The sequence below is a fragment of the Podarcis muralis genome, chromosome 17 (genome assembly GCF_964188315.1).
Source record: "Podarcis muralis chromosome 17, rPodMur119.hap1.1, whole genome shotgun sequence".
NCBI classification, from domain to species: domain Eukaryota; kingdom Metazoa; phylum Chordata; class Lepidosauria; order Squamata; family Lacertidae; genus Podarcis; species Podarcis muralis.
The window spans coordinates 23,575,470-23,718,785 of NC_135671.1; the positions used below are offsets into that span (position 1 = coordinate 23,575,470).

A 143,316-nucleotide genomic window follows, 5' to 3' on the forward strand; every position below is an offset into this window, starting at 1 on the left:
AACTGCATGTTTTTATTTGTTTTTAGTTTTTATCTGTTTTAATTATCAGTTTTTATCCATCCATTATCCGTGTTTAATCTTGTATTTTATTCAGAGGTTTTATCCTATGCTTGTTTCTTTGTCCTTATTTGCTCCAACATTTATCAGTTAAAAAAATCCTAACTACTATTTTATTTATATGTTTGTTTGTTTTTTATCCTGGTCTGTGACCGTAATAAAGTTCATTCATTCATATGTCAGAGGGGGCATTATAGGTTGTACAGTCGTACCTTGGAAGCCAAATGGAATTCCCCTCCCTGGAAAATGCAGATAGTGGGTTTCTTTAATATATCAACAGGAATGGATTTCCACATAACAAGGGCAGCCACGCTAAAAACCCTGCTCTAAATTAATGTGGATCAGACATCTGATATCTTTGACACTCGAAGGATAAATTCTCCTGGAGAATGAAGTATTTTTTGACTGGAGAACTGCACTGAAATATTCAGGTAAGGGTGAAGGCTAGCTGTGTTTTAGTTAACGTTTTAGTTTGGGAACTGAAAATTAGGTAGGTTCGCATTAAAAGGTAAAATAAACACATTTCTCCTTTACGCATGCATAAATTTAGAAACAATTTTATGTTCACAGTATAACCAATAACCCATTTTCTTGAATTCTGAGGCATGAGAACTTGTATCCTATGGCATGTGATCCCTATGAAATAATATTCTCTTGAAAATAATGCTGGATAATTCCCCCTTGAGTTTTTTAAATTATTTATTGTTACATATCTGATTTTATACCTACAATTCACCCCTCTCTCCTTATTAAAAATTCTTAAAATAAGATGGCTAGAATTATTTTCTTAACTTAGTAAGGCCAAAATGATGTAAATTACATTGTTTCCAATAAACCATTGGCAGAGAATAGAGGACTAAATCCAGTGAAGTTAATTTTAAAGAAACAAATTCCTGGTTGTTGTTAACTAGCAAGAATGAAAAATGCACATAGATATTGCTGTTGTGTACTGGGGAAGTGTGTAGCACTATAAATAATAATTCTCATTGGTCCACAGACATGTGAAGGAAGTGCCTAAGCTCAGGTCCTGCTGTTCTGTAAAGCTTCGATGAGAGTTTTGTTATATTCTGCAATCTGCTTTGTCACATTCTTCATTATAGGCCGGTAATCACTTTCCTGACTTTTCGTTGCTATAACTGATGATAAAAAGATAAGGAAAATTCTCCAACGTGCACCAGAGGGTAGAATTCAATGTCACGCTAAAATAAACATTTGGTCTGCACAAGCATATCTGCTTGCCAGACAGAATGACCCCCCCTGCTATTCTGGGGGTCCTTGCAACCCCCAAATAAAAACATACACACACACACACACACACACACACACACACACACACAAACCCACACACATTGGGGGGGCAGAAAGGGGGAAAACCCCATTGTGCAAGTGGAAGCCCTTGTGCATGATTTCAGTTTGTTAGATGGATTGTGTCCTAAGTTATAGATATTAAAATCTCTATGTACTACCTGGAAAAACAGCTGTTTTACTATGCATTTGCACCATTCACATTGAGATTTTGCAGGATGATACAGATGATCGTGAGTGAGAAAAGCAGTTTGGTCATCTGTGTGGGCTCTGAATGTACAGAAGGAAGGCAATTCCACCCCACCCCCCGCCATGCTATCTCAGCAAACCAAACTGCTTTAAGCTTGTTAAATGCCTCAGATAAACTATAACGGAAGAGATACTGGGTGAGAGCTAACATTAGTCATACTCAGAGTAAACCCATTTAAATCAGTCGACTTAAACAACTTAATGGGTCTACTCAGATTATGACTAAGGCTGGATATCATAATTTCCTGGCAAAAGTCTCTTCATAGCCATTGTCTCCTGTTGAACAAATAAAACAGTCCCTTTCTTTAGATATAATTATCTATATATGTAAACGTCAAGACATATGATGGTCATCTGTAACATGTGGAATGTTACAGGCTTTCAGAATAAAATGCTGAGAATGGGCATGATTCAGAAAATGTTAAGCAAGCCCAACTGATTTAAGAGACTTTAGCACCTGCTTATGTTCTTATTTACCATGATTATTTTCAGCATCTTCTCTCTGTCTTTTTTAAAAAGGATACATTCTTTCATGACAAAGTTATTTTGTTCATGGTGTTGCCATTTCCTTTCCAAATTCGTAAGCTGCAATTACAAAATGAAAAAAGATAGCAAAAAATAGCCACTTGCGTAACAACCAACCCCCCTTAATTTACTTTAATTTATTGATTATTAAATGTATATTCTGCCCTTCCACCCAAAGGATTCTACCAAGTAAGTAAGATCAAGCACAATTCAGATAACATGCACAATCCTATACATAGCTATTTAGAAGTCCCACTACATTCACTAGGGCTTACTCTCTAGTAAGTATGTCTATGTCAGTAGCCTTACTAAATCAGTTAAGTCTCACCGATTTTCATATGCTTAATCAGAGCTGTAGAGAAATTAAAAGAACTGATAAGGATTCCAGCAAAGCACATGCAGTTTGTAATTACACTGCATCAAAAAGATGGTTTGCAATGGTTTGTCTTTAATTACAGTGTGGAGACTATGATTTATGCATGACACTGAACTCTCATTATCTGTGTTGCTTTGTGGTTAACAACTGTTTTCAGACTATGTAAAGCTTATCATGCAACGTATCTTGAAACTATATTGAGCCCTGAACTGCACAGAAGAAACTTCCTCATTTCCATAGCTAAATTTCCTGTCTGATGCAAAAAGCTATGATAAGAGCAGGACTGCGTTGAGAAGATTGTAAGACTGCAGGCTAAATGTTGGGACTCCGACAACACTTTAAGCATCAACAGGAAGGCAATATGGCTATTATATTGATGGCTGCTTCCTAACAATGCAATTTGTAGAGCATTGATTTGTTTGGCTGGTGCTACTGTTCAAAGTTTGTGCCATCAAGACATGCAAGCTATTTGCAATGAATATTTCAGAATAGCTGTGTGGAAGCTAACATTTAGTATGTGAGCGTAGTGTTATTTGGTACACCTTCCAAACCAGCAATTGCCCATCACAATTTCTGCTCGGAAAAAGAGCTCAATGCACTTTATTGAGTCTCTGATGGCTAGTAGATTTTGGGATACAACAGGTGACAAAGAAAAGCTTCAATACATTTTACAGGGTGACTTTTGTGCCACACTCAGCATAAATACAGCTGAGCCTTTCAAATTATCAAATTGTATCGTGAAATCCCATTTGGTTTCCACTGTTCCCTCTACTTTCCCGTCGTCAGTCTCTGAGTGTGGTTGTTTATGTAGCCAAAGCAGTTAACACTCATGTAAAAAAGGGAGTTATCAGCAGGATCAGAGGAAACCCAAGGTTTGCAAAAGTAACTCTGGGAGGAAAAGCTGGTTGGAGGTGTTGGTGTTAGGGAAGAATGGGATGAAGTGGATGGAATCCTAAACAGGGAACATTTCACAGTGCAAAAAAGTTGTTGCAGGTCCCACTTATTATATATATTGCATCACTGAGTCTCAATTGTTCAACCATAAATGTGCAAAAAGAAAACACAACTATTTGGGAGCTGAATATTCTTAATTCTGCCAAATTCAAAACTGATATGGAAGAGGGATAGTTATCTCTTTCCCCCATGTTACCCCTGCCCTCAATTTCCCCCAGCAAACCTGTCGTTTTTCACAACAATAAAATCTCAGGGACATTAACAGAATGGCAGGAGTGAATGAGCACAAACGTCAGAGAATTATAGAAATATTAGACTTGCCTGAGATTTGGCATGGTTGGTACATAGTCACATTCACACTTTTTTCTTCAGTATGGACTAGTTTCTCCAAAATAATCTCAATTACTCTAATATCATTTTATGTACCTACTGTAATATTAATATTATTGCTCTTTAGTTCATAACTGGAAGAGTTCTGTGTTTCTTTTTTCAAATTTAGTCCTGCCACAAGCAGCATTTCTTGGAAAGAGATCTTATGTCTTTCCACATTTTAAAGATTTTGAAGTTATTTAAAGAGGCTGTAAAAAAGCAATTTATGTATGCATAGACATATTATACAAAAGTTTCAAAACTCCAAAAAGGTGGAGAAAAGGCAACACCAAAAGGCAATAGGCATTTTCAACTGTACCTGTGAATGTGTCTCGTTCTCCTGCAGCTGCAACTTCAAGCTTTCATATTCTCTATTCAGATGCTCCATAGTTTTCTTGAAAGCATTCCTGCGCTTCGTTAGTGTTTCTTTCTCTTTTTGCAGTTTCTTAAGAGTAAGGAAATAATAAAAAATGGAACATTAAAAAGCACTCATCTTAAAAGTGCTCCAGCTTATTTCTAAAATTCAGGGGGGGGGGGAAGCATTTATGCCTGAATCTAAGCATCTGGCACTCATTCCCATGAAAGCATATAATCGTGTATATGACAGACGGCATGGAAAAAGTACGTAGTCGGTTCATGTGTAAAAGATGCATGGACTGATTTGTTTGACTGTGTTATGTTGACTGTAGTGACTGGTTTGCAAGTTGGCTAATCTTTCTGAAATGAAAAAATAGTAGATATGTCTGAGAACACAAGGGCTTTCTATTTCTTTAAGAATGAAAATCCATGGCTCGTACATGATAAGATGATAAGAAATGATAAGAAACCATTTGGCCACCCAAAGTTCTTAGTTTACAACTCTTACCATTCCTGACTATTTGCCATGCTGGCTGAGGCTAATGGAAGTTGGTACCTAACAACGACCAGAGCCACAGGTTCTCCATCCCTCTTTAATATGCTTTCTTTTTTTCGTACTGTGAAACATTTCCTCTTTCTGTACATAATATTGTACTCAGCTACTTTCTTATACCTTTCCCTTGAAAGCTTTTGTTCAAGACAAAAGAAGGAATGCAGATAATAAAGCACATTCTGCAGATAATGAACTACTAAAATAAATGCTAAGCCCAAGAACATATGTAGAACCCTGCTGTATCAGCTCAAAGGCCTATCTAGTCCAGCATTCTTTTTCTCACAGTAGCCAACCTCAAGCCAACGGGAAACTCACAAGAAAGACATTCGCACCATAGTACACTTCCCCAGCAACTGATACTCAGAGACAAATATGCCTGCAAATGTGACATTAAGGCTGGAAAGCGATTCCCTGCCATGTGGGAATCACTTGCAGATGATCGCAGTGCCTGGAGACTGGCAGGTTGTGTAGCCACAGAAAGATCAGGAGGAATGACTGCTGGGAGGAATGCAGAGAGAATAAATGCCCTGGCACACCTGTAGCAGCAAAACTGGACGCCCTCATCTGCCCCAAAACACATTTCTCCCATATTGGTCTCTACCGTAACAGCAGTACAACGCTCCAAATGGTTTGACCTGACCCCCTGAAGGTGCTCTCTTCCACCGTCTCCCAAGGCAGGAGGATGCCAAATTAACTCAACTCAAGTGCCTCTGAATCTTTGTAGTTGCACAGGAAATGTTACGTGTTACTTATCTCAAGGTCTGTCCCATGGAAGATGGAGCAAGCTTGTTTGCTCCTGCTCTGGAGGGCAGGACTCGAACCCGTGGCCTCAAGTTACAAGGAAGGAGATTCCGACTAAACGCCAGGAAGAACTTTCTGATAGCAAGAGCTGCTTGGCAGTGGAATGGTCTCCCTCGGGAGGCTGTGGACTCTCCTTCCTTGGAGGTTTTTAAGCAGAGGCTGGGTGGTCTTCTGTTATGGATGCTTTAGCTGAGATTCCTGCATTGCAGGGGGTTGGACTAGATGACCCTTGGGGTCCCTTCCAACTTTAAGATTCTATGATGTATTAATTTATGTTCAGTTTTAGATCTAAAACAGTGGTGCCATTTATTTTCTCTAAAAAATAAAAAAGCAAAGCAAAGCATTTTTTTACTCAGTTTTGATGAGAAATGAGAAACCACACAGGAGCTACTGGTCCACACGACACTCTTCCATGCAAATGTGGCAGGTATGCAGCTACCATAACTACCTGACTGGGGGGGTGGATCATGTGAGTAGCCACAAGCTGTTAACACCTTTGGGAAGCAGCTCCACCATGCCTCAGTGTACGAGTATGTAAAGGACACCAAGACAGAACATTTAACAAGATGCAGCTGGAATATTTCAATAACTCGGTCTCAAGCAAATATCATTAATGTGTTTTGACGGTTAACTACCTTTTTCTTTTCCTCTCCTGCTGTTTTCAGAGCTGGCAGATTGTTGTAAAGTTCCAGGTCTTTGGTCATTTGCTCTATTTTTTCTTTGAGAGAAGTCAGTTCATCAACCATCTTGCCTTCCAGCAGGCCCATTTTCTGGAGGTCCATCCGCAGACGTTGGCTGTCTGAAACAGAAAGAGCCAAGAAGCATTACTGACATACAATGGAGATTATTTTCTAGCACAGAGATAAGTGAATCGTACATTTACTTATTCAAGGAGACAACTGACTCCTGCCTGCCTTGTTCACCTTGGCCTTAGTCCAGGAAAGCTCTTAAGTACGTCCTTAAGTTTTACATACAAATATCCATTATGTGATGAAGTAGTGGTATCGCTAAGACTAGTGTTGACATATTTGCAACAAAAACTGGCAAAGAGAAAGTAGCATTGTTGTTCTTAGCTTACATTTGTCCATAAAACTATGCAAAAAGATCTTGCTGCCCTTTTTAGTTTTAAACTATGAAAAGTGTTGTAAAGTCTCTAGGTGACCTGCTCATAAGGATCGTTTTGACGGGTATAATATACAGGACCCTCAATGGTTCTGTTGATAATTTGGAGTGGGGGGCGAGCACATCAATAGTATCTTAAGCTGAAGCATGTGTTAAAATAAACATGGTCATTCTCAACATGCATATTTTTGTTTTATTGTCTAGTAACAGACTGAGGTCATGCTGACCCTCTCTGCCTTTGAGTCTATTTAATATCTGCAATTTGGATGCCATATTTATTACCCTTACGTCCAGCTCTTAGATGGGAGCTCCCAGTGGTTTCCCCACTCATGTTATAGATCACACTTGCCCAGCCCTGAAAACTCTTGACTGATGAAATGCTTCCAGAACATTAACTGGGTCCTTATATGTGGCCTCCATGCTGAAGGCTGCGTTTGCAAAGGGGCCTAGAGGCATAGTCTGGTGTGTCTAGGCCTGAAAAACTGTGTACAGTGGTGCCCTGCAAGACGAATGCCTCGCAAGACGAAAAACCCGCAAGACGAAAGGGTTTTCCGTTGCGGAGGCGCTTCGCAAGATGAATTTCCCTATGGGCTTGCTTCGCAAGACGAAAACGTCTTGCGAGTCTCACCATTTCCCCCCCGCTTCCCCCCCTTTTTCAAAGCCACTAAGCCGTTAATAGCCTTTTAACAGCTTAGCCACTAAGCCCGCTAAGCCGCTAATAGCGCTAAATCGCTAATAGCGCTAATCCGCTTAGCCGCTAATGGGGTTGCTTCGCAAGACGAAAAAACCGCTAGACGAAGAGAATCGTGGAACGGATTCTTTTCGTCTTGCGAGGCACCACTGTACATGTCATAAGGTTTTACGCATAGGCCTCTATGCACCTATGGTGCCTAATGCGCAGATATCAGGTGAGCATGCTGGAAAAGAAAGGTGCATCGCAGCAAAATTCTAACCTCTCCACCATGTGTTGGATTGAAAAATTGCATAGAGAAGTAGTGACAAGCAGTTCTTCTCCTTAAGTAATTTTTGTGTAAGAGCTTAATCTGGATTTAAGCAAAAAATAAAATAAAAATAAAAAATGGCCCAAGGAATTTCTTTAGGGGCATTTGGTGCCTTATATTAGGCATTGTGATTTTTGTTACCAGCCCTAAGCATTCAGGAAAAGCTGAACAAACAAAAATCACGGTCCCCTTTTATTTGAACTGCTTATTGCTGGCAACAGTGGCTATCGTGCTAAGTTGCTATTACAACTGCACTTAGTTTCTCCCTGGGGTGCCATCTCTTGCTCTTCAGGAAGTTGACTTCTTAGGTATAGCTCAGATATATTCGTGATAAACGAAAATCTGAGAGTGGCAGGGAATGATGAAAATGTATTACAGGCTTTTTTATTTTAAAAAAATGTTGTTTTAAAAATAGGCCCAGAGTGGGTACAGTGGTACCTCAGGTTACAGACGCTTCAGGTTACAGATGCTTCAGGTTACAGACTCCGCTAACCCAGAAATAGTACCTCGGGTTAAGAACTTTGCTCCAGGTTGAGAACAGAAATTGTGCGGCGGAGGTGCGGCAGCAGCGGGAGGCCCCATTAGCTAAAGTGGTACCTTAGGTTAAGAACAGTTTCAGGTTAAGAACGGACCTCCAGAATGAATGTTGTTCTTAACTGTAATACCACTGTAATAAGATTTTAGAAACTAGGGGTATATGATTGGAATAGGATTGTTTTTTTATTTTCACTGGGTGTTTTTTAAAATTCTATTGTTTTCCCTACAAGGTATTTGATTTGTTTGATACATGCTATCTCTTCAAAAGAGTGCTCTAGTGAATACAGTTTACCCCCAAATAGATTTGCTAGTATCTGATTCCCTATCTGCTTTGAACAGATTTATTGGAGTGTGATGAAGGCAGATGCAATATGCAAGAAACAAAGTGCAGTTTTAGGGAGGGAAACGTGTGAATTTTTCTTATGAGCGAAGAAGCTCAAGAAATCATATTGATCTGGGAACTGTTAAGGGCAAATGGCTGTATACCCAGTGCTGTTATTTGCAGCTGTGCACTGACACACAGGAATCCGGACAGAGAACACATGCACAACCTCATCACTGGACGGTCACTACTGGCTGTGCCACTGGGGCTGAGGGAGTGTTGTGGCATTGTCTTGCATGAACAGCGATGCAAAGACATGTGCTGCATTCTTTCCTTGTCTTGAGTGCACTGGCTCCCTCCGTGTTTGTATGCATGTTGATACTGTCATCGGGACTGGTAGGCTCTGCTAGAGTTTCCCAGGACCGTTGACCATTTCCCTATTTGGGTGCTTTTCCTGCTTCTCTTCCTGTGTTGAGCTTAGATTGGATACAGTGGTCATTCCACTGGTCTATTAGTAGCTTTCCCCCCATTCTAACATAAAATGAGTACAGTGGTACCTCAGGTTAAGTACTTAATTCGTTCTGGAGGTCCGTACTTAACCTGAAACTGTTCTTAACTTGAAGCACCACTTTAGCTAATGGGGCCTCCTCCTGCAGCTGCGCCGCAGGAGCACAATTTCTGTTCTCAACCTGAAGCAAAGTTCTTAACCTGAAGCACTATTTCTGGGTTAGCAGAGTATGTAACCTGAAGCGTATGTAACCTGAGGTACCACTGTACAGTCGTACCTTGGTTCCCAAACGGAATCCATTCCGGAAGTCTGTTCAACTTCTGAAATGTTCGAAAACCGAGGCGTGGCTTCCAATTGGCTGCAGGAGCTTCCTGCACTCGAGTGGAAGCCACGTCGGATGTTCGGCTTCCAAAAAACGTTCGAAAACTGGAACATTTACTTCCGGGTTTTCGGTGTTTGTGAGCCAAAACGTACGAGTACCAAGGCGTTCGAGAACCAAGGTATGACTGTATAATATTGCTCTGGTATTGTAGCAAATAAGTTACAAGAGTTAAGAAACTTGTCTTTTCTTTGGGTGGTCTTTGACTAATTTTTAAAGGTTTTCTGCTAAGTGAACTTTTGCTTTTCATCAGAGTAATAATAATAAAAATTTATTATTTGTACCTTGCCCATCTGACTGGGTTGCCCCAGCCACTCTGGGCGGCTCTACATTTTCAAACTGTAAGAACTCTGCTGGATCAGACCAAAGGCTCAAGCTGGCCAACCAAATGCCTATCGGAAGCCGTCCAAAGTCCTGCAACATCACTCTCCCACTTGTGATTCTCAGAAATTCTTATTCAGGGGTATTACTGCCTCTGATAGGGGATGGCAAACCTAGCAATCAATGCTAAGTAGACACTGACAGCCTTGAGCTCTGTGAATCTGTTTAATCCTTCTTTAAAGCCTTCCAAGTTGGTGGCCACAACTACAACTTGTCAGAGCACATTAACTATGCACAGTGTGAAGAATCACCTCCTTGTTTTGAATTTTCCAACATTCAGGTTCAATGGATGGTGGCAAATTCTGTGAGAGACGGAAGAAAGCTCTATACACCTCTATCATATCCCCTCTTACTTTTCCTTTTCCCAAATGACTGAGGGAGAGGCAGTATATATGTACCGAAGAATATCTTTATGGGGATTGTCACGGGCCAGGAGTCAGCTTTGCCTGCTGAACAGCAGCCTGAAGGGGGAGAAGGTGAAAAGACTCCACACAAACCTGTTCAGCCTTCAAGGTCACAGAGCAGAAGGCAGCTCGCTCCAGGCTTCTTAAACAGAGCTCTCAGCAGCAGTACACCTGAAGGAGTGTATCCACCCCCATTGTTATGCCCGGACGCTGAGGTCCAGCTCTGAGGGCCTTCTGGCAGTTCCCTCACTGCGAGAAGTGAGGTTACAGGGAACCAGGCAGGGGGACTTCTTGGTAGTGGCGCCCGCCCTGGAACGCCCTCCCATCAGATGTCAAAGAAATAGACAACTATCTGATGTTTAGAAGACATCTGAAGGCAGCCCTGTTTAGGGAAGTTTTTAATGACTGAAGTTTTAATGTATTTTAAAACTTTTGTTGGAAGCCGCCCAGAGTGGCTGGGGAAACCCAGCCAGATGGGTGGGGTATGTATGTATAAATAAATAAATTGTTGTTGTTGTTGTCAGATGCTGGAACTAATGCCTGTGGTTCTCGGCCCTCTACCTTACAGCTGCCAGTGATCCCTTGGCTCTGTGGTCATCTGGATTTTCTAACATCTGGACTGTATTTGTATCTGGATTCTGATCTCAGGTAAGTGTTCCTCAGAGACTCTTAGCCTCTTCTTGCTCGGCAAAGGGACTCAGATGGAGCTACAACAGGCATGGCCCATAGTTCAGTGACAGAGCCTATGCTTTACACAAACAAGGTCTCTGGTTCAACTCTGGTGCTTCCACTTCTAAGGGTCTTAGGCAAGAGGGTCTAACATACCTTCTGCCTGAGACCTTGGACAGTATTGGGTGGGCAGACTGAGAGTATATGACAGTTTCATATGTCTTTGTGTATACTTATATGCCTCAAATGGCACTGGTATGCATTTAAAACATGACCTGCTTTCTACAGGAGGAGGAGCTGTAGAAGGGATGGGTTGTGGCTCAGTGGCAAAACACATACATTGAATGCAGGTGTTGGGTTCAGTCCCTAGCATTCCAGGTAGGGCTCAAAAAAATTCCTTCCTAAACGCCTAATGAGATACTGCTGCTTTGAGCAGACAGTACTGAGCTAGATGGAACAATGACCTTACTAGCTGTAGGTTGGCTTCCCCTGTAAAATAATCTGGAGAAAGTAAAGGATTTTCTTCAATCCAACTGCCATCCTACAGTGAAAAAAAAAAAAGGAAAGGGAAAAAGGAAAGAAAAAAAATAACAACCCTTCTCTCTGGGAAGAGACAGGAAGAGGATGCAGTCCAGTTCCTTCTGATATGCCACTAAGTCAGACTTCAGCAAGCAAATGTGTACACAGTAGCAAATTCTGAGACAAAACTGCTTTGTGCTTTGACCCAGGGAAATGTTACTGGGAAATGCTGCCATCAGCAAATGTGTTTACTCACAGGAGTTTCCTTTGGGGAGGGAAGGAGAAGGATCTGTGCAATGATCTTTATACAAAGAGTGAGGTTGTGGCCCCGAGGTGCATTTCTACAGCACTGCATGGGTCCACAAGGCTCTTTTGCACGGAGCACAGAATCAAATCGGAATTCAGGATCCCAACTTCCTTCATGTTAAAGAAGAATAAAGCAAATTGCCAGGCCTCATGGGCAGAGAAACATATAAACAATAGTTTAGCAAGAATTACCCTTCAACTTTTTTTGGTGTCGTCAAAACTGTCCATTCGTGATTTAGAGCTTTGGGGAATAATTTCTATGCACGGAGGCACCAAATCTTGTTTTCTATGCATATAAGCAGGTGACATTTAAAGGGATATATTCAACATAGTGCTAAGTAGATAGTTCTATCAGCATGAACAAATCAGTTTGGATAGTATCTGGACTCTTGGGTGCGTCAAATGAAGTTTGTCTCCTGTAGTAGCTGTAGGTGTTTATATCTGGGTATTTTAATATAAATCGTACACTAATATGAGCACATGCATATGACACAGATCATGTATCTCATAAAATTCTTTAAAAAGAAGAAGACAAAAATGACTAAATTTGCTGATCATCACTCAAAGTATTACAAGATTTTTACTGGCTTTAAACTGAATTTGGAAACGAAGTACCATTGCTGGTTTTAGCCTAGGGCCATGTTTTCTATAAAAGTGTCTTCTCCAAAGTAGAATTGGAAGAATTGTAGCTGTGATAGAACACAAATCCTGCATGCTAAATGTCCCAAAGTTCAACCCCAAGCATCCCTAGGCTGGGAAAGATTCGTGTCTTAAACTCTGGAGAGCCCATGCTGGTCAGCATCATACTGAAGTAGCTGGACCAAAGGTCAGACTAGATGAAAACCAGTTTTCAAAAATCCTAACCTTACTGTCAATTAATATAATCTCTACCAGCCATTCTCTGGTCAGTACTGCTTTCTGAAGTCAGGCAGCTAGCTCTTTGATAAAGGGTATTTTCTGTAGGGACATGCAAAAAATCCTCTCCCCAGAGCTTGCCTGGGACCAACTCCATTATCCTTTAGGTGCAAGACAACATCTGTCCTGTTCATTTGGACTTTTATTGGTATTCAAGATATTTCAATGACTTTTATCGGCTGGTTTTATATTATATCTTTATCTGCTGATATGATGTTTTGGTTTCTGCAGTGAATTTTACTTTATTGGTTTTTATTATTGTAAGCTGCATTAAGGCCATTTTTTTGCACTAGAAGGTGGGAGAGAAATTTGTAAATAAGTACAACGTACACTTCGCTTGCCATACCTGTTCCCAGGTTTTTCGCAGTACTCTGTGATTTCTGCATTTCACTTGATTTGAAAGTGAGATCTTCCTGCATGATTTTCAGCTCTTGGTTTGTTACAGAAGATATCTGCTTCATGCGATTTACATTCTGCGTGATTAAAGAAGAGTAGTGGAAGATGAGACACCCCAAATGCACTGCTACAACTGGTGGCTTAACAATGAGAACGGCTGGAGGTTTTTCCATACTACTGAAGTCAGCTACAGCAAATCCCATTAGGAAAAACATTTTAGCTGTTTGGAGTTTATTTATAAAAAGTAGAATGTTGTAGTTTTACAGACCATTGTATTGTCTCACCTACAATTGGGGAAACAGGGCCAAGGGTGAACAAAAGGTGAGAGGCTGGTGCAATTTGGGGAAGTTCAAGTGAGGATAGTTTTTGCTCCCAGTAAATGTTTCCCCTTCACATGCTATGGAATACCTTGCTTTCCAAAGCCAGGGCAACTCAACTCCAAATTGTGAATGTGACAATCAGATCCTGGTTTCATAAGCAGGAGCCGCAGTGTAAATTAAGTTGTGTTTACTGTGGCATGCAGTATTTAAAAAGTGAAAATGCTTGTTCCTCCATGAAGCAGCCTTGAGTGACAAAAGCTGAACCCATGAAAGTTGCACATAAAAGCCATTACAACGACATTTTCTTGAAATGTAGCCAAAGGTGTAATAATGTTAAAATAATAGTTTTATCGACTTAAATTGTCTGACTTTGGGGGGGGGGGGAATTTGATACACTAGGCAAAATAAGAACATATGAGGTTATATAAACAGGGAATGATTCTAGGTGCAGTTTGTACTGTACTTTAAGCTAGAAAGAGCATAAGTAACTACATCTGCCTAGTTTTAGTGCCATATGTGATAGAAGTAAACTATGAAATGTTTTGCTTCTTCTCGTTGCCATAAAAGGTTTATTAGTGCAATTAAAGACCGAGGTGTCGGCAGAAGAAACAAGGGTGGTTCTGTTTGTGAAGGAGGGTGGGGTTTGCAGGAAGAAAAAGATGCAATAATGGCTCTCCCTAAATTGTGATTAAAAACAAAAAACAAAACAGGAGCCAGCCTTGGGAACCAAACCCCTCGTCATTCTGAAGCAGATTCCCCCCCCCCCCAATGCTATACCAAGTTAAGTGACGTTCTGGTATCAATGTTAACCAAAGTTATGGTTAAGCAGGATTATCTTAACTAGGATCCGAAACAATGATTTCTAATGGGTTTCAGGGTCTGAAATAAGACAGAAGGGAAAGATTGAAATGAGGTTAGGGAGCATACATTTCCAAAGCTAACTATTCATTTGTTAACTGCAGTTAACAGGAAGTCTGTGTTATCTTTGCACTGGCCCCAAGAATAAGAGGGGTCAGGAAGGTAGTATGCTACTCTCTCTCTCTCTCCCCTCTCACATGTTAATGCCATACTTGTAAACTTTTTATATGTCAAGCAACCCCTGTAAGCTTCAACTTGATATGCTTTCTGGAGAATAAAAGCAACTAATTAAATTATCACCAAACAATTTGATTATTTGGAAAGTACTAATAATTGTGATTGGTATCTCTTCATCTTTATTCTAAAGTAAGGAATAAAGGTGTATTCTTATGAAAAAAGGATTAAAAATGTTATCCTAGCCACATTTATGTAGCAGAAAAATCCTAGTGAATTCTACACAAATAAAATGAAAAACACCATCAGACTCCACACACCAACCCAATAATTTTTACTTGCTGATCCTCTTTTCCTTTGAAAATAGGATTACCTGTGAGGAAGATTATGCTTTTCCTTTGGTATCATTGCAAAGATGGTAAATAGTAAGTGATTTAATGCTCTTGGATTGACATGATGTACTTTTTGGGTAAGTGTTCCCATTGAAATGCCTAAAATAAGTTGGTTATTTGTTATTTTCTTTGGTTCTAGTTTGCTTTCATTTGGATTTGTTTACATAAAAATCAATAAAAGTAAAATGAAAATCACAGCAGAGTCAACGGAACTTACTTCCAAGCTTATGATTGGAGCCAAAGCCACTCACCCTGCTTGAATGCTCTAAAATTGCCACAATACTGGCCTCTATCTGTGTTTTCCGTTCTAGTTCCTGGTTCTTTGCCTCTTCAAAAGATTCAAGAAAGTCTAAAGATTGAAAAACAAGATAAGGGAGGCTGCTGCTTATAAAAGGAAAAGCAGAAAAGTCCTGAAATGTGACTTATAGCAATAAGGATTCTGAATTTAAAAGCAATTAAAAATATATATAAACAAACATCTTAAAGCAATTTAAATGGAACCAAGAAATTTTATCTGTAAGGAATATCTAGAATGTGAGCTGGTTTTTGCAGCCTTTTATTCACCTTTTAATATCGATGTGGTGATCAACCAATGACAGGACAGTCAAAGCTCACATGAAGAGCCACATAAAAAGCTGCCCTCTTATTCTCTTCTATGCATCAGAAAATGTTTTACACTTGCAAAGAAGTACCCTTGTGGGACATCAATGCTACCAGCCTGGACCTCCTCCATCTGTGTCACTGCCCTGGCTCCAGTGAGCTGAAACAGTGCTGATGCCGGGAGGCCAATTGCTGTGCCCTGGGGGGAACTGCAGTGGTCCCAATGCCACAAGGTCAGTGCTGCCGCTCTGCCCGTCCCCCTCTTGTGCCACTGCTGAAGCGCTGCATTAGAGCCCTGCAGAACTCTAAGACTACCATTAACATGATGCACAGTTTACTTCCGGTGCATATACCGTATTTTTTGCTCTATAAGACGCACTTTTCCCCTCCTAAAAAGTAAGGGGAAATGTGTGTGCGTCTTATGGAGTGAATGCAGGCGGGAGGCTCTGCTCAGCGCTCCCCTTAAGAGCCGAATGGAGCGTGTGTGTGGCTCTTGGGGGCTTTTCCCCTTCTTCCTCCTTGGGGAAAAGCCCCCAAGAGCCGCACACATGCTCCGCACGCTCTTGAAAGGGACCACGGCTCTTAGGGGAGCCTTCTGCCTTAGCCACGTGCAGCCACTTCCGGATAGGGGGAGCCTTCATCCCCCTGCCTGGGAGAAGCTGCGTGCGGCTATCCCATAAGCCAGGACAGCAAGAGGCCATCCCAGAAGCCAGATCCCTCTTGCTGTTCTGGCTTCTGCGATTCAGAATATTTTTTTTCTTGTTTTCCTCCTCCAAAAACTAGGTGCGTCTTATGGAGCGAAAAATACGGTATGTCATCCTTCCAGGAGCAAAACTTTCCAATGTGGAGAAGGCGGCTGTGTGGGTGCAGTGGACATTTGTCCAAAGAGGGAAGCTCTGACTCAGGAATTGGCAAGGTTTACCTCGCCTGGGCCGGTTCACTCCAGCGGAGATCCCTGTGTGGGTCAGATCGCGCGCATGCCTGCAATTTCTGGCGTCTGCGCAGACGCAATTTCCTGTGTTGCGGAAGCGAGTCCCCGCACCGGTTTAGCGCAGCGAGGGGAGGCTTGGCTTGTGGGCCAGTTAAACGACCCCTGTAGGCCACTTGTGGCCCACAGTTTGCCGACCCCTGCTCTGACTCATGCATGCATGGCAGCTCCAAATCTACATCAGAGTTCCTGCATGCTGAAGGCAGCTTTTAAGTCAACTGAGCACTGTAAAGGTGCACAAAACGCCTTCCTTATCTAGTTCTCCTCTGAAGATAGTCTCCTGACAAAAGCAAAATCTACAGATGCATCCTTATACAAAAGCAGCTTAAGGCCATATGGAACTTAAAAAAATGTCTTGACTGATAATTTGAATGCCTGAAATAGCAATCAATTATTGCTCTATACCAGGCATGGCCAAACTTGGCCCTCTAGCTGTTTTTGGACTACAGTTCCCATCATCCCTGACCACTGGTCCTGTTAGCTAGGGATGATGGGAGTTGTAGTCCCAAAACAGCTGGAGGCAAGTTTGGCCATGCCTGCTCTATACACTGCTGCAAAGCCAGTGGCTATGTGGGGAAATGTCTTTGGCTAAGGTTGCTAAATTAAGAACAGCGATCAGGCCAGGTGACCAAAAACTATTAATGCAAATGAAATGTGCATTAAGAGATGCCTTCATTTTGACAATGCAAGTCAACATACATTTGAAACTACTTACTGTCCATGCTTTCTTCTCTTTTCTTCAACTCCTTGTATTTCAGATTCTTCTCACCTACAAAAATGCCATTTTAAAATTAAACAGTTAATAATTTAAGACTGCGATCTTCTCATTTACTTGGAGCTAAACCCTACTGAACTCAGAGGAACGCACAGCCCAAACTGTCTCTGTTTGATTTTCCATTTCTCCCTTTTACTACAACCTCTCATATCACATCCCAAGAGGCTTTAGGGAGGCACAGGGGCTGCAGTGAGTAGCTGGTATGGGAAATACCCTTTGTGCAAGCATCTTTCAACTAGAACCGCATGCAATCCATTCCTATACCTTTTGTTCTTTGACCTGTTTCAATGAATCTTGTTCATTTAGGAGCTGACCAAAATCCATGTATGGAAATATATTCAGTGCTTGAGATAGAGGGAGTACCTTGTATACTTTGTTTGTATTTTAATGGGGTTAATTCAGTCTTTAAAATATATATAAATTATTCCAGTGGATGTCTTGTGTTTCATAAGCAAAAAATTTGAAAGGATAAGCTAAATATAGATATATTTAGAGTCAAGAATTCCAACATCTTCTTTCCTCCCCAACAGTATTGTATCGACATCCCTTCAGCTTTCCTTCATATCTAACATATACAAATTATAAACATATGCAACTGGCCCCAAGGGACCATGATTTTCCTTGAACTTCCTTGCAGCTGTGAGCCTGTTCCTGGCTGACTCTCCCTTTCATGATACAGGAAAACTTACCAGAAGTGCCCTGAAAAAGTCTAGCCCACTTCTCAGAGTCCATGAATATACTCCTGGACTCATTTTAAAAAATCTAGAGAATATTTCTACTTCTTTGTTTTATTACTCTTGCCACAAAAACCAAAACAGACTCATGTAAAAGCGGAGAGTGCTGTTTTTGCTAAGCTACCACCAAAGCAATCTATTTCTTACCGTCTATAGTCATCCAAATGATACAAGAAAATAATGCAAAAGCAATATGCAAAGAAAAAAGGATAAAAGCAGAATGAAAAAATTGTTACTATTATTTGAAAATGGAGAGACCAAAACAAGCAGTGATGGGAGTACCTAGTTTGCAATCAAGAAAGAACAATACTACAGTGGTGCCCCGCAAGACGAATGCCTCGCAAGACGAAAAACTCGCTAGACGAAAGGGTTTTCCGTTTTTTGAGTCATTCCGCAGGACGAATTTCCCTATGGGCTTGCTTCGCAAGACAAAATGTCTTGCGAGTTTGTTTCCTTTTTCTTAAAGCCGTTAAGCCGTTAATATTCGCTAAGCCGCTAATAGCCGCTAAGCCGTTAATAGCCGCTAAGCCGCTAATAGCCATGCTTCGCAAGACGAAAAAACCGCAAGACAAAGAGACTCGCGGAACGGATTAATTTCGTCTTGCGAGGCACCATTGTATTTAAGTTCCTTAACAGAGTAGTGATTAGCAGGAACTAGGAATAAGACCCTTTGGATATATTCAGGCTAAATTAACAATCGTCTACATCTCAAATATTTTTTCTCATGATCTCATATGTGATACTAGGGCTCAATAATATATACGTACTCAGAGAAGCATATATACACATTCTACAAATGGTCCTGTATTATGTCTTCATATTTTGCTGGAAGCTGCCCAGCCAGATGGGTGGGGTATCATCATCATCATCATCCATAAACCTTGCATTCTGTAGTGAAAACACTAACCCCGTCTATGCCAACAGGATACTGCTGTTCTTGCTGAAGTCTGGACTGTTGCTTATATATGGGGTGGTAGCAGGCCAGAGTGAAGACTGCAACAGTCTAGTCTGCTCCCGCATGCCCTGCCCCACAGGCTCAGCTGGATTGGCCAAAGTCAAATGACAGTGATGAGGTGGGAGCTGGCCCAGAGATTTTCTAACAGCCAGCAACCTGGTGGCTGCTGCTCCGGTGGTTGCGGAGCCGATGGCAACAGGCCACAACTGCTCTCCCAGTCTGGGTAAGCAGCCATTCTTGGAAAGAATACTACGCAAAATAAGGAAGTATGTGCATACAGTGGTACCTTGGGTTACATACACTTCAGGTTACAGACTCTGCTAACGCAGAAATAGTGCTTCAGGTTAAGAACTTTGCTTCAGGATGAGAACAGAAATCGTGCTCCGGCGGCGCAGCAGCAGCAGGAGGCCCCATTAGCTAAAGTGGTGCTTCAGGTTAAGAACAGTTCCAGGTTAAGTACGGACCTCCGGAACGAATTAAGTACCTAAGCCGAGGTACCACTGTACTTGTTCCATTTGCAAAACTGATTTGTATCACAGAACTTGGACTGGACTTAGTAAAGGAACTGGCCTATCCTGGTACAGAGTACACATTACTCTGACTAGGAAAAACTTCATCATGTTATCTTCGCTCACTATTCTCACCCCCTGAGGTCCTTCAAAACACGAAGAAACCTTCCTGCCAACAGCAGATTTTTGTGTGCACGGATCTTCAGTACCCTCAATCCAGAGATCATAAATGAATGGGGAAATCACAAATTCACTTCTGAATCAGATCTACTACATGGAAGAAAAACTAAACAAGATGGCACCTACATTTTGGAACTCCCTGCCTATTGATATCAGACAGACACCTTCATCGTACCATTTTCGACACCTGCTAAAAACATTTTTGTTCAGACAAGCTTACCTGGATACCTAGAATGTTTATGTGCTTTTAGTTTATTGCTGGTTTAAATTTTCTGAATGTTTTAACTGCTTTGACTAATATTTTTATTGTTTTGTTCATTTTGATTTCAGGGCTTTTTAAAACTATCAAACAGTATATAATTTTTTTATGAAATAAAGTTTATTTAGAGTACACCTATTGAAAATAATAGACCTAACTTATTCATGTCCATTCATTTCAATCGGCCTGTTCTGAGTAAAACTGAGTTGAATACCCTCCTAATAATGTTTTTTAAAATCAGGTTAATAGGTCCTGTCTATTTTACCTTGCTGCTCCTCTAAATCCATGTCAAGCTGCCGTATTCCTTCGTTAAGTTGGTTGATTTTTTCTTTTATGTCTGTCAGCCTAAAACCATGCAAAAACTAAATGATGAAAACTGAAAAAGTACAGCATTTAGCAGCCATTTTCTGGAAGGGAAATAGCAAGGTGAGTGAAGTTAACAAATGTAAAACTCCAACATCTTTTAGTTTCTTTCCCTAACATCTCTTAGGTTCTTAGCATTCCAGCACTGACTCAATGTATTTAACTTTAAACAGAAACTTGATTATCCCAAAGGAACGATCTCGCCTTGTTTAACTTAACAAATGGGTCCACCTGCTGGTTAATCAGCATTATAATAATGACTTGGATTGCAAGCCTATACTAATTCACCTACTGGGAGTAAGTCCCACTGAAATCAAAGGGGCAGACATATATAGGATTTCACTGTTTGCTATAATAGAAGAATGCACAATTGTCATTAAAGCCAGGCACCCCCAAACTCGGCCCTCCAGATGTTTTGGGACTACAACTCCCATCATCCCTAGCTAACAGGACCAGTGGTCAGGGATGATGAGAATTGTTGTCCCAAAACATCTGGAGGGCCGACTTTGGGGATGCCTGATTACAGCCATCTTTAGCCATTATGAAGGGACAGAAAACGCATGAAGGGGGTGACTATATGAGGTCTACTTCTCTTCTATGCCTGCAGAGGTTTTCTGCATGTTTAAGAACCCTGGAAATCTTCCACCTTGCCTAAGCTCCTTTCTGCCAAAATTCCCTTGGAATGAGGTAAATTGCCACGAGATGAACATGTAGATATGGGGGGAAACTTGGTTGAGTAAATACAATCTTTGGCTTTACATACTACTTGCTTTTAGCACTTTAGTAACAGTTCAAGTCATCCCAAATAGATCATATCTCAGTTCAAAATACGTTGTAACTAGAAGTGTTTTGTGAGGCATTCAAAAAACACAAGGTCTTTATATAGCCTATAAGCAGCTGCACTATACAAACTGGTTATATGAGTTGAGCAGCTTTGCAGAAATAGATAAGAGAATTGCATTTATATTCAGAACCAGGGTCTAAAAGAACAATATGGAACAGCACTCACTGTCTCTCCATGCTTGCTATTTCTTGGTTGTCTTCCTTCACCTTTAAAAAAAGAAAAAAAGAAACATATAATCATTAAATAACAATGGAAAACCAAAGGTGGTTGGTCTCTGCAAAATTTTTCCTTTTTCTTTCTGTATATTTGGATGCAATGTTTAATTTATTATTTTCTCTGGAATTTTAAAAAATGCAATAAAGATCTTTTAAAAATTACTTGGTTATGCTAAAAATGGAGACCACTTAATAATAATAAATGACATCTGTCAGTTCTGTTTCTAGCGTCATTAACAATAGTTGGTGGACAGAGGTGCTGTTAGGTTTCCAAGGGGTTGCTCGAGAGCAAGCAGGCAAGTACCTCCCTGCTCGGCTGTGAAGCCTTGCTTTTGATGCAAAATAAACTTTATCTGTCTGGAGCGCCACTCTCCCGTGGCTGACTCATTCACTGGCAGAATCCGTGAGTGGGCGGGGCTTAAACTTTTCCCAGCAGTTTCTTGACGCCCAGTCTGCGCCTCCCCTCTCTGCGTGAAACCTTACTGCGCAAGTAGGGATTGGGTAAAGGTGGACCTCTCCCCTCCCCGCTTTGCCCAGGCAAGGTGTCCTGGCAACTCCCCTCCTCCGAACCCTGCAGCTCCTCTCCCCTGGAGGCGTGGTTACTCTCCCCCGCCAAGGAGGAGCTGCTTTCCACTATCTTTGAGGGCTCTCTGTAATCCATCCGGCTTTTCCTCTCTCCCTCCTGAACTGATGGCAATTCCCTGACAGGTGCTTACTTGACCTCCAAGTTTTCACTTTTCAACTGCCCTTTGTTTGCAAAATCTCTTCATTTCTGTCTGTTTTAGCACTCTACATACCTGTTTTAGCAATCTCTCTCTCTCCTCCTGTGGAGAGCCCATACTTTTGTCCTCTGCCATCATTTGATTCCGATGTTCCTCAAGGCCATGAAGCTTTTCATACAGTTGCAGAGCCTCCTGTTTAACCTGGGAGTGTGCTATTTCCTGAAGAGATAAACTTCTTTACTAAAGTGATGAAATATTTTGCTAATAAAGTCATGTAAGTGATCTGTTAAGAATTTTTGTACATCAAGCAAAAGTGCTCATGTGTTGAACCTGCCAGGTAACAATTTATTTATGATTTGTTTATAAAGAAATATATATCCCTGAATACTGTTTGCAAAAAAACCACACCCATATAAATACAAACAATAGCATTCAATAAAATGCCCTTTAAAACTTGATAAAAACAAAACTATACATCCTGGATAAAACTGAGTAGAGAACTAAAAATCAAGAGCCTACAATCATTAAGTAACAAAGCCCATGGTTTCTATCACAAGCATTAATTGATATTCAGTGTCCAGATAAATCAATAGGCTATCATGGGATTTTGGCCATATTTTCTTAATGGAACAACAAAAAACAAAAAAACCAACAACTTATGCCAGCTTTTGTTTTCTTACTAACAAAATTTAAAACACCCTCAAATTTCAACCATTTTGTAATTGAATAGAATTTAATGTCATACATACAGCTTCTAGAGACTGTTCTTTTATATTCACAGCATCCAGTTCTTGCTGTAAAGCACACAATTCCTACAAGAGTAAAATAAATTAGTATGCAGGTCCTGCTACTGGAATGTTCATTACCCGAAATCTGTTACCTGATCACAATTAGTTATACCCAACCTTTGCTAAATGAAAGACCGGTTCAGATATCCTAACAGCTGGAGTTTGTCTAGTTCCTTGTGTTTATCTTGGCGGTGGCAGCATTTTGGGCAGAAACCATGGAGTGAGGGACAGAGATAGGGCACATCAAGGAGCAGAAAAGATCAGACAAATGAGGGAGTAGGAAGGATCAGAGAATTCGGTTTTTCTTTTGTTTGGCTGATTGACTGCAGTAGTTTCAGGCAGAAACCAAGGAGGGAGTCGTTTAGTCGATGAGTCGTGTCCGACTCTTCGTGACCCCCTGGACCAGAGCATGCCAGGCACTCCTGTCTTCCACTGCCAGTTTGGTCAAACTGTGGGAGGCAGTGGAAGAGGGAGGGAGGGAGAAAGGACAAATCATGGAACAGAAATGTTCATATAGGAAATACTGGAAATCACCAGCTCATTAAGCGAAAGCTCGCCTAACGAACAATTTCCTAGGAACACACTGTGTTTGGAAAGCAGGACTGGCGTATTTGGTTAATAAAAGCTACCAGAGGCTACGTGCATAGAAAATGGACCCCTCCAAAAAATATGGGGAGTTGACAGCTTAGTCAAGATCATGCTATCCTACATAAAAGGATTTCAGCTTTTGGATTTCCGCTACAGGAGTTCTTTTTCATTTATCAACGCTTTATTGATTGTGCTGTGGCTCATCAAGATGTAGTTCAGACATGAAAGCGTCACCTGCAAGAGCTTTTCATTTGCCACTTTCATCTCCATGTATTTAGCTTGATCCTCTTCAGACATATTTTTGACTATGTTTTCCGCTGCCTGCTTTTCCTGCTGGATGTCATCTTCCACAGCTTGAATGAGATTTTCTTTGCTGCATCACAAAAGCAAATATTTTGTAAATCTGTTTCATTTTTTAAAAAAGGTTATTCAAATCTCTGATTTACACAGAAGTACTCAGCTTGCTCTACTAGCTTTTCGTTCTGACAAGTGCTAAAGAAACATGGAGAGAACACCATTTCCCTTTCTTCTAACCACTGCTGCCACTGCCCATTTTCTCTCCCAGATGAGTACCAGAAACAAGGAAATTACTTCAACTCCCCTCTGCTGAAAAATTCCAGGGAAGAAAAGCATAAGTACTTTCCTATTTAGCATGTAGGCTGACCGAAACCAAAGTGTCAGAGTTAAACTAAATCTGAATCAAATGCTTACTTTGCTCCCTGCCCCACAAATAGATGAGAAGCTCAGTCATCAATTAAAAGATTTTGTTTGAGCTCAAACCAGAACAGAACCATCACCACAACAAAGAACAGGTCACCGATTTTATATATATGGCATTTTAGACTAGTACACTCTCTGGTCCCAAACAACAGTCCAATTCACATGACCAGTGAATGAATCAGAAGCATCTTTATTTGCATCAGTTACTAGCCACAGCAGTAGCCACAGCGTGGGACGCGGGTGGCACTGTGGGTTAAACCACAGAGCCTAGGACTTGCTGATCAGAAGGTCGGCGGTTCGAATCCCCGTGATGGGGTGAGCTCCTGTTGCTCAGTCCCTGCTCCTGCCAACCTAGCAGTTCGAAAGCACGTCAAAGTGCAAGTAGATAAATAGGTACCACTCCGGCGGGAAGGTAATCGGCATTTCCGTGTGCAGCTCTGGTTCGCCAGAAGCGGCTTAGTCATGCTGGCCACATGACCCGGAAGCTGTACGCTGGCTCTCTCGGCCAATAAAGCGAGATGAGTGCCGCAACCCCAGAGTCGGTCATGACTGGACCTAATGGTCAGGGGTCCCTTTACCTTCACCTTTACTAGCCACAGCAATGCAATGCAATGCAATAAAATGTACTGAAGAAACAGGTAAAAACTTAACTATAGAAAATACATTTTGGGGGTTTACATCAATAATCAAATAGTAGATCTTATTCTAATTGCCCCCGCTAAGAACATTGCAATTTTTGCTGTCATCTGATCATATTGATCTGCTAAAAGAAAGGACACAGTAGCAATGGTTGAGCGACTTGGCATGGACAATAATAGAGGGGTAATAACCTCAATCCCCAAATCTTTATAAAGAGTGCAAGCCAGAAGCACATGAGCCAGTGAATGTGTCAAAGGGGATCCAGGTTTATGCTCACCGTCTCTGCTTCCAACCCTTTTCTGCATTAAGCTTCTGAACAGAGCCCACAGGCACACTTTGTAGGGGCATAAGCCTTCTCCATTTAATTTGCACTCTGCATTTTCCAAGATACTAGATCTCAGAAAGAGAGAGAACTGAAGAGGGCAGGAGTGGGGATTGTGGGTGTGAGTCTGACCCCTCCCTCTGTTGTGTGCCAGTGCTTATGTAAATAGAGCTAGCTTGAGCACATGAACTCCTACCTTGAAGGAACAAAATAATAAAAAAAATCCTTCCAGTAGCACCTTAGAGACCAACTGAGTTTGTTATTGGTATGAGCTTCCATGTGCATGCACACTTCTTCAGATACACTATCTTGAAGGAAGTTATACATTTTGGGCTTGCGGAAAACATTTGTACTGTGCCTTCTCTAAGGGTTGGGAAGCTGCAGGAAGCTTTAAGGCTGAAATTTACTATTTAAGATTATGAGGGAAAACAGCTTGGCAGGGGAAGGATGAGAGTGCCCTGACCCTCATGCAGTAGCTTGGCTACTCTCTACAGCTGTTACTGAAACCTTCTCCCTAACCTTTGAGCTAAGTGAAGCATGCACATTCTTCCTGGGGAAAATCCCGGTCTGTATACCTGTGCTGGTAAGGCCTATGGCACTGTACAGAACTGCAAGCTCTGAGTATCCAAGTTTGGGTGGCATTAAAAGCATTAAAAGATATGAGAGAGAGAGAGAGAGAGAGAGAGAGAGAGAAACAATCTGGCAAGCAGCAGCAGCAGCAGCAGCGATGTGAGCAACAGGATCAGTTTGGTAAAAATTGCTCTTCATATTTTTTCCATCACACTACATCTTTCCATATTACGTTATCAGCCGTATTTCCCCTGTGTTCCTTCTCAGCTATTAGCACTCTCTCTCTAACACATTTAGGATACTGGCTTACCTGAGATTGGGCCCCATGGAAGTTAATGGGCCTTACTTCTGAGCAGACATTAAAGAATTGCTCTATTAAGTATCATATTACAGTAGTACCTTGGTTGACGAATGCCTTGCTACTCGAACGTTTTGGCACCCGAACGCTGCAAACCTGGAAGTGAGTGTTCCAGTTTGCAAATGTTCTTTGGAAGCTGAACGTCTAACATGGCTTCTGATTGGCTTCTGGAGCTTCCTGCAGCCAATCGGAAGCCATGCCTTGGTTTCCGAATGTTTTGGAAGTCGAACAGACTTCTGGAACAGATTCCGTTTGATTTCTGAGGTACAACTGTATTTATTCATTTAATCTAGCCAAAGCCATTGCCGAAAGATAAAACTATCATATAGGAAGATTAGGGCACAATATCACAATGATCACACCCACTCTATCACACAGGCAAATCACTATCGTAATATGAATATTTATACTTTCTCATGTGAACCGAAGGTGAACCGGCACACGGGTGTCAAATAGGTTACTGAATCTTTGTTAGCCTAAACTGGAATCAGAGCAGCTATAGTCACAGCTGAATCAGAACTGATCCAAAATGTTTAGTAGTTCCTCTCAATGGTTTTGACTGAATGATACATGTGACATATAAAAGTTAAAGGTGATTTTTAATTCTTTGAATGTAACTTATACCTAACCTCCACCCTGATCAGCGTGTTAACAACTGTAAAGGCTTTTAGCTGTCGCTTTTAATATGCACTTTGTATATTTATAATGTCTGATGTTTGGTAACTGTACCCCACTAAAAAATAAACTTCTACCCATGGCTCTCTGTTTCCAATACAATCATGTTTTATTGGAAACTCTAACCGTGGGTAAACTTGCTCTTTCGCCCTCACTTCATGTCATAAACATGATACCTGATCATATTCTAAAACTTCCTTATTGGCTGCAAGTCTATTAAGTCACATATGAACCCAAGTCAATCTTTTGCTAAAGGCATCCTGAAGTTCCTTATTTTAAACGACGTGCTTGCTAATAGGGTACAAAGGTTGAAGCCAAGCGAAGTTAACATTGTACTCTTCTTTTTTTTATCCACAAGGATACATGCAAACATGTATATGATGTTCCAGAGAAAAAATAAGAAGGTAAGAGACTGGGTAAATTGCTAGTATTATCAAACGTATAGATGTTTGTTTTATTAACAAATGTATAATAAAATACATTGTTTCACAATCCAACTATGAAGATTATAGTTTAAATATTATATTGGTTCAAAGCTGTATGAATTCACTTGATGGCTTTGCAAGAGGACATCTTTGGAAGCTTGGAAAATATTTTTCAAATGTTTCCCCTCAGTTTAAACAGGGAAGCTGCCTGTTTTATTCTTCTTAAATAACGGAGGGCCTTTAATGGAACACTTCAGAAATAAATGTTAATTCCTGAAGAATTTTACTTGATTTTAATACATATATACATGGTCTAAAAGGAGGAAGTGTTTCACAAGAGACACTACAACTTTTGTGTGGGTTTTGTGAGGTTATTGATATTACTTGTTTGGGTGCTCCAATGTTTCTAGATACTGCCGGCTGTGCTTTTCTCTATCTTTTGAGATTTGCAAACTTTTACCTATAGGGAAGGGTCAAGCAGTTCGCACCAGTTAAATAGATATGGCTCATGTCTTGTGAAGCCTTGATCAGTGGCGCCATTTCAGAGCTCTGGAGGGAGGATGGGCAGGAAGAAAGATTCTAAGTATCTGAAGTACTGTATAGCTGTTGCAGTTTCTTTCTTTAATATTTGGTTACAGCTATAGCGATAGTATTAAGACATCTGATGAAAGTACACCAGTACTTGGAATTTTTTTTTTGTATTTCTACAGGACACCTCAACAGATCACAGCTATGTCGTTTTTTAAAGTATCAGAACACTAGGTGAAATAGACAAAGACAAGAGACTTTAAAAAAGACTGGGAATCGTTCATGATGTATTTACAGAAATATTGTAAAGAAATGGACTCACTAGCAGGGTTTGAGTAAAACACTTACAATTAAGAAAACAAGAGTAAAGGTTAAGAAACACAATGGAAATTAATTAAATGTAAGAAGTAACTGGAAGAAAATTTGGTAGAAAAATGATAAGAATGTAAGAGCATTCAGCTGAAAGTTGAAAAATAAGAGAAAATTTAAGCAGAAGTAGCAAATTGTCAAAGAAGCAGAAGGAGAAGTTGAGGGAAGTCACGGGGTGGGGGGGAGTTTTGTTTTATTCTATTTTTTTTAATATGATAAATGTGTTGAATATTAAATTGTAAATTTTAATAAAAAATTATTTTAAAAAAAGAACACTAGGTGAAATAATTTCTTGAACATTGACAGATGACAAAGGCCTGATTTCATAGCACAAACTATATATAGTTTACATTTCCATATTTTACTCAGTTCTACAAATCCTATTGATTCACTTGGCTTTGCAATCACAACTATGATACTCTTTGTGAACTTCTTTTTCATCATCAAATTGAGCTTCAATACTATTCAAGCGATAACGTGTACCTACAGGTTCAGAATATGAAGCTTGCTTGGCTCCCGACACTGGTTGCAGCTCTCTTTTTACATCCAGTTGCTGCTTCTCAAACGGTAAGCTTCATAACCGAATCAAGCTACTACTACTTGGCTACTTTTCCTATAAAGCTGTTAACAGCTCGATCCTTTACATGTGTTTTATGAAGAAAGCCACATTGTGTTCAATGTGGTTGACTCCTATGCGTACTTAAGACTGCAGCCTAAGGCTATTTTAACTCCTCTTTTGGGGTGGGGTGGCAGAAATTATCACATTCATATATATGATAGGACCTCCGCTGCCTTGCGGGATATCTTCAGAAGGAAAGGCTTGTGGGTAAACCCTACACAAATCCGGAGTGCAGTCCCTAAGACGGTTGGATGGTACTTCTTTCCAGCAACTCCTGCCACCAAGCTGGTGTCAAACATATTGCTATGATTTCCTTTAGACCACACCAGCAAGGTCTGGTCGTCTGAGCAGTCCAGGAATACCATACACACTGCCCAGGCTTGCGCCCTGGGGAGGTCGCTTGGGTGCAGCTAACGTGGTGATTTGACTTCACCCCGGAGGCGAACTCCATTGTCTTTCGAGACAGATGGATGCCAATAATATATATGATGTACGGTATGTGAAAGATCGAAAACCCGCAGAATACAGTGCCCAACCAATCATAATATGATTCTCATCACCTGCAAAATACGGTAGTTATTTCATGGTACTCCCTTCTTAGCACCAGGAAGAAATATTCCATGAGTTTTGTTCTGGTCATTGTAGGCTGGTATGGGATATGCCTTGTATTAAGCGAGGTGGGGAAATAGATGGGTCTTTTTTTAATAAAAGTTCCCTTTAGCCCTAAAACTCTCTGCCAAAGCATTTATATTCAGTCCTGAATGATTCAGGTATTTCAGATTTCTATGCTCAATATTCTACTGTAGAAAAGAGTTTAACTCCAACATTTTTTATTTGAGCCCCAAGATTTCAACAAAAAAGGAGCAGGCCTGTTTTCCTACAGCCTGAACTACTTTTCAAGGTCATTTTCTTTCACATACTGATCATATAGCTGACTCTAATATGAAGGACCACAAATCTGAACAGCTGTAGCTTTATTTATGGTTACATAGTTGTTTTGTGCTGCTGCTTTTGTTTCTATATTGTTGATACACTTTCAATGTTGTTATAGGATTGTATTTTGCAATGTCACCTGTTCTGATTTTCTTTCTGAAGATTAGCCGGGCAGAATTTTCCTTTACAACAAACAATAACATCAATATATTTTAGAAAAGTTTTCATATCCCTATATATGAGAGCTTGATGAACATATTATCTGTTTTATCCTGGTAATCTTCCCCAATCTGTATTTGTAACATTTTCTCTCTCTTTGTTTAACAGGTTAAGTGTGAGGAAGCAGCAAAAAACTATACTTCTGTTCCTCCTGGCCTAGACAAAAATGTTTCTATACTAGTTCTCAGTTACAACAGCATCACTTTAAATGAAAGTGATACCACAAATCTTCAAAAGTACATGAATATTACAGAATTATACCTAAGCAACAATTCCATTTCTATTCTCCGTAATTTTACTTTTGACAAACTTTCAAAATTAGCAGTTCTAGATGTCAGCAATAATTCTATCAGTACAGTTGAACAAGCAGCATTTGCTGGTTTAAATAAACTAAATATTTTGCAACTACAGAATAACAAAATTGTGCAATTAGATTCCAGTGTGTTTGTATTGCTAAAGAGCTTGGTGGTCTTAAACCTAAAAAATAACCTTATGAGATATTTTGATGCAAAAATATCCCTTAATTTAACCAATATCACATTAATTGGAAATCCATGGAATTGTTCATGTGACCTCGTTAGTTTCCAGAGTTGGCTGAAGACCACTAAAGTAACCATGGGTAAGTATCAAAAAATGTATTGGTGTTTTAATCTATACGATTTCCATTTCAGGAGGACTAAGTGTACTCCATTGATGTATGAATTTAGTTATCCTCACATCTTTTATTTTTGAGATAAGGATTCCTTTAGACTGAGAGCCAAAAATGCTAAAAGGAGTTGTCAATAAAAAGCACACCGAAAAGATAAAATATGAACTAAATGTCGAGCACATACATTAAGTTGGTATTTGAAAAGGTCATGTCTGAAAATTGCCTATTCATCCAACAGATTTTGTATAGGAAAAGAGGCGTTTGCCCTATGAACTAGAAATGTACTAAGTAATGTTGTTTCAGGAAAACAACAACAGTGCAATCCTACATGCACCTACTAAGAATTAATCCCACTGAGTTCAATGCAACTTACTCCCAGCCTTAAGACTCCTATTAAACAGATGAATAGCACAGTCAAACCTGCCTGAGATTATTACAGTATAGGTAATACTGAATATATTCATATATTTGAAGCGCAGGAATATTTTCATGGAATGAATAATTGTTGGAAATAATATATTTGCCTCTGGCAACCGTATCACACTAGATCAGGGGTCAGCAGACTTTTTCAGCAGGGGCCCGGTCCACTGTCCCTCAGACCTTGTGGGGGGCTGGACTATATTTTGAAAAATAATAATAAATGAATTCCTATGCCCCACAAATAACCCAGAGATGTGTTTTAAATAAAAGGACACATTCTACTCATGTAAAAACATGCTGGTTCCTGGACTGTCTGCGGACCGAATTTAGAAGGCGATTGGGCAGGATCTGGCCCCCGGGCTGAGTTTGCCTACCCCTGCACTAGATGGTCGCATGGATTATTTTTAAAGTTCTAAACTATACTGTCTGAATTTGTTTTTAAGGTCAGCACAGACCAAAAACTTTAATCTTTTTGAAATGTTTATAATTACAGAAAATGAGAACGGTACTGTGTGTATGTCTCCAAGCAGCCTGAAAAAACAACCTATCAAGACCGCAATTATAGCTGACTGCGAGAAAAGAGAGATGACGACTGAAGCAACCATCTTATCTTTTACTTCTCTTAAGTCAACTAATGATAGTCTATCTCTGCATAATGGTACAAATAGAAAAGCACTAATGTCAGGTATATTTCAGTTTAATTTACCAGCTATAGAAGCCATGCATTTCAGAAACGATACTAAAGATCATTTAGTGCACTGATACAGAATTTAAAGCAAATGCGTATTGAATCCAAATTTAGCTGTCTGCTAAAAGTAGGGCTCCCTCTGTTCATGTATAGCTTTTGATCCAGCAGAGGGATCCTGCTGGTGGAAAGAAGAACTTTATTTTTGCCCAATCCCCACCCATTCTGTAGTCTTCCCACAATCCCCCTACCCTCTCCAGCAGATTTTCATAGGGTGCAAAGGTCTGCAAGGTGAACGGGCAATTGGTAAAGGTTGCTCCCCTCCTCTTCTGCCATTATATCAAACCTATAACTGTGCATTCTTTTCCTTAAACATTGTTAAGAGCAGCTCCACCATTTCCTTTACATTTCTCAGGAAGAAGAACTTGCACAGCCTTGTGTATTTTAAGCAAAATTCAACAAGGAGCCAATCCTTGGCTTGGTTTATAGACTCCAGTCTCTATGCTATCCTCATATAAATTAGAATATTTAGCATATATATTGATAATAATATTAGATGTATTACCAAAATAGCTTTTGAATTGTCTTTTAAAACAAGTAATATGCTGAAAGTTATGATGACTATATATAATTGCAATATAGCCTTTTCTAGTTTTTTATGCATAGTGATAAACGTCAAATTAAGCCAGACAGTCATGCGTCATTGAGAGCACAAAGTTCAAATTCTTTTGTTGAACTTGTTTCTGGTGCAGCTAGATCTCAGCTGATCTAATTCAAGATACTTGCCCAGGGCCTCATTAACCTTGATGAATTCTTCCACTGATTTGGGTGAATATGCCTATCTGGGGTCACTAGTCACAGACAAACAGACATAACTAGACCTGGAATGAGGCAGGTACCTGGGATCCAAGCACACAGCACAATGTCCATTTAACTGTACCAGTTGAATTCCCACAATTATGTTAACGACAGATGCCTTCAGGACTTTTTAACAGAGCAACTACTGAAATGTGTTCAGTCAAGTGCCAAACTTTACTAAAACACTGCTTTTAAAAGGCTAATAGTCAAATGTCCTAAAGATGATGTGTTGGCGTCACAGGTGTGGGAATTGCAAAACCACAAACTTGATTCTCCAGTGGATTGAAGTGCAAAGTGACTTTTGCATATTCTTTTCCCCCTGCAGCTCCTTTTACCTCTGAAAAGCTGATATGGAAGGTTAGGGAACCCTGAGAAACAGTATAGGGAGTGGTACCAAGGGTTGCAGTGGGGATGGGATTTTGCAAAAATCACCTATACCCCTTCTGCCCACAGAAGCAGGCAATTTACAGAGTGGGAACCTCTGCTGGATTAAACTCACTTCTGTGAATAGAAGGAGTCTAGCTCCAACCCTTTATTTTTCTATGGAGAGAGGGAAGTTACTTAATAACTTCTGAAAGGTAACCTTATGAGGAAAAATGGGGTAAGAGTTGTATTTACACTGAAAAGTACTAAAACGATGTTTGATTTATTTTAAGGTGTGGATGTTCATCGTCCTGGCAAAAGTTGGACCTTTCTGATTGGTGTCCTGGTTGTTGTGATCAGCATTTCACTGCTGATTGGAATGGTCATCAAATTCCCAGTATGGTACCGTTATTTGATTAGCTATAATCATAGTCGTTTGGAGGAAGACGAACCAGAGATGTTTGAAGAAACTTTCACATCTCATAACTGTGCATTCCCACATACACCAGGTACCAATGAAGAAGAATCGGTTGTGGTTTTTGAACAATTTCATACATTTGTTCCAGAAGAAGATGGATTTATTGAAGACAAATATATTGATACATGAAGAGTTACTATGAATGCTGCAGTCTGAATCTCTCTGCCCCGTTCTGAAATATGTGCTAAGGGCTGTCATATCTGTAGCTTTATAAAGCAATGGGCTAAAAAAACCAAACTGTTGCTGCTTGTGATTAATCAAAATATGCACTATTTAATCTTGTCATCATTGCAGAGAACCACTATTGGTGAAATGGTGTTGGAGGATCAAAGGTTTTTTTGTATGTAAATCAGGGCATTTTGTTTGGGTACCTGAAAGAGAAATATAGCCCTATACAGTCGTACCTCGGCTCCCAAACGCCTTGGGACTTGAACGTTCCGGTGACCGTATGATCAAAAACCGGAAGTGAGTGTTCCAGTTTTCGAACATTTTTTTGGAAGCCGAATGTCAGGTGCGGCTTCTGCTATTGTTTCTGGCGCACCTGCACAATCGGAAACCAACTGGAAGCTGTGCCTTGGTTTCCAAACGTTTCAGAAGTCGAACCGACTTCCAGAACGAATTCTGTTCGACTTCCAAAGAACGGCTGTATATTTAAAAACAGGCAAAACAAGGGTCTGGCATGCTAAGAAAGTCATTACACAAATTATTAAGGAGGCATCCCCTGGAGTTTAGAGTCTGACCATCAATGAAGAAGAAATAACATCTTCTGTGTCTGAACATCCAGAAATATGTAATTAATTAAAATAATTCTAATTAACAGAAACTGAGTTTCGCTTTTGTTGCACTACACAACTATGACCGATATAACTATGACCGATGGAGCCTTCAATTTGGGGTTCCTCGGGGTTCAATGTTAAATTAAATATTTTATCCTATATGCTACTTCTGGGGTTTGTGATGGTGAGCTGAATTTTTATTTATTTAAAGCTGACTTGTTTTGTTGTACATTTTACCCCTTATGCTGTTTAACATCTACATGAAATCACTGAGTAGGGTCATCTGGAAGTCTGGAATCTGTTGTCAGCAATATGCTGCTGACACACAGCTGTACTTCTCCTTTGCATGTGCTGGTGTGGATGCCCTGGACCATTGTCTTGCCTCAGCAATGGTCTGGATGAGAGCTAATAAAAGGAAGCTCAATCTAGATAAGACTGAGGCACTGTTAGTAGGGCTTCCCTAGACTGGATGGCTGGGATGTTGCCTGCTTTTGATGGGGTTACACTTCCCCTGAAGGTGCGCGTATGTAGCTTGGGAGTACTCCTGGATCCTTTGCTATCGCTTGAGATTCAGGTGGCCTCTGTGGCCCCGAGTGCCTTCTGTGATTGCCTGGGACTCAGAACTGGAGGAGTCTCAGTCTGCATTGGATCCTCTGCCTCAGGGGCATCTGAACAGAGTCTGTGGCCTGATTCTGAAGAGCCCAGTCTGCACAGGTTTCCCTGCAACAAGCACCAGCTGGGCCGAGTTAGGGGCCTGAGCCTGCCCTGGCTCCAGATGCGGGGATTACCTCATTGCTCTCTGCTGGGCCATCACTTACAGCTGCTCCACTAAGAGTTGGGTCAGGAGCGGCTGAGGTGGCCTCTGGGTCTAGTAACCCACCGACATCTTCCGAGCAGCAGAGACTGAGGTCTGAGAGAAGGAGAGATCCGAGTACTCGGAGGAGTGCTCGCCTTCGGGCGAGACAAGGAGGTGAGTCACCAGGGGATCAGGACCAGTCATTACCCCATCAGAGATAAAAGGCTGCCGGACCCTGCCCCAGGTTGTGGGAGCAACATTGCTGCTTGCTGGAACCTGCCTGTTACCCTGTGCCTGACCTAGCCTGGTTTCCTGCCTTGGCTCTTTTGGACTGACTCCTCGTGGAATCCTTGGATTCGGGACTGGACCTGGAACGCGTTGCTTGGGTTAACCCCCGGGCCCAGCACACCTTCCATCAACTTCAACTGGTGGCCCAGCTGTGCCCTTATCTAGACAGGGATAGCCTAACTTCTGTTGTCTATGGTCAGATAGCCTCTAGTTTAGATTACTGTAACACATTATACGTGGTGGCCACATTGAGAAACTTCAGCTGGTGCAGAATTTGGCAGTCGGGTTGCTCAGTGGGGCACGACAGTTTGAGAATACAAAGCCAATCCTGGTCCACCTACCAATTAGTTTCTGGGCCCAATTCAAAGTGCTGGTTTTGACCTCTTAAAAGTCTTCAAAGCAGCCGCTAGACTGGTGACTGGGAGTGGCTGCCGAGGCCATACTAACACTGGTCCTGAAAGACCTACACTGGCTCCCAGCACGTTTCTGAGCACAATTCAAAGTGTTCGTGATGACCTTTAAAGCCCTAAACAGCCTCGGCCCAGTACACCTGAAGGAGCATCTCCACCCCCATTGTTTAGCCCGGACACCGAGGTCCTCCTCTGAGGGCCTTCTGGCAGTTCCCTCACTGTGATAAGTGGTTACAGGGAACCAGGCAGAGGGCCTTCTTGGTAGTGGCACCTGCCCTGTGGAACGCTCGCCCACCAGATGTCAAGGAAATGAAAAGCTATCTGACTTTTAGAAGACATCTGGAGGCAGCCTTGTTTAGGGAAGTTTTTAATGTTTGATGTTTTATTGTGTTTTTAATATTCTGTTGGGAGCCACCCAGAGTGGCTGGGGAAACCAAGCCAGATGGGTGTGGTAATAATAATAATAATAATAATAATAATAATAATAATAATAATAAATATTATTATCAAACAGCTCAGGACCACAATACCTCAAGGTTTATCTCTCCCCATACGAACCTACCTGGACCCTGTGGTATAGAAATTTAATAAATAAATAAATAAATCCCTGGAATTAAATGTGCTATGAAGACTGCATGCCTGGCTTTGTGCTTTCACCATGAGTATGTCCTGATTCTTGAAAGAAAGGGCGTTAAACTTGTTATCACTTCCTCATGTATTGGATGTTATAAAATCCTGGATCAGTTGACCTGTGTTTGTGTCTGACGGTTGTAATTTATTTATGGGGTAGGCAACAGCGGAAAGTTTTGAAACGGCGCATTCTGAGTATGGGTGGGAGGACAGGGCTGAGTCAGCCAGGTATCTGCTAGAACCCATGCTGCTTTCACTGGTTGTCTCACAACAGCATCGGGTCCAACTGCCCCACCCACCGTGACTACCCACTGTGGGTACCGTGTGCCTGAGCAGGGCTGTGGATGCAGCCAACTACTCTGCAAAGCATAGTAAATAATTTGCCTTAAAAAGTGGTCTTAGGATCAAGGTAAAATATCATTAATCTGATGGATACTGAAATAAGACTTCCCCCCCTCAACTTACATGGCATTTGCTGCTGTAACTACAATTGGAAATAGTAGAAAACATCTTCTTTCCATATGAACCTACCCGGACCCTGAGATCTTCTTCTGAGGCCCTTCTTCATGTGCCTCTCCCTCAAGAGGTCCAGAGCATGGTAACACGAGAACGGGGCCTTCTCTGCAGTGGCTCCCTGTCTGTGGAATGCTCCCCCCAGGGAAGTTCACCTGGTGCCTTCATTATGCACTTTTAGGCACCAGGCAAAAAAGTTCCTTTTTAACCAGGCCTTTGGTTGATCTGATTGACATCCTATGCCCTTTTAAAACGTGGCTCTTTTTTTTTTGGGGGGGGGAGGGATGTTATTGGGTTGTTGTTTTGATTTTGATTATATATACTGTGGTTTTTATGTTGATCTTTTCTGTGAACCGACCCAAGACCTCCAGGTATAGGGCACTATATAAATTCAATAAATAATAATAATCTAAAGTGTGAAAGGTCAGCACACACCTGCTACTGCTTGAGTACAAAAACCAGACAAGTGTCAGGGGTCTATGAATGGCATTACAACACAATACAGAACATTTCTATGCATTTGTTTATTTTCCAGTTTCGTTTTTAAAAAAATCATATACTTACGCTTGTCTTTCTGTAAAAATGATGTCTATGCCCTGAGCTTCACGGTCATTTTGAGTCTTCAACTATTAAAAAGACACAGCCACCAACAGCATGAGAATAGCTCTGCTATATCTACAGCAAATAAATTTCCCGTTTCTAGAGCCAATGTCTTTAATTCAACTGAATTTGCTATTATAGCTTATACACCATAGATCAGTCTTAAAATGATTTCCAAGAAATACAACATGATCCTAAAAATATGTTTGAGAAATGGAACATAAATCAGAATTAAGGGCAGTTTCAAATGCGTCTGTACTAATTTACATGCATAATGGTTGGACTGTGTCTATAGGTAAAAAGTTTATATAGCTCAGGGGCAGCTTTGGTGCTGCAGATGCTGCTGAACTACAAACTCCCATTAGCCTCAGCAAGACTGTCAGTAGAGAGAGATGATAGGATTTGAAGTTCAGAAACATATGGCAGGCTAAAAGGTTCCCCACAGCTGGCATAGCTGAATGAAGTATCAGATCTCCACAAATATTAATTTACTTATTTTTATTTATTTGATTTCTATCCCACCTTTTAACAGGTTCTCAGAGCAGCCAACAAAAAATAAAACAAACTTTAAAACGATAACATTAAAACATTACAAAGTAAAAGAGTGCTTTAAAAGCAGTCAGCAGAACTAAAAACACCGAACACCACAACAGCAATTTTCAGAGGATTGAACAACCCAGGGAAATAAAAAGATCCTTGCCAGGTACTGCGCTGTAATGACAGCGAGGTATGCCACAGGCAAATTTGAAGTTACAGATGCTGACTGCAACAGATGAAGTTGCAAGCGCAAGTAATTTCAAATAAATTGCAAGCATCTCAGTGATAAGATGTTTTGCAGGAAGGGGTCCTTTGGAGGGTGGGGATGGCAGTTTAAAACCAGCTCTTGCTCCCCTCCCAAACAGCTGATCAGTAAAATTTCCATGTGCTAGTATCAACTACTCATTTCACTGGTAAAAAAAACACACTTATGTTCCGTTTGAACTACCATTTAGTTGGAAATTTAAATTGTGTAGGTCCTTTCTATTGTGATCCAATGTTTGGAAGAATTGTGGCTTTTTATATTTCCTTCTATTAACTAAGATGCTACTTTGAAATGTCACTCTGCATATGTATTTGGGTCAAAAGTATATGCAGTTACACTCATCCTGAAAACCAATTACAATTGTTTTCAAACATTTTCCAGCAGCTACTGAGCATCACTGGTTAGCAGCAGTCCAAGTTGAACAATAACCAATTCAGGCAAAACTAATACTGTTACAAAACAATGTTAACACTCACCAGGTTATAGTCATTCATTACTTCCTCCATATCGGTATTGGTATTAAGTTTATCCACCAGCTAAAAGAACACAGAAACCCAATTAATTGCTAGTTTTATTCCCAATGAATTATTTATAGGTGATTATCTATGCAACTGCAATTCAAAATTAGATCCAGTATTTTCAAAGTGTGAAATATATATATAAATATTAGCAATATAAACAATAACATACCATATTGTAATCAGCTAGTTGCCCTTGAAACTCTTTGATCTCACTAGCTAAAGACTCTGCCCTAAAAGAACAGGAAAAAAACAGTTACTATACAACATAGCTTATGTGATAAAATGTAATCAAAGCAAGTCTCAAGTTTTAACACACACTAAGCCTGCAACTTACATGTATTTAACTTGCATGTATGCAGCTTTATGTGCTGGGCAAATAAATAAATAAATAAATAAATGGGGGCGGACTTCCAGGAAAAAAGACTTTGGCAATCCCACCTGCCATTGAACCCAATGCGTTCTGGCGACAGTCGTACCTTGTTTTGCGACCGGGATCCATTCCGGAGCCTCAGACGCTAGATGAAAAGGACGCACGACAAAGCGCCAATCCGCACACGCACGTGGAGAGATTTGTGCTTCTGTGCATGAGGCAAACCTGGAAGTAACCTGTTCCGGTACTTTGGGGTTTGCCGCAGGCGTTCGACAAAATGGATGCTCGATGAGGCAGACTCAAAACAAGGTACCACTGTATATGCAATTTTGACTTTAGGCATGATCCTTGGAACGTAAACCCTACGTAAGTTGCAAGTTTGCTGTTTCCAATCCAAATTTACTTGTGTACATGATTCCACTGACTTTAATTAACACAAAAGTTTTTAAAGACCCTCAGGGTCCCTTCCAACTCTACAATTCTATGACAATAAGTGCAATCTATCTCACCTTTTTTCATATGATAGGTACACAGAATTCTCCTGATTATACATGTCGATTTCTTTCTGAAGCTTGTTAATTTCTGCGGTGAGTTCATTTATTTTGCTCCTGTAGGAAAAAAATAGTTCTTATGTTAAGTATAATTTAGGCCTGTTCTAAAGCCACAGTCTTTGGGTCAGAGGTCATCTGCCACATAAATATGGTTTTGGACACCTCTTCAGATTTGCACGTGTCGGTGTTTTATTGAATTATGTACCAGTCCTTTGGAACCTGACAGAGGGACAATTTAACTGGCTTCTAAGGGCACCTATGGTGGATAAATGTCTAGTTCATCAGTACTGGAAGAAGCCCACTTCCCTAATCCTACAGCGGGCAGAGAACATGACTCAGCTGGCAGCGTACGAGAAGGTGATCTTCCATAAACACGAGAAAGATGGGGAATTCCTTGATATCTGGACTCTTTATACAAATCTATTTGCTCAAATGGGTTGGTTGGGACTACCAGACGTTTCCCCCCCGCCTCATCAGTTGTACACAGAGAACACGTCTTGATTAATTACGATTTTCTTTGCATTGTATGACTTTTTGTTTCTTCAATCCAATCAGAAACTATTAATAAAAAGGGTGTCTGGTTTAATCTTTATGGCCCAGTGCAGCCTAGTCAATTTATACAATACATTTCTAAAGGCCCACGTCATGCTAAAACCCTGGTCAGTATCTAGTGGTTTTTTTGGAAGGTCACTCTGGGAAGAGAGTGAGGGGGCAAAAGGACTACCCCAAAGATGATGGGTGCAAGTTCTGTGCACTACATATGCTACTTTATCCTTTAGATGGGCAAATGAGTTGCAAGGCAGCACAACTCATCAAGGTAGAGTTTGTTTAGGAGCCTTCAGATGCTGAATCCAATGTTTAAAATAGCTATATAGTGATCAGTATAGTTGCTTTCTACAACTGATCTATTTTTCTAAGGGACTGCAAGGGAAGAGGTGGAAACCCCAATGCACAAGTGGAAGTCCTTGTGTGGGCTTTTGCTGATGGACTCATTAGCTGAAGCCAACCCTAATATTTTAGAGTTGTGTTTATACTTGACCTGCTATTGACAACTTGCCAATTAAGTATTAATCTGTTAAGTGACCTGACCATTCCTTTGGTCAGCACTTCTGAAGGTAGAAAGTTCTACACAAATCTCTTTCGCCTTAACCTCAAAAAGTATTTTAAACCCTATGCTGATTCCGAGTCAGATTGTGTGGAGCACAGCTGGATGACTGGAAGCAGTGAGGTTCCCAGTAAAGCAAAGTCAGTTGGACACTGGTCACAAGTATCTACTCCAGCAAACAGGAAAGAAATGGAAGGTAAGGCCTGCATTTGGTACAGACAAAACAGTAGGGAAGGCAGTGGGATATGACAATCATGAAACAAAACGTAGGCCAGTCCTCTATACCTGTGCTGAGTGCAGGAAAAATGGGCCAGCTGGACTATGAAAGGAGGAAGAGCTACTGCTAAGGAGCCATGAGATAAGAAACCTCTATCATCCCTGCCAAACACTGCAAGCTAGACAAGATCAAGGCGACAGCCAATTAATTACTGCCAATAAGGCAGTAGCTCTTGACACAATCATATAAATACAGCACAAACACTGGTGACAAATAACTTTCACATACCTGAGCACTCCCAGGTAGTAGGATTTATCCATAATTTGTCTCTGTGGACCTAACAAATAACAAGTGTCAAATTGTTACCTGACACCACAGTACAATGAGAAACAACTGTATTAATAAGCAATCCAGTGGTTGTTTTCATGCAAGGTGATAAAATCACCATAAAGAGACAGAGAGAGGCTTAAATAAATGAATAAATCCTCTGTAAATAATGTAACGTACATATTCTCTTAAATAATCCATGACGTAATGTCACATGCTCTGAACAGTATAGGACCTATCTAGGTTTAAAGCTTCTGGTGCTATTCCAGCTTTCCAAGTTCCACCTGAGATTTCACAGATGCTGGTTCAGTTCTGCCCTTACATCAGGATGGAGCTTTGATTAAAAAAAATTGCTTTGCCTTGTCCTATGTTCTGACACATTTCATGTCTCTATGAGGCCAAAACCACTGTAAAGTGTATTGCTCCGTTTCCCCTTATAATCACATGCACAAGACTAACTTATTCAATGTTTGTATGCCTTCATATCTTAAAATACCTTTCATTCCAGTTTTCATTCCACTCAGCCCTTGTTGTGTCACTGGACGGTCTGCAACCTTAATCTGGGAAGACAAAACCACACCTGTACCTATGGATCCACCACGTGTACCAGGTCTTGATGTTCCTGGAGGGATCTAACACCGAAAACAGAATCGGTAGAAAAAATAATGAATGCAGTCATTCTGAGGAACAGAAAACTAGTCTATCTACTTATCAATAAACAGGCTGAGGTCTTGAGATTTAAATGAAACCAAATGACATGGCACACACCTTTTTTGTTACATTTATATTCCAACTTTCCTCCTAGGAGCTCAAGGTGGTGACAGTCCTTCTTCCCATTTTATCCTCACAATAACCCTGTGAGGTAGGTTAGAGTGCATAAGTGGCCCAAGGTCAGCCAGTGAAGTTTCATAGCTGACTGAGGATTTGAACCCTGGTCTCAAAGGTCCTAGTTTAACAGCTTCACCCTAAAGACTCTCATATACCTAATAGGACCCCACAAACTTTTTGTAAAGTAAAGGCAGCTTCAGGAAGGTGATTTTGAAACCCTGAAAAGGGATAAAGCGGCTGGTGGTGCAATTTGGAGCAAAGAAGTTGTGGATGGAGAAAGAGTAACCCTTCTGCTCCTCTGCAATTCTGCTACCACTAACCATAAGGATTCTATCACACACATGTTCGGATCCAAGCCATTCCTGTAGCAATTAATAACAAGATAAAGGTATCAATAAGCACATCGAGCACCCAAACACAGAAGCCCTGCTTACAAGCTTATAAACTAAAAGGAAAAGGAATAGGAGTGTGAGCCACAAAAAGCAGTGGAGATAAATAGGAAAATAATATGCCAAAAACATGGGAGAATAGACTGGTTTTTAGCTGCTACTTTTAGATGATAAGATCCTTTGAGAAGACACCTATCGCTTCGTGTTACACAATCCCTTATGTTAAACAATATACAGTGGTACCTCGGGTTACATACGCTTCAGATTACATACACTTCAGGTTACAGACTCTGCTAACCCAGAAATATTACCTCGGGTTAAGAACTTTGCTTCAGGATGAGAACAGAAATCGTGCAGCAGCAGTGCAGCGACAGCAGGAGGCCCCATTAGCTAAAATGGTGCTTCAGGTTAAGAACAGTTTCAGGTTAAGAACGGACCTCCAGAACGAATTAAGTACTTAACCCGAGGTACCACTGTACACAAGGTGTGTATATTATGATGTCTGGAGACACTGTGTAAACAATAACAAAGTAATCTGCACTGGATAGAAAAGGCTCTAGCTTAGGAATCAGAAAATGAAAATAAACTCTTTAATGAAACTTTATCACTTGTCAAACACAGTAGGTTTTAAAAAAGATTAATTTTAACTTACTCCTCCTCCAAGTAGAGCTGCGGATGGAGGCCGTAGTGAGGATGAGGGCGGTCTGGCTCCCAGGCCTAGTCCTGCTCTTGAAGACGGGCGGGCTGTAGGAGGCTTGTGATTACTTGCCATTTTTTCTCTTTTCTTCAAATTTCTCTTTAGAAACAAGCATACGTTACGCACTAGAATCCTCTAAATGTGTATTCTGTATTAAAAGAGAACTTTTAAGTCACGGATAAAGAAAATATTTTAAATAAAACAAGTAAGAATTTTCTTTAGCTTTTTAATTGGAATCATGCCATACGCAGGGTAAATATGCCCATTAGGACAGCTATCTTCAACACAGTAACTAGTCCTTGGGCATGGAATGTAAGCTCATGGTGAACCAAGCCTGCTAAAACAACGGGTGTTGTGGTCTAGTCAATATTTGGGTGAGAGATTATCTATGAATCATTTCATGATGGAGCAAAGTCTAAAGAACTTTGACGTATGTGGTTGAGATTAAGAAAATAAAAGACACGGATCTGGGATAGCTCAGTTGGTAGAGCTTGAAACTCTTAATCTCAGGGTTACGAGTTCAAACCTCACGTTGGGCCAAAGATTCTAGCACTGCAAGGGGTTGGACTGGATGACCCTCGTGACCCCTTCCAACTCTGCAGTTCTGTGATTACATATATGAAATTACAATAGGGGGTGAAACCACGGAACACAGTATCTTAAACACAAAACTAGCAATTGACGAAAAGATACAAGTCACTGTTTCATGGGTATAGCCAGGATATTTGTTGGGGGGGAGGCTTTTGGGGGGGGGGGCAGAACCTCAGTTAAGTATTTTTATTGATGAGGGGCAGCTCCCCCCCCCGCCCCGGCACTATTTCAACAGACACATGTTGTGGGTATCTGTAATACAGGCATGAAGAGATTGCAAAAGCTCTGTAAACCAAACCTGATGTTGTGTTTTATTTTTTATGAATCCAGAAACGGCCCAACAACACACTAAGGGCAGCTCGGTCCCTTACTCCCCAGAAACCTTAACAAACATTTAAACCCCCCCCCCCCCCACCTTTAAAAGAAAAACTCTATGGAGGAGGGCTGAGTTACTGGGCGCTTGTTTTTTTCCACTTTGCGACGACGCGTGTCGCGCAGGAGAGCGTTCACACGAGACGCCCACCACCCTCAGCCTTAAATTCCATGCACCATTTCCCCGCCCATCGTGGGAGGGGAAGGGGCTGAGGCATGTCACGTACGGGGGTCGTGAGGGTCGGCACTCCCGCATCCGCGCTCCAACCTGCGCGGCTCCTCTTACCTGACCCTTTCCCGCGCGCACGCGCAGTGGGCTAACGAGACCCGTTAATTTAACGGTTCCCTCCCATCCACGAACTCCTCTCCGCGCGCGACGGCAAGCCGTAACCTAGCAACCGCGCCAGCCAACCCCCGGCGCCGCTCCCTCCGCGCAGTCGCTCTGGCGCCAAGCCGAGCGCGGATTCTTCCTCTTCCCTCACGCTCCCGTATTCCATCGCGAGATTTACGCGCAGATTTCGCCTCATAACAATCCATTTTGGCGCATGCGCAGAGGAGCGAGCCTTGTGCGCATGAGTGCCAGTCTATTTCCCCCTCCAGACACTTGGAATCATAGAAGTGTTATGAGTTGGGTACGGTTAGTATGGCAAAATACTGGACATTATATCTATATATATGTATATATATGTATGTGTGTGTATACGTGTATATATATATATATATATATATGTAATATAATCTGGTGCTCAAGTAGGGTTGCCATATTTCAAAAAATAAAATTCCTCACCTCTTTTTTTACACAAAAATTGTTGAGAGCTTTTTTAATTTTTGGTACTAAATCTAAAGAATGGGCTCGAAAAGGTTGGGGGGGGGAACTTCGTGATCTACGCCGGTGATCGAACCTGCAATCTTGGCGTCACCCGCAGCGCCACCCTGGCTGGTACCTGAACCTCCATTTGCATTCTGGGAAATGTAGTCTCATCTCTCCACCTGCCCAGGTTCTCCCCTATAGGGCTCCCGAAGCGTCCATTTGCATTCTGGGAAATGTAGTCCTTCCCTTCCACCCCCTCCGCGGTGCCTTCTGGGCGTCGCGCCTCTTCCGGCGCTCTGCGGGGTGACGGCGCTTCCGGCGGAGGGCGGGCGAGAGGAAGCGGAGGAGGCGGGCTCCTGCACTGCTGCTGCTGCTGTGTCAGGGGGCTCGAGGGCTGTTCGCGATGGCCGCCGCGGGGGGCACCTACCGGCTTCGCTGCTCCTTGGTGGGCCACGAGCTGGACGTGCGGGGCCTCAGCTGCTCTCCCTTCCCCGCCGGCTCCTTCGTCTCCGTGTCCCGGGACCGGACGGCGCGGCTGTGGGCGCCCGACAGGTCAGTCTTGGAAGGCGAGGGGGGGGGGGAGGAGGGAAGGAGCCTTGAGGGGAGTTTTGCTCTGCCTTTGCCCTCCCTTGGCCGTTTCGATATCCTCTGAAAGGAGGATCTCTCGGTTGCTGGCTCCGTTTGGAGGCGGGGTGAGGGTGAGTTAGCATCGTGGAGTTGGAAGGGACCCCCGAGGGTCATCTCTAGCCAGGCAAAAATCTCAGCTCAAGCATCCAGGACAGGTGGCCATTCAACCTCTACTTTAAAACCTCCAAGGAATCGTAGAGTTGGAAGGGACACCTGAGGGTCATCTAGTCCAACCCCCTGCTAGGCAGGAATCTTGATGATGATGATGATGATAATGTTATTTAAATGTTTATACCTCGCCCATCTGGCTGGGTTTCCCCAGCCAGTCTGGGCAGCTTCCAACAAAAGATTAAAAACACATTAAAGCAGCTTTTCTCAACCTGTGGGTCCCCAGATGTTTTTGGACTACGACTCCCATCACCCCTAGCTAGCAAGGCCAGAGCTCTGGGATGATGGAAGTTGTAGTCCAAAAACATCTGGGGACCCACAGGTTGAGAACCACTGCATTAAAGCATCAGTCATTAAAAACTTCCCTAAACAGGGCTGTCTTCAAATGCTTCAAATCCATGACAGGTGGCCATCCAACCTCTGCTTAAAAGCCTCCAAGGAATCGTAGAGTTGGAAGGGACCCCTGAGGGTCATCTAGCCCAACCCCCCTGCTAGGCAGGAATTTCATCTAAAGCATCCACGACAGGTGGCCACCCAACCTCTGCTTAGAAACCCCCAAGGAAGGAGAGTCCACCACTTCCCAAGGGAGACTGTTCCAAACAGCTCTGGCTGTCAGAAAGTTCTTCCTGATGTTTAGTCAGGTATCTCCTTCCTTTTAACTTGAGGCCACGGGTTCGAGTCCTGCCCTCCAGAGCAGGAGAAAACAAGCTTGCTCCCTCCTCCATGTGACAGCCCTTGAGATATTTGAAGGTGGCTAACCTGTCTCCCCCTTTCAAGGCTAAGCATACCCAGTTCCTTCAAGCGCTCCTCATAAGGCTTGGTTGCCAGACCCTTGATCATCTTGGTTGCGCTCCTCTGCACACATCCTTCTTAAACCGTGGTGCCCATAAATGGACACAGTATTCTAGGTGTGGCCTGACCAAGGCAGAATAGAGTGGTACTATGACTTCTGTTGATTCAGCCTAGAATAGCATTAGTTTTTTTGCTGCTGCATCACACTGTTGATGGGTGTGATGCGTTGACCATTTGATTTCAGTGGGATTAGGACCACCTACAGTGAGGGGGGAAAGTATTTGATCCCCTGCTAAATTTGCCCGTTTGCTCTCCGACATGTGGCTTGTTGATAGGGGATCAAATACTTATTTCACTCATTACGATGCACATCAATCTCTGACTTTTGTCTTCTGGGTTTCTGGGGTTTTTCCTGTTGTTATTCTGTCTCTCACAGTTACAATATACCTACCATTAAAATTATGGACTGGTCATTTCTTCGTCAGAGGGCAAACGGGCAAATTTAGCAGGGGGATCAAATACTTTCCCCCCCTCACTGTAGTTATCCGAGTTGTGAATCGTGCCACATGTTTACAAGTTTAGATTAGGAAAGTTGCCAGCTTGTGATTTGAAACATCTAAATGGTTTTCTAAAGTGATGGGCTCTTTATTTCTTTATGTGACCTGTAGCGTTAGAAACTCAGATATATAAGCTAGGGGCCAAGTGGCTCCTTAAACCCAGGTTGCAGTTGCCAAAATGTAATGTCTACATGCCATTTTTGGGCAAGACGACTCTAAAGTCTTATTTTTCAAATGATGGACTGACTGCGATTGATTCTTAGTTAAACATCTGGCTAGTTCAGAGGACAACCTTGAGCTAGATTAAGAGAGAGAGTCCACATATTAAGGGAGAGTCCACATATATACTGGCTTATTCCTACCTCTCTTTCTTAATGGTGACACAGACCTTCATAACGTAGGAATATTCTTCACAACTGTGAGCAGGGCAGTGGGGTGGGGTAAGTGAAGACAAGCGACAGCAATGAGCTATAACGTTCACCGCTCCTGCTTAGAAAAAGCATTTTGGTTCCTGAAATTCGTTCTGATTGTGCCGATAAAATAGAATGGATGGAATTCTACAGGATCTGGTATTAGTTGGATTTCCAGATGGTGGAGATGTCAGGGGCCGGCCAAGGCATCTTCACTTGGTCGCAAGTGGCTAATACTCAAGTGCTCGCAAGTTACCTGCTGTGCCACAGACTAGTCTCCCTTCAAGCACATCTCCATGTTGTCGTAGGTTAGTGGCCTAGACAAATGAAATAAAAAAAATAGGCTCTTCCACATTCCAAGCACTTTGCCTGGTAACTTGGAAGGAAATATTTAAGAGTACAGTCAAACTTTGGTTGTCGAACGTACTCTGTTTCGGAAGCCAGTTCGGCTTCCGAAAATGTTAGACAACCGACGCGCAGCTTCTGATTGGTTGCAGGAGCTTCCTGCACTCAAGCGAAAACCGTGTCGGATGTTCAGCTTCCGAAAAACCTTTGGGAACCAGAGCATCTACTTTCGGGCTTTAGGTGTCCAGGAGCTGAAGCGTTCCAAAATGGAGGTGTTCGGGATCCGAGGTTTGACTGCAGTTGTTGTGAACCCCGAGCTAAAAAAATAAGTTTGTGAAAAACATATTTGAGCTTAGGTCACTTTGAGCACATTGTTGATTTTCTTCTTTAGTGTAGGCTTAATATGCAGGTGTGTATCTATGTGTTTATCATGGTATGCACATACATGCATATAATTTATTATCTGTCCTTGTGCCAAGAGTTATTGGGCCACAGTTTGACTGACAAGATCAGGTTCTTCTGCTCATGGAACATTCTAGTGCTGGGGTCTGGATGTGGCAGGAAAAGTATTGTACACTCAGTAGCAGCAGGACGAAACACATGAACAGCTTGAGAAGTACCTTGGAGTTACAAGTGGGAACGTAAGAGAGAGCAAATACAGTGGTACCTCGCAAGACAAAAAATTCGTTAGACGAAAGGGTTTTTTGTTTTTTGAGCTGCTTCGCAAGACAATTTTCCCTATGGGCTTGCTTTGCAAGACGGAAACGTCTTGCAAGTTTGTTTCCTTTTTCTTAACACCGTTAATACAGTTGCAACTTGACTTCGAGGAGCAACTCATAGAACGCGGTGTGGTAGCCTTTTTTGAGGTTTTTAAAGACTTTGGTGATTTTTGAAGCTTTACCAAAACTTTCCCGATACCGTGCTTCGCAAGACGAAAAAAATCGCAACACGACAAAACTCGCGGAACGAATTAATTTCGTCTTGCGAGGCACCACTGTACAGACTTCAGCAAGCAACAGTGTTGCGAAGGCTACAATCCCTAAACCTTTTAAAAAATATTATAATACAGGATGGTCCTCACTGAATTTAAAACAGCTACTGAAAGAAATTCCCATCACAGACTATAACACCAATGGCTGTTCATCTGGACAAACCCAGTACCTTTGCTTACCAAAAAAAGTCAAGGCCTGGTGTGGCTGTCATTAGGGTAAATTATTATAAACCAGGGGTGGCCAGCTTCCAAGAAACTGCAATCTAGTCACAGAGTTAAAGACTGGCAGTGATCCGCGCCCTTTTTGCGGGGTTCTGGTCAAAGTTGAGCTTTTTTTTCGGAAGGGGGAGAGCCCTAGTTTTTGGGGGGTGCAGGGCTAACATTTTGAGCTTTTTTTAGGGGAGCCAAGCTTCTTTGCAGGGAGCCAGTGATCTACCAGTTGGGCATGCCTGTTGTAAACCATCAAATGTCCCTTTGCTCTATTTATGTAGCTCCATAACTGTTAAGGCCATTCTTGGACTTTTCTGTGTGAAAACGTTGCTTTCTGACATATGCCAAACTGTGTTCATCAGGGCCATAAAATCATGAATGAACTCCCTAAAATGTCAAGACCAGTTCACAAATTGATATAGATGAAGTCTGAGCCTATGTATAAAGTACCACTCATTGTTTTAAACTTGGAAGGGATTTTTCAAGATATAGATTGTATCATAATGGTGGATTTGAATTACTGGAGTTACTTAGGCTAGCACAATTGGTTTTACCAATTCCTCCTTCCGAATGGAACCCGCTATACCATTTTCCTGCTCTCAGGAACAGCTAATGGATACGAGGAATTGGGAAAAATCAGGTGTAAGCAGCAGTGGCTCTTCTAGGTCAAAGTCACCACTGGATGCAACCCTGAGAATGCACAGAATTGCAACACCATTTTATTGTAAAGATTCCTAAGTTGGCCTAAAGTGAAATAAAACAAAGACAACTAATCTTCCAGAGAAGTGATGATTATCGTCAAAACAAGGTTAGTCTTTTAGACTAAACAAAGACATTCTGAAGAATTTAATCAATTTTATCAAGCTAGATTGCTTGCCATGTTTTAGAGGAGACCTTGAACTGAAGTGGCACTGAGGTTGTGCATAAAAACAAATGTTTTGAAAAAGGAATAACTGCAGTTATTCCCTGACGGAATGTAGTTGTTGGACATGCCAACTAATGCATGGCCAAGTCTAAACACAATGGCTTATTTCGATGTAATGCTAAAACACCGTTTTGCGTTATGTGAGTGAGTTTCCTGTTCATGATTTCCCTCCCCCTTTCTCTGGTACAGCAGGCATGAAGAGCAGACTGGAAGATTTCTCTTGTTCATTGTTATGTGTGAATGTCCTTGGCCTTAACTAAAGTTTGTCTGAACAAGCCAGAATTATTAACCATGATTTGAAGTTAGCAGGTTCAAAAGAACTATAAGAATACAGTCATACCTCATGTTGCGTTAGGTTCATGTTTCGTATTTTCGGCTTGCGAACGCGGCAGACCTGAAAGTGTGCAGAAGCGTTCTATCGTGCTCTGTGCTTGCGCAGAAGCACCGCTGTAGTTGCAGACTTTTCGGGGTGCGAATGGCACCCTGGAACGGATCGTGTCCGCAACTAGAGGTACCACTGTAATAATGGTATAACAACAACAACAACAACAACAACTGTTTAATACAGTTAAAAGCTAACTACCTCTCTGAATGAGTTCATACATAACACACCAGTTAGTCGAAATGGAAACAAAAGCTTCCAACCTCTGCCTTCTGGCTGAGCGGAGACATGCATGGGGTGTTAGGAGAGCATGAATCCAATGCTTGTGTTAATGTGATCAATGATAAATCTAATTGGCTATAGTGGTGCAAATTGGGTACTCACCCTTTGAAATTTGCACTATGCCTAGAACGTACATTGGCATTTAGATACCAGATAGATTTTTCCCTGGCTTTTTAAATGGGTAGGATTCCCTTACTACAGGAACATAAAAACTTTGGTTTCTTTTTTGTCTCCAGTCTCAACAGAGGATTTACGGAAGTGCACTGCATGAGCGGCCATTCAAATTTTGTTTCTTGTGTGTGTGTCATCCCTCCAAGCGAGCTTTATCCACGTGGATTAATTGCCACCGGCAGTAATGACAACAACATTTGCATTTTCGCTTTGGACAACTCTGCACCTCTGTACGTCCTTAAGGGTCATAAAAACACAGGTAAGAATACATAGATTTTTAAATTTTATTTTCAACATATCGCTTTTGGAATCTTAATGACTCAAAGTCGCTTGGTTTTATGTGTTCTAAGAAATAACTTGATTTGTAAAGTTTTATCATGAGCAGACGTTAGCATTATTTTCTGAAACATTATGACCTTTAGAAATGTTACATTATATTATTATTATTATTGTTATTGTTATTACAATTTATTACTTGCCCATCACACTATGGTCACAGGGCAGGTTACAATAATTAAAATACAATATTAATAGTAAAAGGAGATATTGCACAGTATTAAAAACAGTTTTAAAAACCTTGAAATTGTAGAAATAAGGTGCATCGTAGAAATATACCTCTCAAGTGTCAAAAGCCAGGGCAAAGAGGTGTGTCTTTAGCACTCCACCAATCTTAGCACCTTAGAGGTTCTCTAGGGAAATGGGCCTGGAGGTAGGAGATACGGCTTGGGAGTTGGTTTAATGAAGACATAAGAAAGACTGGTGATAGTGTCGCCAAGACAGAAAAATATTTTCCACAATCTGTTAACAGCTGAGAAGACAGAACCTTACTTTTTCAGTCAAAAGTGCTGCTTCTGTTTTCCAGTTGTTTGTGGTAGCTTCTCATCACCTCATGTATTTCCAAGGATGAAAATTAGGTTAGTGAAATTTGCTATGGCGTATCGTCTGAAAATAGACCAAAATCTGTAGCTTTGCTTTGCTAGCACATCAGAACACCTTTTCTCACTCAGCTACACACAACCCCTGTTTTAGGCGCGACTGATATGTGCACAGTGGCACGCATGCGCAAACCGCTGAACTTTGAAGTGACCTGGAAACGTCATAAAAGATGTCACTAAAAGGGAGGAACGGGGTGATCCAGTTTCACACAAGCGCACAGTGTCCTGGAACGCAACGCTCACACAAATCGGGGAGTAGATTAAATGTGAATTTTGGCGATGTTTATTTAATCTTCTGTTCTAGTTTGCAGCCTCTCCTCTGGGAAGTTTGGCACCCTGCTTAGTGGCTCGTGGGATACGACAGCCAAAGTCTGGTTGAATGACAAATGCATGATGACACTACAGGTACAGAAACTCTGCTGGTGACAAGAGTTCATTATCAGCAGATCATGATTATTTGCACTTCAGAAAATGTAGATTGTCTCCGTCAGCATTCATGTTGTTCACTTTTATAGGGCCACACTGCAGCAGTATGGGCTGTGAAGATATTACCTGAACAAGGATTAATGTTGACTGGTTCGGCTGACAAAACTATTAAGCTGTGGAAGGCAGGTCGATGCGAGAGAACTTTTACTGGTAGGTACTTGGCTGAAACAGTTTCTGTGTATACACGCAACTTAGCAATATGCCTCCACACCTGGAGAATTAAAGAGGCCTGCGTTTTATTCTAGGATTTGGGTTTTGATGGTTCTTTCTTCTTCCCCACCCCATTTGTAGAAATTAGTGTGGTTCTTTATCTTGAAAGCTTAGAGGAAGAGAAAATGTAAAGTTCACTAACTTCATGTAATAAAGGCTAGTAAATCGAAGACAATTACCGTATTTTTCGCTCTATAAGATGCTCCAGACCACAAGACGCACCTAGTTTTTGGAGGAGGAAAACAAGAAAAAAATATTCTGAATCTCAGAAGCCAGCAAGAGGGATCACTGCGCAGTGGAAGCAGAAATCCCTCTTGCTGTTCTGGCCTCTGGGATAGCTGTACAGCCTGCATTCGCTCCATAAGACGCACACACATTTCCCCTTACTTTTTAGGAGGGAAAAAGTGAGTCTTATAGAGCAAAAAATATGGTAAAATGGTGAGCCTTGCCAGTGGTGGCCCCGCAGTCGTGGAATTCTTTCACTTATGAAATTAGCCAGGCCTTGTCGCTTGCAATCTTTAAAAGTGTATGGAATACCTCCCCCCACTTTTCTATGCGGCTCTTAGGGATTACTGTACTGTAAATCTGTGGTTACAAAGTGTTGGAGACCTTGTGGTTTTTATTTTACGGCTGATTTTTGCTGTTGGCATAATAGCTATCTGAATATGGTACATTTGGGGTGTGTGGATAGAATTTTTAGATATACCTGTCAAGGTATTCCAAAGCATTAACAGTCCCATTGATGGGTTTTCACTGCCTCTTCACTGTGAAAAGGTCTGGAAATGGGAGTTGCTACTTCTCGTTATGTAGATCACTTGGGCCAAGCCAGTCACATGATAGGAGCCAGGAGCTATTCATAGTACTTTTGTTGAAAAAGAAAATGAAACTTAATGCGTGGCCAAAGAACAGAAACTTAGGCTGGGGTAAAGAAATGAAACTTAGCAGAGCCAACTGTCGACACTTAGCTGGAGCAGTTTTTGGAACTGAACACTTAGCTCAGGTCAAAGTACAAAGCTAACACACTGAGCAAGTCCATTTTGGGAGGAAGGGCAGTTCTTTTTGCTCAGAAGCAGAAAACTGTTAAGAGTAATTTTTCTTTGGAGGTGCCATTTGCCAGGCACAGCAGTGACGATGTCCTGAAACAGCAAAGTGACAGAGCCAATGGCTTCTGAGTTTTTGCAAGGAAAGTGCACCCTGAAAAGGAAGGGGAATATAAAGTTTGCCTTTCCATTAACAATGTACCTTGCTTTCCCTTCAGTAGCTCAATACGTGTATTCAAGCTCTGTGTGTATGTAGTCCCACTGCCATGTAAACAGATCAGTTAAAAAGTGGATGATTAACCTCTGAAAAATATTTGACCGCCCTAACATGTAACAAATTTAGGAAAGGAATCTATTAAAATGCCTTTGGTAATAGGACAGTCCTGTGCTGTAAGCAGTGCCACTAAAGATTCCTTTTCATGCTCTTATGCTTTGAACAGGGTACAGTGCCTTTTAGGTTTTTGCATAATGTTGAACCACTAGTCTAATGTTTCCCCGCAGCCTGTGCTTGGGCAGAAGCTGAGCCATCTTGTTATGTGCCAGCCGTAGCTTCCTGTCTTCAAGAGGGAACTCAGGTAGTGGTCATGAGTCTGAGGCTACAATTACACAAATGATACTTACATAACGGGTCTATATTTGAGACAATCTCACTGACCAGGGAGTAGCAAGACCCCGTTCCTGACCACATGGCTTGCTACTAGTAATTTTAAAGTGAGATCTACTTTTCAGTACACCACATGAGAACATGGTTTTATAAAGCATTTCATGGCTAGAGAATATCACCTTTCAATAAGATGTGGAGAGGCTCTCAGTGAGACTTACGTTTTATCTACCTTTCATAAAGGACATGAAGACTGTGTAAGGGGCTTAGCCATTTTAAGCGAGACAGAGTTTCTTTCTTGTGCAAACGACGCCAGCATTCGAAAGTGGCAGGTATCGGGAGAGTGTCTTGAGGTTTACTATGGCCACACCAATTATATATACTGCATATCGGTCTTCCCGCAAAGTAAAGGTAAGAAACTGTCCTCAAGACATACTTTTTTTTATTAAAAAAAAGACACGCTATAAAAAGGATTGTGCCTTCTAATGAAAAGTAGATTTAGAACTGAGTAAGTTATAATTCTTTGACTGGCACTAGAGTAATGGTTTTCAAACTCCCTTCCATAGAAGACTCCACATTAATTTATCTGCCACAGTACCCCTGTTTTGGCTTGCAATCGAGGGTTCACTCAGTATATGTGCAGAGCTGACCAGGCTTGCTTAGTTCTTATAAAACCTGGCAGCTAAGGAAGCCTAGGATTCCAAGGAACCCCCAGATTTCCCTAAACGTAGTTTGAAAATTCCTGCAATGTACGGCTGAAGAGGATGTCAAAGGATGTCAGTGCTATGCACAAACACAAATAACAGATTTCTTCAGCTTTTTTGCAACCTGATAAACTATAATGATAACACTCTGTTTTAGCTAAGCATGGAGTGGTTTGATTGGCAAGTGGCTTTGACTCCTTGTTTTTTCCTACCCCTATTTCAAACCGAAGGATTTGATTCAAAGCTGCTCTTAAAATGAGAGGTCTTTTTGAGGCACAAGCGCTGCTGCTAGGGGAAGGGTTTTGCACATGTGATCATATCTGGCTGTGAGCTGAAATGCTTTCAGTTGCACAGGCAAGTCTTGAAATGCAAGCCATTGGCTTGCAATGAAACAGCGAAAACTAGTGGCGCAGCAATAAAACGGCTAGCACGTTAGCAAAGCTAAGCAGGGTATGGTAAGGTTTCAAATTGGATGGGGGACAGCATGTTGAGATTCCGGCATTGCAGGGGGTTGGACTACATGACCTTTGGGGTCCTTTCCAAAAGCCACAATCATAGCTAGTTTATAAGATATATTGCTATGTTTGTGTAATGTGTATTAAATGTGTTTGTATGATCATAATTCGAGTCACTGGTGTAGAGAAAGCATTTGCATCTTTCTCAATTTAATGAATGGAACGTTGCATTATTTTAGATTTTGTGACTACTAGCGAAGACCGATCGCTCAGGATCTGGAGAAAGGGGGAATGCACACAGACAATCAGACTTCCAGCTCAATCCATCTGGTGTTGTTGTGTGTTGGACAACGGGGACCTTGTCGTTGGAGCAAGGTATTCAGATTTCGGCTTTCTATCATCTGTTCATCAAGATAAATAGGCACAATGCTGAAGGCAGGCCGACTAGATATTTTTGTGCTGCGAGAAGGAATGATCTGGCCTCATGCGCACACACTTCCTTGCTCTTCTCTGGAGCGGAGCCAGAGAGGAAATGGAAGATTCTGCTTCCATTTTTCGATTGACCACAGTTCAGTGTGGCTAAACTGTGGCTAAACTCTATGATTAATTGAAACCAGCCAGTTTCCTATGCTATGGTTTGAAGCTGACTTCTTTCAGTAAAGTTAACATTGGACCCAGTTTGTGAGGGTTCGGTTATCATTACAATTTAGCATGAAAAACGAGAGGAAAAACTCCTCTTAGAGGAGTGCAGTAGAGGCGTAAGGAGGGGAACATGTGAGCCCGATACATATTCTTGTTATGCTAAACTATGATATAGCATTGCCTCCAAAGGAGATTGTTGAACAAAACAGAGTTTTAAAGACACATGTGTAGTTCCATCATACATTTTGGGAACCGGCAGAAGTTTGACCAGTGGATCCCTGGCCAATTTCTGGTAGACGATACATAGCAGTTGTTGTTAAATCATTATTGTGTTTGTTTTGTTTTCATACGTTACAAAAAAACCCAAACAGGAATATTGTGCACCAACCCAAAGAAAGCACATACTCGAAAACTACCCACAAAGTAGAAAAACATAGATAGCATGCTTTCCTTCTCCAGCCTCAGCCCAGTTGTTTCTACCACTTCCAAGTGTTGTAACAAGCAGCTCTGACTCAGGATCCTGCCCTTGTTTCCATTTTTGGGATAGGTAGGCGCATGACAAATTGTATTGTCAAGGAGGGTGGATAGCTATTGAACACCTCAGCTCGAAACTGAACCTTGCATACTGGAAGGCAGAATGATCACCAAGACCATGGGTAGGCAAACTAAGGCCTGGGGGCCGGATCCGGCCCAATCGCCTTCTAAATCTGGTCCATGGACAGTCCGGGAATCAGCGTGTTTTTACATGAGTAGAATGTGTCCTTTTATTTAAACTGCATCTCTGGGTTATTTGTAGGGCACAGGAATTCGTTCATTCCCCCCCCCCCCCAAAAAAAATATAGTGTGGCCCCCCAGAAGGTCTGAGGGACAGTGCACCGGCCCCCTGCTGAAAAAGGTTTGCTGACCCCTGACCAGGACTATATACTCGGTATCAGTTAACACCAATCATTTATGTTGTAACCTTGAGTACAGTTTGGCCATGCATTCTTGTTTTGTACCTGATCAGTGACTGAAATGAACACTAGGGTTAAAAAAAACGTAGACCGCACAAGTTTGAAGTAGGTCCTCAACTTGATGCATTTCACTGGATTATTCTAAAATTAATTACAGTGGTGCCCCGCAAGATGAATGCCTCGCAAGACGGAAAACCCGCTAGACGAAAGGGTTTTCCGTTTGCGATGCGCTTCGCAAGACAAATTTCCCTATGGGCTTGCTTTGCAAGACAAAACATCTTGCGAGTCTCGCCATTTCCCCCCCCCCCCGCTTTCCCCCCCTTTTTCAAAGCCGCTAAGCCACTAATAGCCTTTTAGCAGCTTAGCTGCTAATCCTTTAATAGCTGCTAAGACGCTAAATCGCTAATAGCGCTAATCCTCTTAGCCACTAATGGGGTTGCTTCGCAAGACGAAAAAACCGCTAGACGAAGAGAATCGCGGAACGGATTCTTTTCATCTTGCGAGGCACCACTGTACCTTGCTTCCTGGGGAAGATCGGTTTGAAGATGAGGCATCAATCTTATGATATAAAACCTGGTCAGCAATCTGGATTTCTTTCTTAGAGAGGGGTGGGGACGGGGACAGCAGTAAGAAAGGAAATAGGATGTGTAGGGGCAGGGGACCTCTTTCCTAGATAATGAAATTATTATTTTTCCTCTTTCAGTGATGGCATTATCAGAGTGTTCACTGAGTCTTTGGAGCGCACAGCAAATCTGGAGGAGATCCAGGCTTTTGAAAACGAACTTTCTCAAGCAAAAATTGATCCTCAAACTGCTGATTTAGGGGACATCAGTGTTGATGAGCTTCCTGGGAGAGAGCATTTGGATGAACCAGGTATAATTTTAAATTTATCAGGCAAACATGCATCCCTCCTCATCTATTCTGTCCTGGAAAAGAAAAGGTTTAGGGCAGGAGTGACTAATCCACAGGCTATATCTGCCCCTCCCCACCAAGGTTTGCTTGTGATGCCAAGACTCTACAAACTGTCCATCTTTTTCAGTTAAGTTTTTTTTCTTAACTGACAGCTCCCTCAGCCTGTAGTATTATTATTATACTCTGCTCTCAAACATTTTAAGGTTTTTTTGTGGTCTCCAAGGCCTCCCAGGTGTGTCATCTTTCTATATTTTTTGTAAAACAAACCCTGTCTTACCCATTGTTCCCCTTTTGGATAGCATCTTCAGAAATGTAGTTCTTGGCATGTTCACTTGTACACTTCAGCTCCAGGGAGTTGGCTGGGGGTTGTTATGGTCCTCTGCTCCCTAAATGGATTGCCACCCTTTTGTTTAGGGATTACAGTCGTACATTGGAAGTTGAATTGCTTAGTTCCCCAAACGTTTTGGCTCTCGAACGTCGCAAACTGTTCCGGTTTGTGAACTACTTTTGGAAGCCGAACGTCTGACGGGGCTTCTGCTGCTTCTGATTGGCTGCAGAGACTTCCGCGCACGCCTCCTCTGTGCCGGAAGGAGCGCCGGAAATAGCGTTTTCGCATGCGTGTCTGCGGGACTGTGAACCAGCCCAAGGCCCAAAAACTTTGCTGACCCCTGAACTAAAACCATTTTCTCCAGGCCCGCAGCTGATTTTCCCCTCTCTGTGTTTGAAGGTACGAGAGATGGACAAACGAGACTTATTAAAAGTAATGGGAAAGTTGAAGCTTATCAGTGGAGCGCTGGCGAAGGGAGGTGGATGAAGATCGGCGATGTTGTCGGTTCATCAGGAGCCACACAGCAGACGTCTGGAAAGGTTTTATTTGAAGGAAGGGTAAGTAATTTTTCACCCCTAACGTTTAGTATTTAAACCCTGGCAGCCCAACCTAGCGTTGAGCTGTGTGCACTGGAATGGTATATATAAGAATAAATCACTCTCGCCGTTTCCCTTTCCTTAAAAAAGGAATACGACTATGTTTTTACTATTGATGTGAATGAAGGCGGGCCCTCTCACAAGCTGCCCTACAACATCAGTGATGATCCCTGGCTGACGGCATACAACTTCTTGCAGAAGAATGATCTAAATCCAATGTTCCTGGACCAGGTGGCCAAATTCATAATAGATAACACCAAAGGGCAAACGCTGGGACCCACGAACGCGGAATTTTCAGATCCTTTCACAGGTAACGAATTGCTCCAAGCTGCCCTAAATTTGCTACCTCGCTCCTTGTTAAATATGTGGCTGAACAGCGTGCCAGATGTTCTTTTGGCCCTGGCCATACTGCGGAACACTGATGATGTCTTTTGTGTCTTTATATTGTAATTTTATCTTGTGAACTGCCCTGAGACCTGCGGGTGGCATATAAATGTAGGAAGTGATAATAATAATTTCCCTTTCTGTTTGCAGCGGATGAAGTGGCATGTTCTTAAAAGTATGGGCACTTCATTAAGGAGCAAAGTTAATGGGGTGTTTCCCCTCCATGTTTTAATAATAAGAGTGCATTGGATCACATTCTTTTCCTCCCCCCCCCCCCAATTTTTTTTATTGGTTTTCACAATATTATAAACAAACAAACAAACAAACATAAATCATAGCCTTATTGAAATTTACCGTTATTAACTTTAAGTGACTTCCTCGCTTCCCCTTAGTTGAATTTCATTGCATGTCAAAAGGACGGTTTTCAAAAATCCCAATTTTTATGAAATTTAACTTAAACATTAACATGCTTAAATCTTCACCTTATATAATTAAACATATTATTTCATCACTTAACATAAACAAAATCCTAAGCCTATTAAGTATCTGCAAGCTGTTTCCGGTTAATTTAACTTAACAAATTTAACTAAACAATCATTAAATTTATTCCATTCTTCCTGATATTCCTCCTCCTTCTGGTCGCGGACTCTTCCGGTTAGGTCAGCTAGCTCCAAAAAATCCATCATCTTCATTTGCCATTCTTCTACTGTTGGTAATTCTTGGGTTTTCCACTTTTTATGGATCACATTCTTTTCTTCGGTTTATCTTTTCATAGGTGGTGGCCGCTACGTTCCAGGTTCTTCCTCAGAGTCCAGGGAAGGGCTCCCAGCTGCAGATCCGTTTACAGGTACTGTGTCAATGATGGCAGAGCCCCCCCCCCTTCTGGGGGCATAAATGTAAAGTTTTGGGTGTGGGGAAATGGAGCTGATTGGAATTCCGGATGGACGAGGCAGGGAGCAAAGCTGTGATGTTGGCTCAGAATCATTTTATTTCTTTTTTAAAAATGTGCCTTAGAATCATAGAATTGTAGAGTTGGAAGGGTAATCTAGTCTTCACCCAGGGGAGCCCTAGAATGTCCAGCACTTGTTATACAGAAAAAGCACCACATTTCTAGAAGCAAAGGTGTGACATTTAAATGCAACTTTGGACCAGAAACTTGTAGCTTGGTTGGTTTTTTTTTTGGTGTTTTTTTTGTAAAACCTTTTTTTCACAGGTGTGTCTTGAAAGAATGATCATTTGGTACTGATTAATTCAGATGAGTATGGGTGTTGTAGAGCAGTTTCACAAAACTTTGCATCTTAAGGGGGGGGGGGGATGATCGCGCTTGGCAAGGCGTTTCCTTGGCAAGTAAATCGAGGGCTTTGGTTTCGATGGCGACCATTCATCTGGGCACTAAGGCAACTGTGGTGGATGAGCCATAGCATCCTCCAGGAGCCAGCTGCCTGAGTTTGAGGTTCAGAATAGAAGTTGAGACACGAATTGCACTTGCACGTAATGATTGCCCAAGGGTTATGATCATGATTCCTGCGAGACTCAATCCTGGGCTCTCTCACACAGGAAACTTTAGGCTCCAATCCCGTGCACTTTCTTTAGGAAAACAATGTATACACACATTGGAAATAATGGAAGTGAAAATCACGTAGAACCCATTGGTGCTGAGCAAAGATGTTGGGATCCAAATATGGGAGCTACAAAAATGGAGTGTGGGCTTGCTGTTGCTGTTTTATTATGATAATTTAAACCCAAACACTTCATACTGTGAACGTTTAAGCAATGTGAATGCAATTTTGTTCCTGTTTTTCTTTAGGTACAGGTTGCTACGTCCCAGGTTCAGCTCCTGCAGCTCCTGCAAGCGGAGCTGATCCATTTACAGGTAAGTAAATCATTCGTCTCACAGTTTTGAAAACTTACCGTATTTTTCGCCCCATAGGACGCACCGGCCCATAGGACGCATCAAGTTTTTTTGGGGGGAAATAAAGGGAAAAATTTTTATTTCCCCCCCAGGCGCTTGTGGGGCCAGCAGCGGGGAGAAGCGCTCTTCTCCCCGCCTTCAGACCAGGTCCGGGGACAGTGGGAAGACGCGCTGCGCCTCCCAGCTGTCCCCGGAGCTTGCGGGGCTGGGGGCGGGGTCTCCCCGCCGTCAGCCTCCAAACCACTTCGGGAGACAGCGGGATGGCGGTGTTCCACCTCCCTCTGTCCCCTGACCTTGTGGGGCTGGCACTGGGGCTCTCCTGAAGCCTGGAGAGTGAGAGAGGTCGGTGCGCACCGACCTCTCTCGCTCTCCAGGCTTCAGCGAAAGCCTGCATTCGCCCCATAGGACGCACACACATTTCCCCTTCATTTTTGGAGGGGGAAAAGTGCGTCCTATAGGGGGAAAAATACGGTAGGCCAAAGTTTGGTGCTGGTCACTTACATCTGCCCTCCTCCTCGCCCAAAATAACAAAATCCCCACTCCCCTCCATCTTGTTGCCACTTCACTCCAGCTAAGCTTTGTGCTGCTTCTAACTAGAGAAACCAAGCACAGTGTTATAATAGCTGACCACACTTTCTCTCCACTTATTCATGCTTGTGGATAAGTTGGTTGCAGTTCAGACGGCAGAAATTCAGATAAAGGGAAAGTTGGGGTGGAAGTAAGGTGAGGTAGGGCAAGGAAAGGAGAGATGGAGTGAGCAGCCTAGAGGTGTGTGTGTTTGGGGCAGCGGCGAGTGAAGCATCCGTTGTTTGGGATAAAACAGGAGAGGCCAAATGGAGAAGAAGGAAAACCATGGATGCCACCCTAAGCTCCTTGGAGGAAGGGCGAGATAAAAGTATAGCAAGTAAATTAAGACTCCAGGGAAATTTTTCTATCAAATCTGTTTTAAGCTGTTAATTTTATTCATGCGCACGTTCTCTTGGTTTACTGAACCCAAGAGAGCTTTCAAAAATCTCACAGGTGACCAATGCTAAAAGCTTCCCTCCTTGAAACTTATCAGTTGTCGTATTGCTAAGACTCCCAGAGTTTTTTACCTGCCTGCCTGCCTTTTGCCTTGAAAAGCTCCTTTCCTTCCTGTTCGCCATGAAGCAGCAACAATCTTAGAAGAGAAGCTATTAAAAAAGGAAAACCTAGATAAAATCAACTTTCTTTCCTCCCCGAACCACATATGACAACAGTGTCTCATACCGAAATCAAATGAACTGTGAAAAAGACTTGTCTGAATTGAAAGTAGAGACACACTATGTGTCCTTGCCTTTATTTGTCTGTTACACAAGAAAATCTTTAATCTTTATTTTTATTTTTTTGCAAAAGATTCTCCATCTCTGTTCTCAGAAGGGTGTGAAATGTGGCTATTGGCTTTTGTAATAGCACATGGATAAACACAAATGGAGTTAATAAAATTAATTATACTGGGCTCCCTTTGAACTAAATTTTGGAGGCCACTTAAGGCTCTGAAATGTGTTAGCTAATTAAAAAGCTGAAACGCTCAGGATATGAAGTGCTGTTTTGTTCTGTAGGAGTTAATTCGTTAGATTTTATCTCACACTTTCTCCCAGGAGTGCAGAGAGATGTTTGAGGTAGCCTTAGATTAAATTACTTGGTCAAGGCCTTTATTTTTATAAAAAAAAACCTGTAGACATGGAATAATTTAAATTACGGTTTAGCAATCTTTGAAATAGCTACATAATGTGTGACAATTAAGCTAATGTTTTCCCCTTGCTATAGGCTGCAAAGCTGTACTGTTAAGTTTCTAACAATTTATTTCTCCCTTCTAGGGACGGGTGCCTACAAATTAACTATACCTAAAAATGAAAATATTTATTTTCCAAAGAAGGAAGCTGTTGCTTTTGATCAGGCCAACCCTACACAAATAATGGGTGAGTGTATTTATACGGTTTGTTAAATGATGATTGGGGTGAGCAATAATCCTTCAAACACATCAGTCCCGTAAAACGTTTTATTTTACTCCCCTGAAACTATTTTCAGCCTATTTTTACTTCTGAGAAATAAAACATAGGAAGGTTGGATTACTCAAAAGATTTGTGTTTTTAATATAATAAAGCAGCCACTTGCGTCTTGTGAATTAGAAATATTGCAGGTCAGGCTCATTCCAGTATTGCTTATCTCCCCCTGTTGAGAAGAAGTGAATATTTTGATACATCGTAAGGACTGGAGCAATTGCTAAATATATCGAATGTACTTGCCATTTTGCCCCCGTGGTATTCAGTTGACCGCAGTCCTCCCTGGGTAGCTGGGAGCATTAAAAGCACTGCCTACTTTCCCCTTTCTATGCAGCTGGAATAGATGACAAGGGGTGCAAGCAATGAGCAGCAACATAATCAGTGGATCTGCTTTTGTGGCAAATGGACTTTTGTGCAAAGCTGTACAGTACAAACCTTTTTATGTTCTTAATGCATTAAAAAGGAAGGTTAGTTTCAAGCTTATTGATTTGTATTACGTGATTAATGTCTTGCAAGGATATCGGAATAGACTCCTGAAATCATCTGAGATGCTAGTGCATGGGTAGGCAAACTAAGGCCCGGGGGCCGGATCTGGCCCAATCGCCTTCTAAATCCAGCTCACGGATGGTCCGGGAATCAGCGTGTTTTTACATGAGTAGAATGTGTGCTTTTATTTAAAATGCATCTCTGGGTTATTTGTGGGGCATAGGAATTCGTTCACCCCCCCCCCAATATAGTCCGGCCCCCCCACAAGGTCTGAAGAACAGCCCTCTGCTGAAAAAGTTTGCTGACCCCTGTGCTAGTGTAACCCAAGCCTGCTGCTGACACCAAACTCATGCCCCAATCTGCCATGGGTTCTGCAGGCACTCTTCTCCACTGTGTGCTTCAGATAACACGAGGGGTGCAATTTCACATGTCATCCTCAATTTGTACCATTCAGGGGCATAGCAGGGGGGGCAGGGGGGCACACAATTTTAAGGGGGTGCAAGCCGGGCGCTCCCATGCAGGGATCCCCATTCCGCCTGCCTGCCTGCTGCTGGAGGTCTCTGGGCCCCAAAGTCCAGCCCAGCCTGGCCTTGCTGCCACAACCCCTGCCCCCTTGCTTAATGGCAGCCTGGCCAGCGTGGGGGGGGGGCGGATTTGTCCACCAAGGGCCATTTCATTTTGCTGCGCTCCCCCTTGTGTTAACAGGCAGGCAGTGCAGCACAGCTCCACTGGCTTGGTAAGTTTTGTTCACCCTCCGCACCCCACCTGGCATGTGGGGCACCCAGGTGCCAGCTGGTGCCACAACACTGCCGTGCCAATCAACTTGTACAACTGCCCCCACACTGCATGTTCTTTCAGGCATGTAGTGAAGGGATACTTACCTGTTCCTCTGACATGTAAGTTGGGTCACTGTTCTGGAACCCCAAAACTGGAACCTAGTTTAATGTTTATTTTTTTTAAGGCAAGCAGTACTGTCTTTGGCACCGGTTACCTAGTGAGCCTCTCACCTTTCATGAGACTTTCAAAATTAAGAGCAGGCTGGGAGTCCTCATAGGAAGCATCCATAGGGCAGAGACTTATAAGTCTCAAGAATGAGGTACACATGAAGCAACCTTATACCAAGTCAGGCTGACTGTCTATGCCAGCAATGTCTGCTCTGCTAAGCAGCAGCTCTCCTGGGTGACTTGTGCAAATATCTTCATCCTGGAGGGTCTGAAAATGAGAACTTCGGCACGCTGCTCACATGCTCTCTCTCTCCCTCTCCCATTGGGCTATAACAGTGGTACCTCAGGTTACATACGCTTCAGGTTACATATGCTTCAGGTTACAGACTCTGCTAACCCAGAAATAGTGCTTCAGGTTAAGAACTTTGCTTCAGGATGAGAACAGAAATTGTGCTCCGGTGGCGCGGCAGCAGCAGGAGGCCCCATTAGCTAAAGTGGTGCTTCAGGTTAAGAACAGTTTCAGGTTAAGTATGGAGCTCTGGAACGAATTAAGTACTTAACCCGAGGTACCACTGTAGTTTCGTTTTCAGAAGCTCAAAGCAATTACAAATGCTTTTGAATATATTGTAAACACCTGGTTCTCATCTTCCACACCAAACTTCAATAGGATTACTTGGGAGTACTTTACACTGAATTTAGTGGTGCTTTCTTCCTGGTAAGTACACCTTGGGACTGCAGCCTCTGTCTCATGATTTGAGGTTTAAATCTTAAATTGTTTTGGACTACAGATCATATGTTTCATACATTCCCTTTCATTCTACAACTTTTTCCAGACTCTCACTTAAACATCTTAACATTTGTGTGGTGAAAGGAACATAAGACAATTGTGAAGCAATGCCATGGAAATATCTCCTGCACAAATCCTAGAGAGCACACTGTTTGTGCATAATGCAAATCAGGTTTTGGAGCACATTTGAGATGAAGCAAAATTGTTTTATCAATGGGGATTTGCCCGTTAGGCAACTAGGTTGACATGAAATATGCCGACAGGCATCAATAGAATTGAACTGGATCGAGAATTCATTTTCGTATTCATAACGTGAAGAGGTTCAAATAGAGCATTTCAAACTATCTCCCATTTGTCTCACAGGCAAACTGAAAGAACTTAACAGAAGTGCCCCTGCTGAACAGCAGTTAACTGAAGATGATTTAGATCTTCTGGAGAAGATGCTCTCTATAACCTGCAACACCTCCTCTGAAGCTCCCACAGCCCAGCAACTGCAAACTTTGTGGAAGGCAATTAACTGGCCAAATGGTATGGAATTGTTGTTGGGGACATCTAGTAGGTCCAGCAGATTAGATGGGTGGGTAGCAGTTAGAAAAGTTCACCTTATTTCACATCTCGTTAGATACACCGGACGCGGGTGGCGCTGTGGTCTAAACCACTCAGCCTCTTGGGTTTGCCAATAAGAAAATCGGCAGTTCAAATCCTCGCGATGGGGTGAGCTCCCGTTGTTCGGTCCCAGCTCCTGCCAGCCTAGCAGTTCGAAAGCACACCAGTGCAAGTAGATAAATAGGTACCGCTCCAACGGGAAGGTAAAAGGCGTTTCCGTGTGCTGCTCTGGCTTCACCAGAAGCTGCTTAGTTCTGCTGGCCACATGACCTGGAAAAACTGTCTGCGGACAAACGCCGGCTCCCTCGGCCTGTAAAGCGAGATAAGCGCCGCAACCCCAGAGTCGTCTGCGACTGGACTTAACTATCAGGGGTCCTTTACCTTTACCTTTTTAGATACACCAGTTTTTATACCACAAATAATGTTATTTCTTTGTATTGCTGATTGTCAGTTTAATATATTAGTGGCTGATGGGGATGCTGTTCCATTGCCCATAGGGCAAAGATTTTATGCTGATTAGAGTTCTGAAGTTTAATCCTCAGACTATCCTACTTATCGCTATTGCTATTATTTTAATAGCAATGACACTTGTAATTCAGTTGTCTGAGTTACATAAATATGCTAAGGATTCCATTATTTTCCAAAAATAGAGAGATGTAATTCAGGCTAGATCAGTTCCCAAACTGCTGAGTTCATAAAATTGTCATCAGCCCCAACCCAAATTCTTAGGACTATAAATGAAAAAGTTTAAGAAATAATCAATATGTAATAATTTACATATGGCTCGCCAGAGCAGCGATGTCACGCTGGCCACGTGACCCGGAAGTGTCTCCGGACAGCGCTGGCCCCCGGCCTCTTGAGTGAGATGGGCGCACAACCCTAGAGTCTGTCAAGACTGGCCCGTACGGGCAGGGGTACCTTTACCTTTAATAATTTATTAATTTTGATTCCCGGTAATGGCAATTGATAAAATGTGGGGGGGAAAAGAAAAAGAAAAACGAGTGAAAATAATGACAACTTTTTTTTTTTTAATCTTCTCTAATGAGATATATGGGCCTAATGGGCTTTTAACAAGCGTATGAATATTGGGCTGCAGGTTTTGTGAGTCTTGAGTCACCATGTTCTTTGTTGTTTAGCCGGCTTTTCTGTTCGTACAGCAGCACGTTCTGAGAATACCGTTGTATAGTGGAATCGTCTTTTAAAAAATACACTACAATGGCCTCTTACACACATTTAACTTTGGCAATTTCATGCATGGTTGAAGACAAAAGTTGGATGAAATTGCACAAGTTAAATGCAGGCAAGGCAGGAGAGCTTAAAAACTTTTTGTGTCTGGTCCACTTGGCATTTCCCGAGCAACAAGAGCTTTTAAGCTCTCTGTTTCAAGGTTTTGTGTATAGCTGATTTTCATGTACAGTGGTACCTTGGTTTAAGAACAGCTTAGTTTATGAACAACTTGGATTAAGAACGCTGCAAACCCGCAAGTAGGTGTTTTGGTTTGTGGACTTTGCCTTGGAAGCAGAACATGTTTCACTTCCTGTTGAGTGTGTTCCATTTGTAAATTGAGTCCCCCGCTGCTATGGGAAAGCATGCCTTGGTTTAAGAACACTTTGGTTTATGAACGGACTTCCAGAACGGATTAAGTTCGTAAACCAAGGCACCACTATATAGGTAGAACCCTCAGAACTGAACCTCCATGTTAGATGCAGTTGTCCTACACAGAAGATCCTCATTGGGCAAGGGAGGTGCACTCTCTACATTCTTAATGCCCTTTATTTCAGAGTTCATAAATATTATTTTTACTATACATCATTAATAACAATTAGAACAACATGCCACCTATCTGGCTGGGTTTCCCCAGCCACTCTGGGCAGCTTCCAACATTAAACATAAGAACTTCTCTATATAGAGCTGCTTTCAGATGTCTTCTAAAAGTTGGATAGTTGTTTATTTCCTTGACATCTGACTGGAGGGCGTTCCACAGGGTGGGCACTGGTTCTCTGTAACATTACTTGTTTCCACCCCAGGTCTTTATTCACCCCCTGCCCAGTCCCTTAGACCCCCTAAGGGGGTCAAGTATCGACCCCTTTAAGAAACCCTGGGCTAGACGAACCTTTCCCATAGGGGTTATTACAACAGACCTGCTGAAAGCTCTGTAACATTTCAAAGTGTAACGGGGTCGCTTGTTTTCCCTGTGTTCCTAGACATTGTCTTTCCAGCGCTCGATATCCTTCGGTTATCCATCAGGCATCCCAGCGTGAACGAAAGCTTCTGCAGCGAGAAGGATGGCCTACAGTTCAGCAGCCACCTGATCCAATTCCTGAACCCCGGAGGAAAGCAAGCCAACCAGATGCTGGCCCTTAGAATTTTGTGCAACTGTTTTATCCACCCAGTTGGCCAGAAGCTCATGATGTCACAGGGGGACTTGATAATGTCCCAGGCAATAGAGCTGAAAATAAGCAGCAATAAGAACATTCACATTGCATTAGCCACCCTGGCTCTGAACTACGCTGTCTGTTTACATAAAATTAATAACATTGAGGGGAAAGCTCAGTGCTTATCAGTGATCAGCACAGTCATGGAAATTGTGCAAGACCTCGAAGCTATCTTTAGACTACTTGTGGCTCTTGGGACATTGATCAGTGGTGATTCAGATGCTGTACAGTTAGCTAAGTCTCTGGGGGTTGATTCTCAAATTAAGAAATATTCCTCTGTATCGGAACCGGCTAAGGTAAACGAATGCTGTAGGTTGGTGCTTAACTTGCTCTAACCGTTTCGTTTTTTAAAAAAGCACTTGAAAGTCTATGGCTATGCTGAAGATAAACTTTTTCATATTTTACAACAATGGAGAGAAGAAATACTGTGGGTTAACTATCTGGACATTAAGTGAAAAAAACCTAAATAAAATCTTTTTTTGCACTGATACGGAATTTGTTATCCTTCAAAGCTGCAATGCATGAGAGTCGGTCTGCAGTAGCTTTTGAGTGTTTGGAATTACCGTATTTTTCGCTCTATAACACGCACCTGACCATAACACGCACATCGTTTTTAGAGGAGGAAAACAAGGGAAAAAATTCTGAATGAAACAGTGGATGTATCATTTTTGTGCTTCATGCTGTGGCCACAGACATGTGATCTGATGGTGAATTTGGGGTAGCTCAATGCAAAGATCCTGAGGATCCATGTGGATCCATGCTTTTTAACCACATTTTTGCACCATTGCAGCCCCAGGCAACAGTGGGTGTGTGATTTTTGGGGGGCAGGCTGCTATGTGATCTGATGGTGAATTTGGGGTGGCCCAATGCAATGTGAATCCATGCTTTGTAACTACATTTTAAGTGGGGAGTGAAGGAAAAACACAGAAGGGACAAGAGAGCGGTGTGCAGAGAAGCAGCTGGCTAAGAAAGCAGGAGAGGGATTTAACGGGAGGGAGGAAAAAAAGGCAAAAGTTTCCCCAAACCGAAGCCAGCTCTCTCTCTCCTCCTGCATGTTTTCTGGCTGCCTGCGAGGAGCACGGAGAGGAATTAGAAGGAAAGACCTCTGCTTTCCCCTCTGCTTGCCTGGAGGGGAGGGGATTTGCCTGCTCTTTGTTCCGTTTGAGCAAACACAGCAATGAAACAGAGGAGGGTGGGCAGTAAGACCCTGAGGCAGAATGCAGGAAAGCAACCACTTCCTCTTTTCAGGTTTCCCTCTCCGACACAACACACGATTGATTTTTGCTGATTTTTGTTCCTGCACTCCCCTAATCGGCTCCAGGGACCCCCCCACATTCGCTCCATAACACGCACAGACATTTTCCCTTCCTTTTTAGGAGAAAAAATCTGCGTGTAATAGAGAGAAAAATACGGTAAAGGTCAACAGAAATCAACAAAGCAGTCTCGATTGACTGAGACAGTTTTAAGAACAAGCTATCTTAGCTTTGTTTTTCACGTCATATTTTAAAAGAAAGCACATCAGTGTACAACCACAGCATTTTAAGTTACAGTACCTACACTCATTGTTCCAGCTTTTAGATTGTGAGGCACCGCTGCCTAACATGGTCCGGATTTCTTATGGAACAGAATAATGCAAAAGTTTTTAATTTTCACATAGTTTTTTTTAAAAACCACTTTATCTGATAATATCTAGTATGCCAGGAAACATGTACTTTGGGTTTTCTGGTGCGTGGTGTGGGCTTTTTTGTTTTTTTGACCCTCTGTAAAATGTTCCTTTGGAATATATATATATATATATATATATATATATATATATGGTTTTATCTTTCTTGGGATTCGGCGATAACCTTCCCAATGCTGAAGGAAGTGCAATGTTATCTGCAGCCAGCCAGAGTGCAATAATATTGCTGCCAAGTTTGAGCTGTCTCATTCATATTGATGAGATGTTCATTCTAAAGTCTAATCCCTTATACCTAAATGTCAGCATTTTTTCTTAGTTCCTTATCAGACACATGCAGCTCATGCGTTTATCCTTTTTCTTTTTGTCCTTGTCCAGTTAGAAATATAGCTGCAATAATACTAAATATGCAAATAAGTATTTTGAGATCAGAACGTACCGTTTTATTTTGGGAAATTCAAACAAGCGATGTTAAATGTTATTCTGGGGAATCCCCCCTTCTGACAGCAACACCTCACTCGATAACCAAAGTTGGAGTCTGCTAATGTTGTAAAACTCCCCCTGTCACTTTCTCCTTTGATGCTTTTCCGAACTTGGCTAAACATGTAAGGATAATAAGCTTCGCTCTGGACAAATTACATTTTGTTCCACCAAATAAGGTCACCCGTTTCTGACCGTATTCAAACACTGCTGCTAAAGTGTGCTCAACCAAGTGGACAACGCATGTTCCTTTAAAAAAAAATAAAAAAATAAATAAAACATGTCTGGAACTGAAATAGCTCAGATAAAAATAAACATGCACTTTGAGCTGTGTAAAGAATGTCTTTGAAAAGTAAAAACTTGCATCCGAGTAGACAGGTGAAGAAGACAAGTGGGAAGGTGGGGTTTGAAGGATATATTTTCCTGCAATGTGCGAAGAATTCCTTGGCAAAAGGAGCCATATATAGGCTGAGACATTGCAGATGAGTTGTTTTGAGAACGGCCAGAGAACATAAGTATAGCTTTGCTCTTCTCGCAGGAGCCAGCCAGATGCCTATGAAAAACACATGAACCCCACACAGGGCCAGATTTAGGTTTGATGAGGCCCTAAGCTACTGAAGGTAATAGGGTCCTTTACATAATAATAGTAATAATAATAATAATATATTTATACCCCACCCATCTGGCTTTTCCCCAGCCACTCTGGGCAGCTCCAAACCGAATATTAAAAACATGATAAAACATAAAAAACTTCCCTAAACAGGGCTGCCTTCAGATGTCTTTTAAAAGTCAGATAGTTGTTAATTTCAGACGTGGACCTCAGAGTCCAGGCATTTCCACCCCAGGTCCTTATTCACCCCCTGCCCAGTCCCTTAGACCCCCTAAGGGGGTCAAGTATCAACCCCCCTTTAAGAAACCTTGGGCTAGACAAACCTTTGCCATAGGGGTTATAACAACAGACCTGCCAAAAGCTCTGCAACATTTCAAAGTGTAACGAGGTCGCTTGTTTTCCCTGCGTTCCTAGACATTGTCTAATAAATTGTATCAAAAAAGAGATAATAATAGTTTATTGTTTATACTTGCCCATCTGGCTGGGTTTCCCCAGCCACTCTGGATGGCTCCCAACAGAATATTAAAAACACGATAAAACACTAAACATTAAAAACTTCCCTGAATAGGGCTGCCTTCAGATATCTTTTAAAAGTCATATAGTTGCTTATTGCCTTGACATCTGATGGGAGGGTGTTCCACAGGGTGGGCGCCACCACCGAGAAGGCCCTCATATGTCCAGCTGTTCTTTGTCAACAACAAATTGTCGCTGTTTTTCTGCTGAACATATGCTATATGGTAATTTATGGACCTAATAGGTATCTAAAGCCATTTGCACTTGTTGGCATGCAAACAGTCCATGCATAATGTAGGCACCACACACACACACACACACATACACACACACACACACACACACACACACACACACACACACACTGTATATGGTGATATTTTAGGGAGGTTGTGGACTCTCCTTCCTTGGAGGTTTCTAAGCAGAGGTTGGCTGGCCATCTGTCCCCTGGGTGCTTTGGTTGAAATTCCTGCATTGCAGGGGGTTGGACTGGATAACGCTCAGGTCGTGTCCCTTCCAACACTATGATTCTATGAAATCTGAGTCGAGCGGAGGCTGAATTTTGACTGCAACCTGAAGGGTTTACAGAAGACTTTCGGCTGGAAGTCCTGACCAACCTGGGCTGCAGCATTAAGCAGTATTTAAGAGCTTGCAACATGGGAACATGTGATATATGGGAAGGATTGTAGCACCCTGCTTGTGGTTAACGCTTAGCTGGAATGAAATATTCAACGCAGCAACAGAGAAATTAAAATAATAATTTATTTGTCAGACAAATAAATGAGAGGCACAGTGGTATATGGTTACCAAGCTCTGGCCTGGCCTCCTGCCATTATGGCCAGCACTTATATTCCCTTAATCCAGCCCCCTTTGCTCCTCCTTGGGCTGCCTCTGTCCCATCAGCCTGGTCGAAATTCCTATTGGCTGATTGGTATGACCAATCACAAAAATACACTCATTTCCTATTGCCTTTTATGGGAGACAAAGAGCTATATTTCCTTCCATTTATAATTGACAAACAAGTATTAATATATCTTTACATGTGTCTCAACAAGGAATCTTAATTACCAGCTCACCTCCTGCCCTCCTTGCCCTACTGCCTTCTAAAACAAATGGTTAATCTTAAATTTTTATCTTAAACATATGTCAAGGATCTTGAGTTTCACATCAACATTGAAAGATCTACTTCATATGAAGGTTTCTAAACAAATGTCTGACAACCATATATATCAGAACTGCTCGGATGGCGTCTCATTTCTGGCAGGGGGGCTGACTTAAATACAACTCTTACAACTATATGAAATAAGAATTTAGCATTTCTTAAATCCTTTGCATAATTACATTTAAACCAGCATATTTCATACATAACATATATAGCTTTTTAGAAGGATAAATCTCCTCAAAGTAAAAGGAAGGAACAGTTTACAGCCTCAAAATAAAAGTGAAGAAAAAAGTCTATTCCCCTGTTTACACTCCCCTCCTTCTCCAGCCAGTTGCTTGTTTTCCGTGTGCCCTTGGCCTTTTGTCCTGTGGCTCAAGTTTAAGAGAGGCCCAGGGTATCATTTTACTGTTTACCCACTCTTAATTATGTAGGGTCTGTGTAACCTTGGTCTTCAGCCTGTAATTCCAGCTTTTACGACTTTGAGAATTGTTTTCTGCTATAAATCAAGGGGGGCCCCTTGTCTTAGGAGAATGGCCAAGGTTTTCTAAGCAGCTGGTCTCCTGCCTGGCATGAAACATTTGTGAATTTAAGCCCATTTTAGACTTTATGAACCTGATCAAAATATAAGTCAATATAGACCTTGATTAAAAATGCAGTCTATATTCAGATGCCACATTCCCCCCTTTCAAGCTCAAGGACCTTGCTTCACACCAAGGTCCTTGATAGCTTGATCTTATGCCACATTCCTGAGGTAAGGCTCTGTATAGGGCCATGATATGAGGTAAAGTTTCATTTGAAACCATCTTGCTAATTGTACTTCTAAAACATGAAATGATACATGGCATCATACATAAAACCATTACCACTACTGTCAAGAAAAACAAGCAAGACAATAGTATCCCTTTGAGTCCTGTGACATTAGGTAACCAATTGGTGAGCCATCCCATATCCCATCCTTCCTTGTGGCCAACACACGGATTGCCTCACCATTATCAGAAATGTTAAAGCAACAGGCATTCCCTGTCAAGTTCAAGACTCCACATAGACCTCCCTGCTTGGCAAGTACATAATCCATTCCCATTTTCAGCTGCAAAATGGGGCTCTACTTTCATCCAACTGTTGTGCAATAAGTCTCAAACTCTGGGCCGTTGCATTGGTTACAAGTTCCTCTACTGCTTGTAATTGAATTATTCTGTTTAGATTATAAATAGGATCCCGTGCCCCTTGTATGAGCTCACCAGGATTCCAGGAGGCAGGATCATAATAGGCTATAATGCGCTCTGGCGGCCAATCATCAGTACCGCTCCAACTTTGGGTACTTCCTCCTGCTATACGAGAAATATCAGCATTCCTTCGTGTTCGCTTAGCTGAACTAGTGGGCAAATCCACATTGGTGGTAATACCCATCCCAGGAAACAAGTCCCACTCCATTTGGAAGGGAGTTTCTTGTATGCCCATTCTCCACATATCCACCACAACCATCGGGTCTGAGGTTTTTGGTACGTGGAGTACAGAAGGCGAAAATATCAAAAGAGGTAGAGAGTTCACAGTGCAGTATGTTAGATTGCCTTTTTCTGTCACAGTTGTGTTCCATACCACTTTCCATGCATGAATAAAAGGAGGTGCACAGGGCAAGGTATTCCGAGTTCGATAGGTAGTACCGTGTGCCCAGGTATGACTATTCTTAATATAATCCCAAGTATAGTGACAATGAGAAGAGCCTATCATAGTAGAATCAGCTGCATCTGATGATTTATGTACACAGAATTCCCCTTGTACAGGTATAACTCGTAATGGTTTAGTTGAGTTCCATCCGGGGAAATTCTGTATTTCTGTTTGGTGTGGCATTTCGCTTACCATACCAATGGCATCTAATGGTATCGGTAATAAGGGCATACCTCCCTCTGAATCATCTGGCCCAAGAGAGCAAACAAGGCAATTGGTCCTATTTGCAACATTGGCTACCATTTCAGCTAAACCTACCCACATATTGTGGTCATGGCTGAATCCATATTTAGCAAATTTGGTCAGATTCAAGGACCCTTCCCCTTCCCAAGGGATCAGGATTAATAATAAAATCATGTTGATGTCTAGCATATGCATTCCTTCCACAAAAGATTACCTTATTGTGATAGCATAAAACTATTAGTCCCAATATAATTCCCCCAGTGACAGAAATGGGGAACCACCAAAACCAAAACATATATCCCAAGGATCCCCAATGTGTAATATCTCTGATAATTGTTCCACAAGGGGGCAGTCAATCAATTGTATAAGAGAATCTTCCCTTTCACAATCGCTGGTTCAGATGCTCCTCAAGCTTCAGGCGTGCGCAGGTCAGCCAGCTTCCAGATTGTGGCTGCAGCAGGCCGGTCGTCTAATGTTGCCCGTGACCTAGCCCGTTCCCCGTAGGGCTAGATACAGGGGTTTTTGGAGAGAGTCAGTTTTAAAGGATTAGAGGGGTCACCTTTGCACGTCCAACTGCCTTCGGACTTCTTCAAACGGGAGTGATGAATCCAGGGGGTCACCTCAGCTACCTTCACCGCTGTTGGAGTAGAGAGCAAGACGGTGTAAGGTCCACGCCACTTAGGTGCAAGTGGATCACGTTTCCACTCTTTCACCCATATGCTATGCCAGCCTGGAGCTGATGAATCTGCTCAGCAATGCTGCACGGCGTGTGCTTGAGGGCCCACCTGTTAAGATAAAAAAAACAACAAACAAACAAACACGGGAGAGAGACAAAAACACGGGAGAGAGATTGCACTTATCCCTGTGTCACATGGTCTCCTATTTGTTTGAGGTCAGTTGGAATATCCTGAACAAAGGAGGGCGGCCTCCCATACAGGAGCTCAAAAGGTGACAACTTAAGTCTTTTTGTGGGTGCACACCGAACACGAAACAGTGTTATGGGTAACACATCTACCCTCCTGAAACTTTAGACATATTAGTGGGCTTCTGGCATGCCCTGCAGATACCTTGCACAAGCGTCTGGCGGTAGGTGGTAAGCCTGGCCAGGTGAATTGCATTGTTTGGATCCCAATTAGGATCTTCCAAGGGATAGTTGTCCTGGAGATGACGGTCAATATTATAAATATTTCCCACTCTGGCCTGCTCACGCAAAGATATCTGTGCCTTTTCAATTATGTCTCTCCTTTCCTCAGTGGTGAAGAGAGTATTCAGGAGCTGGCGACAATCTGTCCAAGTAGGACTATGAGTATTTACTATTGAGGTCACGAAGTCCATCATAGTCTGAGGTTTTTCTGCGAAAGATGGGGCGTTTTCCAATTCATCAGACTGTAGTCGTGAATGGAATGTACTGGAGGATCGAAGTTCGAGGTGGCCTTGGTCCAGGTTGCCCATTAACCAGCACAGGCTCCTCAAGTGCATCAAATACTCTTCTGAGAGGGGCTACTACGTGACCTTTTTCTTCACTTTGCTCTAGGGGCCTCAAATCATAGGGGATGGTATTTGTCCCAAGGCGTTCTTTTAGCAGCTTAATACGCCTGGCTGTATTGCTTGCTGACCGATTAAGGTCTCCCTGTAACTTCTGTAATAATTCTCTAGGACTTGGATGTACAGGGGTTTGGGGTAGGCAATCAGTTGTTCCACTAAAAGAGACTGTAGATGGAGTTCTACTGGGACTCACAGATGGAATAACCACTTCTGCTTGGGCTTCATTATAGGACTCCAATGCCTCCTGAAGATATTTATCATAATCTATCAAGGAGTCAAGTTCTGTGTCTCTACCCCCATTATTCGTTCCACTTTCTTGCCTTGGGGTTACAACTGGTGGAGGGTTTGAATTAGGCTCCCTTCGATGTGGAGCATAGAGTGGAGGTGGAAACACCTCTTCCTCTGGTCCCTCAAAAATGGGTTTGAGTTTATTTGGCAAGATTCCTTTCCTAGCTTCGGCTTTTACAGCCAATAATTTGCATCGTTGGACTTTGCATTCCCTTATCCATGGAGGATTTTTATTTAATGTGCTCAGCCAGGAATCTATATATGAAAATTGTTCTGGGCACCCTCCAGTTTCTTTGGTGATGTTAGACCAAAGTTTGCTTACTAAATTTATATCAAAGGTTCCCTGAGATGGCCATTCAGTATTTTGTTTTGGCCATTCTAGTTCACATAACGTTCTCAAGCGCCCTGGCGTCATTTTGACTCCATATGCCCCTGAGAAGGCTTTCTTAAAATTATTTAACATACATTCAAGAGGTGTATTTCCCCCCTTTGAACCCCCAACTCCCATTGTATGGCCCTGTGAAGTATCCACTCAGTCACTCACACACACACCTTACTGGGAAACGAAGTAGTACTCACTCCACACTTAGGTCAGTTACACATTGTACTTTCTCACACATGCAATGCGCTAGATACTTCAACCACACTCTACCTCCCAATCTTCCCTTTTGCCCTACACCAGATCACCATCTGATGTACCCAGCCACCTAGCGTACTCAGTTCCCCTTTACTGAGACGCAGAAGTTTGATCAGGACTTCTCTTCCTCCCAATTAATTGGAGGGCCAAAACCCCTTAGTGCACTTACCCTTAGCTGGTTCCGTTTCCCCCCGGTCCGTCGCCGTCGGTGGGCAGGGTATCAGACAGACGAGACTGCTGCGTTCCCCTGGAAAAAAATTTTCCATTGCGCGCTGGGTAGGCAGTGTGGTCCTCTGTCTTGTACCCCGTCCAGTAAGGCGAAGGGGCTGCGTTCCAGCAGACCACTGATCCGAGTCACGGCACCATAAAATGTAGCACCCTGCTTGTGGTTAACGCTTAGCTGGAATGAAATATTCAACGCAGCAACAGAGAAATTAAAATAATAATTTATTTGTCAGACAAATAAATGAGAGGCACAGTGGTATATGGTTACCAAGCTCTGGCCTGGCCTCCTGCCATTATGGCCAGCACTTATATTCCCTTAATCCAGCCCCCTTTGCTCCTCCTTGGGCTGCCTCTGTCCCATCAGCCTGGTCGAAATTCCTATTGGCTGATTGGTATGACCAATCACAAAAATACACTCATTTCCTATTGCCTTTTATGGGAGACAAAGAGCTATATTTCCTTCCATTTATAATTGACAAACAAGTATTAATATATCTTTACATGTGTCTCAACAAGGAATCTTAATTACCAGCTCACCTCCTGCCCTCCTTGCCCTACTGCCTTCTAAAACAAATGGTTAATCTTAAATTTTTATCTTAAACATATGTCAAGGATCTTGAGTTTCACATCAACATTGAAAGATCTACTTCATATGAAGGTTTCTAAACAAATGTCTGACAACCATATATATCAGAACTGCTCGGATGGCGTCTCATTTCTGGCAGGGGGGCTGACTTAAATACAACTCTTACAACTATATGAAATAAGAATTTAGCATTTCTTAAATCCTTTGCATAATTACATTTAAACCAGCATATTTCATACATAACATATATAGCTTTTTAGAAGGATAAATCTCCTCAAAGTAAAAGGAAGGAACAGTTTACAGCCTCAAAATAAAAGTGAAGAAAAAAGTCTATTCCCCTGTTTACACTCCCCTCCTTCTCCAGCCAGTTGCTTGTTTTCCGTGTGCCCTTGGCCTTTTGTCCTGTGGCTCAAGTTTAAGAGAGGCCCAGGGTATCATTTTACTGTTTACCCACTCTTAATTATGTAGGGTCTGTGTAACCTTGGTCTTCAGCCTGTAATTCCAGCTTTTACGACTTTGAGAATTGTTTTCTGCTATAAATCAAGGGGGGCCCCTTGTCTTAGGAGAATGGCCAAGGTTTTCTAAGCAGCTGGTCTCCTGCCTGGCATGAAACATTTGTGAATTTAAGCCCATTTTAGACTTTATGAACCTGATCAAAATATAAGTCAATATAGACCTTGATTAAAAATGCAGTCTATATTCAGATGCCACATTATGGGTATTTTCATTTTATTTTATAGAAGTCTAAAGGATCCAATTTTACACATGACATAATACGGGTTTTTTATTTTATTTATGGTATTATATTTATATTATATATTTTATATTATTCAGATCTAAAGGTTCCTCTTTTCCACATGAAATAAGGTGGGTATTTTTATGATATGATATGATATTATATATTTTATTTTATTGAAATCTAAATGATCCTATTTTCCACATGAAATAAGATGGGCATTTTTATTTTATTTATATTACATTATATTATATTATATATTTTATTGAAATCTAAAGTATCCTCTTTTCCACATGAAACAAGACGGGTATTTTTATTTTATCATTTTATCGTTTATCACTTATTTCCCACATGCAATAAAGGCAGATTCGAACTCCACCTGCCTCCACTTCTGCCCCAACCTCTCCCACTCTGGACCAGCTGGAACCGGAACCTCCGGCCTCTCCACAACGGGCCACTCTGCCTCTTCCTCTCTTCACTAGCTCTACGTTGGCTGGGCGGCGCGGGTGACGTCGTCAAAGCGCGACGCACGCACGGCGAGCGGGCGAAGGCGTCGTCGGGCCGCTGATATATTACGCCGACTACGCCCCGCTCGCTCGCTCTGTGACGAGAGGCTCGCGGGAAGAGGGCGCGGCCGACGCCGGTTCTCTCGAGTCGCCGTCATGACGGGGCGCAAGTTTCCCAAGGAGAAGAAGCGGCACCGCTCCCGCCTGGGCTGCCTGGACGAAGAAGGCGGAGGCAGCGAGAGGAAACGCCGGAGCATCGAGCCGCTTCAAGGCCTGGCCGAGGTAACCGCCGCCTGGGCCGCCCTGAGGGAAGGCGGGGCGGGGCAGGTATGCGCATGCGCAAGGTGCCTTGGCGGCCACGCCCCCCCGCGCGCTTCTTATAGTTGTTTTCTAAAAGCCCTGGGAGTGCACCTTTCAGTATTTGTAAAGCACAGCTTACGTGGATGGCAATTATTATTATTATTATTTTATATTACGTTTGGATTCAGCTTCTTGAGATTTTGAAGCAAAGTTCCCCTTATTCCTGGACTTGTGTCCATTTGCTCTTTGTCCTAGAGTAACCCAGCTTTATACAGAATCTGTATAAAGCACATCACAAGATGGAAACCGAAAATGGGGGGGGGGGGGGCTTTACAATAATCAAATAAGAACTACCATAAACGTTTATATTCAAAATTTGAATAGTGGTGGTAAAATTATGAATTGCTTTGATCAATTTGACTAACAGCCTAGCAAGGTTAACATTTTTGTCTCCAACTAACTTATTATTATAATAATATATTATTTATACCCCACCCATGGGGGGGGGGTTCCCCAGCCTATCTGGACAGCTTAACTGTGGAGCATAATCCCCATGGTTTTTTTTACTCCAGTAACTTCTAATCACAAACGTGGCTGTCCACTTCCCAATATGGTTCTACTTTTAGCTGTCCTGATTAAGAGCCACTGACAGACCCAACCTGCATCATGAATTTGTTAAAAGCTTTTTTTTTTTTAAGTTAGAAGGCATCACTATTTTTTGCAAGGAAGTTATTAGTACATTAATTGTATGCTACATTAACATTCTTAAGATCTGGTGTTAGGGAGCAGCTTTCTGACCAGTCTTATGCATGTTTACTTTGAATTAAGGCTTACTCCCAAGTAGGTTTGCAACTTTAAAAATATGATCCAGATACTTAAATTTCACAGCCATGAATTCACAAGGTGTCCACAGGCCAGACTACTATATCTTGAGTTCAACCTCTTGCCTGTAATTGTGATGACAGTACCGGCTTGCCTTACAGGGCTGGTGTGAGAAGAACAGAGATAGTAACCAAAGTGCTTTGAATGTGTTGTTTCATCCCCCTGCCCCCCCCCCCCCCCCGAATGTATTCTCAGTTCCTTTTACTGGGTGGCATAATATTTTGAGAGAGAACTATCCCCGTGGATTTCCTTTTGCAGCATTCACCTGTAAACTTCTTTGCTGACTATATGATCTTTCAAGTAACTTCAAAATGCAAAACTGAACACCAACTTTATGGAGCATCTTAAACATTGCATTTGTATTTTAGACTACAGTATTAGAAGCCTATATAAGAAGCTTCATTGATTCAGGCTGTAATCCTATATCCTGGGAGTAAGACCCATCTAACCTTGTGGGACTTACTTCTGAGTAGACATGAAATGGCTTGCACTGTTCCTTCTGTAGTCAAAGCTTAGTTGCCGATATTACGACATAAGCAAGTGTTTTGTGTTGGGTCATGACTGAAACAGTTTTCTGTGTCATCATTTAGGAAACAAAATGTACTTCACAAATTCCAGAAAATGAGGATGTGGAAGAAGAATCCAGTGACCTAGAAGAAGGTGGATTAGATCTCAGCGTGCAATTGAAGCCAGTTAGTTTCTACATCACAGATAAGAAGGAAATGCTACACCAGTGCTTTTGTATCATAGGAGAGAAGAAAGTGCAGAAAATGCTGCCTGATGTCTTAAAGGTACTGAAATATATCTATTCTGGCAAATTTTGGAGAAAGCTGAACCGTTTCAGCATTTATTAGGAATAGGGAGTGATCTGAATGCTCTGTAACAAAGGTTAAGCCTCTTGCTACATGCTCTGGCTTTTATTTATTTATAACCAGTCTGATACCATCTAACCCTGCTTCTTCATTCTACGGTTAAAATATACTCTTATCAGGATTGAAAAAATATTTCAAAAATTAAAGGTGTGCTGCCCTGTTGGCTCCATAGAGGTTGCTTAAATTCCATTCAAGTGGGTTTTCAGTAGCTTAACTGCACATAGTGTAATACTCATTATCCTTCTGTTGACATCTGTACAGTAGAAATTAAACAGTATATATTTATTATAAATGTATTACCCTGACATGTGCAATTGGCTAGCTTTTGAGATAGTAAGGAAACTCTGAAAGATTTTGGTGCTTCATTGGAAAGGGGACTTTTTTTTACGCACTGAAATCCTTAATTTTAATTTGAACATTGCTATGGTTATTTCCTTGATCCTTTTTTCTTTTTCTTTAATTATGGCTATGATACTGGATGTATATTCAGTCGTACCTTGGTACTCCAACGGAATCTGTTCCGGAAGTCCGTTCAACTTCCAAAAACGTTTGAAAACCAAAGCGCGGCTTCTGATTGGCTGCAGGAGCTCCCTGCACTAAATCGGAAGTTGCGGAAGCCGCATCGGACGTTCAGCTTCCAAAAAACGTTCACAAACCAGAACACTCACTTCTGGGTTTGCGGCGTTCGGGAGCCAAAACGTTTAAGTCGCAAGGCATTTCAGAACCAAGGTATGACTGTACATGCATAGATTCAATTAAAAATATAAAGGAGTCAGATTCACTTTTTAAGGAGCCATGCCTGCATTTATATTTTAAATATTTATGGAAGGTGTTATTATCCTGCTCTTGAACTGTACAGGCTCCCACAGTTTATGTAAGATCAATAAAAACAAGCCTGCCTGCAGGCTTACAGTCTACAAGTCATGACACAAAAGGGAAAGGGAATAAGGAGGGAAGAGAAAAATCAGCACCCATTCTTACAGTCACATTGTAGTTCTTATAATTACCTGCTGGTGTGGAAACAGCTCAGGGAGAGAAGGGTAGAATATACAATAACAAACAAACAAACAAACAAACAAACAAACAAACATACATATGTCACATCACATTGCCATAAAGAGGGAACCTATATTCAAATCTCATGTTTAAATATTGGCTTTCGCCAGCATAATACCATGGCCTGTGTTTCAGAATGGCACAATTTTCCACGTTGGGACTATCAACTAATTAGAGAATTTTTAGTTGATGCATCTTCCTTTTTTTAACGGGTTGGTTAATTGATTATTGCTAAATCAATTTGCAGTTTTAACAACATTTAATGTAGGTATCTTTCTAAGAAACTGAAAGTGGAGTATGATAATTTATAATTTAGTAACTCAGGAATTCCTAAATTCTGTTGTTCAAGAGCACTTCTAATTTGCCCTATGTAATGCATTAGAGAAGGGGCGCGGGTGGCGCTGTGGGTAAAACCTCAGCGCCTAGGACTTGCCGATCGCATGGTTGGCGGTTCAAATCCCCGCGGCGGGGTGCGCTCCCGTCGTTCGGTCCCAGCGCCTGCCAACCTAGCAGTTCAAAAGCACCCCCGGGTGCAAGTAGATAAATAGGGACCGCTTACCAGCGGGAAGGTAAACAGCGTTCCGTGTGCTGTGCTGGCTCGCCAGATGCAGCTTGTTACGCTGGCCACGTGACCCGGAAGTGTCTGCGGACAGCGCTGGCTCCCGGCCTATAGAGTGAGATGAGCGCACAACCCTAGAGTCTGGCAAGACTGGCCCGTACAGGCAGTACCTTTACCTTTACCTAATGCATTAGAGAAAGGCTTCTGTGTGCCCTAAGTGCCCTTCTTGCCACAGAAGAGGTAGCACATCAATTCTCTGCATGAGTCACTAGTTAGGGACTGCATTTTCCCAACCAGAAGGCACACTGAGAAAGTGACTCCCATAGAGAATGGGTTCCTCCGCTGGTAAGTGCTACTTACTATTAGTGTTTCATTTGGGTTAAGTTTTCATTCCCTAAGAAAGTGTGTCTCAGCTATCATTAGTTTATGAAACATTGTAATAAACAAAAGCTGCTTCACATTGTTGAAAGGAAACATGTGAGTCCATTTTCTCAGTGTTACAGTAGCACACAAGAATTTGAATAGCCTTAAAAATGGGCATGTGCCCTCAAAACCCCACCAATTAAAATGTACTTTTGCCTATTAAAATGGTATTGCACTGATTAATCAACCTAAGCTTTAATTGATTAACTTGCCAATTAAAACTTGCAACTCTATTCAGTGTGTATCCTATGCACTTACAAGCTAGTTTAGCAAGTACTGAGATCAGACTGCTACAAAGGCTTTCAGAGTTTATATATTTGTGTATGTGTGTGTTTTAATAAATACTGTTGTAGAGCCCTCGGAATGAAGCAGGCTGCAAATGTAAATAACCTTAATTACTGTGGCATATGGAATAATGTAGTATATAATTATAGCATTTCCACAGGGATGTTGAATTTTTTCTTTAATTGGACATAACACCATCAGAGATGAGTGTGGCAGCCTGGCAGTTTATAAATAAGTAATTTATAATTAAAAAAGAACACTACTCCCAACAGACTTAAGACATCCTTGCTTGAAAATAAAGCAACTTGAAGTTGGGGGCAGGCAGGATTTAAAAATAAAGTAAAAACCACACAATAAGAATTCTGGCTATTTATAAGAATATCATAGAATGCTCCAGTTGGCAAGAAAAGCACGTATGTTCATTTTTATGATATACTAATCTTGTCTCAACATTTCTGGAGAAAAAGATTTTGTAAAATTTGGACTGGGAACAGAAACGCTCCCTTAACCATGCTGTTTTTCTTGTAGTTCATCCCTAGGGTTGAAGAGCAGATTCCATAGCAATACTTTGCCTGCCAGCTACACTGAGCTCCTCTTCCACTGCAGACACCAGGTCTGGCCTAATACATTTTGGCACCTGAGGAAAGCTACAAAACGGCACCTCCCCCCTCCAGGGCAGAGAGGCTGCTGTATAGGCGGCATAGCAGGGCTACAGAGGAGAGAGCAGATCCGGCCTCCAAGAAACGTGCCACAGCCATTGCTGTTACTGTGGCAGTGGGTCATGCATTGCTTGGAAGCTAGATCTGCTGCCCTCTACCACATACCCTCTCAACATTTCTCAAGTGAAAACAGGGATGTCCTATTAATATTAATATCAATTTATTTATACCCCATCCATCTGACTGGGTTGCCCCAGCCACTCCGGTTGGCTTCCAACATATATAAAACATTAAACATTAAAAAAACTTCCCTATGCAGGGTTGCCTTTAGATGCCTTCCAAGGGTGTGTGTATATCTCCTTGGCTTGGGTTCACATAACTCCAATACCTTCCAACATTTCTCCGATTAAAATAGGAATGTCCCAAGGGAAATCAGGACAAATCAAATCAGAAACCATGGAGGCTTCTCTAAATCTGGGACTGGCCCTGGAAAATAGGGACACTTGGAGTGTCTGCTACCACCTGAGGCAGTTGCCCCACCTTGCCTCACGGGTGGTCTGACCCTGGTAGACTCCATAGAGCAGCCTTGGAAATGTTGCTACCTCGCAGAAGTTTTAGTTAGTCCTTGTTCTCCCATGCACCCATGTTCATGGCCTAAAAAGCCTGTGAAGAGAAATTTGTAGGAACTTCTCAGCCTACTTGAAAGTAATCAGACAGGTGGCTGTTTACAAGTCTACCATAGATATGGGATTATGTTGAATCTTGAATCCATCAGGCAAGGAGTTCGGGAAAATGGGAATTGCTGGAAATGCTAAAACACTGTTAACTCAGTCAGATTTTTGTTGCATGTAGCCAGTGTCTATTACAATATAAATCACACACCACACACACACACACACACACACACACACACACAAAGACAATTCAATATAAGTTTAAAACATTTCAAATTTTAGAATTGCAAATTATTGAAACTTAAAATTATAACCCTCCCCAGATAATTTAGATTTTTAAAAATCTCCTTGGCAGAGTCAACACTGCTTTGGATCTGTAACGTAGCCCATAGCTCTACATGTGCAGGTAGTGAGAATGTTATCCTTTAGATTACAGAGTTGTATAAATCAGCTTGCAGCCCTGTGTTTTTGAAATAATCTGATTGACCTTCTTAAAAAAATATTTGAATGAATAGAGGAATCTTCCTAGGTGGATTGTATAAGGGGGCAATAAAAAATACAACACACAATGTCTTTAATCTGGCCTGATCAACATACACAAAGATGGTCATATGTTGGCTTATTAAATAATTTACTGGTCAGCTGTTCTGTGGACATAGTTCAAAATCTGAACTAGGTAAATGCATGTCTAATGGGGGGGGGGGAATTAATTCCTGCAGGAAAATAACACTTTTTGTGATCAGATGCAATTTTAATGTACCAGAATGAAGACTTGGAATTCTTTACATGTTCAATGTCCATTTAGGCATCTTTAGCAGAAATTATGTCATGGGTCTCATGGTAGGAAATATCAACCAGTTGGCTGTGTCCACTTTTGTACTGCAGACCTGGGAAGGTTGGTTATATGTCAATATGTTCCTTGGCCTGCAAAAAATTAGCTGCTACTCTTATTGATGATGCCAATCAATGGAGTCAAAGGCAAATGAGGGATTAATAAATGTGACATACTGCTTTTTTGAGGGACCACTAACAGCTGGATAAGGTAATTCAAAACAGAACATTGATCTGCAATGCTATGCTTCTTGGAAAAGCCAGCCTGCATCGGGGAAGGAGCCTGGTACTCCATTGTTCTAACTTCTCAGTTCTTCTCAGGAACATCAACAAAACTTACTGGTTGAATTTTATTTTCTCTTCACTTAACTCTTCCAAAAAAATAAAGAAAAGGGAAGCACATTTTAATAAATTATACAAGAATTTGAAGTGGGTTTAAATCTTAGGGTAAGGGAAACCTTGCGTTAGCCTTAATCACAGTTAATTTGATGCTGGCAAATGATAAAATTTAATTCCAGGAAGGGGTAGTGTTACAGGAAAGTGTGTTTCCAAGGCTGGTGCCTCATAATACTTGTTACATTATATCTGTATTAGCCCCGTTTCTCATAATTAAGGTTTAAGCTACCTGTATAATTCTTCACGGGCTGGTCCACTAAAATTCTCTGTTAAGTGTAAAGTACGAACAAGAAGTCTTCTGAATGATTTTTATGAAAAAGAATGTATTAAAGGTTTAAGAATCTTATGGCACAAGACTGTTCTTTTGCTGCAGCAGACTTAACACAGTTACCTACTAGGAGTGAAAACATAGATACCGAAAGCCTTATTAGGGAGAGTGATATTTTTCAGAAAGTTGTATTTCTTCTTCTTCTTCTTTTTATTTAAGCAATACTAATGAGAAACAGTGGCTGGAATAATCCATCTCCAACTGCCAGCATTAGGGAATTTGAGAAGTGCCCTTGGGTTGTATTTAATTGTATGACCCCCACTGACAGAAGGCTGTTTGATCCAGCAGAAACGTCCATGAGGTGAAAAAGAGGGGAGAGGTAATTTTTGCAGTTTCTTCCTTTCTCCTGCAATCCCCTGCTGCGCTTGCCACACCGTTCAAAGGGTCCCCCAGCGCTCTTGAGCAGATTGGGGTATGTGCACAGGGGGCTACCCTTTCTGCCAACATATGCCCCTGCTGGATTAGAATGCCTTCCGTCAGAAGAGAGCACAACTGGCTGCAATGCCTGCCTTGCGAAACCTAAGAAGAAAGCCAGGGTTCAGATCTGGCATACTTTGCTACTTCCTTAACATTGTCTTTTTGCAAAACCGTCTTAATAAAATTTCTAATTCAGATCATAATGTTTTAAGTTTGGGTTTAGTGTCCAGATTGTATGTACCTGGCTGGGGAGGGCGGGGTACAAATAAAAAACTGATGATAATGATGTTGTTATTATGTTGTTGTCGTCTTTATTAAAAAAAAAGAAAGGTGAAATTCAAACAAGCACCAAGGAGATCACCTGCCACTGAACGGAGTGGTCTCCTCTCTTCCCCAACCTCTCATTTTGGAAGTTCTCCCAACTCTTCCAGAGACAGGACTCCTCCTGTTGGCTCCTGCTAGCTCAACTAGTTGAATCTGGCCCTTAGTGAAATAACTAGTGTTAGAAACTCACATATAAAAGCTAGGTGCCAAATGGCACCTTAAACCAGGATTGCTTGGTTGCAAGTGTCCGATAGTCAGGTGCAAAATGCGCATGGCATCTGGCTAATTGCAGGCACTGTTTATAACTGTCCCACCTCTCTTTCCATAGGGCTGTTCAATAGAAGAAATCAAAAGGCTTTGTCTTGAACAGTTGGAGCTCCTGTCTGAGAAGAAGTTATTGAGAATTCTTGAAGGTAGGCAATACTGTCTCATATTGGAGCTCCTAATGAACACCAAGTACTGTACATGGTTGCTTGATGTAGCAGAGAAGCATGGCAATTACCTAGAAGATAGATCGGAAGAGAAGCTTTGAGCAAATGAGGGCAGTCATGACTTGGAACCCTGTTATAGAGAGACTTAAAATTAATGGCTACAGTGTTCAGAGGAGCTGCTCACAAGAGATCTACTTGTGGTTATATTAGGCTTTCCTTTTTGTTCTGAGGACTGGAAAACCAACCCCCATAAGCTTTCCATCAGTTATCTACATTAATGAGCATTGTATGTTTGTTCTAGGGATGTGGGTGGCGCTGTAGGTTAAACCACAGAGCCTAGGACTTGCCAATCAAAAGGTCGGCGGTTCGAATCCCCACCACGGGGTGAGCTCCCATTGCTCAGTCCCTGCTCCTGCCAACCTAGCAGTTCGAAAGCACGTCAAAGTGCAAGTAGACAAATAGGTACCGCTCCGGCAGGAAGGTAAACGGCGTTTCCGTGTGCTGCTCTGGTTCGCCAAAAGCGGCTTAGTCATGCTGGCCACATGACCCGGAAGCTGTACACCAGCTCCCTCGGCCAAGAAAGCGAGATGAGCGCTGCATCCCCAGGGTCAGTCACGACTGGACCTAATGGTCAGGGGTCCCTTTACCTTTACCTATGATCGTGCTTAATTTTTTAAAATAGTTTTATCTCCTCCTTGTTAGTTACCCTTTTAGCTTTAGTGCTGAACTTCTGTTACAGAAGTTGCCCAACACTTTTAAATGTGTTGCTGAATATATGTTCTATCTATAGACTACTCAGAGCTTTAGTATGAGAACAGGTCCTTGAACAGACTCTGTGGCCTGTATTACGTATGTGTGTGTATGTCTGTTTGCATAAGAAAAAGGAATACCTGTTTTCTGTACAAATACTACTACAATACAGTGGTGCCTCGCAAGACGAAATTAATTCGTTCCGCAAGTTTTTTCTTCTTGCGAGTTTTTCGTCTTGCGATGCACGGTTTCCCATAGGAATGCATTGAAAATCAATTAATGCGTTCCAAGGGAAACCGCCTTCAGACCAGGTCCGGGGACAGTCTCTCCCCCGACCTCTTCTGAAGGCGGGGGGGGGGGGGACAAGGGCTTCTGAAGGTTGGGGGGGGCTGGGGGGAACAAGGGCTTCGCTGCCGACCCCCAGCATTTTAAAATCTCACCGGGACACGGGGAGATTTTAAAATGCTGGGGGTCGGCAGCGAACGCTTCGCTGATCCCGGGATGGCAGGCAGATCTGCACCGCCATCCAGAGCGGGGCGGGACTTAGCGCCCCGCTCGGGATGGCGGCACAGATCTGCCTGCAGTCCCGGGACGGCAGACAGCTCTGCGCCGCCATCCCGAGCGGGGCGGGACTTAGCACCCCGCTCGGGATGGTGGCGCAGATCTGCCTGCAGTCCCGGGACGGCAGACAGCTCTGCGCCGCCATCCCGAGCGGGGCGGGACTTGGCACCCCGCTCGGGATGGTGGCGCAGATCTGCCTGCAGTCCCGGGACGGCAGACAGCTCTGCGCTGGCATCCAGAGCGGGGCGGGACTTAGCGCCCCGCTCGGGATGGCGGCACAGATCTGCCTGCAGTCCCGGGACGGCAGACAGCTCTGCGCCGCCATCCCGAGCGGGGCGGGACTTAGCACCCCGCTCGGGATGGTGGCGCAGATCTGCCTGCAGTCCCGGGACGGCAGACAGCTCTGCGCCGCCATCCCGAGCGGGGCGGGACTTAGCACCCCGCTCGGGATGGTGGCGCAGATCTGCCTGCAGTCCCGGGACGGCAGACAGCTCTGCGCCGCCATTCCGAGCGGGGCGGGACTTAGCACCCCGCTCGGGATGGTGGCGCAGATCTGCCTGCAGTCCCGGGACGGCAGACAGCTCTGCGCTGGCATCCAGAGCGGGGCGGGACTTAGCGCCCCGCTCGGGATGGCGGCACAGATCTGCCTGCAGTCCCGGGACGGCAGACAGCTCTGCGCCGCCATCCCGAGCGGGGCGGGACTTAGCACCCCGCTCGGGATGGTGGCGCAGATCTGCCTGCAATCCCGCGACTGCAGGCAGCTTTGCGCGGCCATCTGGAGCGGGGCGGGCGTCGCCCCCGGCTCCCGATGGCCGCGCAGAGCTGCGCTGATCCCGGGACGGCAGACAGCTCTGCGCCGCCATCCCGAGCCGGGCGGGACTTAGCACCCCGCTCGGGATGGTGGCGCAGATCTGCCTGCAATCCCGCGACTGCAGGCAGCTTTGCGCGGCCATCTGGAGCGGGGCGGGCTTCGCCCCCGGCTCCCGATGGCCGCGCAGAGCTGCGCTGATCCTGGGACGGCAGACAGCTCTGCGCCGCCATCCCGAGCGGAGCGGGACTTAGCGCCCCGCTCGGGATGGTGGCGCAGATCTGCCTGCAGTCCCGCGACTGCAGGCAGCTTTGCGCGGCCATCTGGAGCGGGGCGGGACTTCTCTGCTGTCCCGGGGAGATTTTAAAATGCTGGGGGTCGGCAGCGAACGCTTCGCTCCCGCCCGCCAGCATTTTAAGATCGCCCGGGGCAGCGGAGAAGTCTCCGCTGTCCCGGGAAGGCAGGCGGGGGGGAGCAAAGACTTTTGCCCCCCGCCGGCCTTCAGAAGAGGTCCAGGACCTCTTCTGAAGGCCGGCTGTGGGCGAAAGTCTTTGCTCCCGACCGCCAGCAATTTAAAACAGGTCCCCGGAGATTTCCCTATGGGCTTTCGTCTTGCGAAGCAAGCCCATAGGGAAATTCGTCTTGCGAAGCGCCTCCGAAACAGAAAACCCTTTCGTCTTGCGGGTTTTCCGTCTTGCGAGGCATTCGTCTTGCGGGGTACCACTGTAGTTTAATATAAATGGCTGTGTTGTAAGAGAAGATAGGGTTAATTTTATATTATTCCTTTGGCAAAGACTGGGTGGCATTTTTTTCTCTTACCCGAGTGACAGAAATTTCCCGGGGAAACCTTTTACATGGATTCTTTTTCCTTGTGGTGAAAGTACTGAGGACTTACTCTGTGTTTGTAATAGTTGTTTGCTTGCAAAGATACCAAGTTAACCATGGAGGTGCAGAGAAGCAGCCAGACACTTATTGCTGCTCATTGAAGCATCGTATCCCCCCCCTCCCCCAGGCTCTCCAAACAATATAGCCTTGGGACGTGCTATGGTTCCTTATTGCCAGCCATCTTCAAAACTCAGGCCACTCTCTCCCTCAAAAGACTACAGCTCCAAATGGTTTCTGTTGAGTACCTTAGTCAAGCAGGTGGGCTGTGTCTCTTCATTTGACAGTCATAACGGTATTTACTGATGCATGTATTAATGAGGCAGAAAAATGCTGCCACACTGTATAGCATCTCACATTGACGTTGTATTTCAAGGTGAGAATGAAAATGACTCCGACAGTGATGAAGAGGCTAATGGTGGGGAAGAGAAGACAGCAGTTGAATCTATCAGCCAGTAAGTAATTGTGATGAGCAAATTTAATTTAACTGTCCTCTGAGAGTCTATTTAAAAGTTTGTGCTGACAATTTCGTTTTGAAGTGTTGGTGAAATCCTAGATAAACCCATGGTGAAATCTTGGCTGAACCGCTGCAAAAAATCTGGGGGAAATTTGCAAAACATTAGTGAAATGAAACTTCAGGTGAAACGTTCGTGAACCTTGCTGAGCATTTGTAAAAACCCAGTGAGCCTTGGTGAGATCCGTTGAAATGTTAGTTAAATTGGCAAAATCTTCTGAAGCCCAAAGTGCCTTGAACAGAGAATCCTAATTGTATCCTCCATCAGATCCTACGGTACAAGGGTATGTATGCAGCTGCTCTTAAATCACGGCATAAAGTAGGAAACCCAACCAAATCCAAGACTGTTTGCATACAGGTAACCCCTGATTTGTGGGGGTTGGTTGGTTTGCATTCGGGTAATTGTGCGTGCTGATGGAGCCTGTTCCATGCTCTTCCTGGTCTGAAAATGTCACACATGTTCAGGGTCATGCATGCTTTGAACATGTGCAAAATGGGAGTTGCCCGTAATCGGCTTGTTGCCCATCCCATGGCTGCAAATAGGATCTTTTCATTTTAGGTTGGCTGTTAATTGCTAGGGTTAAAACAGCGTGGAGAATTTTGATTCATTTTGTTATGTAATAGGGTTGGGAGAAGTTCTTGGGTTACCAAGCCTCTTTTCGGTGGCTGCTTGTGAGTAGCATAGTATGGGTCCTTCTTGGTGGGAATCAACATTTAAACGGCAGTTTTTACAGTTGCCTGGGAGTAAATCCCATTGAGCTCAGTGGGGATTACTTCTGAGTAGAAATGCATGTGATTGTGCTGTCAGTGTGAACAAGATGTACTAAGTGACTCGCATATCAGCTAGTTATTTCGGTTAATACTAAGCATCCAAAAAAGAGCATCTAATCTATGCAACATTTGGCCACAAGATGGCAGAAAATGCATGTGTATTAAACTTAAGAGTTGCGCCATTACATCAAGAAGCCTTTTTAAGACAGCATAAGAATTGCTCAGTGACAAAGTGTTTTGGACAGCAGATTGTCTGTATTAGTATGTGTACCTTTCTACCGAAGTGGTTGATCTCAAGCAGGTACCGCATAGTTTCTGCAGCTAGTTTTGCAGTGCGCTGTTCAGGGGTCAGAAAACTTGGTACAGCTCATATGTTGAAAACCACCATTTCCATGACCAGTATTTAAAATAAGCTGCATAATTGGAAATCAAGAACTTGTTGTTGAGGCTCTTGCCAAATGAACAATCCTGATTCCTGAACAAAATTTGGCAGGATGACGCCGGACAGCAGGAGCTTTATTATCCTAGAGCAGATATCCTTTGATACATTTTCCTTCTGCAAACCAGATGACTGTGCCAGATCATCCCTGTTTGCCAATGAGCAATACTTGATAACATCATTATCACTCATTTAGGAGCCGATGTCTTCATCCTGTGGTTGGTTAGGAATGAGGGGTACGAATGCCAGGGACATGATTGCCAGGTTCCTTTTCCTGTAGTGCGCTAGGTCTGTACCGATGCTCAGGGTTGTACACTTTTTTTGTTTTGTTTGTTTAGTCGTTTAGTCGTGTCCGACTCTTCGTGACCCCATGGACCAGAGCACGCCAGGCACTCCTGTCTTCCACCGCCTCCCGCAGTTTGGTCAGGCTCATGTTTGTAGCTTCGAGAACACTATCCAACCATCTCGTCCTCTGTCGTCCCCTTCTCCTTGTGCCCTCCATCTTTCCCAACATCAGGGTCTTTTCCAGGAAATCTTCTCTTCTCATGAAGTACCAGAGTATTGGAGCCTTAGCTTCAGGATCTGTCCTTCAGGGCTGATTTCCTTCAGAATGGATAGGTTTGATCTTCTTGCAGTCCATGGGACTCTCAAGAGTCTCCTCCAGCACCATAATTCAAAAGCATCAATTCTTCGGCGATCAGCCTTCTTTATGGTCCAGCTCTCACTTCCATACATCACTACTGGGAAAACCATGGCTTTAACTATACGGACCTTTGTTGGTAAGGTGATGTCTCTACTTTTTAAGATGTTGTCTAGATTTGCCATCGCCTTTCTCCCAAGGAGCAGGCGTCTTTTAATTTCGTGACTGCTGTCACCATCTGCAGTGATCATGGAGCCCAAGAAAATAAAATCTCTCACTGCCTCCATTTCTTCCCCTTCTATTTGCCAGGAGGTGATGGGACCAGTGGCCATGATCTTTGTTTTTTTGATGTTGAGCTTCAGACCATATTTTGCGCTCTCCTCTTTCACCCTCATTAAAAGGTTCTTTAATTCCTCCTCACTTTCTGCCATCAAGGTTGTGTCATCTGCATATCTGAGGTTTGCACCAAACAGCTTCAGATATTCTGGATCGGGATAAATAAAATTTTGTGCCAAGGAAGTTTCAGCCTGTCTGCCCAGCCCAGCACCCTGGTGGGGATGCAAACCACTTCCTCCTCATTCATCAAATGATTGATTTGATGAACAAGGAGAGGCCAGTTTGCATCCCCATCAGCTGTGGGAGGAGAGTTTCCTCTTCCGCTCTGCTCATCATGTATTTTCCCAGTGGGTTGGCCATGGGTGAATATAGCCTTCTGGCCAAAATGCTTGCTGTAGCCTAAATCCAACTTATTTCCCCACATTTGGTGCTCTTTCATGACTGCTTCTCATAGGTTTGAAATTTACCTCTGAAACCTTAAAGGCTTGAAGTTTAGTTGCTGTTGTTTTTTTTTGAATGGAAGCCAATGTTTCATTCCGAACCCAGTATCAATTTTCTCCTTCATAATCATGAAATGATTGCTGCCCTGCACACACACACACACACATCTATATGTTCTGCGTAAATGTCTTAATATCTATAATAATTTCATAGGTTTGGGGGTTCAATAGGAAAACTTTACCTTGAGGGCTGAATCTGTAGCAGCACCTGGTACTGAACAGAAGTGAATTGAGATGAGAGGAGGCCACTGGAATATTTGGCAGCTTCCCTATTAAGTTAGTCAAGGAGGCTTGTGGAGACAAATCCAGGGGCAGCAGGAAAAAGGTTTCTTCTTTGAGGACAGATAGATTATTTTTCAGGGATCTGGTTAAAAATGAATCGCTTATATATGCACCCCCATTTTAAAAATTATATTTAATCATAGTTTAGTTACAATACTTAACAGAGGTGGACACACGCCATTAGAGTTAAATCTCTGAAATGTAAGTTAGGATGACACTAACCTTGTAATGTTAAATTTAACTCCTCCCTGCAAGCTGGATGCTTTGATTGTGTGCATATTAACATAATACGTACATTACAAATTTTAGACAAAGTAGCTGAGGTATGAAATTGGTTAGATGAATATAAAATAATTTTATGGCTAAAATGCTCATTAAACTCAACAATTGGACTTGCCTTCCATGATTTTGAAATCCTGTGGAGAGCTGTATCCTGTTTCCTCAAGTGTGTCTTACAGTCTTTCATTTGCTTTCATGCTTTGTATAAAGACAGTTGAACATCATGGCGAGATAGCAGATGAAATGTCATCCTTTTTAGCACTTTCTGAGTTATTTCTCCATCCTTTGAAACAGAAAATAATGTGTCAAATTTTGGTGAGAACGTGTAGAAATAGCTAAACCAGCATCATGCCATCCCACCCCAAAATGTGGGTTCAGTGATCTTTTTACAATTTTTCTGCAGATTGTGTAATACGCAAGGCTGTTTTGAAGATTTGCCCTCTTAAGTCTGGGAGTTTGGCTGCACCTTGCGGTTTTGCAGGTTGCATCCTTGCCTTGCTCTTCTGTCTTAATGATCCAGTGGGTTCATGTCTGAAAATACCTTTTCCCCTTTTCTGGCAGAGACTAGATTACTTTTAAAATTAATGATCAGTAGTGTGGTTGTAGTATTAATCTCAGCAATTATAAATACATTGTTGTGCAGCAGCGTCAATGAACACTGTAAGTAGAGTTAGGATCTGCTGTTTTGTGGGGCAGATTCCTAATCTCTCGGCAGGACGTCTGTGCCCAGTTCCCCTATCGTCCACAGGTTTTCTCTGTGTGTTTCTGCAGTTGCCTTAATGGAGAGCTCTTTCCTCCTATTGATGTTTTTCAAGGAACTTGCTCTCCAGATTCTTCCCCTGATAGCAGTGGCATCAACCAAAGATACTTCACAGTTAGGGTCTCTTTTGGTGATGTTCTGTATCTTTCACAAGCACAGATGTTCTCAGGGCTGTTTGGGGGCTGTCTTTTTCTTTCTCGTTCTTCAGCGAGGTTCTTCTTTTGGAAAAACAGCGGTGGCAATTCTGGGGAAATGGACAAGGAATGCATCGCTTTTTGGCACTGTAGCTCAGCAGTAAACCACATGCTTTGCATTAAGGTGGTCTTGGGTTTGATCCCAAACATCTACTGGTGATAATTCTGTAGGAAACCTTGTATGAGCCAGTGGTCTGGCTTCGTATAAGGCAGCTCTGGGGATACAATACTGTTAATACAGTGTACTTTCCAAGTTTTCAAAGCATTTAACATAACTTCTTTCTCAGTAATACTTACAACTGTCCTGCAAAGCAGATCCCTTATTAATCTTTAGGGGGTGAGCTGTGTGAAATAAACCATGGAGTTCTTGACTGAACCAAGATTTGTACCTGGAACTTGTAGCTCCAACTCTTGTCACCTTAATGCAGCATATCTCTGTAGGTTACCGGCTTGGTCAGACAACTCCAACTACCGTATTTTTTGCCCTATAGGGCGCTCTGGCCCATAGGGCGCACCTAGTTTTTTTTGGGGGGGGGGATAAAGAAAAAAAAAATTCTCCACGGGGCTGGGGCGGGGGAAGCCCGAGTTTCCCCTAACCCCAGCACCCAGAACAGGCTGCTATTCACAAGCCTTGGGAGCCCACGGGAACTCCCGCTGGGCTCCCAGGCCTTGGGGATATCTGCCTGAAGCCTGGAGAGCGAGAGGGGTCGGTGCGCACTGACCCCTCTTGCTCTCCAGGCTTCAGCGAAAGCCTGCATTCGCCCCATAGGACGCACATACATTTCCCCTTCATTTTTGGAGGGGGAAAATTGCGTCCTATAGGGCGAAAAATACGGTAGGTGGTTCTTCTCATTGGAAGGCAAGAGTTAGGCTGGCATTTCAGAAGAGGATGTTTTCCTTGCCTTAGAACATGTCTAATTTGGATTGCTCCACCACACTGAGGGGGAAAGTAAAATCGACACTTGTAGGGGTTTTTTTTTTTTTTGTCTTTAGGATATATGGTTTATTTACGAATGCATACTGCCTGAGTCCACGATGGAGGGATTAGTTGAATTTTCTTCTCGGGCTTAGTGGAGTTATTTTGCTCTGCCTTTGATAAAAACAAGATCTTGTTACATGGTAGGGGAAGTATTGGTATAGCTTTGGTGGTCTGGTGAGTTGTGTATTGGGCTAGCCAGAGATGTTTTCTTGTCCTCAAAACAATGTTTTCTGTAACACTCAGTTTCTGTTCTGTTTACTCTTCTTGGGTGCAGTTAAAACTGATTTCTGATTGAGAAAAATTGACATATTCCTATAGTTGTGTCCCCAACTGGGCAGGCACTGCTTACCCTGTAAGTGATATAATTACATTAACTGGACTAGCCCTATATCTTTGGGGAAAGAGCATTACATTCCAGGCAGCCCTATGAAACTTGAGAAGAAAGGAAATTATCAGTACTACTGCCTGAATAAGCAAGGCCTGCTTCACAAAATAAAGCAAACAATGAAATGTGGGGGCACGAGAGTATGGATATGAAATGCTTCTTTTCATAAACATAAAAGGTATACTAACTGAAATGTATTCTTGTTTGTTCTCAGGCAAGACAATAGTATAGATTCTACTTCTTCTTTGAAGGAAGACAACAAACTGGACGCTTTGGACTCAAAGCAAGGTAGGAACTGCAGAAGGCTTTAAACGTTGCCGCCTCTGCGTTTGGCATTCTGAATAGAGCAGTAGCAATAATGTAATGTTACTTGCCTCGAAACAAATGCTCTGGGTCATCTCTGCAAATACTACATAATAGATTGCAAATGAAACAATGATGCATGATAGAATAACTTTCTTTGGAAGATATAATTGAATTTCAGACATTAGGAGCCCCTTCTCTAGCTAGTTGTCAAATGAAACCCAGGAGTTTGTCAGCATTTTGGGCAAGCATTTGCACTGTGCTTCCCTTTTCCTTCTTTCTTTCTTTCTTTCTTTCTTTCTTTCTTTCTTTTTTTACATTTTCACTAAACATGACTTTGTGATGCAAGTTCTTCTTTACATCTTTGGCTGTGGATTATGCTTTTTAGTCATTCTAGACTGTAACGAGGATCGAATCCATCTCTGGGAGTTATTTGTACTTGTTGTCATATTTGATAGGAGTAGTGATCCAATCTAGAGCTCCTGACTTTTCCCCAAACCCATTTCTCCTCTTCTTGATACGTCTTCCCTAGCACACCATCCATCTCTGACATCTTGTTTTACCATTTGAGCAAGGGGTGGGAGTAAGATGTCTTTTTCCAAACCATACAACGGCCTCTCAGAATCAAGCCACCTATTTTCATAGCTGTGCCCTCTTTGGAGGTGCACAAGAGTGTGTGGAGGAATGTTGGGGGGGGGCATCTTTTATGGGCAGTTTCATGTGGGAAGGCTCAGGCTCTGGGAGATATAGTGCAATAGGGTCCCAGATTTAGAGCATTGTTTATTTGGTGCAGTATATAGCAGGAGCTCCCATTGCACAAAGTATCCAAGCACAAAGTATCCAAGCTTCTGTCAACATGATGGGAAGGAGCTGCTTCTATCAGTCCATACCAAGGGCAGATTTAATCACTATCCATACTGGTGCCCCTGAGTATACCCCTTTACTTCCTTTCGTGTAAGTAAAAGATTGTCCTTTGTTTCTACAAGAAAAAGTGCGGTACTTAAGGAAACTTTTGGGATGAGGGCAAAACTCGCACTCCATCTCTGCTGTTCGCCCAGGAGCAAGAAGGTTGGAAGGAGAAGAGAGTGGACTTAGGATCACACAGGGAACAAAAGGAGTTGTTTTGTTGGTTGTCTGGGTTTAAACCCATCAGCGAAACACCAGCGTGAACCCAAATAGTGAGTCCTAATGTATTGTGTGGGTTTGTGCCTGCCAACGTTTTCACCTCTTTGCCTAGTGATGACAGGCATGCTGCAAGCCATGGGGAAGGATCATTCTGTATCTTCTTGCCACAGGAAATATCCCCAGTAATTACTTACAGCTCTTTAGAAAGAAGTGCCCCATTCTTCCTTAAAGATGGTAAAAATAGCTAATAGGGGGAATTGAACTTGATTAAAATGGTCTCATAAGGCAGCCAAGCGATTAGCAGGATGCTGTGACTTTGTGAAGACTGCTTTAAATATTGCTTGTTGCACTCTCTGGAATGACCTCTGAATTGACATGTCTCCTGCAGACTTCCTCTCTTCCTTCTCTGCTATCAGAGGGAATTGATGACTGTTGCAGGTGATTGCTTCTTTGTCCTTTTTATGACTTTATCAGCCACTGGTTTCGTGATGGCTCTGGGCAATGACAACAGTGCTAGTCAGGATGTTAGCTTTTAAAGAGCTTTTTTGAGACTGTGCAGGCATAAATGGTAAAACTTAGCAACTGTTCTTCTTCCACACTGCAGTCTGTGATGCTGAAGATGAAAAGTACGAGAGCTAAGGGGTAAGCAGAAATGAGTGAAAAGTGGTTAAGAAAGAGAAATTAAGTGCCTGGAAATGAATTTCGCAATCCTAGTTGAAAGAATAAATACAAGTTATCAAAATGAAAAAGATAATGAGAAAAATGCCATCAGAGACTTTTATTACTATGTAAAATTGCAGCTGCAAAAAAAAGGGGGGAAATGAAGCGGTTCAGCTAATTAAACATTTGTTAGGGCAGTAGGGCTATGTGATTATTGTGCATTGTACTTCCATGGAGATTTCAACTCTGTAGAGAGCCCAGGCTGATTGTACCTTTAAGCCTGGTTTAGGTAACTTCTTATTCTCCAGCAGAAGGATAAATGATTTCTATAAAAAATAGTTTTGTCTCATTCCCTCGGGTCAGTGCCCTTTCACTTGGATCCGTTGGCCTTTGGCAACAGGAGAGGAGTGTGCTGGAACATTGCTTCCGAACTTTGAACCAGCCTTATTCCGTTGAGAATGTACTCTCGCTTTGGAGATGTTCTGTTCACTTGAACAATGCATTAAGTAAATATGGACTAGTGCCCTGCAGCAAAGCAAAAGAATTTCCATTCCTTAATCCTATTGATTCCCATTTCTTTGATCTTTCACACACTTCTCTAGCAAGTTAAAAGCAGTCAGAAGATGTTTTGAGTTCATGCCTGCCTTATTGTAGGCAATGTGTGGTGAAGAGTAAAAACAATGCCTTGCGGATCAAAGTTCGCTATTTGATTGTTTTTGAGAACTGCTCCTCAGAAGACTGTGGTGATGACACATTTTGCATAAGTTTCTAACAGCTGCTTTTAAAACCATTGTTTCATAGGTCTTGGTAGACTTGTCAGAGGAACAAGAAACCCCAACTGTGGCCGTTTGACTTAGAGTTTTATAGCCTTGACCATCTGCCTCATAATTAGACTAATGTAATCTAACTTCTTTCACCTTTTGTTGTTGTGTGCATTTTAAAGCTCATCAGAGCAATGCTGTGTTCAGTTGATCTGATTTTGCAAACATACAGCATACTTAATAACTCTTAAGTTGGTCAGGCTCTTATGCAATAATATAGTACACGATTTAAGGTTAGCTTGGCTTTGTTCTCACATTTTCTTGAATCAGTTGTGTTATTCTGTATGTGTTTTTTAAAAGCATGGGTTTTGCTGATTTCCTCATAATATATTTACAGACTACAATTGTCTATGTATATTTCTAATATTTGTAAAACTGCTACATGTGGAATGGTTTACTTTCTAGTTACTTTATGGAAAGCTGCCTCCTATTTTGCAGAGGAAGAACATTTATTATACATTTCTCTTAGTGTTCGGTATTGATTTTTCTTCCCCCTCCAGATACCAGTTATATCATAAAAAGTCAAAGAAAATATGCTTTTCTAAAGATTTTCTTCCTTGCTCATAAACACAAGACCCATACACACACAAAGAAAGTTGCGATATTTCTTTCTAAAAAGATTTAAAAGCCAGGCTAGAATTTCTAAAGCCTTTCCTCCTACTTTTGTCTTGAGAGGAAAACTAGTCTTCCTTCAACTCATTTTGGAACCAGCACAGATTAATTTCAGTAGTATGTATTCTGCTGCTCAGTCTTTGTAGAGGACTTGCTGAGAATGGAAAGTACCCAGTATAAAGATCAAGCAGAGAATATTGCCTTTTATGTGTATGGAGAGGTTTTTACTACTCCATCCCATTTTCCAAAATAAACCCTCACATCCATGTAGCTAGCCTTGTGTTACAGTATACTATTATAGCCAAAGGCGCTGAAATATTTAACAGCACAGCAACATGCCTCTAGAATCTAGAAACTTTCATGATAAGCAGAGGCCAGCACATGTATTTCTAGTTCTTTGTTTTCATTCTCATTATAAGGCCAAAGAATGGTGAATAATCCTCTTGGGACTTTTGCAAAAATGAAACTTTGCCTATTAGCAATTTGTGAAAAGCCTGGCAGTATCAGCAATACAATTCTGTTGCCAAATATGGTATGGACACATCACAAATCTATGACATTCTGGGTGCTGTGGGAGTCTTGGCGGACAGACATTGTTGCATAATTTCTCTGGATCATGGTTCTTGTTTATGACTTAGTGGTTGCCAACCATTCATGCAAGTGTCCGAGGTCAAGATCAAAGTATGGGATTGGGCTGTTCAGTTCCCTGAACCAAGATCCCTCTCTCTCAGTCCTCACCATGCGTCTTTGTCTCACCATCTCCTCCTCATGATCCACCCCACAGAATGTCTCTGTGCACTACAAATGAGGGACATCTTTGCAGCACACAGATGCACACTGTGGTCTGAATTGCAGCCCCACGCACCTGCTCCATTGGTGACCAAGGAGTAGGCAGTTAGTGGCGGGGGGCTCAGTTTGTGATGCATGGAGCCCTTCCTGGAAATACATGGAGTTCATTCATTGGATGGAAGGAGAATGAACCCTGATACCCCTAGAACAAGGTCCACAGGACCCCTGATTCTTCCCCAAACTGCCATGGATCCCTGCTGCACCTGCTACTTACAACATACTTGCTGCAACTGATGGTTATAAAAGGCTGGAGTAACCTGCTTCCAGATTCTTAGGGGCTACTTCATTCTGCACAAAGTGGCTCAGGGGTCAGAACTATCCACCCTGTAATAAAAGTTGGCATCATCTATCTTCACAGTGACAAGGCAGAAGATATTGGATGGAGCCATTGCCATTGCCTTCTTGTAGATGGGGGAGCTAAAGAAATTAATGTGGTTCCTGAAAAATCCCTGGGGGAACAAGCAGATGGGCGGTGGCATTTTGCTTTTCCCTAACAGATATGTTAGCAATATAGTAAAAGTCATGTGAAATGTCCAGAGAATCCATTCCAGCATTCCCTTTATAAACAGAGCTTTACTGGGGCTGGGGTTATTTGATCCCCGGGAACTGCAATTCAGAGGCCGCTTTGTATTGGTTTCCAGTATATCAGTGACTGTGGTGCTGATGAGCAATAGTACCAGATCAATAACACTTCAAGCCTTGGAGATTTGAAAGGAGAGGGTAGAAGAGTGGAAACTGCTAAGTTCTGCAAAAGCCGTCCAGTAAAAGAAAATATTTGGGACCAAGTGGGGAAGGGCTAATTAAAAACCAGAATCTCCAAGAAGAAAATGACAGAAGAGTATTGATAAACACGTTAATTATTTCAGAGTGTTCTAATCTACTGCTATCCTTTTATTATCATAAATGGCATATAGGAGCTCTCAAATGAATGCCGCGTTACTTTTCAGAGTGAGCTGAAAAGCTATCTTGTGTTTTAATCCACACATCAATTTAAAACTCTTGAGGTTTCATTGATAATTGTGGCGGCTATTAGTGACATTTATATTGTAGGCAGAATGGATAAAAATGGGCAAGTGTAAACCTTCAGCCTAACCAACTCCAAATCTGTGTATCAAGGCCTTAAACTGTAAGGCTTACAGAGAATGCACACATTCCAGAGGAACATAATGCCATGGCCTCCTGCAGTAAATTGCGCAAATGAACAGTTGTGTGTTTTATCACTTTGCTGTTGCCAGACTGCGTGTAAATTCTTGACAAGGTTTTCTCATTGTCTCTTTAAAAACATTGCACATAAAGAATCTCCCAAAGAGCAACATATTGATCTTTACCATAATAGGCCATATGTCCTTTAAGAGGTACCAATGGTTAAGTAGTCTTCGAATCCAGCTTTTTAATATAGGTAGTGAATTTTGAATTTTGCCTAGGCTATAATTGTCGGTTGGGATGTGTCACAGCGAATGTGTTATGCCTCCATACTGTGAACAAGGGCTGGTTCATACATTTAAAGTATTTTCTCTGCTGTTCAGCAAAAAGAAGGGGGAAAGCTCATTGAACGGCTTACAGATACCCATAAATCCCTGCCTTCAAGCTTCAGTCTAAAGGACACAACTAAAAAAGGAAAGGTATTGGGAGGGAGGAGGAAAAAAGGAAACCCGAGCAGTACTTAGTTGTAGAACTCTTGAAATGGACACCTGGAACGGAGAGCATTCAAGGAGAGAGGAGGAGCTGAATGTTGCTGATGGCTCAGCTCAGTTGACGGAGAGGTTCTGAAGTCCCATTTCTCCTCTACCGTAGCCTGATGACATGGTTGCTTCTAGGTGCATGTGTGTAATTTGACGTGTCCTCATTTGAATATGTGTGAACTGACTCCATTAGAAAACACTGTGTGGATGGGGTGAGGTGGTGGCACCTGTGTCCATATTGTTGGCTCTGCGATGGCATCTTTACATATTGAGTAAATAATTTGATACTAGAGCCATAGAGCAATGAATGTGTGGGTGTGGGTGGGTGTGGGTGAGCCAGTCCTTGATAGATCAGTTCCATAGATTTGATACAATTCACTTTCAGTAATTTTTTGATAGTCACACCCCGGATTTTAGGTTCCTCAAGGAAATACACATGCCATTTTGTAATAAACAGCTTATTAAAAGTTCATCTAAGGTGCTATCAGACACATTTCTCCATAGCAAATAAGTTTAACACTTTTTGCATTTTGTAATGGCTTATTGTGCATTTAACAAATATAAGTAGTTTTAATGGAGAACCTCCAGAGATAAATGATCACACGTACATAGTACCTGAGGACAAGATGTCAAAAAATATATATGCTTTATTATGAGTATTTGTCATGTCAGATTCAAACTCGTTTCCTTGCATCATGTTCTGTTACATTTTCCTAAAGACCATTGCCTGGGTCCAGAGAAAGGTAACCCTAGTTCTGTGCACCTCGGGGGAGTTTGGGGCTTGTGTTTCTAGAACCCTAGTTCACCATCTTCCATGATTTATTTTCCCTTGGAACTGCTGAGATTTCAAAAGCCCAGTGAACTACTGCAGAATGCAGCTTTGGCATTCAAAGGGCCTTTTCAAATTCTCAAACCTTGAGGTCATGTCCAAAATAGTTCTTTGGATCCCAGCCCATGTTTTTAATCATAATTGAACAAATAGGAACGCTGTAATTGTTTTTGAGATAACTTAAATTGAAACACTTCATTAAAAGTCTTTGCACAGATATCTCTTAATAAGTGTATTGCCACGCTGATATCATTTTATTTTGTTGCAATGTACACGAGAATTTTAGGAGTATTTTTAAACTGCACTTCAGGAATTAAATTCACTTCTAAAATAATAAACAGCAGTCAGCCCCAAAGGCTCCCCACATCAACTTTCATTTTGTAATGCAGAGGCGTCCTTGTGATATAAAACCTTATGACATTTTAATTAGGAAAATAGATCATGCAATTCCATACGATGGAATAAATTTTCCAAGCGCTGCTGCTCTGGTCTACTGCATGTTCTCCTAAATTGGAATAAAAATGCATTAAAACTTGTCTAAATTAGATCAGTCTTAAAGCTGGGGGAGGGGAGGAAAGAGAGAAACTGTTGATTTTAATTTATAGATGACCTTTCCTATACCTTAAATCTATGCAAAGGAGTATTTGTATGCAGAGGAAATGTTTCACAAGATGAAAAGCCAATTTTATTTTATTTTTAAAGGGCTTCTGAATTCTTGCTTTCTGTTAATTTTGTGTTGCAGGCAAAGGAGAAGACAGCGATGTTCTCAGCATCAACGCAGATGCGTACGACAGTGACATTGAAGGCCCATGCAATGAGGAAGATAATTCAGATGGGCTGGAAAGGACTGTCAGAAGTGGAGATGGTCCAATAGACGACCTCCAGAAGGACATTGAGAAAAGCGTGAACGAGATCCTGGGGCTTGCAGAATCCTCCCCAAAGGAGCCAAAGGCAGCAACTTTGGCGATTCCTCCAACAGATGATGTCCAGCCATCAGCACAGCAGCTGGAACTCCTGGAGCTTGAGATGCGAGCCAGGGCTATTAAGGCTCTCATGAAAGCCGGAGATGTAAAAAAATAGCCCCAGGGCTGTTTCATTTGCAAGATGTCTGCATTTGTTCTGATGGGTGTGATGTCGGCTCCCTTCAGTGCTAAAAGATATTTGAACCGGTTTTGACATTCCTCATTCAAGCCCTTTGTGTATCCTGACCCATGGCTGAAGAAGTTGGCAGCAGTTTGTCACTGCCATCAGAACTGTGTGACTCTTGCACAAGTGGAGAGGCTTGACGCTGTTCGACTCAACTGGCCATTTTCTCTCTTTGTGTTGGATTTCCCCCCTTCCCTCCCACCGCCCTCAACACGAATTGGGAAATGGTTGTAGATCATATGCATCTCTTGCTAAATCCCGGTGCTTTGCAGAATAATTGGGGAACAATGTAAGGCCTTCTCAGGGCTTACTTCAGCATTCTGGGAAGGTTCAGTTGGGGAGAAAGAAACAGACCACCGCTCCTTAGAGATGGAGGCCTATCGGACATGTATATTGAGAAATCCTTTGCACCAGCAGTTGAGACCCAGATTGCTTGTTTTCGTTGGGTTCAGTTTATGAGCAAAATATTGTATGCCCTATGCCAAGGGAACCAAGATGGTAGTGCAGTCTGTGGAGCCCTTAATGGGTCTTGGCAGCTTCTGGTGCCAGCCCATGAGCATTCATAATCTGTGTAGTTTGAAACATAATACAGTTACTGTCTCCCTTAATTTTTAGTGAGTTTAAGTAATGATGTGGGTGCATCCTAAAACACACTCTTTAAAACGAATTTCTGGTGCTTGACTGTAGTTATGTGTGTAGCGTCCAGCTTTCCAGGACATGTTACAAATTCCTTTTCAATCCCTTAAGTGCATTGTTAATGTTAAGTTATAGACTTAATATGGATAAATGTAATTTGTAAACTCAGCCTAGGAAGACCCTTTCCTAGGACTAGATAGGACGTTTTGACAATGCAAAAGTAGGTATTTATATGTAGTTGGGGTAGTTGTTACACATGTCTATCCTGTACGTTATGAAGCAGAGTGACTAAGACTTAAAATGTCGGTGTCCTGAGGTTTTGTTTTGAAGTAAGTCTGCACTGATTGCAGGGGAAAAAAGACATTTAAAAATTTATGACTCCTTATTCAGGGTGCAAGGCACACCAATACCTGCTGCTTTGAAAACGGCCAAAAAGTGTGGGAGATCAACATGTATTAATAAATACATTTGACTATACATTTCAGTGCATGCTCAGGTTGATTAATTTTTTTTAAAAAATGGGTGGAAGTACCAGCAGGTTGCATGGTGTGGCATAGCAGAGGCAGGCTGGCTAGTGCCTGCTGGTTGAACAATAAATACTCATTTTAAATTGCATTCTTTTGTTCTCCTGCCTCCTTAAGCTTGAATGTTTGGGTTGGAGAAAGGAAAAGCTTGCTGAGCCTAGCATTGAACTGAGTGAAAAATGTGGACCATCAGTTTCGTGCATTAAAGACTGGAAGGAAACAGAGTTGGCTTGAATGAGAAAAATGGGGATTTTTCATCTCCTTGGTTGGGGCGCAGAAGGGAAAGTTAAGTGAGGGAGGAAATTTGGGGGGTAAGGAACTGATCCGGAAACGGTGCAGGGAAACTTAGAAGAAAAGTTAATGGAGTTAAATGCCTTTGAGTTTTGGTATAATCAAGGAAGAGTTAATACTTTGTTTTATTTTGTAGATGGTTGTTGACACCACTTGGGGGGGGGGGATGAACAAGGAAGGCATCTAAGCTTTTTCTTGTGATAGATACCATCTCTGTCTTACTAAGCTCATACATTTCAAATTTTTCACATGCAATTGGAGTCATTGTCAAAACTATCTCTTCAGCTGTGATTTAACAGAAATCTCAGCTGTCAGTACTAGAGTGGTAAAGTGTTGGGTTTATTTCTGAGTGTAGAAGCTTCACTGACCATTGTGAATTCTTGAAGCAATAGTCTAGAAAAATAAAGTATCTAAAATATCTCCCGGGCATTCCTTGTATTGATTCGCCACTGGGCACTGTTTTTTAGCAAGTGGATTTCCTTACGATGTCTTAAAAATGAAGTGCAATTGATTTCACTAAAAAACCCCACCTCCCCTTCAGCCATCAGTTATAATAGAGGTATAAATCTAATGACACAACCATTACGTTAACTGTGAATAAATAAATAAATCTGGGGTGTTTTTGGTGATCAGCAAGGGGCATCCCTGACCCCAGATTTTTCCATTTAGCACAGCAGTTGGGGGATATTTGCCGGAGTTCAAATGCAAAGAAGAATGGAGTGAGCCAATTAGATGCTGCTGAGAATTCTGCCTAATTAAGTTTGTCTCCAGTAATTCTTCTTGTTCTCAGCTGCTTGGAGAGCTAGGGATTGCTTCAAGATAGGAGGCAGGTGGAGGACAAAATGAATAAGTAAAGGGCAGGTGACGAGATCCTAAACTACTCTTTGGGATTCAAGAAACATTTAATGTCAACTGGTTCTAAGAACAGATCCACTACCACAATGGCTCATAAGGTATATATGTTATAGCTCTCTCAAGTTAGTACGCATCCTTATTCATTAAAACTTACCACAACCATGGAAGCTTAAATTTAAACCAATGTGGCTGTATCAAGTTGATCTGCTCTTCCATTCCTTAGTGTGAACAGATGTAGCCCCTCCAGGTGTCTCTGCTTTCCGGGGGCAGTCCCGGATTTACAAAAGCCGTCCCGGTTTCTGATTTGATCTTGGAATGTCCTGCTTTTCCTTAGGACGTCCCTGTTTGCATCAGAGAAATGTTGGTGGGTATGGAGTTATGCGGACCGCCCCCAAGGCAAGGAGATACAACCTTTAGAAGACAACTGAAGGCAGTCTTATATAGGGAAGTTTTTAAATGTGTAATGTTTTTTTCTGTTTTAATATATGTTGGAAGCCACCCAAGAGTGGCTGGGGCAACCCAGTGAAATGGGCTGGGAATAATGAAATAATAAATGAATTAAAGGTAAAGGGACCCCTGACAGTTAAGTCCAGTCACGAATGACTCTGGGTTTGTGGCGCTCATCTCGCTTTACAGGCCGAGGGAGCCGGTGTTTTGTCTGCAGACAGTTTTTCCAGGTAATGTGGCCAGCATTACTAAGCCGCTTCTGGCAAAACCAGAGCAGCGCACAGAAACGCCGTTTACCTCCCCGCCGCAACGGTACCTATTTATCTACTTGCACTGGCATGCTTTCGAGCTGCTAGGTTGGCAGGAGCTGGGACTGAGCAATGGGAACTCACCCAGTCACAGGGATTCGTACTGCCAACCTTTTGATCAGCAAGCCCTAGGCTCTGTGGTTTAGACCACAGTGCCACCCATGGCCAAAATAAAATAAGATGGCCCTGTTTTCATCGGAGAAATGTTGGGAGGGTATGCAGGTGCCTTGTTTACCACATGATCTAGTCACTTGTGGAAGACTGGAAGTTGGCCAATACAAAGCCGTCTTTTTTTTTGGCAATCACTCGTAGCAGAGTAAGATTGTCTTCCATAAACACGGTTTTAACCATGCGTCCGTAAGTGACTGTGGAGGCCAATTCTGGAATTCTGGATCTACATGTTCCTCCACAGTGGGGACATAGGTTTCCAGGTGGGAGTTGGTCATGGTGAGGGTTTGCCAAGCGTGCCTTCCTCTTTGCACGCCTTGGTAAAGGCTGTCTTCCAACTGGAGCGCTTGCAGGCCAGTGTTTCCCAGTACAGAGTAGCACACAAGTGACTATTCCCCAACCCAGACCCTTGTGTTTTTTCAAACGATAGGTTATCTAAATCTTCTGGACTAGACGTAGTGCAGTGGCCTAATCTCCACAGCACAGGATGCTGGAATCAGGAGCAGGAATAGCTGTGTGTGCAGGACAGAATAAGGATGTCCACAAAGAAATCAACCACAGGGGCAGATGTTGTTCTTTCGAACTTCTGCGGCAAGCCCAAAATCCGGCGCCTCTCGCCTTCCATTCTGCTCAATTCACTATGTCATAGATGTGATGCTCCATGGGCTTGGTGTCCAGTGCGGCAGAACCAGTCGAGCTGCCCTAAATCTGCCTCTTGGGTACCACGATGAAGTGAGATGGGTGGGGAAGAATGCAAATATAATACACGCCCATTGAGTAGTAGGTCCTACTGAGCTGAATGGGACTTCCTGCCGGGTAATTGTGTCTGGGACTACTGCCTGAACTTATTTCTAACTAGTTCAGAACTTAAGAAAGGGAGGGGGCGTGGGAATAGCTGTTCTTTGTCACAATCCAGGAAATCCATGGAAATGTTGGTCGTTGACAGGAAAATTCCAAGTCCTCATTAAGCCGCCCGAGTTCCCAAGGAATACAATTTCATTAAATGATTCTTTGCCGCTTCAGTGTTGGCAAGACTGCAGTTGGATGATCTGAATAAAAAGGTGCAACTCCCCCGAGAATCAAAAGTACCAATTATTCCTGGCATGAGGCTTTAATGCTGTTTTTATGGTGATTTGATAGAGAACAATAATTAGACTTCAAAATGTCACTTTTAAAAGACAAATTATAGGCATTTCCTCCGAACAATTCAGGTTTGTTTGCAGCACCTTCCTTTATTATAGTGTTTTGCAGTTGCAGGGAAATGTTTTGCCTAAACTGCTTAGTAAACCAGAGGCCTGGTTAATTTGCTTCTAAATATCTTTAGGATTTTTGCCATCTTTCAGGTTTGAAATAATTAGCTGCGAGGTATTAATGCATTGATCACAAAGCTGGCAGGTTATTAGATAGCAATAAGAATAAAAAAAGATGACGTCTCCTAAAGGCAACATAATAAAAATGCTACCAATGTCCTTCAATTGTTTCAAACTATTCAGCTGTGAAGCTGGTGATATAGAGTACTATGCCCAGCTTGAAACGGAGTTTCAAAGCCTCTTAGTGAAAGTTCCTTAAGAAAAATACTCTTCAGGGCCTTCCTCCCTTATGTCTGATGAGAAATACTTCCACAGTACAAATCTGATGAGGTTGGAAAATTGATCACATGGAGAGCTGATCTCCACAGGCAGAAAAGTCACCTATGCAGAGTTCTTGGGACTGTACTGCTTCACCCTTCTGTTGAAGGACTGCATATAGGGAGAAGATGGGATGACCACTTCCATACCCTCCAATATTTCTCCAATGAAAATAGAGACGTCCAATTCCAGCATCAGCATTATAATTGTACTATTTCTTCTTCTTCTTCTTCTTCTTCTTCTTCTTCTTCTTCTTCTTCTTCTTCTTCTTCTTCTTCTTCTTCTTCTTCTTCCACTCGTAGCCAAGTAAGATTGTCTTCCATGAATACAGTTTTAACAGTTCGTCCATAAGTGACTGTGGAGGCCAATTCTGGATCCACACGCCCTTCCACAGTGGGGACATTGGTTTCCGGGCGGGAGTTGATCATGGTGAGGGTTTGCCAAGCGTGCCTTCCTCTTAGCACGTTTCTCCTTTTTGTCCTGAGTTTGAGTGTCTTCAAAACCCATGACACCTTTAGTAAAGGCTATTCTCCAATTGGAGCGCTAACAGGCCAGTGTTTCCCAGTTTTCGGTGTTTATACTACATTTTTAAAGATTTGCTTTGAGAGTGTCTTTAAACCTCTCTTGTTGACCACCAGCATTATGCTTACCATTTTCAAGTTTGGAATAGAGTAGTTGTTTTGAAAGACGATAATCAGGCATCTGCACAACATGACCAGTCCAACGAAGTTGATGTTGAAGAATCATCATTTTTACACGGGTGATCTTTGCTTCTTCCACTACACTGACATTAGTTCGCCCGTTTTCCCAGGTGAAGTGTAAAATTTTTCGGAGACATCATTGATGGAGGAGTTGGAGATGCATTTATAAGTGGTCCACGTTTCACAAGCATACCGTAAGGTTGTTAGTAGTACCATAGCTTTGGTATTATTTATACCCCACCCATCTGCCCCAGCCACTCTGGGCGTCTTCCAACATTCCGGGGTCAAATTAGATGGCTGCTGTAAATCTGGGAGATAGGGACACTAGGAGAGTCTGCACTTCCTGGTATCCATGTGCAAAGATATTTAGAAGTTGACATTCCAACATGTTGCTCCCTACCTGCTCTCTTGAGATGGTACATGTGATTTATGTAACTCCAGATTGCTTCTTACATTGGTTAAATGTTTGTCTGAAAGCATTAACGCAAGTTGGTTAAAAACTTGGGTAACGTGAGAAACGCGTCATGGGCACAGTTAGGTGAGTTGTCTTTTTAAGTCCATCTAGGAGGACTTAAGGTAATGTTGGGAAAGATTGAGGGCACAAGGAGAAGGGGATGACAGAGGATGAGATGGTTGGACAATGTTCTCGAAACTACCAACATGAATTTGACGAAACTGCGGGAGGCAGTGGAAGACAGGAGTGCCTGGCGTGCTCTGGTCCATGGGGTCACGAAAAGTCGGACATGACTAAACAACAACAACAACAACAAAATGAAGGTTGCTCCAGTACCTTCAAAGCATAGGGACGCAGGTGGCTCTGTGGTCTAAACCACTGAGCCTCTTGGGCTTGCTGATCAGAAGGTCGGCGGTTCGAATCCCCATGACGGGGTGAGCTCCCATTGCTCTGTCCCAGCTCCTGCCAACCAACCAGTTCCAAAGCACGCCAGTGCAAGCAGATAAATAGGTACTGCTGCGGCGGGAAGGTAAATGGCGTTTCCATGCGCTCTGGCACTTGTCACGGTGTCCTGTTGCGCCAGAAGCGGTTTAGTCCTGCTGGGCACATGACCCTGAAAGCTGTCTGTGGACAAAACGCCGGCTCCCTCAGCCTGAAAGTAAGATGGGCGCCTCAACCTCATAGTCGCCTTTGACCGGACTTAACCATCTAGGGGTCCTTTACCTTTTACCTTCAAAGCACTTTATGGGAGGGGTGTGTGTGCATCCAACATGATCTCCCCACTCTTGGCATAATTGGGGCATGCATGAAAACTCATGTGAGGATGTTTCTTCCTTCAGCAAAGTTCTCCATGTCTGTTTCCAGACCCCCCCCCCCCGGTAGTGTTCCTGACTAATGCTCTTCTAAGACCTGTAGCGTTTCACAGTGGAACTTGCCATAGAGGCGGTATTAGGTTCAGACTTTGCCCCAAAAGGAAAGGAAAATAATGCCATGCGAGGAGCCCAGATCCCAAATTAAAACCTCGTTATTAAGCCCTGCAGTTTAGTCATGATAATATAAAGCTTCATGTTTATTGCTAAGTCAATCTGCAATATGTGCAGAAGGGGTGAAGAAAAAAAAGGTGTTTATTATGTTTACTTTATTTATGGCCAAATTTAAATGTTAAAATACTGCAATTTTTTTTTGTCAAGTCTCATGTTTTATGGTCCTTTCTTTCCATTAATATTAAAATATGTAAACAGGATACATAAAAGGTGAAGAAAAGTCTGAAGCCTGTGAAGAAGGTTTTTTGCTGCATACCAGTTAATCAAAGTGACTCTCTAGTCAGAGGCGGAAAGAAGGAAAGAGAGTATAACTGTAAATATTGCATGGTTATTAAACTGTGGAGGACAAGTTATCTCCGGTTGTTGGCTGGGTTTTTTCCAGCCTCTTCATGTGCTCCAACAGATCCCTCTGGAAATACATGGTCAAAGTCAGTCGTTTCCAAAGCCTTTTAATGGCTAGTGCCTATAAAAAGGGAATCTTTGCATGTCTTTATATCCTGCCTGCTATATGATAATAAACGCTTCTGGTGGCATAGTCCCTTTTATAAAGATGTCGCCACTTCCTCTCCCTAATTTCACTTGTTGGCACTTAAATATGAGGACTTTTGTAACAGAGATTAAAGGCTCCATTCCCCAAATCTAGGATAAACCTTCAGTGAATCAACATTTGAGGCTAGTTCAGATGAATTCCTTTAGTCTAGGATCCAGCCAAATTTAAGCACATTGGAGATTTATTTATTCAAATGAGTGAAGCAGGTGCTTAGTTAACTCTTCCCTACTTAAATTGATGCGCATCTAATCCTAAGCATATCATTTTTAATGGGGTTTATGTTAGGTGGTTCTTTTTAAGTATCCAGTCACAATGAGTGATATTCAAGTAGGTTTTACTCAGGGTAAACCCACTGAAATTAATGAACCTATTATTATTATTATTATTATTATTATTATTATTATTATTACTACAGTGGTACCTCGGGTTAAGTACTTAATTCGTTCCGGAGGTCCGTACTTAACCTGAAACTGTTCTTAACCTGAAGCACCACTTTAGCTAATGGGGCCTCCCGCTGCTGCCGCGCCGCCGGAGCACAATTTCTGTTCTTATCCTGAAGCAAAGTTCTTAACCTGAAGCACTATTTCTGGCTTAGTGGAGTGTGTAACCTGAAGCATATGTAACCTGAAGGTACCACTGTATTATTATTATTATTATTATTATTATTATTATTATTATTATTATTATTAAATTTTGTATATTGTCCACCTGAAGATCACTGGGTGGTTCACAACATAAAAAAAATAGGAACACAAACAGAAAAACAGATCGATATGCACTCTACCACAAACACATTTAAATGGCTGTTAATCAGACAAAGACCTAGTGATAGAGGAACATTTTTGCCTGGCACCTAAAGATAAGCAAGGAAGGTGCCGGATGAGCTTCCCTGGGGAGAGCATTCCATAAATGTGGAAGTCCGGTAGGCTTGCGGATAGCAGCCTCTTCTGGGGGCTGGGGTCGGGGGAAGAAAAAAAATATATATTTTTTCTTTATCTCCCCCCCAAAAAACTAGGTGCGCCCTATGGGCCGGTGCACCCTATGGGGTGAAAAATACGGTATATAATGTGGTTTTCATCTTATGCTGAAGACACACTACTTTACCGTAGCCTTTGACACCTGAGAGATATATTTTAGGGGCTGCCCTATTTTCTTGACTGTGATTTATTTGATTAGCTTTTCTAGTACAGTGGTACCTTGGTTCTCAAACTTAATCCGTTCCGAAAGTCCGTTCCAAAACCAAAGCGTTCCAAAACCAAGGCACGCTTTCCCATAGAAAGCAATGCAAAATGGATTCATCCATTTCAGACTTTTAAAAAACAGCAATTTAACTGTTTTACTATCTAATGAGACCATTGATCCATCAAATGAAAGCAATGAACAATGTGCTGCAGTCACACAATCAATCCATCAGTAGCTGAACTAGGTTCCACACAGTCACAGAAACAAAACAAAAAGAGCTGCAGAAACGAAAAAGCAAAATAAATATCAAAAACACTAGGGTTAGGGTTAGGGCCAGGGTCAGGGTCAGGGTTACCGTAACACTCAAAACGGAAGTGTGGCACTTCCGAAAAATGTTTGCAAACCGGAACATTTACTTCCAGGTTGGCAGTGTTTCGGTTCCAAGTTGTTTGAGTACCAAGGCGTTTGAGAACCAAGGTACCACTGTAATAATATAATATTATAATAATACCAACTTGCCTGCTGATTATTATCATCATCTCAAGCCCTCCTCCAGGTGCCTCTTCCGTCTGCAGCTGAGAGAGAGAGAAAAAGAGATTCATTTTCTTTGGTGGCAACCCAGTTGTGGGAACCACCTCTGTCGAAAAGTTTCCCTCGAGTTGTCATTGCCATTATTTAATTGCCAGGTTAAGCCTGTTCTGTTTTCCTGTGCTTTTCAGAGCATTACGTTATAAATTTACGCCTGTCATTGCTCCCTATTTGTGTTTTTGTTGTCTGTCTAATTATTGCTATATGCTTACAAGATCAATAAAAATGAATCACGAGGGCATTTATTAGTCAAAAGGTGACGTAAAAATCTCTTTAATTACCGTTGACCCAGCCTGCCTTGTTCTGTAGGGGCAACACTTCACGGGAAACACAGGACTGTTTAAAAAACACTTTGAGCAAGTGAAGCAGTAAATGAATGATAAGTACTATAATACCAGGACGTTGAAAAACCCACCCTAACCCTTTCTAATTTCCATGAAATTAGCAGGAAAAGAGAGAAGGATAGGGCAGGCACAGATTGACATAACAGTGTTGTATTGTGCCTTAATCGCAGGAAAAATCAAAACTCATAGAGAAGATACAAAGCTAAGGGATGCCTCGGCTGCAGTTTAAGTGTCCAAAGCAGGGGTCAGCAAACTTACCGCACCTCAGGCCAGTGTTTCCAGTGCCGATTGTGTGGCGGTCCAGAGGGCGGGGGAGCGCGTGCCCATACGCATGCGTACACGCTATTTCTGGCGCACGTCCGGGTTGGAGGAGCACTGGAAATAGCTTGTGCGCATGTGCATGGCCTCCTCTGACTCGGATGTGCACCGGAAATAATGCTTGCGCATGCGCAAATAATGCTTGCGCATGCACACAAGCTATTTCCAGTGCTGCTCTGACCTGGAAGTGGGCAGCCGTGCAGCGCAGTGCCGGTAAGAGCGGGCGGTGGCCAGCAGGTGGCGGGGTTGCCGCGGGCTGGATAAATGAGTCCCTCGGGCCTTATCCAGCCCGCGGGCCTTAGTTTGGGGACCCCTGGTCTAAAGCAACACTGTGCTCACTGGAAGGACAGATACTTTGGCCACCTCATGAGAAGAGAAGACTCCCTTGAAAAGACCCTGATGTTGGGAAAGATGAAGGGCACAAGGAGAAGGGGACGACAGAGGAGGAGATGGTTGGACAGTGTTCTCAAAGCTACCAGCATGAGTTTGACCAAACTGCGGGAGGCAGTGGAAGACAGAAGTGCATGGCGTGCTCTGGTCCATGGGGTCACGAAGAGTCAGACACGACTAAACGACTAAACAACAACAGGCAAAAACCAAATGGCACCAGCCAATCAGCCAAATGGCAAAATTCCTACCAGGCCCCTGCCCCAAAGCAGTCAACCCCATGACAGGCATAGCAAGGTCAACGCAAACAGCCCTAAATATAGGGAGGGTGGGCGGGTGATCCAATGCGCACAGCAAAAAGAGGAAGCTCAATGTTGTGCGCAAAGAATAAACAGCCCCTCAACAGTCACTCATAAAATTGCTACACCAAATTCTTCCCAATGACTGAGGGGTACCCAATCAGATTCGTGGCCATCTATACTAACCCGCCCAGCAAAAGAGTGATGTCTTGGTTGCCCCCACCACAACACGTGCTCTCCATGATGGAGAACACGCTTTGCCAACATAAGATATATATCCTGAGTTTTGCAGTCTGGGAGACAAGAAGGGGCCTGAGGGAAGAGGATCCAATAACCTATACCCTCCAACATTTCTTCAATGAAAATAGGTAAAGGTAAAAGACCCCTGGATGGTTAAGTCCAGTCAAAAGCGACTCTGGAGTTGCGGTGCTCATCTCGCTTTCAGGCCGAGGGAGCCAGCGTTTGTACACAGACAGCTTTTCAGGTCATATGACTAAACTGCTTCTGGCTCAACGGGACACTGTGATGGAAACCAGAGTGCATGGAAGAAGAAGAAGAGTTTGGATTTGATACCCCTCTTTATCACTACCTCAAGGAGTCTCAAAACGGCTAACATTCTCCTTTTCCTTCCCCACAACAAACACTCTGTGAGGTGAGTGAGGCTGAGATTTCAGAGAAGTGTGACTAGCCCAAGGTCACCCAGCAGCTGCATGTGGAGGAGCAGGGAATCGAACCCGGTTCACCAGATTACAAGTCCACTGCTCTTAACCACTATACCACACTGGCATGGAAACGCCGTTTACCTTCCTGCCGCAGTGGTACCTATTTATCTACTTGCACTCTCCAGTGGAACTATGGAACCCTAAAGGTAAAGGTACCCCTGCCCGTACGGGCCAGTCGTGTCCGACTCTAGGGTTGTGCACCCATCTCACTTAAGAGGCCGTGGGCCAGCGCTGTCTGGAGACACTTCCGAGTCACGTGGCCAGCGTGACAAAGCTGCTCTGGCGAGCCAGCACCAGCGCAGCACACGGAAACGCTGTTTACCTTCCCGCTATAAAGCGGTACCTATTTATCTACTTGCACTTAGGGGTGCTTTCGAACTGCTAGGTGGGCAGGAGCTGGGACCGAAAGACGGGAGCTCACCCCGCCGCGGGGATTCGAACCACCGACCATACGATCGGCAAGCCCTAGGCACTGTGGTTTTACCCACAGCGCCACCCGCGTCCCCCACAGCGCCACCCGCATCCCTATTCCATAATAATAATAATATACCTTGCCCAGACACTCTGGGTGGCTTCCGACATCTATAAAAACATAATAAAACATTGAAAAACTTCCCTGTGCAGGGCTGCCTTCAGATGTCTTCTTGTTGTATAGTTATTTCTCTCCTTGGCTCAGGAGTCGGTTAACTCCATGCCCTCTAACATTTCAATGATGAAAATAGGGATGTCCTAAGGAAAAGTGGGACATTCCGGGATCAAATCAGTAAATCCTGGGCTGTCCCTGAAAAATAGGGACACTCAGACGGTCTGCTGAGTCTCTCCTTAAAATGCTGTTATTTCCTGGAAATCTATTTGTTCCCATTTTCTTAGATTTGATCTTTGGAAAAACTGCAAATGTCAAAAAGCACTGTAAGTATCTAGTATTCTGTTTCTCTGCAGAGAAACCTACCAGCTCAATCCGATGCATTTTCTACACAGAGCTAAGTGCTATTGAGTTCAATGACACTTACCCCCAGTTATGTGCTTATAGAAAACTTATAAATACCTCAAAAAGGCTGCCCCTGGAACTTCCTATTGTTTGAAGATGTTGGGGAAAACATATTCACATTTAATTAACTGTCCTGCATAAGATATCTAATGAAACCCATCATTTGCTCACTAAGCCCTTCGCTGTGCATTTATCAGAAATAGCCTCCTTACCCGAAAAGCATTTAAAGGTGATGTGAAACTGTATTTTTCTTGGGGATGAGCTACCGACGAGTCCTGTCTGGATTTCTGGTGATGCTCCAGCCCTATTTAAATAAGCAAATAAAAAGGGGGGGAAAGAAGACAGGCGAGCTACATGCCCACCCAGAGGCACTTCTTCCCCCCATTTTGTGGCAAACACAGATAATGTTGTCACTACTGTTCATTAAATATCAATAGGCCGAAGGGAATGAACATGGCAGGGTTAAGATCTGTGGTCGATGAAGAACGGCAGGCCTCATAAAGCTGTTTGAGGTGTAATATACGTTTATCATTGAATGCTCTAATAAGCCCCCCAAATTAGTGGGCAGAGTTCGACACATTGAACGTATAAAGTTGATGAGAAAGTTGATTTGAAAGGCGAGAGCTTTTATGGGTGGAGTGGGGGAAGGACGTCAGGATGGGAGAGATCTTCCCCCAGTGATGTGTGCAAATGCAGACTATTTTTTTCTTCTTCAGCTGCAGACTTCTCGCCCGAGACCTTAGGTTTGGCATGAATAAAAAGTGAACAGCAAATCCCTTTGTAGAGGCTATAAATTGTGCTGGTATTTTTGTTGTTGTTGTTTAAGAAAGCTTAGGTATGCGAGAACAACTGAGATGTGCTTCTTTGTCTCTGTGCGCGGCAGGACCCTTGTTATTTCAACATTAAGACTAAAAATCAATCCACATTTTCTTCCTGTAGTGATACAAGAAGAGTGCTAAAGTTCCACCAAATTTTGACTAGGAGATCTGAGTATGATTGTAACACATGCGGGCAACTTTGATAGCAGTTCCCACCACCCCTATGTGGGATGTGATGCATAAGTAGCAGTCAAGTACAGTGGTACCTCTGGTTACGTACTTAATTTGTTCTGGAGGTCCGTTCTTAACCTGAAACTGTTCTTAACCTGAAGCATCACTTTAGCTAATGGGGCCTCCCACTGCCGCCACACCACTGCTGCACGATTTCTGTTCTCATCCTGAAGCAAAGTTCTTAACCCAAGGTAATACTTCTGGGTTAGCGGAGTCTGTAACCTGAAGTGTATGTAACCTGAAACGTATGTAACCCGAGGTACCACTGTACTACATTCCTTTTGGGACATACTTCTTTTTGCATGTGACTAGAGGTGGGCGTGACCTTACCTGTCCAGGTAACACAAAAGGACAAGGCACGCAGCCATCTATCTCTCTTTGACTTCCTCCATCGTAGGACCAACAGCTTTTTAGCTAGAGATGTTCTGTTGGCTTTTAGCCAACAGATGACAAAGGGATTATTGCCATATGGGACAGACCCACATGCATATACTTTGTAACTAAGTCTGCCTTTGCAGGACATTCTGGGATCAAATCAGAGACCGGGAAACAGCTTCTGTAAATCTGGGACATTCCCCGGAAAATAGGGACACTTGGAGGGTCTGCAAACTTTCCACTCCCTGCCAAAAGCAAAGTACTGATTTTGCCAGTTATCTTGGAAGCAAACCCAGTGGCTGGAATGGACTGCAAAAACATCCTCTGCATCTTCAGTTCCTCATCCTCTTAAGAAATATGTTTCCATGTGGCTGCGACTGGGGCATCTGTTTCTACACCTTGGGGAACACATGGAGGAATTATATAAATTGCAACACCCTCCCCCTGCAAATCCCTTTTGGAAAGAGTAGGGAAGAAATAGACATCATTAATCAGAGTACTCTAACCCCCCCCCCAAAAAAACAGAACCCCTCTCTCAAAGAAACAAAACAAAAAAACACCCCTTCTTTTGACACCCCCTCTATAAAGTGAAATGGCATATTCTGTTTTTTAACCCCCCCACACCATTACATACTCGAAGCAATAGATATATATTGTACTATGGCGGTTCACTTCTTGTGGTTTCTCATGTTGGTATTGATAAAGTGTTATAATCAACACTTCGTCTTGCGGCCTCATTTTAACCCCCCCCCTCCCCGCTCCGTGTGTTTATCTCGGCGGAGAACTCTAAACTATATTTTTTATAATGTCCTGCAAACTTTTATCTCCAGCTAGTGAAAAAGATTAATAATCCCCTTACCTTCGCTGCAAAAGGTTTAATAAACAATGCTTAATTAAAACAAGGCAAGCGCAATAAACCCAAAGGGTTCTGCTTTAGTATTGCATATTTGTGTCATTTTTCTTGTTTGGTATGGGGGCTTAAAAAAAAGAAGAGGCGTTGGGAAGCTGGGGGGGGGGGCGAGAGACAGGGGAAGGGCCAGCCGAGAACATCAGAGTTTTTATATTTAATTGAACTAACAGCATGTGCTGACAAGTAATAAATAACAGCAGAACAGAGTGACTAAATAAATTGGTTTCCCCAAGCAATGATTCATCCTCTGTCTTTCATTGCCATCAAGTTAAGAGAGAGCTTCTCTTTTGTCACCTAGTAAGGAGAAATATTTAATAGTGTAACCATCTTTTCTTCTTCTTCTTCTTCTTCTTCTTCTTCTTCTTCTTCTTCTTCTTCTTCTTCTTCTTCTTCTTCTTCTTCTTCTATTGCAGCTACAACGAACCTTTTAAGGGCCCAGAAGTACTAAGAATAAATAAAATTTGCAGTAATTAACAAAAGAAAACCAGGAGGTTTTTTCCCCCTCACAACGCATGCTTATCACATGGAATTCGTTGGCACAAAAGCTGGTGATGGTCTCTGGCCTTATTATGCCTTTGAGGAAAAGAAAAGAAAGAAAGATTGGGCAAATTAATGCTAAGGGTGGGCTGAAAATGGGACTGTCCATCTCCTGTGAAAGTGAGGGGAGGGCAAGGCCCATTTCCACCTGACCTGGGGGCGGAGCCCAGACTCACCTTGAACAGCTAAAAGAGGCTCCCGGGAGGCCGGAGGGACAACGCTGGAACAACTCTTGTGTTGGGGCAACTGGCTAAAATGTTTTACAGTGTTTTAAATTTTGGTTCCTCTGTTTAGTGTTTGTTGGGTTGGGGTTTGTAAAATGTTGAGCTGGGGTTGGCGGTTACTTTCATTTGGGTATAACTGTAAACTGATTATTCTTATTATCTGTTGATTTATTGGTTTTTCTATAGGCTGTATAAGATATTCTGTTTTTTAATGTTTGATGTTTTATTACATTTTAATATATGCTGTAAGCTACCCAGAGTGTCTGGGGAAACCCAGCTAGATGGGCAGGATATAAATATATTATTATGATGATGCCCTAAGACAGGGGTGTCCAACAGGTCGATTGTGATCTACTGGTCGATTGCGGGGTGTCTGTGGTCGATCGTTGTGGATCATGGGGCCCGCCCCCTAAAAAAAACCCCAAACAACTTTGGCTCCCTATAAAAGCTCAACAACTTTGGTAGATCACTGCCAGTTTTTTATAGTGGGAGTAGATTGCAGTCTCTTGAAAGTTGGACATGCCTGCCCTAAGACAGTTGTCAGAGCCAACAAACCACAATGATGTTGCCATCAGCTGACATCTGACATCAATGAGTGCTCAGTCACTTAGTCTGCAAAATGTTTTTGTTTTTTTTAACGAGATATCCTTCACCTCGTGAGGCATCAGGTTGTGAGTTTGGTCACTGTAATGGGTATGAGTTACTTGTGCGTAAACTGTCGCCTCTCTAGGCTAAATTGCCTTGTTAAACCGTTCTGACTGCACAGCCCATCTCAACGTGGCTGCCTCAGTCGCTAGCAGAATCCGTCAGCGGGCGTTTCTTAAACCTCTTCCAGCATAAAAGCTGTTTGACTCCCAGTCTCCTCCTCCTCTCACTGCGCGGGAGTCTTCTGCGCAGGGAGGGCGTGGGTAGCGGAGGACCTGTGCTCTCCTCACTGATGTCCAGTGAAGAGTCCTGGAGCCCTCTCTCCGCTTCCCCCATCTGCCCCCCTTTATCCCTGGTGTTGCGCTGATTTCCTTCCCCCTCTACTGAGCTGCTTCTCCCCCTGCTGCTGGGTCCTTCGCCAGCATCGTCTGGGAGCCTCCCCTTCGCCTCTCGCTCTGATGTCAGTTCCCTGACAGTCACCAAGAGAAGAAACTGTGCCCTGCGCTATAAAAGCTCTCCCTCATATCACTGGTGCAGAAAAGCTATCCAGTTTGTGTCTTTGCAATCGCGTTAGGTGCATTCTGGTAAATCATTGATTGATCGATAATGTCTGGGGTAGCTGTACGGCCACAACGATATAAACGTTATCATTTAAATGAATTTTCACAACGCCACATCCTCGGACTTCATGTGAGGTCAGTTCAGGAGACTTCTACTTCACTACCGACAATGGAAAACACAAATAAGATGTATTTACAGCGTAAACATTACGAAGGACATTAGCATATAAATAAACACAGATAATGGAGTAATAGTGTGAAGATATTTTTGCAGCTAATGTAATTTCCTCCAATGAAGTAAAGCCAGATATTCGTGAACGACTTGCTAAAAGGGCTTTTGTAAGGAGTATAGGTGAAGGTTTGGCTCTATTTCTAATGTGAATTCATCGGAATAGGTTATAAACCATATGTGTTTGGGAACTCATTCCTTTGCAGTGTTTAGCGGCAGAATGGCATTCAGCGCAAAGAATCTCTTATTCATTTCCTAGCCACACAATGGGACAGAATAATGAAAATTTAAACTCTCATATCAATGCTTGAAAAAAGAGTGCATAAATGACTGGCCCCCATAGATGTATTTATACAGATTTTTAAACCTCTGTGTTCCTTAAAGCTCCTGCAAGATAAACACATTTTGTAACAAGTCATCCAAACATTTGTTTGTTTGTTTGTTTGCATGCATGGGGTGGGCACTACCAATTGTCATAATTGGGTCAGAAATGTTTTGTATTGCATTCAAAATTTTTTTAAAAAAAATTGGACCTTGACCACAGTTTTTTAAAGCAGATTTTTCCAATTGCACAAATTCCTGATCAGACAACCTAAAAAGCAAAGCGAACACAGGAACACAAACAGGAACAGGAACACCCTGTATCAGTGGTGGCTTCCTGACAGGAGTCAGGTGTTCTTATCTACTAAAAAGGTAAAGGTAAAGGACTCCTGACAGTTAAGTCCAGTTGCAGATGACTCTGGGGTTGCGGCATTCATCTCGCTTTACAGGCTGAGGGAGCCGACGTTTGTCCGCTCTGCAGACAGTTTTTCCGGGTCATGTGGCCAGCATGCCTAAGCCGCTTCTGGTGCAATGGAACACCGTGACGGAAACCAGAGCACACGGAAACACCGTTTACCTTCCCACCTCAGTGGTACCTATTTATCTACTTGCGCTGGTGTGCTTTCGATCTGCTAGGTTGGCAGGAGCTGGGACTGAGCAATGGGAGCTCACCCCGTCACACGGATTTGAACAGCTGACCTTTTGATCAGCAAGCCCAAGAGGTTCAGTGGTTTAGACCACAGCGCCACCAGCGTCCCTTTCTTATCTACTATATATTCACAATTTCTTTAGGAATCTGCCTCAATCCAGTAACTAGCAGTCATACACAAAAGAAGCACTTTAAGAGTAATTACAAGGATGTGACAAAGCATTACTTACCTGAAGATGAAGGAAGAAAAGAAGGATGTTGCAGCCAAAAACAAGAAGGTGACTTGATACAGGCAGTTTGCTGTAAATATGGAAATAACAGAAATATGCATTCTACCTTTGTAGAATTTAGGAACATATGGTTCCTGACCAGTGCTATTTTTCTAGAAAAAGGTATTGAGACTCACCATGAACACCTCACTCGTTCTTTGACACTGTTCCTGACACCGCTTGTCATTTTTCATGTTTGATGTGCTATAGAAAAATAGGGGTGGCTGGCTTTTGCTGCCCAACTCCCCAAAGGACTCAGTCCCTTAAGTCCACAATCGGCCAGAGATGAATGGATGGAGGTAGGTAGGTGCAGTGAAAGCGAAGCAGATCTTTATTTTTCTGTTGCAACAGAGTTCCCTCCCTCCTAGCAAGGAGGCAAGAGAGACCCAAAACCAAGAAGAAACATCTCTTTTAAGGGTTTGCATTTTGGTGTGGAGAAGGACATCCCCTCTATGTCAGGAGTGCGTGCAGGAGCCAGGTCCTGTGACCAGTAGGGCTTCGCAGGACTAGGGCCCTCCTAAGTTTGTTCTGAAGAGGCAAGGCGCAGCCGCACAGGTGAGGCTGACTGGTAACTCACAGCACCTGGTGGCAAGAGCCAGGAAGGGATATAAGGTCAGCATTTCCCTTCGGCTCTTTGCCACAGCAACATACTTCCTGCCTTGCTGTATTTGGCTTCTTGCTCCCTGATCCTTGGACCTCGGCTTCCTGACTCCCAGCTTCTTGATCCTCTGAACTCTGACTTCATGACTCCTTGCTTCTTGATCCTTGGACCCTTGACTTCATTGACTCCTTGCTTCCTGACCCTTGGACTCCTGGCTTCTGGACTCGTTCCTGCTCCCACCCCACCATCTTGCCCCCGGTCCCGACGTCCTCAGCTGGGACTTTGATTGCCCGGAGACCGGACCGTGACACTCTACAAACAGTCAGAAATAACATCCCACCTAAGGTGGGGTTGTTGTAAGCCAAAAATGGCTTATCTCCTGAGTTTATCCCGATAATAAAACTCACAAACGTGAGGAGTTAGGAGTCCATTGTGGTTTATTGCAAAGCAATAGGTTACAGGAGGATAGTTCCGCAAAACTGCAACCCCATCCGATGGTTCAGGCAGCGGTATTTATAAAGTTTCAAACAAAGCATTTCAATTTTCACCAATCATGTACATCATTACCTCATAATACACAAGTGCAATAAGCACTGGCAATCTATGATGATTCAGTTCTGATTCCCACTGTTCTGTTACATTGTGTTAGTATGCTTGTTGGGAACTTGTGTTCCATGTAGCCACTTAAACCATGTAGGAACTTATGTTCTAGCTTTTAACTGTATTTTTGTGATTCACATATTAGCTGTACTGTATTCCTGCCCCAATTTTGGGGGGTGGGCAACTTGCAAAACCATCAGTTTCATAAAGCAACAGGTTACCCTAACTTCTCTAATAGAAGCGCACTCAAGGATTTCCAGGGGTACACATTATAACATTTATTCTGAACGCCTTTGGGCCACCACCACAGGGTTACTGTGGCTCAGGCAGGCCAAGGTGTGATATTCCTGAGGATTTAGCAAGTTTCTCAAAGTTCCAGACACCGTTTACACAAAACATTAGCATTTGATAAGACAATCTAGATGTGCAGCAGACATCCCTCAATGCAGAGCATCTGGGCAAATAATGACCATTAATACCAAGAAGGTTCAAAGATATAGGAGAGGAATTTCCTTCAGGAACTTCCCCTGATTGGTATCTGCCTACTTGTTCTCATGCAGAGGAAATACTGAGAGTCTTTAGGAGAGTCAAGATGGCTTTGGGATTGCTTTCCAGTACTATTTAAGACATGTGGTTTATATACAGTGGTGCCTCGCAAGATGAAATTAATTCGTTCCGCGAGTTTTGTCGTCTTGCGATTTTTTTCGTCTTGCGAAGCACAGTGTCGGAAAAGCTTCGGAAAAGCTTCAAAAATCACCAGTGTCTTCAAAAACCTCAAAAAAGGCTACCACACCGCATGCTATGAGTTGCTCCTCGAAGTCAAGTCGCAACTGTATTAACGGTGTTAAGAAAAAGGAAACAAACTTGCAAGACGTTTCCGTCTTCCGAAGCAAGCCCATAGGGAAAATCGTCTTGCGAAGCAGCTCAAAAAACAAAAAACCCTTTCGTCTTGCGGGTTTTTTGTCTTGCGAGGCATTCGTCTTGCGAGGTACCACTTTACTTAAGTATGTGTGTTTACCGTGTGCAATTATCAACATTTATTCTATATTTGAGACTTTTGAATTCCTATAACAGATGTAAGTACCGTATTTATCGCTCCATAAGACGCACTTTTTCCCTCCTAAAAAGTAAGGGGAAATGTGTGTGCGTCTTATGGAGCTCAGCTCTCCCTCACGCAGCGCCTCTTCAGCGAAGCGGGAAGAGAAATGGAAGGGGCTCCATTTCTCCTCCCGCTTCGCTAGAGAGGCACTGTGCAGAGATGGCCACCTTAACCTCACTGGGTTGTTGTAAGGTTGTTGTGTGATAGCCTTTGCTTAGCCCCCTGAGCAATTTGACAAACAGACAGGAGAACATTATTCTTGTTTTCCCTCTTCAGTCAGTCTTGGATTCCATCACTGCCCAAACCATGTGCCTCTGTCTCTCCAAACGGCCAGATGATCTCATTTTTTTCCTGGGGCTTTCTATGAGAGAATGAAATCCAAGCACTAATGCCTGTTAAAATGCTTCTACTGTGCATTTGCAAAATCAAGCTTTTGAAAAGAGCCTCTACAGAAATAAAAGATTCAGAATATTTTTTTTCTTGTTTTCCTCCTCTAAAAACTAGGTGCGTCTTATGGTCAGGTGCGTCTTATAGAGCGAAAAATATGGTAATTCCCCTCCTCCATTTTTTTCAAATCACACATTACAGTGGTACCTCAGGTTACATACGCTTCAGGTTACATACGCTTCAGACTCCGCTAAACCAGAAATAGTGTTTCAGGTTAAGAACTTTGCTTCAGGATGAGAACAGAAATCGTGCAGCAGCGGCAGCAGGAGGCCCCATTAGCTAAAGTGGTGCTTCAGGTTAAGAACAGTTTCAGGTTAAGTACGGACCTCTAGAACGAACTAAGTACTTAACCTGAGGTACCACTGTATTAGCTTTTAAATTGCACATTTCTACCCTACTCTACATTTGAGGTCTTATTTCTCACAGGGTCCAACTGCGCACTAAAAACAACAACAAAACATTGACTTTTACTTTGTTAGAAGAGAGGCCTGGAAATGTTGGGAATGTTAGCAGAGTAGCTAAATTGCAGCTGGGAAGCCAACGTCATGTGCAATGCTGACTCCTTTCTTGGAATTGAAACAATGTCCAAACACTTGGTTAAAATATTCAACAGCTTTTACTCGCAGAGCATATAGTAGTAGTAGTAATAATAATAATAATAATAATAATAATAATAATAATAATAATAATTTATTATTTGTACCCCGCCCATCTGGCTGGGTTTCCCCAGCCACTCTGGGCGGCTTCCAACAAAGATGAAAAATAAACTAAAATGACACATATTAAAAACTTCCCTGAACAGGGCTGCCTTCAGATGTCTTCTGAATGTCAGGTAGTTGTTTATCGCTTTGACATCTGATGGGAGGGCGTTCCACAGGGCGGGCGCCACTACCGAGAAGGCCCTCTGCCTGGTTCCCTGTAACTTGGCCTCTCGCAGTGAGGGAACTGCCAGAAGGCCCTCGGTGCTGGACCTCAGTGTCCGGGCAGAACGATGGGGGAGGAGACGCTCCTTCAGATATACTGGACCGAGGCCGTTTGAAGAAGCTGAAGAAGAATATATGCAAAGTGTTTGCATTCACATACTTATCCAAGCACGGGCTTCGTTTTTTAGTTGAAGACGACAGCTTCTTCCTTAAACATTCAAATAAACCGTGTCTTTCTCTCTTTCCAGTATTTGCCCTCAGCCTTCTGCACATGACCCAGCTGGGCCATGCAGTTCCTTCTGAGAGGTTCCCACTTTCTCCTTCCAGCAGACTTCTCCTACTGCTTCTTTGGGAGAGCAACAACTTTTTTCTGCCACACACATTCACACAGAAACATCAGCACTCCTCTTCTCAATTGCGTTGAGAGAGGGAGAGTTATCTAACACTGTCTCTTCTTCAGTGTTCAAGGAGATGCGGCCCATTACAGTCAAGTCACTCACACACAAAACAAAATGGAAAATGTGATTAAGATACCTCCCATGTGCCCCAAAATTGACCAATCGCACAAGAGTTCCTGGGGAACATTCCAGAATTGAATACACAGCAATGCATTTCAGCATTCCCAGTTTCAGTGAATAAAATCACTATACTTAATAGGGAAAGAGTCTTCATGGACCAGTTTTCACTGTGCCTGAGTGTGAGCAAGCAAATGTGTGACTTCTCAGAGTGAAGCTGCCCCTCCCTTAGTCCTGTTCAACATTTTTTGTTTGGAAAATCACCCAAAGATAGTTGTTGAGCTTTCTTTGGGAAAGTTTCAAAAACCTAGACGTTTCCCGAAATCCCCCCCCCCCCCGAAGCTTATTCTGTCACTCAACCCATCAATTACGGCAAACAGCCAGCTTATTTAAACCATAATTCTCTAAATAAACAATACCAAGTGAATGATCTAGGGATTCCATCATTGGAATCCCGTACATGTCTGGGAAAATCCAGGCGTATGGCAACCCTAACTAATCCATGGTTGAGCTTTGTGTTTCACCTGAACCCACCCGGCAAACCATGAGTGGAAAACCAAGAACAAACCATGGTGAACTCAAGGTTTGTCTTTTCCGTGTATAAGACAAGGTTTTTTTTTTATTAGAATACTATGTTCTAAATCTGGGGTCGTCTAATACATGGATAGTGCATAAGGGGGATGTGGTATTGGTTGCTGCCGTGAGCCTGAGATTGTCAGTGGCTATTGGGCGTGTTATTGGTTGTTGTAGCAAGGGCTGGTCTTGATTGGCTGTCGCTGCGGCAATTGGGTGGGCAATTGGGGGCTTCTGCTGGTGAGGGGACTGACGATTGGTGGCTTGCAAATGGTCATGTGGGTGAGCGATTTTTGGCAATCCCCTAAAAAAAGGCACAACAACTCTGGACATTCTCCCCCCATTTTCTTAATTTGGAGTCCCCCAAAATAGGGGGCGTGTTATACAAGGAAAAATACGGTACTTTGTTAGGGTCGAACTCTGTGGCAGTTGCGATAGAATACAGTGGACGCTCGGGTTGTGAATGTGATGCGTGCGGGAAGCACATTCACAATCCGCAGCGTCCGCAACCCGCAGCGTCCGCAACCTGCATCTGCGCATGCGCGAGTTGTGATTCGGTACTTCTGCGCATGCGCAAGCGCCAAAACCTGGAAGTAACCCGTTCCGGTACTTCTGGGTTCGGCGTGGTGCTCAACCCGAAATCACGCAACCCGAAGCGTCTGTAACCCGAGGTATGACTGTACATTTTATCCACAATGATGCCAAAGAGGAGTCAGATATAATACAGGCTGCCAGGAAGACTCCAAGTGGTTGTTGTCTATATATTATCCCAGCATATAGTGATACAATCTTCTTAGTAAGCTTGGAAAGCCACTTGATGGTCCACCAAGACCGACTTTTCTTCAATCATATTGTTGATAACATTCCATGTAGCAACAACTCTGCCAAGAGATGCTTAATGAACTTTGGGGGGGGGGGAGTTCTTAATAGAAAAGGTTCCATTATCAACAAATAGTAGCTGGAAAGAACTAAATAGGATTATGAAGATTATCCTTCTTTAACAATGCCTTAAATTTTTATCTCCTTATCCTTTCCTCATTGCTTTCTCTCTCAAGACATTATGGTTTATTGTGTCTCCGCAAGGTACCTTGCATGTGATTTACACACTGAACGGGCCTGCATTTCAGAGCAAGTTAATGATATAATATCCCCATTTATATTCAGAGCAGTCAACACTTTCCAGCTCTCGGAATAATAAAACCACCTGCATTTAATATACATGGAAAAATGGGGAGGCAAATAGCAGATATGGCACAATCAGATAAGTGTAATCAGATAAAATATCACAATATTATAGCAGATCAGCATCTGGTAATGACTTGAATTTTAAAAGACTGACAAACAGCATGGCCTAAAGCAATCAGGCATACCTCATTCTGAGCTACTTATCCCAGATATGATTGCTCTTCTCGTATGTTTCTAGCAGATTAAACATTCGGGGTTTCTTAGTTTAACACTTCTAGTGCTGGGTGCCTCTTTGGTGGGAAAGCACCAAAAGATGAATGAATGGGGGGCTTCCTCCAATCATTACAGTTAACGGAGCCAAATTGTTCACAGCAATCTCGCTTTATAGATGGGCACAGCTGCTGGTGTGTTCCGTCAGCCTCTTTTGCATTCATCATGGTCGCTTTCTCCCACATCTAGCTTTCATACTCTCCAGCATTTCTCTGATGAAAATAGGGGTGCCCTATTCCATCATCTTAAAGCTATGGTTTTCCCAGTAGTGATGTATGGAGGTGAGAGCTGGACCATAAAGAAGGCTGATCGCTGAAGAATTGATGTTTTTGAATTATGGTGTTGGAGGAGACTCTTGAGAGTCCCATAGACTGCAAGAAGATCAAACCTCTCCATTCTTAAGGAAATCAGCCCTGAGTGCTCACTGGAAGGACAGATCCTGAAGCTGAGGCTCCAATACTTTGGCCACCTTGTGAGAAGAGAAGACTCCCTGGAAAAGACCCTGATGTTGGGAAAGATGGAGGGCACAAGTAGGGGACGACAGAGGATGAGATGGTTGGACAGTGTTCTCAAAGCTACCAGCATGAGTTTGACCAAATTGGGGGAGGCAGTGGAAGACAGGAGTGCCTGGCGTCACGAAGCGTCAGACACGACTAAACGACTAAACAACAACAAATAACATTCCATCATCATCATCACCATCATCACCATTTTATTATTTGTACCCTGCCCATCTGACAGGGTTACCCCAGCCACTCTGAGCATGCTTCCTTTTTAATTTTGTTGTAAATTAAATTTTATTAAACAAGAAAAACCTTAAAGTACGTACAATATTGCCATACAAACATTCAATGAATTGTAGAGATTGTAGAGTATAAATAGAAAAAAGAACAGAAGAAGAAATCAAGGAAAAGAGATGAACGCGTGAATAGAAAGAGAACATAATTATATCTTTGCGAATTAGTGAAGAAAAGAAACTTCTGACTAAGCCCATTGTACTGATTTACAATTAAACTATTATTTACACTGGAGAAGGAACTGGCAACCCACTCCAGTATTTTGCCATGAACACTCCATGGACAAAAGGAGAAGCTTTGAGAAGAAATTCCAAAGCATGCTCTGGTTCATGGGTCACAGAAAGTTGAGCAGGACTAAGATGACTGAACGATGAACGATTATTTACAGTTACACAAAGTTGTTTTTCTTTGACCTAATTTGACATTTTCCAACAAATGTTTTATACTGTATGGCTCATTCAATATCTGCCAGAAAGCTTTTATTGTCACAGTACCCTATGAGATATTCCTTAATTTTATATATATATCTACGAAAGCATATATATATATATATATTCCATTCCTTTATATATAATCTACGAAAGCATATATATATATATATATATATTCCATTCCTTATTAACTTCTTGCTAGTTGTAAGTACTCTATTAATTTGGCTTGCCACTCAATCTTTGGAGGGATGATTTTGCTCTTCCAATTTCTTGCTATTAGAATCCTTGCTGCAGTTGATGGATACATAAATAGTGGTCTAAACTTATTTTTAATTTCTACTGTCATAAGTCCTAATAGAAATGCCTCAGGTTTTTTAGGGAATGGGATCTTAAACATTTTCTTTAATTCGTTATAAATGATGTCCCAAAAATCTTTGATCTTTTCACATTCTCACCACATCTGCATATATGTTCCAATATGGGGCATGCTTCCAACATGTATTAAAACATAAGAAAGCATGAAACATGTTTTCTCTTCCGGTGTGGGTGTCATTGCTGCTGCAGCTCCAAGATGGGCGAGTTTATGAAACCAAGGAAAGTAGTCCTTGTCCTTGCTGGGCGTTACTCTGGACACAAAGCTGTTATTGTTAATAATATGGATGGTGGCACCTCTGACTGCCCTTACAGGCATGCTCTGGTGGCTGGCATTGATCACTACCCACACAAAGTGATGGCCAGCATGGGGAAGAGGAAGAAGAAGAAGAAGAAATTTTTATTTATACCTCGCCCTTCCCAGTTCAAAAACCGGGCTCAGGGCAGCTAACAACAAATTTAAAACACTTAATTAAAAATGCAGCATAAAATACAGTATAAAAAACATGAATAACAATAAAATTCAAAATTCAAAAATCAATTAGATAATCCCCAGGGTTAGCTGGCTGAATTGGTCCTACTTGGGCCAGCGAGGAGGCCAGGGGAGAATTAGCTGTGGAGTCTCAGAGTGGGTGAGCTTCATAAAAGGGGAGGGGGAGGGAAGAGAAGGGAAATAAAAGATCAGGCTGAATTCAAATTAAAGGCCTGGCGGAATAGCTCTGTCTTACAGGCCCAACAAAAGGAGGTTAAATCCTGCAGGGCCCTGGTCTCATGGGACAGAGCATTCCACCAGGTCGGAGCCATCACTGAAAAGGCCCTGGCCCTGGTGGTGGATAGTCTGACTTCCTTAGGGCCTGGGACCTCTAAACTATGGTTGTTCATGGACCTTAAGGTCCTCTGCAGTGCATACGAGAAGAGGCGGTCCCGTAGATACAAGGGCCCTAAGCCACAAAGGGCTTTAAAGGTCAAGAAGAAGAAGAAGAAGAAGAAGAAGAAGAAGAAGAAGAAGATAATAATAATAATAATAATAATAATAATAATAATAATAATAATAATTTATTTATACCCCACCCATCTGGCTGAGTTTCCCCAGCCACTCTGGGTGGCTTCCAATCAAGTGTTAAAAACAATACAGCATTAAATATTAAAAACTTCCCTAAACAGGGCTGCCTTCAGATGTCTTTTAAAAAGAAGATAGCTGCTTATCTCCTTCACATCTGAAGGAAAGGTGTTTCACAGGGTGGGCGCCACTACCGAGAAGGCCCTCTGTCTGGTTCCCTGTAACCTCACTTCTCACAATGAGGGAGCCAGCAGAAGGCCCTCGGCGCTGGATCTCAGTGTCCGGGCTGAACGATAGGAGTGGAGACGCTCCTTCAGGTATACTGAACCGAGGCCGTTTAGGGCTTTAAAGGTCAGCACCAACACTTTGAATTGTGCTTGGAAACGTACTGGGAGCCAATGCAGGTCTCTCAGGACCGGTGTTATGTGGTCCCGGCAGCCACTCCCAGTCACCAGTCTAGCTGCCGCATTCTGGATTAATTGCAGTTTCCGGGTCACCTTCAAAGGTAGCCCCACGTAGAGCGCATTGCAGTAATCCAAGAGAGAGATAACTAGAGCATGCACCACTCTGGCAAGACAGTTCGCAGGCAGGTAGGGTCTCAGCCTGCGTACCAGATGGAGCTGGTAGACAGCCGCCCTGGACACAGAATTAACCTGTGCCTCCATGGACAGCTGTGAGACTGCCAAGTGTTCCAAGATCAAGTCCTTTGTGAAGGTCTACAATTACAACCACTTGATGCCTATCAGGTACTCCATGGATATTCCCCTTGACAAGACCGTTGTCAACAAGGATGTCTTTATTATTATTATTATTTTATTCATTTTTCTTTTTCATTCATTACATTTCATTACATTACTTTTACTATATATTCCTCCCTCCCTCCCCTTCAGGTCTTCCCCCAACTTCCACTTCTGGTTTGTTTCTCTTTTCACCCACTTTGCTATCTCCTAACGGAAAAAGTTATTAATAACATAACATCAAGCCTAAAAACATAAAAATAAAAGTAAATACACTATAATATTTCACTATTTTCTAAACATTTTCTAATACTAATAATGTGAATGTTTATTTAAATCCTGCCATCAAGTCTATTGACTTTCTTTGTTTCTGCAAATATAATATAAATGGTTCCCATTCTTTTTCAAAGTCGCTGTTGTCTTTTTCTCTTAGTCTTTCTGTCATTTTTGCCAGTTCTGCATAGTTCATCAACTTCTCTTGCCATTGATCTTTAGCTGGTATTTCTCCAGTCTTCCAATTTTGTGCAATCGACATTCTTGCTGCTGTAGTGGCATACATAAATAAAGTCCTCATTTCTTTTGGTATGTCTTGACCTAAAATACCTAGCAAAAAGGCTTAACAAGGATGTTTTTAGGGACCCTGCGCTGAATCGTAAAGAATGGCAAGAGGCCAAAGTGAAATTTGAGGAGAGATACAGGCAAGAACAAATGGTTTTTCCAGAAGCTCAAAGAAGAAGAAGAAGAAGAGTTTGGATTTGATATCCCGCCTTTCACTCACTTTAAGGAGTCTCAAAGCGGCTAACATTCTCCTTTCCCTTCCTCCCCCACAACAAACACTCTGTGAGGTGAGTGGGGCTGAGAGACTTCAGAGAAGTGTGACTAGCCCAAGGTCACCCAGCAGCTGCATGTGGAGGAGCGGAGACGCGAACCCGGTTCCCCAGATTACGAGACTACCGCTCTTAACCACTACACCACACTGGCTCTCTGAGTGGCATGCAATTGCACCAATAAATATTTCTGAAAAGCCAAAAAAGAAAAAGAAAGAAAGCATTAAACATTAAAAAACCCCTTCCCTATACAGTACTGCCATCAGATGTCTTCTAAAAGTTACTTATCTCCTTGGCTCGGGGGTTCCATAATTCTATACCCTCCAACATTTCTCTGATGAAAACAGGGACGTCCTAAGGAAAAGCGGGACATTCCAGGGTCAAATCAGAGACCGGGACGGCTTCTGTAAATCTGGGACTGTCTGGGACTGCATTTGGAGGGTCTGAGCTTTTCCCCAAATTGAAGGCTAATGTAAGCTGACATCCATGTGGGGCAACAATGAAGCCACAGCTGGAAGACACTTGCAAGGGCAGTGCTGTTTGTGTGAACTGGTACGCCCACACAGAGGCTGTGCTTCTCTGAACTAATCCAGAATGCGGCAGCTAGACTGGTGACTGAGAGCGGCCGCTGAGACCACATAACAATGGTCTTGAAAGACCTGCATTGGCTCCCAGTACGTTTCCAAGCACAATTCAAAGTGTTGGTGCTGACCTTTAAAGCCCTAAACGGCCTCGGTTCAGTATACCTGAAGGAGCGTCTCCACTCCTATCGTTCAGCCCGGACACTGAGGTCCAGCGCCAAGGGCCTTCTGCTGGCTCCCTCATTGTGAGAAGCGAGGTTACAGGGAACCAGACAGAGGGCCTTCTGGGTAGTGGCGCCCGCCCTGTGAAACGCCCTCCCTTCAGATGTGAATGAGATAAGCAGCTATCTTCTTTTTAAAAGACATCTGAAGGCAGCCCTGTTTAGGGAAGTTTTTAATGACTGTTGTTTTAATGTATTTTTAATCTTTTGCTGGAAGCTGCCCAGAGTGGGGTGGGGTAGAAATAATTTATTATTATTATTATTATTATTATTATTATTATTATTATTATTATTACTACTATTATTATTATTATCTGAAGGAGCTGTTCGGATTTCAGAGGAAATTCCCATCAGAGACTCCCCTGAAATGCAAAAAGCAGCTCAGGAGAGACTATTTTTGTGGCAGGGAGAAAAAGAGTTAAACTTTCCCCCCACCCCAGGTCCAGAGACTGCTCTATTACATTACAACAACAGCAGCAGCAGCAGCAGCAGCAGCAGCAGCAGCAGCAAGCGGTGCTAATGACATTAATGCAATTAACTTCAGCTACTGTAGTTTAGCTGTGAGTGAGCTGATTCTTTCCTGTAGAAATCCACAGCTGATTTTACACAGCAACTTTGGCTCTGATGAACAGCCTGGAGAATGGAAGCTTCAGGGGTGAGAAGCATTTTTAATTTCTCTCTCTCTCTCTCTCTCTCTCTCTCTCTCTCTCTCTCTCTCTCTCTCCTCTTCAGTCTTCCCACGTTACAAGCTGCAAGAAAGCAGATCTCCTGTCTCACTTATTAGGACTTGGGAGTTTATTCACGTCTGTTGACAGGGCTCCTGGTTAGACTTTGGGATCTACACACTTGGAAGAAGACTGTTATGCAAAGTAGTCCCTGCACCTCGCCTGTAGTACTCTGAGCATTCACCCTTGTGTTTGCTGGAGCATCAGGCAAATTCTTCACAGAGCAGTGTTAAAAGAAAGTGCCTTGTATACTACTGTAAAGCGTGGGGAAGGGGGAAAGAGCAAAAGAAACATGCCTTCATTGATCGCATATGGGATTCTAATTAGGGGATTAAAGAGAACATAATATTCAGAGCTCATTATTCAAATGCAGTTACAAGGTTCAAGAGTTCTCTCCATCTGGTTTAAAAGCAAGGTTTTGAGAAGTCGAATACGAAGCAGAGCAGAGCGAGGACTCTCTCTCTCTGGAGCAAAACAAGAAAGAGAGTACCCAATAGCTCTGAGTATCAGAGATCTTTCACACACACGGCTTATAGCAGCTCCTGCTTCAATCAGGTTAGTAATGTGAATGCAAAACTGATCAGAATGGTCTCCCTGCTTTTTTCTTCTGTATGATCAACAATCAGATGTTAATATTTGTTATGGAAAAATCTAGGTGTGAGGCTGCTCAGTCACCCAGCTCATCGGGCAGAGCCCGCGGGTCCCTTCGGAATAAAGGAAGGAGTCCAATCACCAACCGGAGCAAATAGCTGTAGACCAAAGTTTATTGCGCAACAGGTTCAAAGAGGAATTTTGAACCCTGAGGATGGGGTGACAAAGACTTTTAAAACTTTCCCACCATATCCCAGAATACGGTTCATACAACATCACTGATACATCATTGCTACATCAGTGACATGTCACAAAAGGGGAGGTTACACTAGTTTAACCTTGGCAAATATGTCCAGACAAGTCCTTGGTACAAGATTAGCATAAGCAGACATGGCGGGGCAAGACTCAGGTATAAGATTAGCATAGGCAAACACCTCTGAAGTCCCACCACCCAAAGTACAATAGAAGTTCCATTGCATGTCTGGCCCCTTGGCAAGTTTGGTGATGGGATTAGGCTTTCCTTGGCCAACAATCAGCTCAGCAATTGTCACCTCTGGTAACTTCCTGGAGTCCCTTTCAAGGGGAAAATAGCTTTGAAATAGAGGAGGAAGAAGAAGAGTTTGGATTTGATATCCCACTTTATCACTACCCTAAGGAGTCTCAAAGCAGCTAACAATCTCCTTTCCCTTCCTCCCCCACAACAGACGCCCTGTGAGGTGAGTGAGGCTAAGAGACTTCAAAGAAGTGTGACTGGCCCAAGGTCACCCAGCAGCTGCGTGTGGAGGAGCGGGGAAGCGAACCCGGTTCACCAGATTACGAGTCTACCACTCTGAACCACTACACCACACTGGCTCTCTTTGCCAGGAAACTGGCAACGGAGTTGATTTGATAATATTTTTAAAGCTAGGTAACTTCCCTGAGCTGTCAAGTTGAAAGGATACATTCAGGCATAATATTTGTAACATTTAACTTTAAAGATGTGCCCTCCCTTCCCCCGTAATTTCTGTAACAATATTGCAGAGAGGTGCTCAAAAAGCTTAGAACTTTGTGTGTGAAAAGCAGCTTGTGCTCCCAGCAAAGTCTGATGAGATATGGAATTCAGGGCCGTCTTAAACATATCCGGCGCTGTGGTGCAAAGATCCCTCCAGTGGCCTACCCCCGTTTCCCAAAGTTGTTGACCTTTTTAAGAAAAGGTTCCCCTGAGTTGTTGACTTTTTGGGGGGAGCTGACACCACACTTACACATTATCCCTAACAAGCCCTTAGAACAAAATCAAATGAAAAGGCAGAAGAGAATCCAATGAACTCCTCAGTTCCAAAGCAAGACTCATTCAAGACCCTGCAGTTCTTCTCATTCATCCTCATGATTCAAATCACCACATCTCAAAAAGTTAAAGTAATCACCAGTTTGTTGTTCTTTAAATAAGTTAATAAAGACACAGACAATGAAGTTCCCGGCCAATTTGTGTTTAAGTACAAAGCTGATGTTTTCAAATATTGTGGGTGTGGGTGTGGGTATAAAGGAGTGGCATCCTGAACCTAAAAAGACCCAAAACTTGGGTCACAAAGGCTGCAGCCCTAACTGCACTTACCTGAGAGTAAGCCCTGCTGAATCTAATAGGACCTTATTTCTAAGTAGATGGTAGGACTGCAACAAGAAACACAGTTGGGAACTAGGGCTTTCTGTTTTAAGTCTCAACCAGAGGAAAATGTAATATTGGAGAATAGGGAGAAAGGAATATGAATAGATTGCGGGGAGAGGGCTGACGAGAGACCAGAAACCACAGGTAGCAAGACAAGGCACACTTTATGGGGAGCAAGTCTCACATACAGTCGCTTGGGGCGAGGACTGCAGAGGGACCATAGTTGGGTTGTGCGTGTGTGTTTTTCAGAAAAAACGTAGAATTGGAAGGAACCCTGCGGGTCATCTAGCCCAACCCCCTGCTTTTTAGCTTGCATTGATCTCAAAAAACCTTCAGTGCCTTTTTTTTTAGTTGGATAGGCAATTAACAGGCTTGTTTCACAAATAAGGGAGAAGGAGCGTTGCTGGCTTGGTTTGGTTTGCCTTTATTCTAGTTTTTAGCATGTGATTAGTACCATAGTTTCAGGCTGTGAGCTGCCCTGATATCTATGGGTGGAGGGCAGTAGTAGTAGTAGTAGTAGTAATAATAATAATAATAATAATAATAATAATAATAATAATAATGGTGATGATATTTTTTGCAGGGCTGGGCGTGAGTGGGTGAGGGCCAGCTGCTGGAATGAATGGGGCCGGTGCTAAATGGTCTGGCTTGCTTTACAACCCCTAGGGCAGTGTTTCCCAACCTTTTTTGGGCAAAGGCACACTTGTTTGATGAAAAAAATATCGAGGCACACCACCATTACAGCCCCGTGACGTCAGCGCGCAGCGTCACGCCGGGAGGGACGCACGAAAGTGTAACTTTCAATTTTTTCCCCTCCCCCTTGCCGGGGAACCTCCAAGCTTTGGGGGTGGGGGGGGAGGAGGCAGCAAAGCGAGGGACTGAGGGACCCTAACCCTAACCCTCACCGATCACCCGGGAAAGCATGCGAACGAGGAGCCCCCGTGTCCTGCTCCCGGCAGCGGACGACACAAAGCGAGGAGGCCTGGACAAGGCAGCACGCTCCCCGCTCTCGCTGCATCGGGGCTTTTCTCCTCCAGGCCGCTTTCGAAGTCCCCTTCTCCGCTCCCAAGAGCCGGAGCCGCTGCTTCCAGGCCCTGTCCGAGCCCCGACTTGTGGCCTCACTTCGAGGAGCGCCTGTTGCTGGGGGCGGGGCTGCATCCCCCTCAGCCGCCGCCTCGCTTCCTTCCAGGAGACCCGACGGCTCCCCCTCTCCCGCTCGCCCTCCTGCGCCCGCAGCAGACCGAGACCTCCCCGCCCCCGCCCGGCTCGGCCCTACCTGGGCGCCTCCAAGCCCGGCCGGCTCCGCCTCGCGCTCCACGCCGGGCAGCTGCAGCAGGGGCTGCGCGGGGGCGCGCGGCGGCCCGGCTGAGTGCGCCCCGGAGCCGCCGCGCCGTCGCTCGCGAGTCCCTCCGAGAGCCCGCGGGACTGACTCCGGAGTCGCGAGGCGGCGCGTCGCCCAGGGAAGGGGCGGCTTCCCACAAGCACGACGACCGAAAAGAGCCCAGCAGAGCGCGCGCCCCGGAGGACTTGGGGGGGTCTGTAGGGCATCAGTGGCCCCCAGAATTCTGCCCGCCCCTCACCCCATTTGATCCAGATTTACCCTCTGGGGAGAGCGAGCCCCGGCCCAGCAGGGGGCCCCCTCGCTCCGTCCTCCGGGAAGCAAACGCCCTCGCCCGCCTCCCTCCAGGCAACATCTCGCGGCACACCAGGCAACATCTCGCGGCACAGTAGTGTGCCGCGGAACACCGGTTGGGAAACACTGCCCTAGGGACCTTGTTGGTGGGGTGTGTGTGGAGAAGGAGCCCACCCCCAGGAAGAAGAAGAAGAAGAAGAAGAAGAAGAAGAAGAAGAAGAAGAAGAAGAAGAAGAAGAAGAAGAAAAGCGAAGGGAGGAGGTTTCCTCTATCATCTATCTATCATCTATCTATCATCTATCTATCATCTATCATCTATCTATCTATATCTATCATCTATCTATCTATCTATCTATCTATCTATCTATCTATCTATCTATCATCTATCTATCTATCTATCATCTATCTATCTATCTATCTATCTATCTATCTATCTATCTATCTATCTATCATCTATCTATCTATCATCTATCTATCTATCTATCTATCTATCATCTATCTATCTATCTATCTATCTATCTATCTATCTATCTATCATCTATCTATCATCTATCTATCATCTCCTCACACATATAGATTCACAAAGCCATTTTGGGCCACCACAAACTGCAAAAGAGCTCACCTGTCCTTGAAGTGAAAAGCAAACAAATGCAGATCCAAAAAGGCAATTCAGGCTCCCTAATCCCCAGATGCGGGTGGTGCTGTGGGTTAAACCATAGAGCCTAGGACTTGCCGATGAGAAGGTTGGCGGTTTGAATCCCCACGACGGGGTGAGCTCCCGTTGCCCTGTCCCTGCTCCTGCCAACCTAGCAGTTCGAAAGCATGTCAAAGTGCAAGTAGATAAATAGGTACCGCTCCGGTGACAGCAATCTGCCTAGCCATGGCACAATCAGTCCACAACACTGAATAGTGCCAGCTCACAACTAACATCTGACAGCCCTACTAAGCTTTCCAAGCAAGACTCTCACAGGGCAACGAAGACTCAGTTTGGAATGTACTTACTTTACAGCAGGGATAGGAAAGTTTAGGCCCCCAGATGTTTTTGGACCAGACCCTCCAGGGGTCCCTATTTTTCAGGAACCATCCCGGATTTACTGAAGCTGTCCCAGTTTCTGATTTGATAATGGAATCTCCCGCTTTTCGTTGGGACGTCCCTTTTTTCATTGGAGAAATGTGGGAGTTATGTGACCCCCTGAGCCAAGGAGATAACCAACTATACAAGCTTTGGAAGACATCTGAAGGCAGCTCTGCATAGGGAAGATTTTTTTTTTAATGTTTAATGTTTTATTATGTTTTTATATCTCTTGGAAGCTGCCCAGAGCGGCTGGGACAACCAAGTCAGATGGATGTGATAATAATAATAATAGAATAGGACATCCCTATTTCCATCGGAGAAATGTTGGGAGGGTATGTTGGGCTTCAACTCCCATCACCCCCAAACATTGGCCATGCCAGCAGGACATAATGACATTTGGATGGCCACATGTCCACCACCTCAACCTTTGAGACTGAATTTAATACAGCCATACCTCAGGTTCCAGACGTTTCAGGTTGTGTGTTTTCGGGTTGTGCACCGCGCCGAACCCGGAAGTACCAGAACGGGTTACTTCTGGGTTTCGGTGCTTACGCATGCGCAGAAATACTAAAATGCACTTTGTGCATGCGCAAAAGCGCTGAATCGCAACCCACGCATGTGCAGATGCGGCGCTGCAGGTTGCGAACGTGCCTCCTGCACGGATCACGTTCGCAACCTGAGCACCCACTGTAAAGGCCTTTATGAAGCCTAGAATCAGCTTGCCACTGCCTCGTTTTATAATACTGCAATCCTGCTATCCCAGCTGTCCAGAATCCGGTTACTTGAATTCTCCGATTATTCCAATTTCCTCACATAGTCAGAATAACCCTCTGTAAATAGCTCCCTGATATATCACATGATGATGATGATGAGGATAATGACGACAACAACAATGACAATGACAACAACAACAACATATTCATACGCCATCCATCTGGCTGAGTTTCCCCAGCCACTCTGGGCAGCTCCCAACAGAATATTAAACACACAATAAAACATCAAACATTAAAAACTTCCCTAAACAGGGCTGCCTTCAGATGTCTTCTAAGAGTCAGATAGTTGTTTATTTCCTTGACATCTGATGGGAGGATGTTCCACAGGTCGGGCACCACTACCGAGAAGGCCCTCTGCCTGGTTCCCTGTAACCTCAATTCTCGCAGTGAGGGAACCACCAGAAGGCCCTTGGAGGTGGACCTCAGTGTCCAGGCTGAACAATGGGGTTGGAGACACTCCTTCAGATACTTCATGGGCTGTAACCCAAACTATGATCCATGTACAGCAACCGGGAAGAGTCGAAGGGTTAACTAACCAGTTGTATGTTGGTAAACCAGGTGCAGAACTGGAAATCAAAGTCAATCGAGGATTCAGACTCCTCACTTTCCCGTGTAATCTCTCCTGTCACAATGATTTGTAATCATGCGCATAAAGCAACGCCCGAAGAAGGCTTATTGTTAACAAAGCAGTAATGCAATTCTTTTTGATGTTGGGTTCTGTTTGTTTGTTCTAATATAAAACAGATTTCTTACCTGCATAAAAGAGTCGCAAGGCATTTCTGACTTTGTTCCCCCCCTCCACGAGACTGTATATTCTTCTACTGCTTGGTAACTGCAGGAGATTGGTGAGCAAATTTATTAGGCATGCATTGTGCCCATGGAAATAGATGAAGAATGATTTGTCATGAGTCTCTCTTTGTTTCGATAAAATGCACAGCTCTCAGATGAGAGATATATCTGCATTTCTCTTTTGTCTTCTTCCTCTTTTCTGTTGCCTTATTGCTTGGAGCTACGATCCTATTGTCCTTGCAGCTTTCCTTGCAATTCCTTTTTGTCTGCAATCATTCTCAAAATAGTGGTTGGGTGTTGTTGTTGTTTTGCCCTAGGGAAATTCCACACAGGACTATAGCAGAGGGCCTGTGTTGTATGGCAGGATGCAACCATGATATTAAAAATCTGCACCCTTTATAAGCGTACAGAATTGTTCCTTTTTAAGAACTAATCACAGTGAACAATGAAGCCATGCTGGGAAAAGTGTGGGGATCCCAGGAATAAGGGAAGCACGCCTGTCTGCTGCCTCTGGAATGCTACAGAGTTCTAAATGCAGAGCCTTCCAGTTTATCATCGTCCTAGAACTGTGTTGGGGAACCTTTGGCCTTCCAAATGTTGCAGGATTATTATGAATAATGATGTTATTATTTGTACCCCGCCTATCTCACTGGGTTTCCCCAGCCACTCTGGGTGGCTTCCAGCAAATGTAAAAGCATAATAAAACATCAAACGTTAAAAACTTCCCTATACAGTGGTACCTCAGGTTAAGAACTTAATTCGTTCTGGAGGTCTGTTCTTAACCTGAAACTGTTCTTAACCTGAGGTACCACTTTAGCTAATGGGACCTCCCACTGCCACCGTGTGATTTCTGTTCTCATCCTGAAGCAAAGTTCTTAACCCAAGGTGCTGTTTCTGGGTTAGCGGAGTCTGAACCTAAAGCGTCTGTAACCCGAGGTACCACTATATAGGGCTGCCTTCAGATGTCTTCTAAAAGTTGTATAGTCTTTATCTCCTTGACATCTGATGGGGTGGTGGTGTTCCACAGGGCGGGTGCCACTACTGAGAAGTGTTTGATTCACTTCACTTCTCACAGTGAGGGAAGCGCCAGAAGGCTCTCTTTGAGCATGGGCATAGCCAAGGGGGGCAGGCAGAGGGGAGCTGCCCCCCGATCAATTAAAAAATTAGAAAAACTTAACTAACTGACCAATTACATCGGTTTTGCTTCCCCAACAAAGTCCTGCCCCCACCCTAACAAAAATCCTGGCTACGCCCATGCTTCGGACCTGGACCTCAGTGGCTGAATGATGGGGGTGGAGACGCTCCTTTAGGTATACAGGACTGAGGCCATTTAAGGCTTTAAATGTCAACACCAATACTTTGAATTGTGCTCGGAAATGTACTGGGAGCCAATGTAGATTCTTTAGGACCAGTGTTATAGGGTCCCGGCAGCTACTCCCAGTTACCAGTCTGGCAGGCACATTCTGGATTAGCTGTAGTTTCCGCGTCACCTTCAAAGGTAGTCCCACGTAGAGCGCATTGCAGTAGTCCAAGCTGGAGATAACTAGAGCATGCACCACTCTGGCAAGACAGTGCGCAGGCAGGTAGGGTCTTAGCCAGCGTAGAAAGCTGCCCTAGACACAGAATTATAATGTCCCTAGAATATTGCTCACAAATGTGTGTGGAATGGGAGAATTTCTGACTCAGGTTAATAAATCAGGTATACAGTGGTACCTCAGGTTACAGACGCTTCAGGTTACATATGCTTCAGGTTACAGACTCTGCTAACCCAGAAATAGTACCTCGGGTTAAGAACTTTGCTTCAGGATGAGAACAGAAATCGTGCTCGGGCGGCAAGGCAGCAGCGGGAGGCCCCATTAGCTAAAGTGGTGCTTCAGGTTAAGAACAGTTTCAGGTTAAGAACAGACCTCCGGAACGAATTAAGTACTTAACCTGAGGTACCACTGTATCTGAGTTTCTATAGGTATGTCATCATTCTTAGAAAGTAAGGGAAAGGAGGGAGGATGGAAAGGAGTAAGGAGTAACGGTGACATAATGATTGCAGATCATCGTTAACAATTAAAAAAAAGATGGCAATTGGCATAGGTCCCCCCCACCCCTTTTTGGGTTCGCAGTGCACCAGGAAGGAGACAGTTGCTGACTTACTGCTTGAAAGACGGTCGCCTTTCCTCGTCATTTGAAAATGAACTTAAAAAGAAAACAGATTTGTGTAGATAAGATCTCACAGAGCCCCAAAT

The 143,316-nt window shown here is 42.9% G+C and overlaps 4 protein-coding genes and 1 pseudogene across 12 annotated transcripts; 4 read left to right on the plus strand and 1 right to left on the minus strand.

Moving 5' to 3' along the window:
* Positions 1-598: 598 nt before the first annotated feature.
* Positions 599-44,348, minus strand: IFT74 (intraflagellar transport 74). 4 transcript variants are annotated; one of them, XM_028712173.2, is made up of 20 exons: positions 44,169-44,348; positions 42,875-43,018; positions 41,502-41,637; positions 40,967-41,015; positions 39,315-39,413; positions 38,605-38,665; positions 38,391-38,450; positions 37,077-37,138; positions 23,504-23,642; positions 22,643-22,705; positions 21,969-22,112; positions 21,122-21,162; positions 20,015-20,094; positions 17,053-17,106; positions 15,001-15,098; positions 12,956-13,082; positions 6,182-6,345; positions 4,155-4,280; positions 2,136-2,196; positions 599-1,193 (listed from the first exon to the last, which is right to left on the minus strand). In XM_028712173.2, the coding sequence occupies exons 2-20, from the start codon at positions 42,992-42,994 to the stop codon at positions 1,078-1,080; spliced, it is 1,800 nt and encodes a 599-aa protein (XP_028568006.1). In that variant the 5' UTR covers positions 42,995-43,018; positions 44,169-44,348; the 3' UTR covers positions 599-1,077. The 4 variants fall into 4 exon arrangements, with proteins under 4 accessions (XP_028568006.1, XP_028568003.1, XP_028568007.1 ...); XM_028712170.2 differs by having other exon boundaries at positions 42,875-43,067; XM_028712174.2 differs by having other exon boundaries at positions 44,110-44,348.
* On the plus strand, positions 26,818-33,922 carry LRRC19 (leucine rich repeat containing 19). 4 transcript variants are annotated; one of them, XM_028712180.2, is made up of 6 exons: positions 26,875-26,957; positions 27,689-27,740; positions 28,365-28,442; positions 29,755-30,265; positions 31,209-31,400; positions 32,915-33,922. In XM_028712180.2, the coding sequence occupies exons 3-6, from the start codon at positions 28,374-28,376 to the stop codon at positions 33,226-33,228; spliced, it is 1,086 nt and encodes a 361-aa protein (XP_028568013.2). In that variant the 5' UTR covers positions 26,875-26,957; positions 27,689-27,740; positions 28,365-28,373; the 3' UTR covers positions 33,229-33,922. The 4 variants fall into 4 exon arrangements, with proteins under 4 accessions (XP_028568012.2, XP_028568013.2, XP_077777244.1 ...); XM_028712179.2 differs by lacking the exon at positions 27,689-27,740 and having other exon boundaries at positions 26,818-26,957; XM_077921118.1 differs by lacking the exons at positions 26,875-26,957; positions 27,689-27,740 and adding an exon at positions 27,813-27,835.
* A 655-nt stretch (positions 44,349-45,003) lies between the features above and the next one.
* Positions 45,004-68,483, plus strand: PLAA (phospholipase A2 activating protein). Of its 2 annotated transcripts, none has more exons than XR_003704310.2 (14): positions 45,004-45,245; positions 50,619-50,812; positions 51,793-51,893; positions 52,004-52,124; positions 54,069-54,236; positions 55,224-55,359; positions 57,283-57,452; positions 58,219-58,376; positions 58,506-58,725; positions 59,575-59,646; positions 60,607-60,672; positions 62,550-62,651; positions 63,070-63,202; positions 65,316-65,405. XR_003704310.2 is itself a non-coding variant. In XM_028712169.2 (14 exons), exons 1-14 carry the CDS (start codon positions 45,097-45,099, stop codon positions 68,326-68,328), a joined length of 2,388 nt encoding a protein of 795 aa, XP_028568002.2. In that variant the 5' UTR covers positions 45,004-45,096; the 3' UTR covers positions 68,329-68,483. The 2 variants fall into 2 exon arrangements, 1 of the variants encoding a protein (XP_028568002.2); XM_028712169.2 differs by lacking the exon at positions 63,070-63,202 and adding an exon at positions 67,763-68,483 and having other exon boundaries at positions 65,316-65,480.
* Positions 68,484-78,892: 10,409 nt separating this feature from the next.
* CAAP1 (caspase activity and apoptosis inhibitor 1) lies at positions 78,893-105,554 on the plus strand. 2 transcript variants are annotated; one of them, XM_028712183.2, is made up of 6 exons: positions 78,893-79,149; positions 80,640-80,840; positions 87,202-87,286; positions 90,682-90,760; positions 96,599-96,672; positions 104,008-105,554. In XM_028712183.2, the coding sequence occupies exons 1-6, from the start codon at positions 79,024-79,026 to the stop codon at positions 104,343-104,345; spliced, it is 903 nt and encodes a 300-aa protein (XP_028568016.2). In that variant the 5' UTR covers positions 78,893-79,023; the 3' UTR covers positions 104,346-105,554. The 2 variants fall into 2 exon arrangements, with proteins under 2 accessions (XP_028568016.2, XP_028568015.2); XM_028712182.2 differs by lacking the exon at positions 78,893-79,149 and adding an exon at positions 79,174-79,194.
* A 25,070-nt stretch (positions 105,555-130,624) lies between these two features.
* LOC144326021 (large ribosomal subunit protein eL27 pseudogene) lies at positions 130,625-133,024 on the plus strand (annotated as a pseudogene).
* The last annotated feature ends 10,292 nt before the right edge of the window (positions 133,025-143,316 follow it).

What these genes read in the sequence shown, in the direction of transcription:
- IFT74 (XM_028712173.2), bottom strand. Translation starts at nt 42,994, where the DNA reads ATGGCAAGTAATCACAAGCCTCCTACAGCCCGCCCGTCTTCAAGAGCA. An exon ending in TAATGAATGACTATAACCTG is followed by an intron (nt 37,139 to 38,390) that starts GTGAGTGTTAAC and finishes TCTTTTTAATAG; the next exon opens with TTGAAGACTCAAAATGACCG. An exon ending in TTTTAGAGCATTCAAGCAGG is followed by an intron (nt 13,083 to 15,000) that starts GTGAGTGGCTTT and finishes TTAATCACGCAG; the next exon opens with AATGTAAATCGCATGAAGCA.
- CAAP1 (XM_028712183.2), top strand. Translation starts at nt 79,024, where the DNA reads ATGACGGGGCGCAAGTTTCCCAAGGAGAAGAAGCGGCACCGCTCCCGC. An exon ending in CGCTTCAAGGCCTGGCCGAG is followed by an intron (nt 79,150 to 80,639) that starts GTAACCGCCGCC and finishes GTCATCATTTAG; the next exon opens with GAAACAAAATGTACTTCACA. An exon ending in GCAGTTGAATCTATCAGCCA is followed by an intron (nt 90,761 to 96,598) that starts GTAAGTAATTGT and finishes GTTTGTTCTCAG; the next exon opens with GCAAGACAATAGTATAGATT.
- LRRC19 (XM_028712179.2), top strand. Translation starts at nt 26,925, where the DNA reads ATGTATATGATGTTCCAGAGAAAAAATAAGAAG. An exon ending in TCCAGAGAAAAAATAAGAAG is followed by an intron (nt 26,958 to 28,364) that starts GTAAGAGACTGG and finishes GTGTACCTACAG; the next exon opens with GTTCAGAATATGAAGCTTGC. An exon ending in CAGTTGCTGCTTCTCAAACG is followed by an intron (nt 28,443 to 29,754) that starts GTAAGCTTCATA and finishes TTTGTTTAACAG; the next exon opens with GTTAAGTGTGAGGAAGCAGC.
- PLAA (XM_028712169.2), top strand. Translation starts at nt 45,097, where the DNA reads ATGGCCGCCGCGGGGGGCACCTACCGGCTTCGCTGCTCCTTGGTGGGC. An exon ending in TAAGGGTCATAAAAACACAG is followed by an intron (nt 50,813 to 51,792) that starts GTAAGAATACAT and finishes CTTCTGTTCTAG; the next exon opens with TTTGCAGCCTCTCCTCTGGG. An exon ending in ATTTTCAGATCCTTTCACAG is followed by an intron (nt 58,726 to 59,574) that starts GTAACGAATTGC and finishes ATCTTTTCATAG; the next exon opens with GTGGTGGCCGCTACGTTCCA.